We start from the raw sequence: 129,685 nt of genomic DNA, 5'->3' as shown, positions 1-129,685 counted from the left end.
GTAAAAAAATTTAAATTCTTCATCTGGTATATCCCATTTCCTTCAACATCTATATTTTCTGGAATATATTAATGGTGCTACCCTTGAACATCGAAATAATTCAATCTAGAGTAGCTAGAACGCCGCTGCTTTTACTTTTATTGTCCCTGAATCTCAACCTCTTAAGTTATCAGAATCAAAGATATCTGATAACTTAAGAGGTTGAGGTTCAGGGACAAATTTTAGCCTTTCGAGTAAAACTTCTTGTTTATATTTTCCATCTATGGCTAACTAAGGCTCATGTAGAAGCGTAGACATTATCATCCATTTTACTAGCGGGGTCCCTATTTAAAATTAGGAGTATTCATTAATGAGCGAGACATCCATTAAGAAGGAACGCTTAAGCGAAAACAAGATGTGGTGCCATCTTAAAAAAAATATTGAAAATTAAAGAAAGAAAAAAATTAAGAAAGATGTTTTGAAAATTTCTCAGATAATTTTAATAAAAACGATGAATGTGAAATCATTAAGCAATTTAAAAATTAATTTTACAACATATTCTCGATAAATTTTTTTTAAAGTTATTTATGGTTTTATCAAATTCTTGGTCTATAAAAAGAAAAATTTTTCTATGACTAAATTCGTGGCAAGGATAGCAGAAAAATTGGCTAAAGGAAAGGGTGTTTTATCCAATCCAAATATTATAAAGGCTGGAAGTAGAGATTAATTTATAGATATTAATGGGTAAATCTAAATAATTTCAATTAAAACAAGTCTCACAATGTTCGGGTATAACCCGTATTTTATCAAAGGTTAAAGGAGAGAAACAATTGAAAGAAAATACTTCATTTTATGCAATATTAAAGAAAAAATAATTGTAATGTTAAAGAAACCTCTCGTATTGTTATAAAAGTGAAGTTTAATAAATTTGCAAATTTAGGACCAAATTTTTTAAAAATTTATTTAAACTAATATGATTGGTTTATAGTGTATCCGCCGGTTAAAAAATAAATAATAGGGGGGGGGGGTTGAGTGCAAAATATTTTATAAGGGGAAATAGGCCATGCTTATTATAATTTTTATAATTCAGCGAATAGAATACTCATTGGGTCGGGTGGTGGTAACAACATTTTTACAGAGTGGTCATGGCATTTGTTAAAAAAGCATTAGAGTGGGGAAGGGAGGTTGACGCTATTATTTAAAACAATGCGGGTAGGCATGATTGGGGGGTTAAAACCCATATATATAACAGTCCTCTAGTATTATATAAAATTAGATTGATTTGTGTTTTTTACTAATTAAAAAAATAAAACTTTTTTTTATAAAAAAAAAGGAATAAATTATATCTGAAATATTAGCAATTTTTTTTAAAATATCTAAACATAGCAAATAAATATAACCCATATACGAACTTCTACACTACCATTCCCTAGGCCAATGATGATACTTCCCCCAAAAAAAATTCACAGTCCTCAGGAAGATTTAAACTTAAACAATCCTGCTGATTTATTCAGATGATGATAGTATCATCATAACTATCCTACCCCATTCTAATCTCAGTAACCTATCTTGTATCATCATAATTACTATATTGAATTATTTTAAATGTTCCCAGTGATGGGAAAGGAGTTTTCTCTAACATTCTCATGAGTTTGATCTCCATTAAATTAGATACGCTACTGAATAGAGCCGTTTTTATCGAAAATAACTAATAATAGTATAAATCGTCTCTGTTTGGTCTTCGGGCTCAAACTAAAATAAACAATTTCACTTTTTTTAAATAAAATTAGTGTATTCGCTGGTTAGAAATAAAATAATGGGTGGGTGGATAAGTTTAAAATGTTTTATGAAGCTTATTAAATTTAAAAAAAAACTAAATGAACTAATCAAATAATTTTTTTGGTGCTCTCCCAAAGTACTAGCTTAGGTCTCATCGTGGAGGGTGAGTGGCAACGTTTTTCGACGGCTAATGGAGGTCTAAAAGGTTCACTGTGGTTTGAGTCTAGAATAGAATTATCTTCTCCTCGATGCGGGGAGTAACTACCACCGAGACTGTTACAATTCCGTATTTTAATTGTAATATATTTGTCGAAGGGTTTGAGGGAGAGACTTGTAATAAAATCATAATGAAACCTGTAATAAATAATAAGAAAAAGATTCTTCTTCTTTATCATGCATATGGTCCTACATTAATATAATTAATTAATTTAATAATAATTCTTACGACTTTTTTCACTAGAACGATTTCCTACGTTGTTACTATTCCGTATTTTAACAAATAACACTGAAACTTTAATAAATCACAAAACAAAAAACTTCTTTTTTTTAAAAAATTTTATGTCTATTTATATAAATTATTTTAATATGCAAAAAAAAATTCAAAGTACATTAAAGTTCATCAAATAATAATATATTCCAAAAACTATCTCTATATAATAATTTACAATCGGTGATACTCAATTAACAATAATCATAAACCAACTAATTATATTATAATATAATTCAACGTATTTATAAAAAATGGATTACACATAAATATAACAGGTTGATGTTAGGAAGGGCATCCGATTGTAAAAACCTTGCTACACAATTTCCTAATGATTGCAACAAAGCATGGGCAGGGTACAGCCCAAAGTACCCCATGGACCTCCTTATCCGCCAACGACAAAAAGAAGGAGGATAAACCTGGTGGAGTCAACGATTCGTGAAAATGAAATATATGACGGCCATAAACGACCTGAAAGAGTGGAGAAACCAGTTCATGGGGAATAGAGTGAGAGTTGTGACATGGAATTTTGGGTGTATGACGAGTAGAGCGGGAGAAGTTTACAGATGTGAATGATGGGAGCATGAAGGAGCATGAAGGGAAGAGCTGGAGAAGCTTACAGATGTGTGTTTCATACAATAGACCAGATGGAAAGACAATGGCGCAAGAACGATTGACAGGACAAGTGTAAAGTATAAATTTTTTTGGCATAGATGTAATGATGGTAAGGCGTTGGGGTATTGGTTGATGAGAAATTTACAAAGTATTTGAGCTAGATAACCAATGATTATCAAGATGATTTTTGGTAGAAAGCTACACAATATTATTTTGGCATATACTTCTCAGAATGGAAGAAGTGATGAAGAGTAAGATATATTATGGGACAGTCTTTTGGGAGAGACATCGAGATCGAAAAATGAAGAGGGGATTATCCTTGGTGAACTTAAAGGGTGTGGGAGCGAGTAGTGACCAGTTACGAAGGAGTACATGGAGGATTTAGTTACGGCGTGAGAAATCTAGAAGGGGAGACGATTTTAGATTTTAGTGATGTTATGGATATGATTGTTTGTAATACAATGTTTAAGGAAGAGTGAGAGAGCTGGTAACTTACAGGTCGGGTAGTGCTAAAAGTGTAATGGATTATTTGTAGTAAGGTGATGTGATAGGAGAATAGTAAAAAATCTAAAAGTGATGCTGTGGGAGGAATATATTAGCACCAATTAGTTATAAGAGATCTCACTTAAAAGAAAGTTGGTGGCAAGGCTGAAGGTTTGGAAATTGGAGGAGGAGAGATTTAGGCGCCAATTTAATATGACATTGGCAACAAGAGAGGCAGAGATGACATAAGCATCTGGAGTAGATGACAACTGGGAAGCTATAAAGAAAGCCTTGGCGGGGATCTGACGATGCATGTGAATGGACAAAAAGGCCACCTAGACATAAAGAGACATGGTAAAGAAAGCCGGAGGTAGCGAAAGCTATAAACGAGAAACGGAGGTGCTTTGAAGAATGGTATAATAGTAAATAAAATAGTGATAACGATGTTTACAAGGTGGTGAAAAGAAATGCTAAGAAACTAATAGCTAAAGCGTTAGAAGAAAGCAGGGCTTGCTAAAGAAATGGAATGCTCGGAAGGAATGGGTAATGTGGTTCAAATGTCAAGGCAGATGACAAAAAAGAGGCAAGATATTTTAGGCGGGAAATGTTTGAAAAACATGGAAGGAAAAATAGCGATTGATAGTAGTGGTATTAACAACACCTGGATAATCTACATGTAAAGACATTTGAACGAAGAATAAATGAGATAATGATGTTAGTTGTGCAAAGGTAGCCAGAGTATAAATTTGGCAAGAATGATATTAAGAGAGCAGGGAAAAAGATAAAAAAAGGAAAGCAGCAGGTTTAACGAGGGTGATATCAAAGATGTTTAAAGGTTCTGATGACTTAAGGCGTGAATGGTTAATAAGTTTTAGACAATCATTGTCACAGAAGAAACTATCCCCGAGGATTGGCGAAGAAATATAATATTCCTGTATATAAGTGGAAAGGTGATCCTTTAGATTGCGATCTTACAGAGCTATTAAACTCTTGAAACATGAAGTATTTGAGAAGGTGCCAGAGAAGCGGGTAAGAGATCAAATTAAAATTGACAATATGCAGTTTGATACATCGGGGAAAGACACTACAGATGCAATTTTTGTGGTGAGACAAATAAAAGTATCTTGCAAAATAAAAGAAACTGTAATATTCGTTTATTGATTTGGAGAAAACCTTTGACAGGGTGTAGCGCGAGGTTACTAGATGGGCTTTGAGAAAAACAGATGGGGAAGAATGATTGATTATGGCTGTGATGCGCCACGGACCGATGATAAAGATAGTGAAAGCTTTGAAGTGAAGGTAGGATCAAAGATCCTTACTGAGTCCATTATTATTTATCTTAGTAATGCATGTGGTGGCTAGAGAAAAGTTGGGAGCTATTATATGAAGATGACCTTGTATTAATGGTAAACAGTGAGGAAGAATAGAGGAATAAAATTAGTAGACGGAAAATGGCTTTGCAAGCAAAGGGCTCGAAAATGAATGCAGCAAAGATATAGGTGATGATTGGTGGGGATAATCTGAAGATGGAAAAATCCGGCAACTGGCTTCGGCAACTGGCATTATGCATATGGGAAAGGAGTTGCTAGAATTTAATCCAATGCACTAGATGCCAGAAATGGGTGCTTAATAGATGTAGCGAGAAGAAAGGAAATCTGATGTTAGCATGAATGATCTTAGAACGTGCATAAAAGTACATAATACTGATAGCGTAGGAAATAATGGTTTGGATATTTCCAATGGGTTAACTCTGGAAAAAGTGGATAAGTTTTGTTATTTGGGTGATATATCCATGCAGATGTTGGTGTAGATTCTGCTGTTGTTCCAAGCAGACAAGCATGGAAGAAGTTCAGAGAGTATTCTAACAAATAAAAAAATCTCATCTCTTTGAAGTTAAAGGGAAAAAGCTGTGAGGAGTTGTTTAGTTTATGGCGGCGAAACATGGGCAGCCCACGAAGCCAAATTAAAAAGAACAGAGATGAGGATGATTAGATGCACGTGTGGGGTATCTCTGAGAGAGAGAAAAACTAGTAAAGATTTGCGAACAAGATTGGGTATAGAAATGATTGGACAATCCGAAGAGATAGACTAAGATGGCTTGGACATGTGGAATGTAAGACAAAAGATGACTAGGTAAAGAGATGCACCTTGATGGAAGTAAGATGATCAAGACTTAGAGGAATGCCCTTGATAACATGAATAAATGTGATAAAGACGGATATGAGAAAAATGAATTTTACAAATATTGATCAGAACCGTCAAAAATGGAAAAGAAAAATCAGAGGGAAAACAGGCTAAAATGGCTAAACCTAGAAATTCCCATTAAACGGAGAAGAAGAATGGGTTGGTGATAATATTAATGTTACATAGTGGGAATGCATTTTTTAAAGCATAACTATGGGGGGGGGGTACCATTTAATAACACAATGGGCGGGCAGACTTATGAATTAAAGCACATCCATTTTGATTTTATAAAAGATAGAATATATAAAAGGTAAACATTTAATAGGCATTGATCAAACCTAAGGTTAAGAGAAAGATGGAAATGAAAGTAAAAATTAATATCATACTGTAAATTCTACAGTTAGAGAATCAAAACCAACATGGATTGTGTGTTTTAAAAGTCAGTTGAATGACTTATGTGAGGTTTAGTAACATCTTTCTCTTTTTTATTCATTGCTGATAAAAATAAACAATGTAACAATTTATTCTTATTATATTCCTTATGTTAGTTCTTTTTCTTTTATTTTCTTCAATAAAATCATTAATATAATGAGTTTTATTATCCAGATATATTATTGATACAATAATCATAATTAACCATTAATAAGGTATTACATATCTACAGTTGGATGACGTATGTAAGTGTAACATCTTAAAAACAAAAAATAAGTATATAGCAAATAAATCAAAAAAAATGGCTTATATAGATTATCTGGCGAAATAACCAAAATAATTTATATGTTTGTTGGGCAAACTAACATCAATAACTCAAAGCTAACATATAAAATTGTGTCACGTTACTGCAACTTTATGATATGCGTGAGGGTGCGAAGGGATAGCCTTTGCCTTCAGGGTATGGTTAAACAACTTCAAATTCGTTTGTCCCAAAAAATTCTTTACCGAAGTCAAATATCAACCTAAAGCCGATTTTGAATCGAGTTAGTCGGGATAAATTGCTACCTGGGCCAACGGATAAATCCAAAAATCTAACATTAGGTTATATAATCTCCCTCAATTTTTTAACATTAAGATCATAAGAAAGTAGATAAAATTAAATAAGATAGGAAAAGGATCATTTAAAGATAGCGGAGAATATAAATTATATTATTACCATCAACTAGAAGAGAGTCCGTTAAGAATGACGGGAAATTACAATTTTATCACTATAATTGTATAATGGATGTTACCTTTTATTTGATACCCATATGCACTTATTACCCCCCCCCCCCCTACCCTTCCTCCAGACCTAAGTACAACCTATTAAGATCAAGAGTGAATAATATTATATGAGTCAAAATATTTTTTTAATTAGCTTTTATTTGATACCCATATTAATAATATGTGTTGCTTAAAATATTAATGTACCCACCCCCCTACACCTAATATCCATATTTATTTTTCATTTTTAACCCCCCCCCCCCCCCTTTACATACACATATAGACAAATTAAAACACATTAAGACTAAGTCAGTTCAAAAAAAAATTGATATATAGTGTTGACTAAAATATTACTGACTCCCTAGCCTGGATTTGCTCATTAAGGGCGAAAGGTTGACTCCTGTTGTATAGATTTTTTTAATTAGCTAACGATTGATACCCATGTACATCTACTTTCATAAGGCCAAAAAAATATAGCTTTATATAAATAACAATAAAATTTGAGAACCTGTCAAGGCATAACGCTAAGCTGCAAGCGGTGAGGGTTTAAACGATAAGCTGCTGCGTTAAATGTTCAGTTATCATATTTAGTCGTGAGTTTATTCCAAATCCGAGTATTCTTATATTTTATAACTGTTAAATATGGTATTTTATTTTAATCTAGTTTACTATCCTTTAGCCATAAATGCACTTCAATTTAAAATTAGTTTTCTTGTTTACCCTTCTTTTGTTTTGTCTTAAATAGATAAAAATTATAAAGTTTTTCTTTTGTTACATTAACATATGGTTTTCGTGTTTTCTTTTACTTAAGGGGTTTTTCTTACATTTTTGAGTCCTTAGTAAGGTGTTCAATAAGTTAGATATTTAGGTCCGGGAGATCGCATAATTAGAGTTCCGGAAAGTATGGGGGGGGGGGTAGGTTTTTTTCCTAATTATGTAAGATAAAGCTAATACAAACTTCTTTTTTGCAAAAACGTTCTTTTATTTTCACTTTGCACCAATTTTATTTTAATTTATAAATTCCGCGTTTTATTTTCCCTATTAAAAGGGACTAATTTTTATATTTACGATACTTTTTTTTAGTTTAATATAATTATTTTTAAGAATGTAATTTTAATATATTTTTTTTAGCTTATAAAATTTTTTATGTTTAATTAATTCTTTTTAATAAAATTTAAAATAAAGTTTAAGTGTAATTATTTATAATAATCTAATGACGCATACTAGATCCGGTGGAATCTTGCCACCTACCATTTTACCCTTAACAAAATATGACAAAAAAAACGGCAAAAAAATATGAAAAAATGTTACAAGCCTTTTATTATATAAGAGATAATACCCTTATCCCATTCATTGCAAAATCCACATTGAACTTCAGTCGGAAACAAAGTCGTTTCATTTGCGCTTCTCCATAACCAATGTGAGTGTCGACTGGCTTGTTATCTTTTTATAAATAGTCTAAACAGATTATAACTAAAAAGATAAAATTGTATGATTGAATATAGTATTTTTAAATACTAGAATTATTGGAAATATCATTCATTAACCTATTTTGCATATTATCTATTATGGCAGTAATGAATTGATTTTTGTTGATGCCAGAGTGGTTTCTGGTTACGCCCAATATTACTAATTCAAATTTATTTATTTCTCTAGTTTCTTGAGTTATTTTCAAAGAAATATTAAATAAACAATTATTTAATAAAAGCACCCATCAGATGTATTCTTAAAAGATTTTAGAAAAGCAAATCGTTCGCTTTTTTGATTCTTTAACTTTTTAGGTAAACCGATTTTTGAAGCCTTGAAAGTAGATTAGATAATTCAAATAGAACTCATACATCAAAGGATCTGATAAGAACTCCCCACTTTAATCGAACCCGTTAAATTTTGAGCGGTTGTTAGATTTTGATGAATATTCAAAAATTTCTATAGAGAGCCTAATTGTTATTCCAAACTCCATCATACATAAAGTACAGCGCAATTTCCGTTAAACTGGCACTAACTATACATTATGTCAATAAAGCCTAAAGTGGATTAACGCCTGTAACATTTTATATAGCATTAGGCATTAATTCTAAACAATGATTTAAACAATACCAGGGCATGAAAAGTAGATATCGTGCATAACGGGGAATTCTACACCAGATTTATTCTCAGTGATGACACTGGCGCCATAGCTAACAAAATAATTCCAATTTTCTGCATATTTTAATAAAACCCAACGATTTTAAGATGATCTAATATGGTAGGAACCATCTCATCTACATCCATATTTGCAATTAATCAGGTCTAATATGAAAATAGGCATATCAAAAAAGGAACCCAAATACCAATTTTGCATAAATAATCAAGGCTAGTTTTTGACAAGGACGCAGATTCATCTACCAGGATAGAGATTTCGGATTGTAAATATAATATTATTTAAAATTAATGCTTTCACCCACCTAATAACAAGCCAGAGTATCTAACTTACAAAATATGTCCCATATCTAAATCATTGTGCTCTGTAGATCTATTAACGATTCAAAAAAAAAATCTACAATTGAACGATATTTTACAAATAGTATTAATTATTACACATTATCTTGGATGGATTATCAATGTGATTAGGGCAATATAAGTTTCAGAGCCTCTTCCAAGCATCTATGTGTCCACCCAAATTGTCATGTTTCGAATTATTTTTTACTCAATATCGTAGTTTATTTGTTCTGACTTGTAAATGGCATTGTTGCACCATTTATTTGGTATAATCAGCCCTTATGGGGATGCAGGGTTACAGCTAGTAAATCTGCTATTCAAAACGAATACAATGCCATTCTCATATTTCTATTGGATTTTATATTTTTTAAATTGAAAATGTACAATTACCTTAATATTCTTTCATTTTATTATTTTCATACTGTGTGATTTTTTCAGTATTACAAATTTGCGTAATATATAGTAGCCCTACTAAATCTATATATACATTAATACAATTTATAGAAAAGCAAAACCAATTATTAAATAACCCTATGAATATCTTATCAGGATATTTTTATATTAATCTACATGATAAAAACCAATTGACTGAATATCTGTTTACTCGCTACTCCTTGAATCTAGTATCACCAGAACAGCCTACTGTCTATTTCACCACTAATGAGTTCACAAATATATACAATTTAGTTATCACCATGCTATACTATACATATTCTTAAAAAACCTATTCTATTTTACCCAATGTCTAACAATATAGAAAAAAAAGAATATATTATTATACCCATCTAATATATGTTATATAAAATAATTTTATTATCAAAATATTATTCATCTAATAAATACCTAATATAAAAAAAAAATTAATAGGTATATTATCTAATCGATAAATAATTCCTATTCCGATATTTAATAAATAACGCAATCCCAAATTATAGCCGTCTCAAAAAAAAACTAATATATTTTTAAAATATAATACCTTAAATAATTATACCAAAATAAATATGCAACAAATACTACCAACTTATAAAAATTGAAATAATACAAAGAAGAGCAGCCCTCATAAATAATTTAAAAACCTAGTGATACTTAATTTATACGCAAAATTAAAATATACAAATATATATTGCTTGCTATATTAATAAAATACAATTTTGATAAATTCACTACCCGACTATATATTTATTATTTATTTTATCAATTAGTACTCCAATAAACTAATTGCCATCTCGTATATTATACCCTATTATATATGCTATCTTGTTCTCTGCGCAAAAACAGAGTGAGAGCGCAAACGGGATGCGTTTATTATTATATATCAAATTATTATCATTGTAAATTCCTTCTCTTATATTATTTCAAAATATTTTACTTTTATTATAGTAATTTTATCATAAACGAGGCGAAATGTCGTTAAGGGTTTTTTCAAAAGCAAGCAATTAATAGGTAAAATATATAATGACTGTGCAATTTGAAATGAATTACATCTCTATCAGATTATAACTTTTTAGTGCTGTATAAAAAATCGAACGCGTGGGCGTTCAACGTTCAGTGACCCAAACCCAACGCGTTCACGTTCAAGTTCACCTTCAAAAAAGAAAAAGGCATTCTTTACGAATAATTTTTTTTTTTTAAAAAAATTAATTTTATATAAACAAACACCGTATATTTTTTTTAACACAATATATTTGTACTATTAATTTTAAATACATAAAAACTTTCATATATCATTATAAAATTTAATTATTTATAAAAGATATAAATTCATAATACTTTAAATAGTGTACAACTACTAAAATATGAAACCTAGTGGAGTGAACTGAAACGAACTGTTAAACCATTTTAAACCTTCATAAATATCTGAACCGTAACCGCACTGATATAATAATTTTTATAGGGAATAAAAAAAAGACTAAAAAAAGTTATATTGTTGTGAACGTTAAAACCGGGTTTAACCACAATACATTTGAATTCTTTTACTTGTGGATTACATATTTTGCCATATCTGCGTCGTTATTTATAATTATTTTTAAAAAATATAGGCGGCAAAGTCCGTTCTCCTATATAATATCCTCTCCCCAAGGTCGGAAACCGCCAAGTTGGATTAAGAAAAAAACATGATCCTTTGCTGGAATAATTCGAACCCAGAACCATCGGATTGGCAAGCAAACCCTCCTACCGACTAGTCCACAGACCCTTTTCAAAAATTATATATTCATAAATAAATGTGGCAATACGTATCCAAATGAAAAATAAACAAGATACCTACGGGGCAATTTTCAAAAATCTAGGCGTAAATCGGCGCAAATCGGCACAGTTATAAATTTTTATAACATAATATTTTTTAATTGCTTAATAATTTTTAAAAAAAAACATAAATAACACTACTCTACAGATATCTCGGCATAATTTTTGATATTTATTTAATAGAAAACTCATTATAAATCCAAAATCGATTTCGTAATTTTATTTATCTTGTATAAAAATTATTTTATTTAAATTTTCGGGACATAATGATGATCTCCTTGAATTTAACGTCAATCCAGCGGTAGAGAAAACTCTTTCACAAGGTGTGCTGGTCGCCGGAATGCAAAGAATTTTTTTGGCGAGCTTGGAAAGATTGGGAAGTTCACTCTTCTATTCTCTCCAAATTTTTAGAACGTCCACATTTTGTGTATATCGTTTTCCAAGAAAACTGTGGCATTCTTGTTCTAAGTCATCTAACCTATAATACCTTCAAAAAACCTTTCATTCCTATATTATCAATTTATTGAAAAGGTAATAAATCAGCACAACATAATAAAACATAATTTCTTGCTAGAAGCCAATTTTTAGAGGTTTTAGAATTTGTCTGGAATTTTGGTTTGGATATAAAATATTTTTTTGAAGTATTTGCTTTAATATTATGTTCAGAAGTCAAGTGTTTTAACAAATTTCCTGTGCTAATGTTTATTGAAAAGTTTTAAATTTTATAGCTAGATTATATTTTACAAAAAATATATTTTAATTTAGTAAAGATTTTGACTATATATGAGAAAATAATATTTAAAAAGATATATACTTTGAAAATGACTTATTTGAATCATTATCGTCTCCATTAGCCTTTGCTAAGCAATAATTGCAGTAAAATTTGTCAGAATTTATGGAAATTGTTTTATTGTCTCTTTTTAAGTGTAAGTATCCAAAAATTTTCCTGACTATGGATTTTTTATTTTCCAGAGTTAGGATATTAAAATTATTTATAGAATTATTAAATGTAGACGCATCCATTTTAAAAATATGCGAAATTATGGTAACTTTTATATTTTTAGATTTTTGATTGATTGAATCTATAATGACGTCAATATAATTGTGATTTTAAAATAGTAGAAAATAAAAATTCATCAAAATCCTGAATGACATTAAAAAAAAAATACAATAGTGATGTTGACCAATTATTAGAATAAAAAGGTATAAAATATGAAAGTAATTTTTGCGCCGGCCGTGCGCTGCCTATATGAAAATTGGCGGCGCGTTGGCGTGATTTTCTTAAACGGCGGCGTTTTTGGCGTAATCAAAAAATTCCGGCCTGCGCACAGGTCTAAATATACCTAATTATTAAACTGATAAAAAATTAAAAATAATAGCGAAATTTCAAATAATCACACTAAAAATAGCGAAATTTCAAAAAAATTCACATTAAAAGATATTAACTATATATATAATATTTAATAATTTTTTACCTTATTTTTCTATTATAATAATAATCATCATAACTTAATAAGCAATAAAATACACAATCTAAAATGAATTATTGAAATAAGATTAAACTAATTTGGTTTTAATAATATAAATTTAAATTTTATTCACTAACTTCTTTTTTCTATCACAATCTATTTATACAAAAAATATCAAAACAAAGTTAATTGAATATATTAAACAATCAATTTAAATAATATAAGATATTCAAATGATATAACTTTAATATATTTTAAAAATAAATAAATATTCAAATGACTAATCAACAATTATTAACAGGACTTTATAGTTATATTATATATTAAAGATTTTGAAACTGATACGATGCCTTTTTGGAAGCATTTTACGCTTGGGAAGGATAGAATTAGTTTATTGAGGATATGATGTTACTGTAAAGTATTTATTCTATTCAATCCATGGTAATGTTAAAATTCAGAATTAGATGATGATAATGAAATAACAACATCTATGTTTACCACTAATCTTCAAATAATATTCAAATTAATAAACACTATAGGACAAAAATATCTGGCTGGTTAAAAAATCAAATATGATAGAGGAAACAGCTGATTAAATTAAAAAATTTGGATTTATATTAAATTAAAATTTTTATTTAAATGAATAAAAATATGATTTTCTAAAATTGAACGAACGAAAACGAACGCGTTCGTTAAAAAAAAGAAACGCCTCCATGTTTAAAGTTCGTCAAAATTAAAAGGAGTTGATCCTTTTTTTTCAACATTATAAAATTTTACCTATCATTTTTTTTGCTTTTCAAAAATATCAAGCGATGCGTGTCGCGTCGTTTGAGCGATACGCGCTCACTATAAACGAGGTCTAGTACTAACTTATAGAGGTAATTTTAAAAAGATTTCATCGAAACTCAATACGGAATCATCAGAGTTTTTTTCTGTTCGTTAAATTGAGTTCTTTCAAATTCCAGTTTATAAACAAATTTATGATAGTTAGAAAATATTGAATTGCATTAAGTTGTATATCAATTCAGCAATTGCGACTCTCACACGATTCTGAAGGAACTTATATTTTTGATTAACTGACATTTTAATCCATAAAATCTTTCAAATCTTTTATTTATCGTCATAAAGAGTAAATGGTTGAAACTAATAGAAACCACGTTCTTTTTGTAATAAGTTCTTATTTCATTATTAATTCACTCACTCACTCAATCAGCATGCCACGATAGCTAAAATCAAATTAATGAATATTGACTACTCATATCGAAACTGAAACTGTTACATTTTTTACCGGAATAGTATTCCTTAAGAGATCAGCATGCCCCGCCCTGAACCAAAAAGGATTTTCCGTCCTACCCATAAATATTTTACCCAACCCGACTTGATTTTTTTTTAATAGGCCGAGCCATGCAAAATCTCTGATATCTATATACTATTATATACTATATAAACTTAAATCATTTTTGCCTTATACCCCGATTCCTTTTTTAAATATATAAAAAATCAATGCCGAAATTAATATTTATTTTTTATAGGGTAGGGTTATATATAATTTTTTATTTGTTATAAAAATTTGTGTTAAATAAATGAATTAAAAGGTTTGAAAAATTAACATATATTAACTTACCGTGGAAAAAAACGTTAAAAACGAATATTATTTATTACATCAAATAATAATAATATTTTGTACAAAAAAAAAATTTCATTCATTTAACTTAGAATTAATTTGATTTTTTTTTTAAAGAAAAAAAATGACTTTTAGTAGTCTCTCAAACGTAGATTATATAATTATAATATTCTTTCTAATCATAACGTGCACCATTGGAATATACTACGCCTGGAAAGATCGTCATTCCTCGAAGTCGGATAATGCTTTTGTTGGGAATAGGTTCGATACATTTTAATAAATATTTTTTAGTGTGTTTTTAAACGGCTCGTTTTGAGTCTATTTTTTGAAAATGGCTAACTCAATATTTCATCTAGAAAAATATTACTCAATCCTGAGAGATTTTGTTCTTAGAAGGACCAATGGTCTTGACATATTTTATCGAAATCTCGAGGCTTAGGTATTTTTTCTGGCTAAAATATTGAGTTAGCCGTTTTTAAAAATCGGCTCAAATCGAGCCGTTTAACACTGAATTTTGATATTTAACAACGCGAACTAATTAATAGACTGCTGTACCATTACTAAATTGTATTAAGCACACCTGTATCCAAAACCTTGCTTAAGGGGAAGGAAGGGAGGGATTGTGGGTGGACCTACCCTCCATTCCATCGTTATAAATTTTATATGACTGTCTGAAGGCATGCTTTTTGAAAAATCGTATCACTAAAAAGAGGCAAAGTTTGAATCAGCCAGAAACTCGAACTTCTCATAAAATTTACGGAAACCGGAAACTGGTTATTATAACAGAAGTTTAAACAAATCTATATTATTGTCCAAAATGTTGCACAATTCATTTTCGAGGGTTTATTTAAGTGTTTTATAATTATTATTTTTCCCCATAGCTTATTAATCGATTAGAAGTGGAACCCTCGGAACAGCGCTAATTTTTTTTAAAACCGGAAACCAAAGCATCCTTTGAATGTTTTTTTAGGAAATCTGAAACCGAACCAATCAGAATTTGTAGGAAATCTGAAACCAAACTAATCAGGGTTTGTAATCGACACCTGAATCTAAAACTCTCGGAACCGTTTCAATTTTTTTGAATCGGAAATCAAAACAACTTTTAAATATCAGGAACAGATATCCAAACTAGAAATGATCTGCAACCAGGCCTATATTTTAAAAAATATCGGATTTGAGGGTTGGGCTTATTATTTTTAAAAAAAAATTTCTGCCGGTTCGGGTCGGGCCTTAGAAATTTTTTTTAAATTTATGATTTTTATGTAAAACAAAGATATTTAATTTTATTTATAGAAACTTAAACGCCATATGACATAATAATTTTTAAAATATTTAAATTAAAATATTTTAGAAAAAATTAATTTCTATATTTAAATAAATTAGGATGGGTTGGCAAAACTTTTTTAAAAATATTAAAAGTATTTCGAGATCGGATCGGGCCGGTAAAACTTATTAAAAAAATTTCGGGCCGGGCCGGGATTGAAAAATTCAGCTCATTTTAGATCACTAATCCAAACTAATGAGAGTTTGGACCCGAAACTTGGAATCCTGGAAACCATATGATATATAAGAACCAGACCAAAATGTCTTTTAAATGTTTAGGAAAACTGAACCTGAAGACCTCCAAATATGGATCCTTAAAAAAATTGGGGATGACCTTTATAATATTGGAATCTGGTAGGTCCAATCATTAGTATTTCTTAAGAATATTGACAAAGCGATTGATATCGTTAAATTTCCGATTTTGCCTTTTTTAGTCACATAACATCATGCTTTATTTTTTTTCCAAATCATAGTGACTTTTCTCAAATAATATTGTTGTCTTTTATTCTAGATGTTTAGATTGTAAAAAATAGCACAATATTTTTTTTTAGACATCTCGTAACTATAAAGCTTATACTATCAAAATTGGAGGATTTAAAAAAAAAAATATTAATTAATTATTGATGAAATGTTTTCCTTAATTCTGTGAAAAAAATTTTTCTTTTTCAAAATAGGAATACTTTAGTAATAGAGGGGAGGGGGGGATAAATAAAAAATTAAAATTAATAATTAATTATTGATGAAATGTCCTATTTCCTACTACGAAAATTTTTAATTTTCCAATTAGGAATCTAGTCTGTTATCTATTATAGATAATCGGGGGGGGGGGGATAAATAAAAAATTAATTATTGATGAAATGTTCTGTTTCATTTTGCGTTAATTATTCTCTTTTTTTAAAAAATTAGGAATAATTTCATTAGTTACATTATATAAATAGATATAATATTTTTTTTAAAAATATTATTTTAAATGTAACCTACTACTAGTTGTCCTTAATTTTAGCGTTATTCGAGCCCCTTACCTGATTTAAACATAAATCATTCAACTTTGAGTCGCGCGACTTTTATTATTCGAGCCAAGCTTAACCACATTTTTTCTTCTTGGTTTTACCCTGATATTTAACAACATTAATCCTATAAACATTTTCCCATCCAAAATCAATGAAAAAAAAATGTGAGAGGCTAGATAGTAGGGGGATAAATGAGCCTATATCCCACTCGTCATCGACAAAATATTAACAAATAGGGCGCTTAAAAAAGAAAGTCGAATATCGGTAACATTTCTAAGAAAACTGGGGAGACGTAATATGTTATTTAAATGATAATTGTAAACTTCGATGACGTACAATCGAACCCATTAATATTATATATATTAATATTTTTTTAAATAAATTTTTTAATATATTCTAAACGATATTTTTGAATTTTTGAATTACCGTTTTTTTTTCTTCTAAAAATTATGAATGTATATTTCCTTTTTTTCGAAAATGATTATATATATATATATATAACCCTTTAGCCAGAATTATATATAATTTTTTTTGTGACATGAAAATATTATTATTCAAAAAAAAGAAGAAAAATTAAAGGAATTGTCTTAATACGTAAAAATCGTAAATCACAATGTATTTCGTAATAATTTTTGGTGCATGATTGATAGTGTAGTATTTTAGCTTTTTTTGGCTTTATCAAATAGCAAGTGTTTCAGGTCACAAATTTGCTTTTCCTCTCAAATATCATTTTTAGCTATTAAAAAAAAATTCCCCTCCTATGCACCTCCCACCCATCTCTCCATAAAATGTATTTACAATATATCACTTATAAGGAAGAATTTGAAAAAAATAAATTTAGTAAAAATCAATTACTTTTTAAAAATAAACGACTATTATTCATTTTCATTTTTAGAAAAATTAACACCTAATAATAACCCCCCCCCCCCACCCGCCACTGGCAAAATCTACACTGGCGTGTTTTTCTTCGAGTAATAAGTTATCCTTTTTCAAAAGCACAAAAATAAATTATCGTTAGGGAACAAAGGAAATTAGCGCATTTCGTCCTATCATTTTTATGCCTGCCGAGTTTGACCAGGTTCGTACTTTACGTTATTTATAAATTGGTAATGTGTATAAGTTGTAAACATTTTCTGAATAAGAATATAAATCGAAGTTTTAATAAATTGGAATTTTTCCATTGTATGAATTCAATTATCCATGTTCCCATTCTAATATACTTTATCTAATATTTATGACGTTCATGTATACACTTTCTTAAGTATAAATCTTAACCTACCCCATCCATCTATGGTTTGAGAATGATACAAATTTTTTATTATTATCTTAATTATGATATTTGTTACATTTAAAGTACCCTACCAACTACTATAAATCAATCAAGTTCAAAAATTATTTTGATTTTGAGACTATTTACCTCCAAATAACAAACATCCATTTATGTCTAATACAATTTTTCACCTCACACAGTGCAGGTATAAAAAAATTGTAAGCCATTGACATAAAGACCCAACTGTTTTTTAAAGAGTTTTAAAACAGAATTCCTTTAATTTTATAAAATAACTAGTTTTATACATGTCAGATGTCACATTTTAGCGTATCGCTATCGCCTAGTTCAACGACTAGATTAGACTTCGTCTCCTCCGACTATAAAAAACAATTTTCTACCTTCTAAGATCTCTGGTGATGGTTCATCAAAATTTTAATTATGATGGAATATCTCACTACAAGTTGTAATTTATTTATGTTAGCGGCAATGTGTTTTTATGAGCGCGTTTTTTTAAATTTTAAAAATCTTATTTCACTGGAATTGCATTCCATCACGTTTGGAATACCTACACTATGAATTTCAGATAATTTTGCCATAAACTTTGAAATATCATTTTATTAGTTATTTTTTCATAGATTTTTTACATAAATTATAAATGACTATAAAGGTTAAAGGGTAAAATTATCTAACAATTCATAAAATAGGTATTCCATATATGCTGGAATTACATTTCCGGTAAAATAAAATTTCTAAATTTAAAAAAAATGTAAACGCTCAAAAAAATGATTTAAAGTTGGAAAAATGACACGTTACCGGAAATAACACTTTTGCCGCTAACATTTATATAAAAGAAACTTAGTAAATGGATATCAAAAATTGAAGATTAAAATTAAAAATTACATACTAGAAATTTTTAAGCACAATTATAACTTGTTTTTTTAGGTACATATTCATTAGAGTTGTTAAAAGATACTTTTTAATTGGATCTAGATACAGATACATCGTCTAAAATAATATCTAGATACCGATATTTTCAAAAATCTATCTAGATACAGATATCACATTTATATATCTAGATACATGATCTAGATACTTGTATAGATCCTTTAACAACTCTGATATTCATTAATAAATTAAGCTCTTTTTAGAGCCTTTCGATACTTTTTAATATATATATATTTATTTTTATTTAGTAATTTTATATATTTTTGTTTTAATATTTTAGTGGTTTATTTATCATTTTGATATTAAATATTGCTTTATAAGTATATATTTTAAAAATTGTTTGTTGAAAAATTTTATTATTGATATACGTTTAAATTGTCCTATTATATCGTCTTTGTTGTGTCAGTAACCTTGACAATTTAAAAAAAAATATTTCATAGGTAAAATGACCGTATATTTAAAAAAAAGGACAATCTATCATTTTTTATTAATTATTTGTTACTCATTATAAATATTAATAACTAAAGTTTGCTTATGTATTAAACGCAAAATGCGGAAGAAATCTTATTTGCTTAACATTAATGTTTACATTTAATAAATGATGATGTATGCAAAATTATAACATATGTTCAATTCAACTTGAAATATTGATAATAAAATATATTTAAAATATTTGATTCATTAAAATCTTGTGACTTTCTGAGCCCCCCCCCCCCCCGATCTAACGAATGTGTTAAAAGATTAACTATCATCAGTCTAAATAAATTCCAAATTTTTTTTATCTAAATTCTTCTACGATTTCATGTTTTTCAGTCACTTTGTTTCACTTAATCGAAACCAGGGAGTTACCACAGTTAATCATATGAAAACTTCTGGTGATATAGCTTCGAGCGTAATATAAGACCCTATGGAATTTTTTGCGAGCCGTCTAAGTATTTAGGCATCATGTCTCCTAGCATCAAATCAATGCCATTATATTATCCTATTTACTATTATTTTATGTCATCATTACACTTGAGGATTTTATGAAGGCAAATCAATAGAAAGTCATTGTGGCTTATCGCTCTTTTAATGACTAACCTGCAAGAAAATGCGGCTACAAAATATTTTTCTGACCCTAACAAGTATAACCTTGCCAAGAACTTAACTTATTACCCATCTCACCAGTATAGTTACAAGATTTAGTGACTTTACCCGTCACAAATTGTATGACGGATTATATTTATACATCACAGTTGATTATAGTTTAGCTGCGATGTGAGAACGGTCAGTGTTGAAAAGAAATTGTGAATTCAATTTCTGCCAAATTTGAATAGGAACGGTCAGCTGCTGACCTTTCTATATTATTTGCCTATGTAATTATAACCTAAAGGGTAAAAAAAACGGTGTATATAAAATAAATCAAATAATCCTAATTAGAAATTGTCATCATAAACAAAATATTATCTAATAATTGTATTGATGAGAATTATAAGGTGGAGGGTAAATAAGTGAAGTCACATGAATAGTCAGGAGGAGATATGGTGATAAGGAAGGTTGAACATTACTCGAGCTTAATGCTCTAACACCTGATATAATGCCATAGTTAATTTAATTATGATTAAATAAGGTAGGCGAAAATGCTGTAAGACCATCCCACCGGAACGAATAATCAAAAAGGCAAGTTGGTAAAATACTTTACACTACTGATTGTTGGAGTCGTTAAACTAGGAAGAGGAGATAGGATGTTTCAACAGAAAATTGATTAATGAAGGGAAATAGTTAATCTAATATTATTTCATTATTATCAATTATGAAAATTTATATTCTATATAATTTATTTATTTAAAAAAAATCAATATAGTTTTGATTTTCAGTTTTGTTAGCATTCACTTTATACAATTCAATGGTCGTGGGGTTTAAATCCAAGTCTATACAATTTCATTTTTCAAATATATTCTTCAAAAATTGTGTGTACTATACATACAGTGGCGTAGTGATGCTAAACGGTTCGATTTAAGCCGATTTTTTAAAAACGGTGAACTCAATATTGTATCCAGAGAAATATTATACAAGTCTAAAGATTTTGTGCATAACTGGCATAATGGAGACATTTATTAACAAAATCTAGCTTAGGGTATTTTTTTTCTAGCCAAAATATTGAGTTTGCCATTTCTAAAAAAATCGACTCACAAGACTACATTGGAGTAGCCAGAATTTTTAAGTAGGAGGTTGAAATTAGCATGATGATTAGAATAAATAGCTCCGCAAGGGCAGGCTTAAACATTGTTTTTGTTTATATGATATTGGCACTCTTTTAATCGCGCATTGATTTTGCGATTTTCACCTGCGTATGTTTTATAACAAGAACACATATAACTTGGAGAGATAAGGTGGGTAGGATAGGATATCTTCGGATTTGACATTAAGCTTCTAAACAAGCGTACACGGCTAAAAATGTCGGAATTTACAATGCGAATCACTCTGCAAATGTTAGAATACATGTCACGCTGACTAAATCCGATTTATCCTTAAATAATTATTTAATGTTGGGAACATCCAAATCCCTATGAATTCCTGTATATATTAGTACCAATTATTACATATAAAATACGATTATTATAGATTATGTATGTTTTATGATTTCAGGAGCGAGAAATAAATTCCACCCTCCTCCCGTCATTTAACTTTTAAAATTTTTGCAGGAAATTCAAAATGCTTCCCATAGCATGTTCTTTGCTAGCCACCCAAATATCCGCTATCTTGATTCTGGGTATGCCAGCCGAATTTTATACCAGGGGCGCTCAATACTGGGTATACATAGTGGCTCAATGGGTCGGGGTCATTGTGGCTACATACACATTTATCCCGGTGTTTTGCAATGTCGGATCGGCTTCTTCCTTCAACGTATTATGACAAATAAATTTTCTATATTTTTTTAATAATTGTAATATATACATTATATAGTCCTTAAGCGAGCTGTGATAAATAATCTATTTTGGCATCGAGTAATGGAATCTATATGTCATGTATATACACTAGCCCGTATTAATTATTCAACCAGGTCTGAGATGCGTTAACTCCATTAGCCCATATATATGAGAGAGAAAGAAAGGAAGGAAGGAAGGAAGGAAAGGAAGGAAAGAAAGAAAGAGAAGAGAAGAAAGAAAGAAAGAAAGAAAGAAAGAAAGAAAGAAAGAAAGAGAAGAAGAAGAAGAAGGGGGGGGGGAAAGAAAGAAAGAAAGAAAGAAAGAAAGAGAGAGAGAAAGAGAAGAAAGAGAAAGAGAAAGAAAATGCTTGTCCATATATTTACCGCGAAATTTAAATTTTTCTTAATAAAACAATATAAATTTTTTAAAAAAAAATTAAGTATATTCAACAAAGATTCCATTCTACCGGTCTGAGAACCTATTGCGCTCTGACCTTCGTTTTAACTCAAGTGATTTTTTACTATCAATATTTTTGATAAAAAGTATGAATACCAAAAATTTTTATTTTTAGAAAATATACCATTTTCTAAAACCAGTCAAAAACCATCCCTAGAAACAGAGAGTTATAAAAATATCTCCAAAGATTTTTATTTTGAAGATTTTATTTGTCCAAAATTTTTTGGCAAAAGAAATCTTTTGAAGATTGAAGATATTTTTATAAAAGAAGATTTAAATTTTTTACGCATTCAGAAACCTTCCAAGGTACCATAATTTCAGGCCCGACCCAGATTTTTTTAAAAATATATTTTATTTATTTTTAATTTTTATAAGATAATAATGGCGATTTAAAATGTTCGGTTTTAAAATATTCGGCCCGACCCGGGTATATTTATAAAAATCCCGAGCCTGGCCTGCAGGTCCCCGAAAAAAATAACCAAATCCTTGTTGATAATACATTATAATAGTTATATATATATCTAAATAAAGAATTAATTTAACCGAATTTATTTATAAAAGATTTATTTGAGAAAAAAAGATTTGGAATTTTAGGTAAAATTTGATCAAACTAAAAAAAATCGTCAGAGATCAATGATCTTTGAATATTTTTTTTGTTAATATTGAAGAGCATTCCAAACTCTGCCTAAGAACCGAATCAAACCCCTGAGAAATTAAATCTAATTTTTTAAAAATAATTTTTCTAATAATTGGTGAACCCAGCAAAGCATTTATAAAAATATTTTAGAATAGAAATTTCTATTTAATCCAGATGTGCACACTGGTTATTTAAGAATCATAATATATATTTTTTTTCCCCAATTCATTTTATAATTTTTAAATAAAAAGCTTTTATACGCGTCCGTCGTCCTCTTCGCGCCGTGCCTTGCCATTTCTCTAAGTAAGTATGAATCTATTTTCGAACAGAAAGATATTATATACCATTTTAAAAAATATATTTATCCTATATACTATTTTTGATGGAACTGTCCATGTTTCATCAAAAGTAGATTAAAGCTAACTCAAAAGTAAGGGGTTTTTTAGGTAAATAAAAATTTTGATAGTAGCCATAACCCCCTCATTCGCATTAGCAAATTCGTCGCTAAGCATACTATTTTTGCTTCCTTTGCCGCGGCCCGTTAACTGTGAATGAGGGGGGTAAGACCGTATATTTTGAATAAAACCAAACTGGAAGATAAAAAAATTAATAAAATAAAGGCGTCATATAAAGATTAGAAAAGGAAGGAAAATAAATTAGAAACCCTTCAGTGGTTTATTTTTTAGGAGCCGATCCCATTAAAATAAAAAAATGATGTGAGAAAGCAAAAAATAATTTTGATCGAGTTTGCATTTTTGAATCCGGACCAGCCTTAGCTTTCGAAAAAAAATCACGCTATTAAGGCCCATTTAGGGCGCGTTAAGCAGAGCTAGACCGGCTGATCAATGGTAAAGAGTAGACCTAGGAATAATATTATTTTTCCTTATAACCTTCAATTTTCAATTTTAGTTTCAAAAATTTAAAGCTTAAAATAATATACAATTTTTTGTCCCCCAATCATCTATTATTATATACTATAAAATGATTTATGTTTATATATATATATATATATCATAATTTTTTTCATTCAATGCGACATAGTGGTTCCGATTTCAATCCATAAGCTGCTCTTGATAATAGGAGGAATTTGCACCTTTTACACGGCCATAGTACGTAAAAATAAATAAAACCTCTTCCTTTTTTTACCGCCACATAAGTGTTCCCCCTTTCTTAAGAAACAGAGGGATATATAGTTTTCATTTCCTTAAGTTTCCCACGGTTTTGTAAATATCATGCTTCTGAAAAAGATAGTATGTGACTATAAAGATATAATATATAACTGCTCGGTTTTAAATATATTGTATACATACACTGTACCGTAAAGTCTAACTTAGTCACCCTTGGGCCCAAGAATTTTGTCCAACTTAGACAGTTTGTAAGATTAATTAATAGTAATTTAAATTGGGAACTCAGAGTTATGATCAATTGAAGGAGTTTACCGAATTATAGAGAGCCCAAATTAAGACGTTACTGTATATACTTTTATTATACAAAATATATGTACAGCAAAACTCGCGTAGCTTTAGACTCTCTTTTAAAACCTATGAAGAAAATTTAGAACAAATTTATTTTTTAACGTCATATAAAATCCCTGTAAATTTAGTATTTTGATTCTTATGGAAGGTTTTCCTATATAATTGTCCCTCCGCTAATAATGTAAAATCAACCATAGGCCTCATCATTTCATCGTATGCTACAATTATGGGCGCTTGTTGAGCACTGAATAAACCCCCTACCCACCCCACCCCTCACCTTAGAACAAGTTTTACGCGTATCTCATTTATAAAATTATTTATTTTAACCGCGGATGTTGAATAAAATTTTATATCATTTATTAAAAGCACTCTTTTGTGGGTTAGGACTAACTTTTGAGATTATATATTTTGCTAACAAACCGTTTATTTCTTATTCGTATCCTATATTAGAATAATAATAATACCTTGAAATAATTTTCTGGTTATGTGGAGGCTCAATTAATTTGGCTAATATTAATAAATAATATCCTAAGAATACCTTCCTTTTTTGTGATTAACAAAATCGATTTACTAGAGGAGCCCGAGCCTCAATATATATTTTTTTAGGGGGTAGGAATAAATTTTGGAGAAGGGTTTAATTCCTAAAGAATTTTCTGTTATGAAGAACACTGAATTCCAGCATATTCGAAAAAATCTAGATATATATTAATATTTTTAATAAAAGGGAGGTTTTAAGACTGTGATAGTAACGGACCTATTCCAATTTTTCGTCATTTTTGGGACTATCATTGGACTCATGATCAAAGTAAAAGGAAAAATATTTTTTACTAAAATTTAATAATAATTTGAATATTTGTAATTAGTTATTTATTAATTATAAAAACAATACTATTTTTTGTTTTGTGGAAAGTTGTTACAAACAGGGAAAACCAAACCGCTATACAACAAACTCTTATAATATTCTGAACCGTAACCAAGCCTTTATACCAAATCGTTAAAAGAAGAGAATTATTTATATTTTCTTTGAACCGGTTTAAACCCGTTTTGTATATAAATTATAGCTAGACCATAATATTCGATAAATTACTAATTAACTAGCAAATAGTTGTGCATTTTCTCTTCTCTCTTCTCTTCTCTTCTCTTCTCTTCTCTTCTCTTCTCTTCTCTTCTCTTCTCTTCTTCTTCTCTTCTCTTCTTCTTCTCTTCTCTTCTCTTCTCTCTTCTTCTCTTCTCTTCTCTTCTCTTCTTCTTCTCTTCTTCTTCTCTTCTCTTCTCTTCTTCTTCTCTTCTTTCAATTATGTTTTCTGTGTCTTCCTCTATTTAAATTTTTTTCAATACAAATAAATATGAAAATACCACTATAATTTTTATTTTAAAAACCTTGATAGAACCGCAACCATTTATAATTTTATGAACAATAAAACTGTAACCGAACCTGAACCTTTATAATTTTTTTGCCACTGAACCGTAACCGAACCGGATCCGGAATATAATAAATATAATTATTTATTACCCTTTTAAAAGAGTAATATATACATTTTGGGAATGTCACGATTAAAGTAACTTCCACGAACCCTTAGTTTTGTGATACCTTCATCATCTATCTTCACATTTTATGGTTTAAAAGAAAATGCAATATCTTATATTATAGACTAAATGATTACCGATAAATTTTCACCAATGATAATCTAACACCGACATATTTTTTTGCAGATGAATCTTTATAATATTTGTTTTTTTAAAAAAATCACGTTATTATATTAATAAATGTTAAACATTTTCTATTTTCGATGTTTTATAGGGGATTTACGACATTGGAAGTTTCAAGAAGGTGTATGGCGTAGCTGGGGAACTCGGCCGATTGGGCTCTAGCTTTGAGTAAAACTATTTTTAATCCTAAGACTTAACGGAAATTGAAAACAGTCTCTCCAATTAGAATGAGGCGATAGTGACGCTGCGTTTAATCGCAAATAAATGATTTTTAAGAAATATCATTCACATTATCGCGACTTTAATCGTTGCGTCAAAATAATCTTATTGATCCCAAATAAGTTTTTGCGATTCTCAATTATACATTAAATTATCAAAATCACCTAGCAAAAATAAGGCTATGTAAGTTTGTTTTTTTTGCTTTCCTTTCAACGGCAATATAAATCGTAAATTTTCTATTTAGGAGAATATCATTATTATAATTTAAAAAAATTGAAAAGTTAATTGCTAAGTTGAGAATGGATTCCATGAAAAAAAAGAAAAATATTTATATTCAATTCCACTTCCGGAACACCAGATAAATTTTGTTCGGTTAGCCGACGGATTATATTATTCTATTTTTTTATCTATAGGAATTGATTTTACACTTAGTATTAACTATAATAATTTTTTACAAAATAGTTCTTAAAGGTAATTCTTTAGCAATCTACCATTTCTAGTTTTTCAGAAGCGAGTTCCACTGACGGATTGAATATAAAATATTTGTTTTATTTTTTCTAAGAATCGATTCTTATGTTATGATATTAACTGAGAAAAAATATTTTAAAAAGGAGTTTTTAGCGATCTACCTTTTCAGTTCTAGGTTCACTGAGTTGACTAAACGTCAAAGAAAACTATTTTAAAAAAAAATTTAATTAATGCTTTTACAGTGTATTGTAATCATAAAAAATATAAAATAAGTTACAAATTTTTATAATTATCAATTTTATCTAAAATGAATATTCTATCAATTTGAATCCTTCCCGCCACCTAGAGGATATAAATTTAAAAGCTAAAAATGAAATATATTATTATACCTTTATCTTGATTCATAACTACATTCTACTAAACCCCTTGATTAGATTTTAAAATACATTATAAACAGCCATAAATAAAATAGCTAATTTTTTAATCCGTATTGATACATATTCAATATTGCCCAAATTAATGAGATTATTAGTACAACTTCTTCAAAAACTGTTGATAAAATAAGCTGTCAAAATGGTATAAATATTGATTTTTATCAAATTGCCCATTTTAGATATTTTGCCTCTCAAAAATTTTATTTAATAAAACTATTATCATAATAAAAGCTTCGATCCTAATCCCACCAAGTACCAAACGGTTTGGACCGTTTTTTTCGGAATATTTTTCTTAACACTCCGTTCCTACGGCGTATACCAACCATCCGTCCAAAGATATGTTTCCATGCCGAACTATACACGGGCAAAGAAGTTTTTACATTTTTTATATAAATTTTTTTCTCCTTACCTAGTGTTCGATTTTAATCCAACTCTCGTAGCCACATCATTCCTTTCATGATGATTGGAAAAATGTTCACTCCTTTTTTCCCGCATAATATAACTATCAGTGATCTGTTTCGGGTCTAATTTTTCAAACCCGGACAAAACCCCAATTTTTTTTTAAGAAAATTTTGCGGTACCGGCCCGGCCCGAACTTATTTAAATATATTAGGCCAGACCCGTCTCGAACCCAATTTTTTGAAAAATAGTAGTCGGGCCGGGTACGGGCTGGGCCTTACTTTTGCAGATCTCTTATAACTATTATATAAGGAAAATTACCTTTTATTATTTATAATTTTTTTTGTGGTGGTGGTGGGGTAAATGTTTTAGGACTAGTTGGATAGTTTTACCCATGCAATTTGTACTCATCTTCATTCTGAGCACCCTTGGTTCGGTCATGCTGGCCGCTTACAAATATTGCGACCCTCTAACCCTCAAAATCATAACTAAAAAGGATATGGTATTTTTAAAAAAAATATATATTAACGCATGAATTGTATTACATATTTTTTTTTTTATACTTCATTACTAATTAATATGCTTTTGAATATAGCCACGATTAGTGTTGTTAAAGGGCTCGTTTTGAGCCGATTTTTAAAAACGGATAACTCAACATTATAGCCAGGAAAATATTGTCTATGCCTTAAGATTTTGATAATAAATGTCTAGAACTTTGTAATCTTCAGGTTTGTGTAATATTTTTCTGGATGAAGTTTGAGTTAGCCGTTTTTGAAAATCGGCTCAAAACGAGCCGTTTATAAAACAACACTAGCCACGGTAAGACTGGAATTAAGATATTATAAACTAACTAGTATGAGAATAGCAGCAGAGTGAGTCTATTTGATATCTTGGGGTCAGGGTAGGTAGGGAATTTTATTTTCTTAAAATTTGAACGTTTTTAAACCAGATTTTTTTTAAAATTATAATTAATTAGCTCCTACCCGTATTTGCTATGCAATCGTTTGAGAAGATTAAAGGGTTAAATGGTTTATTCTTGGCTTGCTTATTCAGTGGAGCTTTAAGGTTTATTTTATTTTAGAAAAATATGGTTTATATTGAAATCGATATCTTAATCTCGAGCTTACCATCTTAATGGAATCCCATCCTATTAATTAGGGCAAGATTTTTCCAATTGGATATGGGGGACGCTAGATTTTAATCGAAAAAATAGGGAGTGGAAGGGGTTAAAATGGTGGTAGATAGTAAGGTTTTCTGATTTATCTTTTTTTGCTTATTTTTTTAGATTAGGGAGTGAAAATATTGATGGAAGGGAGGAAGGAAGGAAGAAAGAAAGATGTTATTAATATGATACTAAAATTTCCTCTTTAATTTAAAATTAATATTGATGATTTAATAATTGTTCTTTATTACGTAAGAATGGATAAATTTTTATTTTTTTAAAAGAGAGTTTGATTTTTTAAGCCGAATTTATAATTTATAGTCATATATTATTATTTTTTAAAAACATAAAAATTAATAAACCTATGATAAAACCTAACAAGCACTCTATCCTCGAGTTTCAATTCTCTGGCTGCCGTCACGTGGGAAGATTTTATGATTCCCATCTTCCCTAAACTAGCTACCGATATAATGAAAAAGAAAGGGCTACCATCGTTAATTCCCGCGTTTTTTGGTAACAACACTAAATATTACTAACTGTCCAAAATCGTAATAAATTACGGTATCAATAAATTTAAACCAACCCTTCTAATAATTTTTGCTTGCAAAATATTTTTATTTTAATAAATAATAACCTTAAGAATTTTTCATGAAAGTTTATACCTTAACTAAAGTCAAGCAATCACTTCAGATTATAGTCTTAAGGTGTTATGAGTAGAGAGCTAAATTTTTTTAAATTTATTGTTTTCCTTTTCTTTGTATTTATAATTTTTCATGGCAGAGCAAAATACTATCATTTTACCGATCTCCTATATGGGTCTGGGTACAGGGCATTAATGAAATAAATTTTCTTTAAATCTTAAATGAATCTCAAAAGATTTCGATCTCTGAAGATTTTCTTTAAATAAACATTTTTTGGGAATGCAAAAACACGTTTTTTATAACATTATCTAAAATATTAAATCTTTTTTTTAAAAGTAAAATCATTTGTGATTTTTATGCTTAAATAATTATTTTCATGAATAAAATCATAAATTTTTAATATGCTTAAAAAATAATGAATTATGTGATCTTCCTTCAACAATATTTTGCTCAAAATTTTGCGGAAAATTTTTTTTTTTTATTTCAACCTCTGCCTTCAAATATTCTGGCCAAATAACCTAACATATTTTAGTCTAATTAATTAATTTTTTGAGGCAAAAAAAATAACTATTATAATTATTCCTTTCATAGCGATGACCTACGGATTGGTTGTTATCGGAATATCGTTTCTGGCGCAAAATGTCGAAGGAATCCTTAACGTATGTTTTATACTAAATAATTAGTTGGGCGAAGGAAGGTGCGGGTTTACAGGAAAATCAAAATAGATAATATTTAAATTATTTGGAATCATTATTACTTTTTCTGAAGAGTAGGGTGGATGGGGGGGGGGGGGGGCGAAAAGAATCTTAATCTTATGAAAAAATTATTAAATTTTTTATTTTTTAAAATTAAAATTAAAATAGGCTGCTCTTTTTGCTATGAGTGTGTTCGGGGGTCAAGCATTAGCTGTATTCTTCCTTGGGATGTTTGTTAGATCCGCCAATTACAAGGTATAAAATTTTTTAAAATATATATAGTAATTTATTCAAGGGGGTTATAACGGGTAAAATTATGGCCGATCTAATGTGCGTTCTCATAACTCTCGGTTTTTCGAAGCACGCTAAGCACATAGTTACTCCATATTTACCTATAAATACAACTACATTTCCACCATCGTTCAATGGTTTAAACTATAGTTTAAGCAATCTGAGTCTTATAAATGAATCAAATCATCTATTCAACCTATCCGACGCACCTTATTGCCGCGCATTTTTTGAAGATGGACCATTTCGAATGCGTTACAATCGTGTCAAAACGGGTTTCAATGGAACCGATAGTTTAGATGGCGCGATTTCTAACCAGTCAAGTTATTCAGCAGCTAACGCTATAAATTCGGGTTCACTTCATTATTACAATTGCTCTACATAAGTGGAGAGCAGTTTGCTAATTATCATTATCAGATATGTATTCTTACGAATAAGGATGAGAATAACGTCATTTATAAATTAAATATTAACATCTTATCGACCACAAATGCTATATTTTGCACAAATTGGAATTTTTCACCATGAATTTTTCATTGATAAGGATAATTATGAAGGGTATAAACATGAGGAGTAATGTATGTAAACTTCTATATATTTAGATACTAGCGAGAGGTACAAAACTCCCATAGGTGATGGCCTAGGAAAATATATATTATTGTAAGTTATTTATTACAATAATAAAAACTATTTATACATCACATGTAAACATATATTCTCTTATTTGTGGAGCATTTTTTTTATAGTAATAAATTAGATTAATATATTGATATATAATAATAGTATATCTCTTTAGGCTGTGTCCAAAATATCAAAAAATTAAATTCACAAACTTTGGAAACTTTAATAAAAATAAATAAATAAGCTATTTTAAACATGAAAATAAAAACATTCCAAAACATAATTCTAGAAAATTTTATAAATTTCAAAAATTAACATAATTATTTCATTAAAATTTGTGAAAGTTTTGAAATTTTTAGAATTTTTTTAAAAAAGATTTTTGACATAACCTCAAATAATGCGACCAGTTTGAAAAATTTTTTACAAAATAATTTTTGATCAAATTCTTAGATTTTTGATCAAATTTTTTCCTAAAAATGGCTAAATCTTTTTGTAATTTTTACGCAAAAAATCTTTCCAAGATGAATCAAAAATTTTTAAAGATTTATTTCAAAACTCTGAATGAGACCTTTATGATTTAATAAAAAATTCAAATTTACTTCCTCCTACTCAGTTAATTATCCCCAAGGATTACCAGACACATCTAGGATCAATGATAACTACTGTCAAGTCAACATAAATATATATATTTTTTTTATATATTAAGTGGTAGAATCAAGCGATCGTCTCCGATCTATATTGAACCCTTTCTCCTCCCATCCTTCCCCCTCTTTATTTTAATGATGTTAACTTTACACAACTCTACCTTCTCCCTTAAATTTCAGTTACTATCTTGCGTATTCTCCTCCACCCACCCCCATTTTCGAAGAAGTGTCTGTAAAGATGCACTTGAGATTTAAAATCTAGGTTTTATTCGGATAAGTAGGCTAAGACAGATAAAAATAGAGCAATTGCCCAACTTTACTAATAATAATTTTTATTTCAGTAAATTTAAATTCTTTCATTTCGAATAATTAAAAATTTTTTTTAAAATATAATTTCTTGTTCTTTTTAATAAAATTAGTAAGCGATTGGCGGAAACTCGTTTAAAAAAATAATAAATGACTTTCTGTCACTCTTCCCTTATCAATTTGTGTAATTACTTATAATTATTGTTAATTATTATTAAGTAATATCAAAAAATAATAATAATAAATAAAGTAAAATATATTCGATATCCTTCATGCTGTTGACACCTCTCGGCTTCTTGATATGCACTCTGATCGGAATACTTGTCAGTAAAATTACGGGTATAATTTTTATAATAAATATTTTTAGCTAAATTATTATTATGTAACCATCGAGATTTGGGAAATAGATGTCCAAGCATTTCTGCTCTGCCAGCAATGAGCAAAATCTTTAGACTTCTTTACATGACGTTATTTTGGTTATAATCTTAATCGGGGCTTTTTAAACAAACACTTAATTGTTGGGTTTATATTTTTTAATATAAATTATTTCGTGCGTATAATATAAACCTTATTTTCCGATTTTTTTGGCCTATAAATTTAGGAAATTCTCTTGACGCTTCGGGTAAATGCTCATAAAGCAAATGCCTTGAGCCCGATATTGTGTAAGCCTAAACGGTAAACTCAATATTTTATTTTTAAAAAAAATATTACCCAAGCCTGAAGATTTTGTCTGTAGAAGGAACAAAGTTTTGAACATCTATTAGCAAAATCTCGAGATTAACGTCAATATTTTTCTGGCTAAAATATTGAGTTAGCCGTTTTTAAAAATCGCCTCAAACCTAGCCGTTTAACAACACTAGTAAATCTGTTTACCCATATTTAGGTGGAGTAAAAAATGATCTAAAATACGACCATTACAAGTTGCTGCATCCGTGGTTACTCCCAAAGAATCGAATATTTGTGAATGGATAATCTATTTGAACATTTTATATTCATTTTTTTTTATAAAGATAAGAATATCTCCACACAAAATATATTTATATCATTTTGATTATCAAATTCATTGTTTTTCATGAAAAATTTCTCACTTGCCCAAACATAACTTTATTTTCGCACCATTGTAAATTGGAGTTTTTTTTTGTAAAAAAAATATAATATAAATAAAATATTTTTGGAAATTTATTAAGCAAAGTTTACTAACCTTTTTTAAGTTAAATATGTTATTCTTACTACAAATCAATATTTCAAACCTTAGTTAAAAGTATCTGTACTCAATCTATATAATTAATTTTTTATTTATATATCCATAGCTTTAATTTAGTATAAATGATTTTTACATATTACCAAACCAACCCAAGGCTTTTCTTACCAATATCCAATCTTGTATTTCGAAATTTTAATGATAAATTTCCCAAACTCATTAAGATGTCAAAACATTCAACTATCCAGTATCAATATCAGTTTTATTCTATTTTCCCCGTGAAAATCTTCACCTAGAAAACCTTAGGTTTTATTCAATTTGCAATCGCATATTTGAAATAATCCTTCCCCTTTAAAACATTATGCCCAACATAATAGATCTGTCAAACTCCCAGTTGGCTCGAAATGGCGGCGATGCAAAGATATGAAATAAATTTTATATTCATTTTTGTATACTTCGCCGGAAATTAGCTCTATGTGAATGCAGGGTAACCTTGGCCAATTAGTCTCGTCTCAAAGAGCTCATTTTTAAAACTATCTAGAAGTCATATATATTTGGGGTAAAAATGATTTATGTGCGTCAGTTATTAAATATTTTTTTTAGAATAAAATATGTTTCACGAGATGAAAATATATTTACAGCCAAGGTTGTAAAGGAGGACCGGGGCACGTTCGGACAATTATAAATTTATAATAAAGATATTCAAAAAAGGTCTAAAATCTTAAAAAATAAATCTTATATATATAATTATGATATATCTATAGTTAATTATTTCTATAGCAACCCAATATAATTTTAAGTAAAAAAATATGTTTTTATATAATATTAAAAATTAATATTTAATTTTGAGCTAGAATTTTATTATTAATCTTATTTACTATAAATAAAGCATGAAATGCAAGCCTGATCCTATTCTATCATATGTGTTAGTTTATTATTATACGAAAACTATTTAGTATTGTTAGTTTCATAATTTGTCAAAGTAGTGGGCCAAGGTAACATCGCGCAAAGGTACATTGGGTTATTTATATCAATTTTTAAGCAATTTCAAATGATGTATACTTACGCAAAGGAAAGGACCAAGTAAAGGTTATGAGCAAGAAATTAGCTCAATCTAGGAATTCATCAAAAATAATTAGAAGTATTTGTCAACTGCATAGACGCACGTATCCAAAATTTTGCTAGAGGGGAGGGACACAATTGGTTGAGCTTTCCGGGGGAATATCCCCTTCTTTGGTTACGTTCATGGTCAACTGAGACGAATTTTTAATAGGGAAAGAGGAGGAAGGCATGGATCTGGCAACTGGCCACCCCAAAAATAAGAATTCGATATGTTGATAAATATAATATTTATTTTTTAATCATTTCAACTATTATATAAAAAAAAATACAATTTGATCATTCATGTTCATGATCGAAAAACATATGTTTTTTTTAAAAAACAAAACGTCATATATGATTTTTAATAACACGTCAACTAAATTTATAAATCTGTTTTCAAATTCGTTCGTTTCTTGGTGTCATCAGAAGAATTCATTTCGTTTATCAATGACTTTATGATGGGATAAATTTCTTTAACGTCCGTGTTTTGGCCCCATTGAGAAACTATTTGGCCATTTTTATCCACTAGGTATTTCCAAAAATTCCAAGTAGGAGGAGAATTGGTGACTTCTTATAGTATTATTATTATGATAAATAAATCTACATATATTTATTATTTATTTATACAAGGCTTAAATTATAGTCCTGACAAACATTCTTATTAGGCCTTTTAAAAAAAGAATAAGAATTATCTGTATATTAGATCTTAAACAAATCATAAAAAATACGAATAATAGAATTTACCAATCTCGAATAGCAAGAGTCGAATAACGAATAATGCATTTTTCAATAGGCCTAATTCTCATGGACTGGATAAGACCTTATTCTTAAAATTTAAATTGGGGGAAGGGGGGGGGGTGAAATACTTCGACATTTGGGGGAATAGTTTCAAATTAGACGCTTTGCAAAAATTGATAAAAGTGGTAAACTATTGAATATCGAAATAACATTAGGGTTAATGTATAATAATACCTAGACTGACGATGCATTCATAATAATGTACTTGAAAGCGTCGTTGAATACAAATCAGCTGCACCCGCCATTTCGGTAACAGATATAGTAATTATATCATGTAAAAAACTACTATTAAATTGATAACTTGCTTCTTTATTATCTAGATGATCAGGCATTTCATTAATAAAGGTTGCGTTAGGCATAGGAATAAATTGGTCTCTGGCTTAATTTTTTTATAAGGATATGAGTAATCAAAATGGCGTCCCCAGCTGTTTTTATTGATGTGCACTTTTAATGAATGTATTCATCAGTCTAGGTATTATTATTATATGTCATTGATTAGGGCCCTAAATGAATCACTATTTGAGTGGTCTAGGTATTAACGTAATTAGATCTTTTTTTTAAAAAAATGGCGCTTGGAGATATCAGGGGAATAAAACCATGAACACTCTTTTTTTTAACGAGTGTCTTCATCATTTCAATTAATGATTGCTCGAAAATCACATAATTGTAAATTTTAAATCTAGTAAGTAAGATAACGTGTAATTAAATTTTTCTTGTAAGTAATATTCACGAACTATAAAAAATAAACATACTTCATTTCAAAACCGGAAAGATTTTTTGTTGGCCGGATATACTCGTGCATAAGACTTTACGCGATATGCCGGAAGTTCGCAAATTTAAAGCTTAGAATTAGGTCTAATTTATGGCTTTTCCATCGTAAAAAAAATAATTATATGCCGGTAACAGATAACTTGTTCAGATTTATTTTCCGGGCCGAACCATAAAAAAACCCTCTTGCTCCCGTTTCTTCTATAATTTTACAACTCTTTTCCGGATCATAGTTAATAGTGGGCTTTTTTGTGTGAGTTAAAAGATGGATTGGGACAATAATTTAAAGTAAAAAGAATATTCCGTTTAATAAATTATCCTATTTGGGAAGCTATATTTACGATATTAATTGTTCTCTACTTATAAAACACCTGGAGATTATTAAATACTATATTTTTATAAAAGCAAGCAAATTTTATACATCCGCCCACGCCTATTATGCAGGCTGCTAAAAGATCTTAAACTATGGGCGGGTGAAATTTGAAATATTTTTAAGGGCGAAATGAGCAGAACAGACTTTTCTATTTATTACAAATTATTATTTTTTTTATTCCATATAAACCTTTGCATATTTTATAAGTAAAATAAAATTAAATAAGGGGTCAAACTAACCAATCAAATAATTTTAAAAAATATGGCGGACGGGTTTAACAAATTTTTTAGATAAATGAAAAATAAATGGGCAGCAAGCCTATGGCAGAACTTCAATAGCTTATTGAAAATAAATTATAAAGGTTACATAATTCAGGTGAAAAATATTATAAAATTTATGATTTCCCTGTTTTCAAAATTATTAGTTAAATTATATATACTGGGTTTGTCATTTACAATTATGTTGTTTATCATTAAACAAATGAATACTAACACTCATTATAGATTATCATGCTTTTATGAGTCCTGATATATCTAAAAACTAGATGACTAAGGTTATATGAACTTTAGTTTATTTAATAAATATTGTCAAATTCTTAATGGGTTAGCTTAATTTGATATTAAATAAATGGTCCATGAGTAAATTTTTAACCAAGTATATATAATTTAACCTCCTATGTATAGCCAAAGTGGATCCACCTTTTCCCATCCTCTTGAAATGACATCAATTTTTGCAAACATCGGGAAATTAACTTTATATGTAGCTTTTACATATTTAAATATATTAGCATTGGTTTCTGGTTCCTTGCATAATAAAAAAAATACATTTAATTTTTAAACTAATACCTTACATAAATTTTTAAGTTATTTAAGATATATATACTACCAGCAACTCTTGTAGGTAGATAATACACTTGAATAAATAATCTTAGGCAACCTGTATACAACTTTTTTTTTTAAATAAAACCATATCCATCAACTTTATGTGCCTTTGCTGAAATCAAGGTTAAATAATCCTTTCTACAAATTTAACATTATACCTCTAGAGCATACCCTTAGATCAGGCCTTCCCCATATCTAATATATATTATATCCCTAAGCTGACTCTCATGAGCTATTTACCAAAACTGGTTGTAAGTATATATTAATCATGATAAAATTCATTTTTTAATATTAAATATGCAATAAAAGACTTATGATGTTAAAACACTTTTCTTAATTTAGTTTATTAGTAATATTCATTGTTAATTTAATATTACCTGTTCCCAAAATTGATTACAGGGAAAAGCCAAAACGTTAAAGAGATTATATATTTCAAATTCTTTTTGTAGCCATACCAATCCTTTATATTGTTTATCTGTGTACCCACATTTACTTGCAACATTAACAATCAGTGATACCTGATGATATCTATATCTCAATGAGTTAATTATTTAATACTTTTCCTTTATATTTTTCTAAAGGCACATTATTTCCTTCTATATCTGTCACGTTGAATGAGTATACATCTTTTCCAAATATCAGGTAACAATTTGTAAACAAGAAAATAACATAAATTGCTAACATATGTTTTAAAAGAATGAATGCCTAAAATGATTTAAATATTAAAATTTTAAGGTATGTCTTTGCAGTTGTAGGCAATTAAAAGTTCGCATATTCGTGCATTTAACTTTCGAAAATTTGAAAACAATATACACAGAAGTGTGAGTCTTATCTAATATTCGCGAATTCTTTTTTCGTCAAAATTCATTTATTGCATTTTTGCAAATTCGTAATTTCAAGCAGCAATTTTAGTTTGAAAAAATTATATGATATATATACAACACAATCTCTTGCTTATAAAGTAGTACTGAGTATAAAAAATTTAGAAGGCAAAAAGAGTTACAAGAATAGGTTATATTAACAATTAGATACTAATTTATTTAAATTATTAGTATTAGCAGGGGGGGGGGAAGAAAAAAAGAGCCTGAGTCTGGATTTAAAAGAAAGGAAAGTGGAAACATTTATGAAGCACTTTCTATCCTTAGTCTAATGATGGTTTCAGCATTATGTAAATCTAAAATGTTTAATTTGAAAAAGAGAGGGTCGAGGGTTTCCTTCAATACGCTGCTCACATGAAGGCAGCCTGCTCAAAAATTTAATCGATAATTTTTATTCTAATTTAATATTTCTTTACACAGCATGAGAAGCCATGGGAAATACATAACATAAGATAAGTAATGACGATGGCGAAATTGAATATGTAAACTAAACTTAAATAATTTTTAATAAATTATTTTTATTGATTTTAAATTATTAATATAGCACAGTAAAAACGATATAAAATAAAAACAAATTTATATATTTCCCTAAATATCATTTATATTATAATATATAGAAAGCAATGAATAATTTAATTCGATCGAAATATAAATACAATAATTTATGGAATTGCACGAATAAAATAAATAAATTAATTAAAAATATCCATAAATATAAGGAATGTCACAATTTATCTTAATTTTTTTAAATTAAATGCAAAAAAAGTTTGGTCAACCTAATAAATAAAATTAAAAAATTAAAGTTAATGCTTGGATAAATATATAAAAATTATATTTAAAATATATGTCATAAAAAAATAATTATGGAATGAAATTCGTATCGAAAGTTTGCCAGTTAACAAATACACATTGATTCAATAAAACAAATAACTTTGGCTTTTATCATTAAACCCCACATTTTACTTTACTCAACAATTGCAGGAAGAAGAGGATGATTGCTGCAATAGTTTGGGTTGATCTGTTAAACGTGTTCCGGCTATTCGAGATGACGCATTTATCACGGAGCTAGGATCTGATTCTAAACTTTCAGACATTTTATCGCAAATGATATCAACTAATCTCTCAAAAACCTAAATAATATATTTGTTTTTAAATTTTACGTAAAATTTTTTTTAATGGCAATACATAGCTTATTGTTAAAGAAGTGAAATTTGAAATATTATTTACTTTAAAATATGACAGTCCATAAATTGTATAATATTAACAGATTAAATTATATTCTACAAATTAGGAATAGTGCTAAGTACAAAGTTAAAATGGGTTTTGCTCCAAATAGATTCCCTATCTCGCTTGTTTGATTTCACCAAAAACATATAATATTATGCCACTGCAATATTTATTAATTATATTTACTTAACAATCTTAAAAATTATATATAATATCGAAAATTAAATTTTACTGGTTATAATTAAAATAATGAGGATATGTTTAAAAATCGGATTTTTTTGATTTAAATACAATTTAAAAAAAAATAAAGGTTGGATACAACCAAAGCTTTAAACCTAGGGATTTATTAATAGAATTTTTATGCTATCTAATTTTTGGGGGATATTTTTATTCATACTAAAGAGGGACATCTTCACATTTCTATATAAAAATGTTCAAAAAGTAATTTATAAACATTTTACAAAAAGCAAGAAAATTTACACGATATGAAAAAATAGGTTTCATTATAAAATATGAGAAATGCTTTTGATTGCAGTGGATTCCCTATTTCAAATACGGAATATTACAATTTATAGATGCTCCTTGTCATTTAAATAAATATAAAGCAGAGACCTGCAGAGGTACCATTTGCACGGTCCAGATATTTCCAAAAAATTTTTTGGGCCCGGTCCCGGGTTTCTTAAAAAATAATTTTCAGGCATATGGCCCGGCCCGGATATTTTTAAAAATAATTTTTAGGCCCGGCCTGGGTATATATAAAAAAATAAAAATTACAGGTCTGTTATAAATTTTAATTCTATATATCTATAATCGATCAAACATGTATTATATATTATATGTAGAAAAAATAGTACCAGATGTTCTAGCGCGTAAAATTAAAAGATAGGGAGCTAAAAATCGAAAGTTGCAAAATATCATTTCGAAAAATTTGGCCATTTTTAAATTTTGAATATTAAAAATTATTTTTTTATCGTCTGCTTATTGATTTGTATTAATTTTGAATAATTTACATATTTTTATGGCATCAGGTGCATAATATAATATATTTAAAACTACCCTGTATAATTTCAATCTATATATATTTATCATTTTAATTTTTTTTTAAAAAAATGTTCAAACACGATAACGATTTGGTATGGTCATATTTTAATGCTCTATTTTTAACCTTTACTTGTTAACACTAATCTATTTTTGAAGCAACCATCCAACAAATAACTTAAGAGTTGCTTTACTAAAGTAAATAAAAAGTATACCGCTTTCACGTTGATATTCTCTTTAGCGGAAGTTTCGAAGAATTCCATACCAAGATGATCGGCCAGCTGTTTACCGCGATCTGTCGAGACTATCCTTTCATCCTCCATGTCGCATTTATTGCCAACCAAGATAACCTGAGCATTGTCCCAGGAATATGTTTTAATTTGGGTTGACCTTCATTTAAATATTTGCATTTAAACTTTTAATACAAAGTTTAAAAAAAGAATTTTTGAAGATATTTCTTTGCCTTTGAGCATTAGAATTTTAGGTAAAATTTGATCAAAAATCCTGCTTGAACCAAATCAAAAATAAAAATATTTGAAATTTATTTTTGAAGTGTATTTCGAGCCCTGGGATTTAGTATAACTAATGTATTATGAAGATTATTCAAAATTGGAGTATTTTATAAATTCTTTTCTCGATGATTAGAACAACTAGAGGTCTGCAAAGTAATTTTTTCATGGAACCCGCCCCGAACCCAAATATTTAATTGTATGTTAGAAACGATGTATTTTTCCTGCAAAGACCTACCCGAGTCCGAGGGGAAATCATTTCAATGTCTGAATCCGACCCGAACCTGAACTATGGTAAAATGAATAACCAAAAAAAATTGGGTAACTCATAGAAAAGGATTTTAATGATCTTAATACTATGGCCGAGAAAGCAGAAACTTAACCATCAATTATTAACTCTTTAGTTTTCTGGTGGATAAAAAAAATGATGTAAATCATAAAAACCTTATCTATTAAAACTTGTCTAATTAGGGCTCATGATAATACGGGAAACTGCCAAATTTGATCAAAATTTTGAGTACTTATAAAAATTCCTATTAACTATCAATAGAAGCTTTTAAAAGTATCATGATAAATTTGGTAACTGTCTAAATTAATTAAACTTTGGATATGTCCTCTAAGATAAATGAACAAAGCTACCGAAGATGTTAGATCATAATAAATGATCGCTGTTAAGCACCAATTAATTTTAATACCCTTGGGTTCCTATTAAACACCACCTAGAGTACCAAGGGGTTAATTTATAAAATAAAACAAGATTACCAATCTTGAACGCTATTGAATGATTCTTCGTTTGTTATATCGTACATTAGTATGAAGCCCATGGCACCTCTGTAATAAGCCGTTGTTATTGTTCTGTATCTCTCTTGGCCAGCAGTATCCTATTATTTCAACAACAAAAAAGAATAATATAGCAATATATTGAAGCTGAAAGATTTTATAGGGCTAAATGTGATATTTAAATTTCAAGTAAAATAAAAAAGAAACAAATGAAAAGGCTCAAATTTATTTAAAAAGGAGTTTAGTGTTTATTATGAGAATCGATACTTACCTCAGATCTTGATATATATAAATATATAACTTTGTTAGGACCCTCAGGTGTATAGAAAATTCTTAACCCTCTTAGCCTCTCCCCCTTCTCTACTACTTAATTTTGACTCCTAACTTCTAAAAATGCAAAAGTTGTTAAGATACTTTTAATTTACAAATGTATCTGTATACAGATATAATTTTTGTTATACTTATGTAAGGTGTGCCTAATGCTTAATTTAGAATTTCATTGTTAAAATTCAAATTTCAAAGTGAGCCAAAAAATTAATTGATAAAATATAGAAATAGTTAAATTGATTTGAATTATAAAAATAAAATATATTTAAAATTTTTATTATATTTAAATAAAATGTATTGCAAAATAACGAAATATAATAATTGCATAATAAAAATAAGACAATATGATTTACATTAGATATCTGCAAAAGTAGACCCCCCCCCCGGGACCTATTTTTAAAAAAAAAATAGGGTTCGGGTTGGGTCGGACTTAATATTTTTTAAAAAACATCGGGCCAAGTCGGGCCTTGGAAAAATTTTAAAATATATCTAAATTTTATTTTGAATCGTATTATATAACAAAAAAGGCGCCAATATTTTTTATGTAAAATAAAAATATATTTTATTTGTAGCTATAAACTAGACGCCATATGACATTTATATTTTATTTTGGGTATGATAATTTAAAAAAAAAATTAATTTCTATATATAAATAAATTCCGGTCGGGCCGGCAAAAATATTTCGGTTTCGAGTCGGGCCGGTAAGACTTTTTAAAAATAATTTCGGGTTGGGGCTGGGCAGGCAAAACTCTTTTAAAAAAATTTCGTGCCGGAGCGGGCTTGAAAAATAAAGTCCTGCAAATCCCTAATTTGCGTATCAAATATTAATTATATTAATAAAATTATTTAAAGGTATTGCAAAAAAAAGAAATATTTATGCAAAAATAAGAAAATATAATGTAGCATAATAATTGAGATTTATACCAAATATATTAATTGAAATTTTTTTTTATCTCATATTTCATTACGCACAAATTAATAGTTAAATATCAAAATTGTAACCCTTAAAAACGAAAGGTTTTCAATATTCAAAATTTTACCCCCCCCCCTCCTCCAAAGAATTTTACTGACCACCCCACCCCGTGTCGGACTCACCTCGTGGGAAAAGATAAACAAATTAAAAGCATTTGTATTTATCTCGAAAACATAATAAATAGAAAATAAAATTTTACCTTTAATAGTTTTTCTTAGGTGTATAAAAATTATATTTATTTAAAAAAATGGAATTAAACACATTTTTTATATATGGCTGTATCAGTCTTGATATTTAATATATGTGGGTGTGGTAATATTTAGCTTTATCACTAAATATCACGGGCGTTAGTAACAGTTACGGCCATTTTTTTACTATTTAAAATAAACAAATACCAGAGTTTAAAAAAAAAAAATTATGATTACAATTATGAAGGTGTTACATGTTGTACCATGCAATGGCATAGCTACGGAGAAGGTTTTCGGGTTTGGACCCCTCCCAATATTTTTTTTAGATTATACGTTCAAAAGACACAAAAGTGACTTTATATCAAATAAATACCATGAATATTTATATTTTTCTGGTTTTGATGTTTGTGGAAGGATAATATATTACAAAGTCATTGAGAAATCTACTAAATTATAATAACATATTATTGATGCATTTAAAAAATATATTTATTATATATTATCGAAGATTGATCAATAATTCTAGGACTTTTACATTATAAGAAAAACAAATATCATTTTTAAGATCCGGCCAAACCCGGGGCAAAAGGGCCGAAGGCCCGTTAAAGATAGAAGGGGGGCGAAGTCCCCCTGGCTTTTATATGTATGGACCCCCTCCAAGGAAAATTCTTAGCTACGCCACTGGTACCATGTAATATATAATAATGTTTTATTTTAATTTAAAGTTGAATGTTTATAAAGGCATTAGCGCTAATATACATGTACATTTAGATATTTACTATTTAAAGCAATAATTAATTGTAGATCGTGATATGTAAAATGGACATTTAGTTATATTAAATTATGTTTAATTTTTTTACATATAAAGAAATGATATAACTTTTCTTTAAATAAATACTATTATCATCGTTTCTGTATTTCAAACCGTTATCAACTATAGTTTCCAAGATTTTTATCGACCAATTCTCAGTGCAAGACCACCCCACAAGAATTTTTTTTATATGCACAAAAATCACAAGATTTACTTATAAAAAAATTAAGATTTGAAAATTTATGTAAAATTTGATTAAAAGTTCTGTTTGAGAATTCTTAAAAAAATATATTCAGGAAAGATTTTGGATACTTTGAAGTGCATTCCAAACACCGAACAGATAGTAAATATATTTCTTTATAATAATTCTAATAATTACTAGATAAAAAAAAGTATTTGTATTTTAAATTCAAGTTATTCGCTTATCCGACTACAATATGTAAAATCTTTTGAGATACTTTAAGCAGAATTTCAGTTAAACAATTGTCAAAAATATAATGCATAATATTATTTAGTATTTGAATGCACTTATAAGATTTGCTTCGTTATCACTCACAACTATACATTTATTTAAGTAATTTTCTACTTCTGTATATTCTCCTAAAATTGAATTGACTACACTTTTAATTTTGACGTTTTTTTCATCCATTGCCCTTGTGGCCAAAACAAATGTTTTTAATTAAAATTCTTAATGATAATATGTCTTATATTGGTTAAAAAACTTAGATTTTTATAGTCATCCGTCCAAATATCAGTGTTTATCGACAAGTAATTATTATTGATCAGGCTTTTAATCTTAAATTTTATATAATGATATATTTTTGGACCTATAGTATTCATGAGAGTTTTCCGATTCACAACTTTTATATTTTGTTATCCATATGTAACCCAACATTTATCTCTTGGCCTGCTTGTAAAATCCTTCACTTTCTGTTACATTTAAAGATTGAAGATCTTTACAAATAAAATATAACTGACTTTTTAGTATAAAGTTAAAGCAAAATTTAGCAAAAAGTCTCGCGATAAAAACACTTAAACATAAAAAGAAAATAGAACTAACAAAATGATACCGGATGTTGTTTATAAAATGCGGAAGATTTTTAGTTTTCATAAATTATTCTTTTTTAAAAAAGAACTGAATTAAATAAAAAAATATATATATTATAATTATAAAATTGCAAATTTATATTTATAAAAAACAATTTTAAAAATTAAAATTTCCGTGATTCACGGGAAATTTATGTTCACGCCCGCACGCCCGGGAAAAATTTTGGGAAGGTCCGTCACGCCATGGAATTTAAAATTTATTCACACTCACGCTTTCACGGCCCGAGCCTACCTCTAATCTTGAAACTTCTAGAAAAAAATATATCCGTCAGTCAATGATGAGAATTCCAAAAAAAAATTCGGAGAAAATTTTATCAATTATTTTCTAAGACTTGAAAAGCGCATTTTTCGGCAATTAATATTAGGGAAGGGTAAAAGTATTTAACCCTTTATATTTTAATTTTTTATTATTTTATAAGTATGTAATAAAGGGATAAACACATTCGAGAGAATTTTTTAAATATTGAAAACAAATAAAATTCATTAAAAATATTTTACTTTGATAATTATAATATGTTGAGGTTTAAGTTGGGGTCTAAGAAAATTGCATTTTAAATTTCAATATAATTAAATCCGCATGATGGCCTATTATCATTGGCGTACGCAGCGGGGGGGGGCAGGTTTCAATCTCTTCCTTCCCCCCAAAGCCAAAATGCAGATGCCGGACATATTTTTCAAAAATATTATTTTTTATATTTTATTATATTTATTCATTTCTATTTCTTTTTAAATTTTTATATTATTACCTTTTTCATTTACTAATTTACTTTATCAATTAATTTCATTTTCAAGTTTTCCTTGTGGCGTAATATTTATCTATTATTTTAATTTCCCGGTATTATAATTTTCAAATTTCTAGTCATGGATATTTGACTTTTTTTAAAAACGCTGAAGGTGAAAATCATGCCAAAAAGCAAAAAAGTATAGTATAATAATATTTTAATTTAAAAATATTTTTAGCAATTAACCCCCCCCCCCCCACATAATAGCTAATAATGAAAGAATTGTTGAAAAAATAATAGATAGTCAGCATATAGAGCCATCTAAAGGTCAGTTATTCTAAAAATACATTTGGGCAGTTTTATAATAACTTAGCTGGTATTATTTAATAAATAATTTTACATTTTTATGTACTTTTGGAGGTTTTTTTAAACACCTACTTTGAAAATGAAATGTTAATTTAATTATGTAATAATAAAATAACTGAATTTTTTAAGATTCATCATAAGATTATTTTGAAGAAACTTGTAATAGTAAGGATGGGATAGTAAAATAAGAATTTTAGGTATTTAATTTAGTAAAAAAATCAGATAACAAAAATGTCCAACAATAATTTTTTTAAAAAAAATTTTAATTTAATAACTAGAGTACAATGATCATCCATATGATATAGCCAATTTTTTAGATAAAGATAATATTAGCCTAGAAGAAAGACATATACTTCTTAAAAAGATATATATTAAAGATACCTATGATAAATATTTTATTTAATAATAGATTTATATCCACCCCTTAATTTTCAATATCCCCAAACTTTATGTGCTAATCGAAAGTTAAAATTTCAAAATAGCTATAATTATGTGGATCGGCATAGCCCTAAGAATAATTATAATTACATTTCAAATTTTAATAATATTAAATCCGCTAGTTGGCGTCTTATTATTTTATGAAAAAAAATTTTAAAAATTATTTTTTGTCTTAAATATATTTTAAAAATTATATTATATTTATTATTTAATAAGTAAGCTAAATTCCATTTATCATCAATCAAAAATTGATTCGAACAAATTACGAAGTAAATTGCATGAACAAAATATGGGTTTTTATAAATTACGAGTGATCACATTTTAATGGTAAGGCTGCATTCAAACGGGAGACGGATCCGTTTTTACATCCGTTCCGTCAAAAGTCAATCTCATTAAAAATTATAAGTAACGTTATAACGCTCTATGAAATTTGCCGGATCCGTTTTTAAGATGGAAGGGTATCGGAATGGATGCACTTTGAACATATATATCATTTTTAATGAGATTGACTTTTGACGTGCGGGCTAAAGGTAAGATAAATAAATTTTTTTAAAAATAATTTTTGCCTTCAATGCTATTGACATTTTTTTGTAAATAACACTTTGTTTTTATTGCTATTACATTATATTTAGATTAATAACAATATCACCATAACAATAATATCATTCTAACAAATAAGTTATCGAAAATATAATGTTTGTAAAAAGATCATTTTACACCTAGCATAAAAATATATAAAGATTTTACATTTTTAGGTGAAAAATATAATGTTCACTTATTTATTTTATATAAAATGTCAATTGTTTTATTTAATTTTGACATATTGAATATTTAGTGGGATAAATTTAGGTTGTTTTGCAAATTTGATTGTTTAAAAGACCAGGTCGTAGCGAACTTTTGGTTGAGTGGTCCTAAAAAGGGCCTATGGAGAAATTAAATCTGAAATAAAGAAAGAAAGAAAGAAAGAAAGAAAGAAAGAAAGAAAGAAAGAAAGAAAGAAAGAAAGAAAGAAAGAAAGAAAGAAAGAAAGAAAGAAAGAAAGAAAGAAAGAAAGAAAGAAAGAAAGAAAGAAAGGTGCCTATTGGTTATTTTATTAAGGAATTATAATAACTGGGCTCTAGTTATATCTGATCTTGAGACATGGTTTTTTAGATCCTTTAGGTTGAATTTAATCCACCACCGGTCGAGGTAATTTTTTATGCTGTTCATCACTCATTTTATCCCAATCGTGAGGAATCTTCGTCACATATTTTTTTTATTAAATAATAATTACCCATACAAAGAAGGGCTCATTCAAAATCTTTTTCCTGAACTTAATTTAATTCATAAAATTTATTAACCATCATATGTACAGGTGTAGTAGAATTTCGGTTAAATTTTATTTTTAACACATTATTTAACGATTTAGTTATTGTTTGTATAAAGATAAGATATTACCTTTTAAAGGTAAATATACATATAAAAATAAATTATTCTTTAAACCGGTACCTATATGTTTCAATAATTTATTAAATTGTTTCTCTCTAAAATAATCGAGCAGATTTTCAATTTTTTCTAGAAATATTTTATTACTTAATGAAAAGACAAGTCGTCCTTCTTTGCCAAAAATTCTAGTTGCTATATTTTCCATTGTCTTTGAATCGATTCCCTCTTTATCCTGTAAAAATATGTTTATAATCTTTTTCATATGATAAGTACATAAGATATGTGTAGAATTATTAAATTTCTTTTTTTAAAGAGGTTATTAGGCCAAGCTCCTCATTGCTATTGAATATAAGATTTTCAGCATTTATTTTTTTTTAATATGCCTTTCAAATGCGAAAAGAAAATATTAAAAGTATCATAATCAGAGCTGTCATGCATATAGGACCAAAGAATATATGATGATCCTGTGAATATTTAAATATGATCACTTGATTCTAGAAAAAACTATTGTCGTCACAAACTAGGGACCTAAATTATAAGTTTTATCAACACCTATAATACTAGGAAAATCTTGAGATCTAACATTAAGTATGTATATAATATTAGTGTGAACATACTCTGTCTGGGCTTATGTCTTAATTTTTCAATATTGGATCATCTTATATTCTTTGGTCCTATATGCATGACAGCTCTGATTATGAAACTTTTAACATTATTTTTTCGCATTTGGAAGGCGTATTCAATGAAAAAATAAACGCTGGTAATCTTATATTCGGTAGCGATGAGGAGCTTGGCCTAATAACTTCGTTAATGAAGAACTTAAATAATTCTACACATATATTATGTACATATCATTTGAAAAAGAATATAAACCTATTTTTTACAAGATAAAGAGGGAATCGATTCAAATCATCGAACAACATTGGTGGATGTCCACATCTTCAAATCAACATATAAATACCTCCCTTGGCCTTTATAACATATCTTTTTGTATCTTTAAAAATATACATCACTAAATTTGTAGAAAAAGAAATACATGAAGGCTAAACCAATTCTCATTAGATATTAATCCAAGTTAAAAACTCAGGTTATTATATTTCAGCATAGCATATCAAAGCGTTTCTCCTTTCGAAATCAAATGATAATTAGAGCAAATACGCATACCCCTAACCCCTCTCCAATCTTTACTTTATTAAAATATTGATATTGAATTCACCGAATATCTTTTTTATACATTATTTTAAATCGTCGCAAACCCAACATATCATTTTACAAATAAAATATAACGCCATTTATAATATTTCCGCAATTCATTATCTAAAATAATATTCACAAAAAATATCAATATATTGGTCACAAGGGTTGTCTTATCCTTTTGTGCTAAATAACTTAAATTAATCCCACTAAATATATAATATGCCAAAATTAAATAAAACAACAAATTAAAGCACCACTCCGGAGTTGATTTCATACCTCCCCTTCCCAATATTTTTCCTACTAATTTCACCCCCGCCGAGGTGCGTGAATTTATTTAATCCTTCCATTACGACTCTTCTCCCGGTTATGATGGGCTTCGTCCCATCCTCTTCCAGGATCTTACACCCCCCCTCTGATAGTCAGCCAGGTCCCAATTTTACAAAATTTAATATTTTGTAATAAAATAACACATGGACTCGTTCCCGAGTCCATCAGACCACTCTTATTCGGTGCTATACTAATCGCACTCAAAAAACCCAATAAGGATCGCCCAATAGCAATCGGGACCGTATTCCGCCGTCTTGTCGCTAAACTAATATCTTCTAAAATTATGGACAACGAAGCCCTAATTTTAGCACCTCACCACCTAGGTGTCGGCATCCAAGGTGGCTGCGAAATACCCACACACGCTACTCGTATCCATCTCCAAAAACCCAAGTAACAAAATCCTCGTTAAAATTGATTTCTCTAATGCCTTCAACTCCATTCGCCGCTCTCACTTTCTCCCACAAATGTACCACTCATTCCCCACCTTTTCTCAAATCTTCCATTCTTGTTATTCCATGCCATCTCATCTCCAATTCAACAACTATTTACTTTCATCATCAGAAGGGATCCAACAAGGCGATCCTCTGGGTTCGATACTTTACTGAATTGGAATCAACGAAATGGTCAAAAACATTTTTTCCAACTGCAATCTTCCACTGCATACTTAGTACATTGACGATGGAATACGCTGCGGTCCCCCTAATGAGGTTGCTAAGGCACTCGCCATCATCAAAACACATTCCCATGCTATCGATCTCTCACTCAACGATCAAAAAAACCGAGATCTGCTCATTTCATTGCTCCATCCCATTTACCCACAACCGAACTCTCATCCCTCAGTCATCTCAGCTCTCCAGTCGGTGATCTGGAATTCATCAATCACTTCTTCACTAACGAATCATCCAGCTTACTTCATTTCAAAAACATCTCTTAGTTTCTTCTTCCTCATCAAGCTTTTTTTCTCCTAAAAATTTTTACTATATTCATAAAATTCTCTATGCTCTCGATTCACCTCAATTTTCAAATTCCCCAACATTAAAATCATTTCAAATCTCCGTCAAATCTCTTGCTGAAGAGATCCTTAATCTCCGCTTTAACCATAATTCATGATTACTAGCATCACTTCCATGCAAGCTCGGGGGTATCGGCTTACGCTCACCTCTAACTCTTTTCATCAGTGGTTTCATCGCCTCTCGTTTTTCATCTGCCTCAGACATTAGCCTGCTTTCTAACTTCCCTGACCCCTTATTAGCAGAAGCCCCATTTACAATTCTGTTGTCCCAAATACTCCACGACCCTCCTCATGTCATAGAGAGACTGGGATATTCCACTCAATGAAGGCTCCGTCGCTTACCATCTCACAGTTTTTCACCAATTAAATCAAGGATCCGGTTACGAGTTTCTGGATACCATACCCTCCAACAACCTCGATTTGTTACTCTCCGCTGACGAGCTAATATATTCTACTGGACTTTGTTCTTCCGTACCATTGCAAACATTACGAAACCAGTGTCGACAGCAAAGGTAGACACTGTCTCCATTGTCGCCTTTGTCGTGGCCGTTTTTCAGGGCACACCAAATGCAACATCATACTACGCGCCCTCAAATCAGGAGACATTCCATCGACTTGAACCAACACGAATTTTTAGAACCGATGGAAAACGTCCTAATGGAATGTCCTTGATACCTTGGTCAAGGGGTCAGTTCCTGCTTTGGGACTTCACCTACATCGACCCAAATGCACCATCTAACCATAACGTCGATGCCCTCGCCGAGTATCGGAAAATCATAAAGTACAGTTCCTTAGACCCTTCTTTCTTATTCATATCCATTGCCTGCTCCATTCTCACCACCTTCGGTAGCAAACCTCAACGTTTTTTCAAAGAATTAGGCAAAAGAATTCGCGAAAAAACCGATCAGCCTAAGGAATCCCTCTTCTTACGCCAAAGACTTGCTATCGCCATTATTAGCTCTAACTATCTAAGTTTCATCTTTTCCATTATTCCTAGTTTCCTTTTTTTTATCCTCTATCCTTTCCTGTAAATTTTCTACATTTTTCACCTTTATTTATTTTACCTTTTAAAAAAATAAATTATTTGCTACTATATTTTGGCAACATATCATATAAGTAAATTTTCAAATAAAGTAACCCAAGACCGGAAAAAAAAATTGACATTTTATATAAAATAAATCAGTGAACATTATATTTTTCCCCATAAAAATGGAAAATCTATATATATTTTTATGCCAGATGTAAAATAATCTTTTACAAACATTATATTTTTGATAAAATTTTTCTGTGATATCTCATTTATCAGAATGATATTATTGTTATGGTGATATTGTTATTAATCTAAAAATAATGTAATAGCAATAAAAACAAAGTTCTATTTAGAAAAAATAACAATAGCATGAAGTTAAATTATTTTAAAAAACTAATTTATCTTACTTTAACCATTAAAAATTAATCATTCGCAATTTATAAAAACCCATATTTGTTCTTGCAATTTACTCGTAATTTGTTCGAATCAATTTTTGATTGATAATAAATAGAATTTAGCTTACTAATATAATATGATTTTCAAAATATATTAAAACAAAAAAAAAAATTTAAAATTTTTTTCAAAAAAAATAAGACGCCAACTTGCGGATTTAATTTTATTAAATTTTAAGATGTAATTATTTTTTTTAGGGCTATGCCGATTCACATATTTTTCCCCGATCCGATCCGATATTGGTTCAAAACTGATCCCATACCTATCTAATATTAATTTTTCACCACCCCTCTTTGAACGAAATTTAATTAAGAAATCAATAATATTTAATACACAAATCGAATTATGCATTTAATTTAATTTTTTTATCATCAATAATCAAAAAATGTTTACGAATATTGGTCGTATTAAATGAATTAAGTGAATTTTTCACTATTCCTCTTCTTGAAATTAGAATTTTTGCTGTCTTTTGTAAAATATTACCATAATTTAGATACCATATTTAAAAAAAATTCTTTTATTTAAAGTATAAATAGTAAAATTGACGTAATTAAAAAGATTTAAAATAAATAAAACTGGGTGTTCCTTATTTTTACAAAAAAAACTTTTAAAATACTATATATATCTATTTAAAAAATTAAATAAAATTTAAGGTGTACATTTGCATGTTTTAAAAATTATTTAGAAAAAATTATTAATTTAAAATAAATATACTATAAAATAACAAAAAAAAGCAAAGTAAAAAAATCGGATAAATTTTTATGGGTATCGGTGGAAAGCGCTAAATATCGGTGCCGATCCGATCCGATCGGTTCAGCCCTAATTATTTAAAATATAATTATAATTATTTTAAAGGATTTAAAACTATTTATTATGATAAATGTTGTTAAACGGTTTGATTTAAGCCGATTTTAAAAAATGACTAACTCAATATTTTAGCCAGAAAATTATTGTCTAAGCCTCGGGATTTCGTTAATAGATGTTCAAGCCTTTGTCCCACCTATGAACAATATCTTAATGTTGCATAATATTTTTCCTAATAAAATATTGAGTTTAGCTGTTTTTAAAAATCGGCTCAAAATGAGCGGTTTAAACAGCACTAATTATGAGATAAAAGGAAATACACTTTATTGATGTATATTCCTTTATTATTGAATTTATCTAATAATTTAATTTATATCATAAGAAAATTAATCTCACTTATATTAATAGAAATTTATACCTAAGCATTTGCAGTTTACTTAAGCATTTACAGTTTAGTCATACCAGATATTGTGGGCATTCTTTCTTGAGAAAAAACTCAGTTAACCAAAGTGCAAAATGAATGAATAAAATAAGTAATGAAAAATACAAACCAGTTTGCGTTAAGTTTAAAAATATTTTTTGAACTATGCCATTCGAAATACATTATTTACGTTAGCAAACGCAACGTTTGAAGCGCTCAATTCGTGTGCATAATTATACAGTATTTTATATTATTCTAAAATCAATATCGAAAGATTTTTTGAAAAAAATAATAATATTCGCGGATCAAAGATATCAATAGCGCAATCATCCTACTACCTAGTATATTTAGGTGATTGATAAAATATTGAAACGCTAGTTTCAAGGTTGAAATAATATTTTTAACAAAAAAAATGGCCGGCATAGATACTGTGTTTAACAACCGTTGTTTAACAAGCATAAAATAGTGAGCCATATTTTAATTTTTTTAAAAAACTCCAAAGGCTGAGATGATAATTCTTGGCTAAAAGTAAAGCAATTTCTGTAAATATAAAATCTTGTATGGAAAGGGTTCAAAAATCTATAAATTTTGATCTTTACAGTTACAAAAAAAAACAATCTTTTTAAATATATATTATTTTATATTATGCGATTCGTAATTTACCTTAAAAAAAATTCCAGTTGTCTAAACAAATAAATCGGATTTTTTTAAAAAAAAATGTTAATAAAATTTTTAATTAGCGCTATGCAGAGTTAAAAAAAAATTATTGTCGAAATTTCGATATACTCAACTTTGATATTAGATGTACCCATCAAGATTGAAAAGTTATAATTGCCTACTCCCATAAATTTCTTTCTTTAGCCCGACTCATATTAACATAAATTTTCAATATTCAGTATATATTTTTTTTAAAAATATGCGAAATTCCTGGCTGAGCGCGAGCCGATTCTAAGTCGTAAAGATCATTGTTTCCCACAAAGTAAAGTCAGTGTTATTAAACGAAACGTTACTTTCAAAAAGTAGCGCGCTAATTGTTTTATCCGTTTTCATTTTTTTAAATGATAGTAAAAGGAAAAGAAACGCAATTACTTAACAATAATCAATTACAGGATCATCTTAGTGTAATATGGTTAATATAGGTGCCGGCTTTAAAGCACAAGAGGTGCCGGCAGATGTTTAAAATTGGATAACTGTCTGGGTTGGGACAAAAATCCAGGCGCCAACGATTACTAAATTAAGGCAGTACTCTACTGTATTTATATCCTTTAGTTAATTATATTATACTGCTATTAACTCCTTTTTTTTAAAACTATTTATAAAATAACCCATATATAAAAAACTATATAAAAATAACATTAAAAGCTTAAATTTAAAAAAAATATATATTTAATTAAATTTAATAAATATGTTACTTAAAATAAAATAAGAACAGTAACAAAGTAGACAGGACCTAAATTTAATAATGAAAAAAAATACCTTTAAAATATTAAAAGTATTATTAGTTATGCATCTCGACTCACCCTTATCCAATGATGTATATAACCTACTAGATTGGCGATTCATTAATTAATAGTGTTCATATATAGGATGCAGCTGTAGCGCCATTTTGTAGTATGCACTTCAACTAATTGTCTTTATTTATGATTATATGAACGCACGCTAATGTATTTTAAACGTCATACAAACCACGAAATGGAGCTACAGCTGGACATTTTTAAATGCATTTAATGAATGAATCGATAAACTAGTAGTATACATTGCCCTTATTATCCTTAAAAATTAAAACAAATAAATATTCAAAATAGTGAAAAATAATAATAAAGTGTATAAAATAAAATATATTTATTATAACGGCAATATGCACTTATAGAAAATTTATATTTATTATAAGCGTTTTGATAACATATTTAGTTATCATTATCAAGGAAATAAAAATTTAGACAAAAAAAATGATGTTATAAAAATACTAATGTTAAGGTATAGGATGATAAGTTTTTCCATTAGCCAAGTGGATTATAACCATCTTCCCTGATTAAATCGTTGTTCTTCCACTTTTTCTTTTGGCTATCTACACCCTTTCTCTAATTAATCTTTTAAGGAATTTTTTTTTCCTTGTCAAGTGACAAGATAATTATTGAAATTATTATGATGAATATTTATGCGCCCGCGCAAGGGCAGAGGTTTTCTGCGATATTCATGCTCTTTTCGACAGAGATCTTCGCATATTTTATTATAAGAACATGTAACTTGGTAAACATCTAAAGGGTGTATTAACCTTCAAATGTTTGGGAGGTGGTCAAGGCCGTTAGGATAATTCATTTTTTTTGAGTAATTTTCGGTTTTATTACTCTGATTTTGTGATACGCTATAGGAACTATTTATAATATTTCAGATTTTTTTAATTCTAAAGGTAGAGAAACTTTATCACTGCAGATCACTAATTTACATCCTAATTAGTAACAAGTGCCGAGCCTATTTTTTCTTGTCTTAAGTTAATCAAAACTTGTCTTCGTTCAAAAATGCTCAAGATGTATTAACCCTAGAATGATTAAGTAGGGAGTTACGTCGTTATAATAACGAGTAAAAAATTTAAATTGTTGAAACTTAAAAAAATAAACAAAAAAAATTTCCATCCTATATCAAATTTATAAAGAGTGAAAAATAATTTTATCGATATTGGCAAAAAATTAACAAGGTGTTGAACACAGATTGCCTGAAAAAAAAGTGAGAAGAGAAAGTAAAAAACAAATCTTGAGAATTGCCAAATCTGCTAAAACCGCATTGACGGAATTATTAGGATTTTTAATAGGTTTTGTTTGCCGATTAAAATAAGTTACATTGTTTGGACGGGTGGTTAAAGGGGGGGGGGGTGTTGACTGCCGAGCTTATCTAGGGCCTTTGGAGGGGGTGGTCTCAACGTCCTTGGATTAGAGGAATAGTGAGAAGAGGTTTAAATTGACATTAATAAAAGGTTTTTTAAAGATACAATGTTTATATATTTTAAAGTAATTATATTTAAAAGATATAAGTAAGAAATTGCCCCTTTCAACCCTATTAATTTGAAATATCTTAATTTAAGGATTATAACGTTTTACATATAATAAATTCATTTTCGCAGAATAAATACATTTAGATGTTTTAAATTAATCATTGGTTCCAGAAAAATTTTCTGCATAATTTTCGATGATTAGATTATGTTTTTTTATTTTTGATAATTTAAAATCTGAATGATAATAATGGCACGATTTAATATTCAAAATAAATAATAGATATTTTGGAGCTATTAACCCTTGAGAGATTTTGTGATATATCTGCACCCCAGAGATTTTAACAATTTTATTACAAATTAAATTAATGCGCAGATATTTTTGGCTTTATTATTTTTTTCATTGGTCACCTAAGTTTGTTGGTAATAGTGTATCACCACCCGCTTGGAACCCACCAATTTATTTTTTGCCATATTGGGTTTTGATCGTAAAACTGTTCAGTTAAAGGTGAATTCGGCAATAAGTTCGGTTCATATTTCAAAACCGTCAATCATTCCGCACCGATAGTTTTTTTTATAATTAAACCTATCCGCCCGCATAATGTTTATTAAACTTCTATGCCCCCTGATAACGTAAGTAATTTCAAAAGATAAAGTTCTTAGTTATATGCTTTTACTTCCATGTATTTTTTTTAAAGATTTTTAAGTGATGTTTCTGCGAGCGCAATAGTAGTCGGAAAATCGTAGTTAAGCCATAGACCCAATTATGAATTCGAGCTTATTATCCGAGAACATAAAAACTTTACTTAATGTTAGAGAGGTTAGAAAATAAATTGTTAATAAAAAAATAATAATACGAATTATTACAAATATGTTCTTCCGGACTTCATTTTCAAACTAAAAAGAAAGTAATTTGATAAAAACAATCAAATAATGTTATATTATATATATATATATATAAACAACAATATATATATAACCTATATATATAAACAACTAAGTGGCTATAAAAAAAGAGAGAAGACAAAGTTTATCGATTTTAGTCAATTATTCGATTTTTAAAATCATAAACTTACAATTCTTTTTATCTCTATATTTTATTTAATAAATTTCATGAAATTGTAAATATTCGGCCTCGTTTAGCGCGAAATGCCGCGATGTTACCCATACGATGACTAATTCATCGCTATAGTGCGCATAATTTTAGTATCTCAAACGCTGTGTTGCATGCGCAAATAAAACATTTCAAATGGCCTCGTGCAAAATTGGTAAATTACCGTTTGGCGTTATCATCCATTTAGAAAAACGCAAACAGGTTTCTTTTTTTAATACTTTTTTTATTCTTCGTTTTGTTTTGTAATATTATATAAAATTTAATATAAATAACTTACTTATATCCTAAAAAAGAAAATTCAGAAATTAAAGAAATAAGAACGCAGACGATAATATAAATTTCAAAGACAACTCCTTTTTGTCTAGAACTTATATTGAATCGACGGATATTAATAAAAGTCAACCTAAATTTAAACAAGGGACGCGTTACGTTTTTTTTATTTAAAAATTATGGCAAAACGTAAACGCTCAATTTGTGCGTACTAGCATATTCATCGCTAAACAATAGCATAGCTGTATAATTTAACATTATGTATTTTGTAAAATTAATCGAGACATCGCGGTATTTTGGAGTTTATTATAAACCTAACCTTACCTCTGAGTGATTTAACATAATAATCACCTCGAGATTCCAGCTTTAGAATCACTAATTCCGAAGTTCCTCTCATTACTATTATTTAAAAAATAGATCAGCCACTCACCCCCCCCCCCCTCATAATAATTTCCTAATTTTAAAAATCCAGAAGAAAGAAAGAAAAAAAACTAACCCATATCTGAAGCTTGATCCGTTTATCGTGTCGGAATATAGTCTTGACTTTGAAATCGATCCCAACAGTTGATACAAAAGCGGAAGTGAAGGAATCGTCGGCATAACGAAATAAGAACGAAGTTTTACCTACGCTACTATTACCTATAATAAGAATCTTGAACATGTAATCGAAATTCTGATCTGCCGCATCCTTCTGCCATCTGTTTTCCGAGCCTTGCGCCATTTTTAATAATTGTTATAACAATATTTCGGATGTATATTTTATTATTATTTTTCGTGTTAGATGGATGATAAATAATTATTTTTCTACGTGTATATTTTGTTTTCTGGAAGAATCTCGTCTGCTTTTGTTAATTTGTTTGAGAAGACCGAACTATTAACTCTTTATCGTTATGAAATACAAACATAAATTTCTTACAAATAAATTAAAATATGAAAATAGATAACGAGAATAAATACGTAGGTGTAAATTAAATCTTGATAAGTGTTTACGCTAAGAAGATGACGCAACGTTTAAAATTTATGCACAACTAAAAAGATAATAATTTATATAATTAAATATTTTTTCAGTATTTGTCAAATCGAAGCGTATAACGTAAATATACTACAAAATGACGTCAAATCAAAAATCAATTGTTTAGTAATACTATTAAGTTTGAGATAAGCAATTAAAATCCAATCTTAATTATTATTAAATGAGGTCATCTTAACTTACTTCTTTAACGCTGCGTTTTAGCTCGAAAAATCGGGTGGGTTAAAAGATAGGCAATAAATTGACGCGGCTTTATAAACGCTATGTTAAAATAAAAGAATTTCACTAAGCCTTACGCTGCATTTATAGTAAACGCGTTATCTTTAAGCGTTGCGTTATTTAATGCTATCGAAATAATAACAGCTGATTCTTCACAGCGATAATTAAATAGATAATGATAAAAATAGAGATTATTATTTTATGTAATATTTAAGTTGAACGTGCATTTTAAAAAAAATTTGAAAAGTTTCAAAACTTCTAAAATTTTAAAGAAATCGTAGTTAAATTTTTATGAATTAAATGAACTATGTTTTTAGCAGGGATGTGAACCCTTAGACAAAAAAAGGGTCTAGGTCAGGGTTCGGGTACATGAATAAATTTGAAAAGAACCCGGGTCTAGGGTCCGGGTACAGCCAAAATACGAGGGTTTGGGTCCGGGTTAGTCATGTTTTTTTTATCTTTATATTTAAAATAGCTAATTTATCTATTTTCATTAAAGTTTCGAAAGTTTATGAATTCAATTTTTTGATGTTTTGGACATAGCTCTGTAAAAGGTTTTTTCTATTAAAGAATATTTCTTAGGCCAAAAATTTTTTTTGTCAATTGTTGAAGTATCTCAAAATCCAAACTAACATAATAAGCTTTCATTTAATACATTCAAAAATAATCCTTTTAAATATGACGAGGGCAAAAAAATAGTTTTGCAATTAAAACGCGAAGTAAAAGAAGTGATCCAATAAGACCTATTTAGACATTTTATTGTAAGAGTAAAATATCATTTAATATCACTAATATAAGTTTCAATTTACGCTTGATTAATAATTCAGATTATCGTTCATTTTATTATTTTTAATTTTATGTACTACTTTAAATGTTTATACTAAAGGATAACAAATCACATGTCATAATGACGCGAACAAAAAAGTAGCGTTTTAGAGTTTAAAGGCAGCATCAAAAAATAGAGCGGACGGCCTTTAAGAAATTAATTTTTTATTTATAAATGGAAATAGAATATAATCTCAAGCTCAAAATATTTATTTTATTCCTTATTATGGCTTTGAACCCTAATTAGGGTTGGTTCAGGAATTTTAAACTTTATTTAGCCTGAAATTTTGATAACAGACCTAATCGGAACCGGCTGAACCCGCTTTGGGTCAATATTACCCCGGGTTCGATGGGAGATCTATAAATCGGTCTCTATTTAGTCTGTGGTCCCAAAATGTCCAACCAAACCATTTTAAATTTCGGAACCCTAATAACTTTGATGACTCAATGATGTCAATTCTATTTTTATTCTATTTACTACGAAATAAATAAGAAATATTTCCCATCTGATTATTGTTAAAAATGTGTTGATATCAGCACTCTTACCTTTACCTCGTATACATTAATGAGAGGTCAATTTCTTAATTGAAGATGTTAAGGACTAGTCTTAGATTTAATATATACAGAGAGAATCTCCCTACCAAATCACTACTATTAAAATGTATTAATAGAAATGGAAAAGGCGATATAAACTTAAAATCAATTTATAGAAATTTTAAGCATATTATAACTAATCATTTTACATTTCCTATGATTTTAATAAGCAATATATATATATTTTTTTGAATCTGCATTTATAGATATAAGTCATACATACCATTTTTTTAACCTCGTGCAATTTATATTTTTCTTGATATCTAATAAACATTTTATTTTATTAATAGAAATTTTAATCCTTAGCAATAGTCACAATCATTATATAGTGTATGTCGTATAATATAATATTTATATTTTTTTAAATCCCCCTCAATTTTGTTAAGTATTATTATTATTATAAATAAATAAATGAATATTTGATATAATGATTAATGAAATTAATTTACGAAATACAAAGAAGTTTATTTATTAGAAGAATTATACTGATTATGAAAAATGGAGTGATACTACGTCAAAAAATTCTCATAAAATTGAAATCATCATGAAAATTAACTTATTAATTTTAATAATTCAAGCAAAATTAGGTATATATGCACATAATATAATTTATCTAAAGGCAGTAGGGTCAGGGGCGCGTACGGGCTCGAGCCCCACCCCCGAAATTTGAATTTTTTTAGAGCTCACTGAGATTGTAAAGGTTAGTGACGCCCCTGTCTAAAGATTCCGTATATCAAGCGATGGAACAGTCTTCGTGAAGCTATGGCCAATGATACTAAAAGAAAACAAAAAAATTTACCATGGTTTTTTTTAAAGTTCAACCTTGCATGTTTAAAAAAAAAGAATTGAATTTGATTTGATTTTATAGAAATGTGTTAAAATGTTTCCTCTAAAAATCGCTCTAAAACAGATTACAAGGCGAGTTCCAATAATATTTATAGCTCGACAATGTATTTTACTTAAAAGTGACTCACTGCAGTATCGTTTACCTTTTACTTAATGCTACCTTAATTGGTTTTGGATAAAATGTTAGATTTTAAACTTGGAATGTAATGCGGCATTTTTAGTTTTCCCACCTATATTACAAAGTAGTATTGGGAATTCATTCAGACAAAATTAGAAGTGTGGAAGAATTATCAATTAATGGGAAGATCTCATTAGAATGCAAAAAGGTCTCATTTTTCAGTTCTAGTTAGTGATGCGGAAGTAAATAATGATGGGTTATCTATTTTTGTTGATCCTCAAAATTCAACATCCGATTTTTAAGAATATTGAGTTTCAAACCTCAATATCTTCGAGATTCGTCATTCGAAGCATACTTGATAAATATCCAATAATAAAGAAAATATTTCTGAAAATGTAATAAAAATATACCTAAGGTGTTTGGTTGGATAGATTCAAAACTTTTTTAAAAAAATTGAGCTATCATTTTTAAAATGGACAAATTATTTTTTAATTTTCTTTTTTTTACGACTTTGTCAAATATCTATTTACAAGTAACACCCATTTTAATCATATCAGAATATCTTTTTTTATGCTAAATGTATTTTAAGGAAATAATATCTTGCGACGGTCTGACTTGATATCCCTTAAAATAAACGCATCTCAACGGTTAGGACGCTAAGATATGAACTTATCCTGAACCTTAAATCACACATTATTTCTATCCTTCTTAATTTGATCACTTACATTAATACAGGCCTCATTATTTCGCGATAATTAATCACTTCCTGAAATTGTGTAATCTAAATTATATTATTAATCCTTTTAATTTCGATCCAACAGTCACTGAAAAAAAATCTAAAAAACTATTTGTAAAAATACAAAATATTTTGTTAATTTATTAGACAAACAAAAAGATGTAAGAAGAAAAAAAATTTAATTATATAAAAAATTATATATAAATAAATCATGTTAAAAATTAACAAGTTAATAAATTAATTTCTCTTTTTCCTAGTGCGAGAAAAAAAAGATGAAGAAGAAGCAGAAGAAAAAGTAATTTAAAATATATAAAAATAAAATCCAATTAAAAATGATAAATTTTCTCAATATAATTTATAGCGAAATGTACTTTATAAAAAATAAAACATAAATATTCATAATATCAACCGGCCAAAACAGAGTACGGTTTTAAAAACTCGGGCCGGGTTTAAAAAAGGTTCAATCCGGGCCTAACAGCTGAAAATGTAAAATAGATCGTTTTCGATTTCTCTTTGAAACTATTTGTAAAAATAGGGTCAAAATTATTCAAAATTACGAAAAAAATTTTTTTAACAAATTCTATGCCATTTGCGTTTGCAAAGCGCCGTTTTAAAACGCTACGCACTATAGTTATTTCTTATGTAATATGCGACTCCATTTTATGGATAAATATAGTGTGTCGCCGATCAAAATTATGGAAAAATCGATAAAAATGATTTTTTTTTGTATAAATCAATAACCGATTAGTCAAAATAAAAAAAGAATTGATTTGTTATCTATTTATCAAAATTTTTAATAGTTGCTTTAAAAAAAACCAAATATTCTAATATGTAGTTAGACAGACAGGCCCTCAAGTCCGCTCCCGATGCGCTTGTGGTAACGAACCTTAAAAAATCAGGGCCGTGCAAATTTTTTTTATGGGAAATAAACTCAAAATATTTATTTTATCATCTATTTTTTTTTTAAATCTTATGCATTTAAATTTAAATATTTACCAATCATTTTGATTATTTTAAATGAGGTTTATCTAATTTTTATTTTCGTCAACAAAGCATTTTAAAAATTGTTCACTTCCTTTGCTGCTACACGTGACTTATCGAGACGAGTTTGTAGGCCAACGTGCTAAGAATGAATATAAAATATTTCCCACCTAATTTATTTTTTACTTTAAACCATTGGATGGGGGACGATCGTTAAAGTTGATTTATAGCAACATCATACAAGAGATAGGTTCTAAATCGCTAAAACAAAAATCGCTAAAAATTGGGAACCTGGCTTATATCTCCTAGAAAATTTTTAAAGTAAATTTGAAATTAATATTAATAGATACTAGGAATTTTCAATTTAAATACAAGTGTTTAGTCCCCTGGTATCTATTAATATTAATAAATTTACTTTAAAAATTTTCTAGGAGATATAAGCCAGGTTCCCAATTTTTAGCGATTTAGAACGGGAACCTCATACAATGGTTAGACATACCAATAAATGATGAACACACAGCGCACGTTGTTTAGCAGTAATTTAGCATACTATCAGTCAGCGTTTAATTGTAGAGGTAGAGGTAACTAAATTACTCCCGATACCTTAGCCAAAAAATATTAAGCAAGCCTAGAGATATTGCTCATAAAGTGTAGAAGGTTTGAGGATCTATAAACGAAATCTCGAGGCTCGAGTCATTTTTTTGGTCAAAATATTGAGTTAGCCATTTTTATAAATCGGGAAAGTCTTACATCAATGAAAGCAGCTGGGGACGCCATTTTGATTACCCATATCATTATTAAATATTTTAAACGAGAGGCCAATTTATTCCTATGTCTGACGCAAACTTTATTAAAGAATTGGCCCCATCGTAATAAGAAAGCAAGTTATCAATTTATAATAGTAGTTTTTAACATGATAATAATTACTATATGGGTTACCAAAATGGCGGGTCCAGCTGATTTGAATTCAACGACGCTTTTAAATGCATTATTATGAATACATCGTCAGTCTATGTATTATTATATGTTATTGAATATTCCAATAATTTTGGTGCATTTTTTTTTAAAAACTATAATTTATATTTTACAAATTAAAAAAATGTTTTTTTCCTTAATAAGTTGTACGAGAATAAAAGGAGGAATTATCAATTTGTTTTTAAAATATCTTATTTTCTTATCAAAAAAAAATATTTTTTGGATTTTGCTATCAATTAATTATCAAATCATTTCCTTTTACTTTAAAAAAATATCGATTTAATTATAAGTATATTTCATTATTTTTAAAAGTTTGTCATTTTCTTTCTTGTTAATAACTTACAAATTGTGGTAATAATTTTCTAAATATAAACTATAAATCAAATTTAATACAAACAAAAATAGCATCTATGGGTTAAAAGAAAAAAAAATTACTAATTATAATAATGGGTTGTTTAATATTTTATTATTTATTTTTTTCATGTAGAGAAATTATGACATCTATTTTATATAAGAAAAAATGATAATATCAAACCTAAATATTTTTTTTGGGTATGCGGCTAATGAAAACATTATTGGTTTTTTTTATTTTAAATTTAAAAGTGTTTTTATATGAAAAATATTAGATAACATCAAATTATCTTTATATACAAAAATGTTTTGGAGTGGTGTATGTCAGAGGCAAGAAATCCTGATTGAGGAAGGTAGTACGGCGCATGCTTCGACCTGGATTCAATTTTACACATTTATTCTGACGAATATCGATAAATCAGCTGATAATGAGATCAGGAGTATAACCAAAAGGGGGGATACCTCCCCACCCCAAATTTGCCTGATTTTGAATAAAAAAATTCCCCCCTATACCCCCCCTCTCCCTCAATAATATATACAATATCTTACTAATAAGAAGAAATTGAAAGAAAAATTATAAAAGTTAATCACTCTTTATAATAACGGCTACATAAAAAATCTAAAACCCAAAATTATTTTTTTATAAAATTCTAATAAAGCCAAAAGGTCTTCAATAAGTGAACCTAAAGACCTCTAATAAACTTAATGGGAGGGGGGGGGCACCTAATAATGCACTCCCTTAGCAAAATCATGGATGCGCCTATATACGAGTCGCAAATCTAATATATATGATCTTTAAAAAAAACATAAATAATCATTTTAATACAGATTCATCAATTCTTCCTCCAATTAAATGAATTCTTTTTTAATAACTCTCTCTAGCACTCTAATTTTGAGTTAATTATATAATTGTGTATATAAATGTAATGTTATTCAAGATAATTTACTATATATATAAAAAAAACGTTTTTTAAAATCAATAAATTTTGGTAATACATATAAAAAATTTTAACCTATTGTATATGATGAGAGAATAAAAAATAATGAAAAATTATACAACTAATTATCACAGGCTATATATTTATCAGAGACCTGCAGAGAACTGCACGGGCTGTCCGTAGCCCGACCCGACCCGAGCCTCGGGTTCGGACATCTAAAAAAAAATTTCTCGGGTTCGGGCTTGGGTCGGGTTGTAAAAGCTGTCCGACCCGAAAACCCGACCCGACCCGAAAATAAATAATAATATTAATATCTTAAATAGTCAGTATAATTTATAATATTAATTATAAAATCTTATTTAATATTTATCACATTTTAGGATTAAAATGTCAATCATATTAACATGTCATGTCATTATTAATTATTATTTTATAAACCTAACAACCGGATACCAAACTATTTTATCACTAAATTGTGTGTTTCCCGTGAATTACAAGATAAGACATATTTTATGTACTAAAGATAAGTTTTATTCATTATTTATTATTTATCTGGCCTATACATTGTCTTTTTTAACATTTGTTTTATAAAATTTCCATATAAAATTTAAGATTGGGATTTGATTCAGGGGAACTTATTTCTATAATTTAAATTTCACTACCATAAATGTTAATCATCTCATCCTAAAAATTAAAAAATATTATATAAAATTGGTAATGATATTCTAAGTTACATTTATATATAAAATATAATCTTTACTTATTTCGTTTGGTATTATTATTTTTTTATCTATCTACCTTAATATGAGTTGTAAATTTTCCAGCTAATTTTGGTTGTCAATATTTTAAAATATGGCAGAAAAAAATTAGGAAATTAATACAAGATTCTCAAAGAAAATAAGATGTATACTGTGATATGTAAAATTTAAAACATGAATATTAAAAAGAATCTGTATCTGTATCTTTTGTCAAGAAAATGGAAAAGATACAAGAGTCTTTTTAGAATTAAGGAGCTTAGATACAGATATTAGTATCTTATTAAAAATGTAAAAATATACTGAGTACAAGATATAAAGGGATCTTGTATCATGTATCTTAGATACAAGTATTCGCAGTACTGCCCCACTCTGTTTATTTCAATCTAATTGATTAAAGTCATTTTAAATATTTTTTTTAGATTTTAGACACAGCCATATTAAAAAAATTATCTCAATGGATGCAAAATTAAAAAGAATTGGTGAAAAGATTAAGACAAAAGAGTATGAAGTAAGAAAGAATCTTAATGGAAAATCCGATGTATGGAAGAAATTTTCATTTATATATGATGAAAATAAAGAAAAGCTTAATTATGTCATTTGTATTATATGCAAATTTATTTATGTATATAATTCAATAACAACAGGTTAGATATTTATACATAAAATATGATCTTATTAAATTATTTTAGGCACAAATCAACTTAAAAGACATAAATGTGTATATACAAATACAAGTACAACAGCAGAGAGTAAAAAGACACAATTAACAATTGATAGTCTTTTTGGTACTGATCCAAAAAAACTCAAAAGTTGTACAAAATTGAAAAAAGAGTGCACAAAGGTGCTTACTATGTTTTGTGGACGTGATTTGAGATCATTTGATACAATTCATGGGGAAGGCTTTGTTGATTGTTGCCAATATTTTGCCAAAATTGGTTCAATATATGGAAATATTGATGTTAAAAGCATCATTCCAAATCCTACGAGAATTTCTAGAAATTTAGTAGATACTGCTGATGGTATCTGCAATAAATTATTCCCTATATTAAACTCATATATGAAAAAGGGTCGATGTGCTGGTAACAAATTTATGAAAATGTGGTTAAATTATTAATAAAATTATTTATTAAAAAATAATAAAGTAAATATATATCTTAATATTATTAATGAAAATTTTTTTCTTAAGAAACTACAGAGGTGGTAGATACGTTTTTGGACTTCTCTCTATGGGAGGCTGACAATGCGTATTCTGATGCTAGCGCCAAAGTTGACGAGCTAAAAAAATACCTAGATCCGAAATTATGTATTGATGACGATAATATTTTAAAATGGTGGAAAACAAACCATTATGAGTTTCCAAATTTAAGTGTTTTAGCTCTTAAATTCCTGGCTATCCCTGCTTCGTCGGCTAGCAGTGAAAGGGCGTTTTCAGCTGCTGGTAGGGCCTTTGAGGAGAGAAGGACTCGTTTAAAGCCAGATAAACTGGACGCCTCTTTATTTATATATCATAATTATTCACTTTGTGATAATTTTGATAATGATATTGATGAGGTCAATATAATATAATATGTTCATTATATTTTTTATATATTTATTAACTTTTATATCATATCTATATTCGCATAAATGATGCTTATTGTATTATATAATCGTTATAATTTTTAAATTCGCTTGTATATTAATCGTTTTATAATATTTTTTACAAATTTAATAAAATGCAACTTAATATATATCTTGAATAGATTATGGCCGTCAAATAAACTTTTATTTAAGGTGACTGAACTGAATAAATACATATAAATTTTTTTTTGGTTATTATAATATTAAAACTTAAATTGCAAAATTTTATTCGGGTCGGGCTCGGGTCGGGTCGGACTAAAAAATGTGTGCTCGGGCTCGGGTCGGGCTCGGACAAAAAAATTTTTAAATTCGGGATCGGGTTGCGAAAAAATTACTTTGCAGTTCTCTAGGTACCATTAGCACGGTGCGATCCGCGTATTTTTTTAAAAAGATTTCGACCCGACCCGGCCCGGCATTTATATTTACAGGCCCGGCCCGGATTTTTAAAAAAATATATTATATTTATTTTTATATTTTTATAACTAGTAATAGCGATTTAAACTAATTGGTTTTAAAATATACGGCCCGGCTCGGGTATTTTAAAAAAAAATTTCCATCATAAAATATTTTACACTTCATCCAACCCATATATTGTTTAATCGAATACCACTATAATTTTATTGAAAAAATAAAAATGGTTATGGGTATTTTGAAAATCGTTTGGTTTGGGCATTTTGAAAATCGTTTGGTTTGGGCATTTTGAGACAAATGATTAAATAGAAAACAGAATAAATAACTGCTCCCCAAGCCTGATTATAATTCAACTCAAAGACATAGCTGTAACATAAATTTATTTGATTTTTATTCTATATATATAAATTTATTGTTTCTCATTTCTAAATATAAATTTAGGGCAGGGCCGGGCCGGGCCTGCATATCTCTGATTTTTATTATAATAGAAGATCAAACCCTTTAAATAAGCGGAACCGTAAAAAGCGGTAAGAACCATTAACGAAAACCGGAGAGAGAGAACATAAATATATAATGGTTCTTGAGGTTTTAATTAGTACGACCTGAATTCATTCAAAATAATTTATTCATATCTAAAATTGAAGAACTGATATTTTTTAAAAATTCATGATATTAATTATTTTTATTTAAGGTTGAGCCCTAAATATCAAAAATATATTTAGTAAACTTTCGAAACTTTAACGAAATAAGCTATTTTTAATATAAAAATAAAAACGTTGAAAATTTCGAAATTTTAACATAAGAATTATCAAAGTTTTTTTTTTATTTTTGCGAATTTTTAAACCAGGTTTAGGACACAGCCTAATGCCTCTCTCACATTCATTTTTATTAAAAAATAGGCACAAATTCAGAACTTTCTTAAGGCTCTGATTCTAAATCACAAACTAACTGATCTCGGATTATAAATTATTGTAATAATATGAAGAATAATTTTTAATTAAAATAAAATAAATATATTTTTTATATTTATAGACAATAATGTATCTTTGGCCTAAATCTAATAAATGAAAAAATCAAATTTGTAAAAATTCGATCTAAATATATAACAAGACACGCAATCCTTAAGTTAATTCATTTATTCATAGAAATAATAATTTAACTCAATTAAACAATTATTTCAATATTTAATTGATAATTTTTGCTAACATTTTTTATTAAATTTAAAAAAAATATCAGGTAATTATAAAAGACGATGAATTATTGGGGTTTAGATGAGAAATGGGAAGTAAAATTAATCAAAATAGTCGGTAGAAAAAATATTTGGTATGTATTTTAAAATTTTTGGGCAGTGAATAATTAATTTTCATTTCTATTTTAGAAAGTTTTTAAAATAGACAGTTTTAAAATTTAAGTATTTAATTTAGGTAAGTTAATAAATAATTTTCCACTTTATATATATATATATACATGAGAAGTTTTAATTTTTGAATATTAACTTTGAAAATGGATATAAGTAACCTCAACTGTAATGAAATCAATTGATGAATATTGTTCAGATTCATTTGATTAATGCGAAGAACACAATCCAGTAATAGTATGGATGGATGAGTAATTAAAAAATCAAGCATATATGGGTTAAGGAAAAAATCTTTAAAATATCGAAAGTCCAACAATTAAATAGTAATTCCTGGGGGGGGGGGCAATCATAAACAAATGATACAGATGAGGGTAAGATTATTTTAGAAGTAATTTAGTTAGAAAAGAGGAAAACAATGTGCTGCAGGAATTTTTTTTATATAATTCTAATGATGATATTGTAACATTATAAATATCTCACTATCATGCTCATGAACTTATTGAAACTAAAATTCTCAAAATGACTAGTGATGTAAGATTAGGGCTAGAAACATTATTTAAATTGGGCCTCAAACCTAAAATGATTATGGAAAATTTACAATTTTTAAGTTTAGGCAAATTGAAAGAATGGCTTACTCAAAACTCAAAAATCATTAATACCAATTTCTGAAGATGCTCCCTTTAGTCTCTTGTTGTACAGTAATATATAAGTTTTATTAATATCTAAATATTATATAAATTTTTTTTTGAGTTGCTCAATGACATAATGTGCAATACAAACTGCAATTCCATAATGGATCTCATTTTTATTATTTTATTTTCTTCACTAATTTTTTTGATATTTCATATAATATACCTTAATAGAAGATAGATATTTGTACAAATATTTAAAAAGGCTAATGTTGTACCGTAATATGTATTTTAATATACTTAGATATTAACATTTTAAAATTATTTTCAATTTTATAGATTTGCTTAATGAAACAAAATATAATAAAAATTGAAATTCTATAATGCATCTCACACTTTTATTTACTAACTTTTTAAATTTGCAATTTCATATAATATATTTGATACTGATCTATAATTAAAAGATATTTGCATAAATATTAAACAATCTTCAAATAAATACTGACTAATTTTAATTACAATTCAACTTATTAATTTTTATAAATATTGCTCAAATTATTTATTTATTGATAATAAAAATACTGCCAATTTTGATTTATTTACTACCCAAAGTATTAATTCTTTTGTAATAAAAATAATGCCCAAAATAATCACAGCCATTATAAAATAATAAAAAACATAATCCATAGGCAGCAAAAATTATGATAATAGAATAAAATTGATATTTCATATTTTTAATTTTAGTTTAAATTTATATATTTTTGTTAATTAATCATTATAAATTAAAATTCACTCCAATAATGTCAAGTGGAACACTACAGTTTTGGACTGATAAATTATTGATAATGGTAAGTAAGGTATATATAAATTTAAGGGCTTCATATTTTAATATTTTTATTAATCAAAGTGAAGTGAAAATTTCCATTGTATTTGTTAGCTTGCCTTTTCTCTTCTATCTCTCCAGATGTGGGAGTATCAATTACTGCTACCATATTATCTCTTAAAATTTGTTTTACATGGAATTTTATAACAAATTTATATCATAATTAATTTTTATTACATCTTATATTTTCTTTTTTGAGTAAGTATCAACTTTTTTATTATATCTTTGAAATTTGTAAGGAGAATTTTCCTATACCTATTTATTTTATACATTATAAATTAAAATTTCATTTAAAATATAGCTAAGTTTGGGTTGTCTCATGTCCAACAAATTGGGTACAATTATTGGGGATAAAAAAATATGAATCCACATTTATTTAGTAGGATGAAGTTATTTGTTCATAAAAGAAACAAGCTTTTACTTAAATGCTCCCAGGAAGTAAAATTTTTTAAAAAAGTCTTGGCCCAATTTAAAAAATAGAGCGATTTTACTTTTATTAATAATGCACATAGCCAGCCCCCATTACAAATTTGCATGTTCTCATAAATATCATTTTAATCTAATAAAATTTCTTCCCTACAACCAACCCCCCACTCCTACCAAAAAATGTATATAATATATCATTATAAAGAAGAATTTAAAAGAAAAATTATTAAAAGTTAATAACTTTTTAAAATAACTATAAATAAAAAATTTTTTTTAAAAGGGTTTTATTAAAATAAGTGAAAACCTAAAAATATTTTTTAAAAATCTATATAGCCAAAAGGCCCACATTAAGTGGATCTCCAAATTTATTAGGAAATCATTTATCTAATAGTGCCAACCTTATTTAGCAAAATCTTGGATATGCCTATACTAATCATTACAATATTTAGAAAAAGAGTTCCTATAATATAATATTAAAATACAAAATTTTTTAAAATTAATTTAAGCTTAAATGAATTTGAAAAAAATATACTATACTGCTATAAATATATCTTTACTAAAATTATCATTTATTAACAAACAATTTCTAACCTTATATTCTCGAATTTAATATTTTATTAGAAACTAAAGTTTTAAAGTATATCATTTTAATAATCATAATAACTCGTCAAAAATCGATATTTTAAAAATTTAAAATTATGAAAGAATGATATTTTTAACAACCATCTGGATTAAATTTACTTAATGCTAACCTATAACTGTTATTTGTAAACTTTTTGAAAGACGAGCAGTCAGGCAAATTTAACTTTGTAAAATAAATTTTATGTTTGATGATCTGTAATTTAAATAAATTTATCATATATTCTAAAATTTTCAAAGTTTTTAAAGTATCGCTATACTCTATCCGAACCATTTTATATATCAGAATTAAAATCTAAGTTTAAAAATTTTTTAAATTCTCTATTTCTCTAAAAGAAATAAAAAATTTTTTAAGCATTTACTCTTCTCTAGAGTTATATATACCCTAATAATATTTCATTTTAATTTAATTAGTTTTTTTAGATATTTTAATAAATACTTTATTTTAAAATAGAATAAATGAACTATTGAATTAAAAATATAATTTAAAAAAACAATTATTACAATTATAGTTTATGTCTTATATCTTTTAATATTTGAGGTGCGTTTAAAATCAAATATTTTTTAAAAATAAAATGTTTTCCTCAAAAGAAAACTCGATTTCGTAAATAATATAATAATTCATTTTAAACTAAAATTTTAACTTTGGGCACACTCTTAGATCGTTGTTTTCGTAAAAATTTATTCCATAATCATCTAATACAATTACATTTATTTTTTATGAAAATATAAGTGATTATCAAAGAAATTATGAAAAGATTGCATTATACCATATAAGTTAATTTATTTACGCTTGCGCCTTATTATTTAGTAAACAACAAGTTGAAAATCACCAGTGCTGCTAAAAGCTACTTTTAAAAGTAGCGCACTATTGCTATCGTTATTTATTTCAAAAAGTTTTAAAAGTAGCGCACTGCTATCGCTATTTATTTCAAAAAAAGTAGCACGCTAAGCTATTTTTAACGTTACTTTTTAATTTTCTTATAATTCTTTTTAGTTAACTCTATTTCTACAAATAAAAATTTAAATTTCAAATATATATATATATATATATATCATTTTTTATTTTTATTGCCTCTCAATAATAATAACACCATACTGCCATCGCATCTGTAACGTCAATCAGAAAGTATAATCTATAACTTAATAATCGTTCAACATTATCACTTGAGGGCTATGCAGTATTATATTTTATTGTAACATATTTTTTTTATATAAAATAAATCATCAAAAATACTTATTTTATCATTTTTAGATTTAAAAAAATTAAGTATTTTCAATATTATTATTATTTATTTCAATAAAATCACTCATGGTAGGTGTCTTAGATTCAGTCTAAAATTATAATAGTAATAGGAGATAAGTGCTGACTTACCAGGCCACCATTTTTTTTATCTATTGAATTAATTTCTCTCAAAATTGGTTAAAATGTTGAAGGATTGTAATAAATATTATTTAGCTTATTTTAATATAATTTATAAATAGATGAGTGTTTAATTTTAAGGCATGTTTAACATCCACCAGATAATAAGTTATATAATATTATCATTGAATAGATGAGCCTGATGATGAAATTTTAATTTAATATAAATTTTTTATTAAAATATAATTCTTGAATAATATGTTATGGTCAGTTAAAACGTACCATCCAGAAAATCCACTTATACATAAAACTTATCTACCACAAAAACTATTATACAGCATTGATTATAATTTTATTTTAAAGATTAAGGTTGGGCTACACATATTGATAAAATTTCTTTGATAATATTACTTTTAAATGTTTCCTCGTTGAAACTACTAGTATTGTTTGACGATAAAACCTTCCGGAAAATAATGAAATTTATACCCTATTGTTAATTTTTTTTTATCTATTAAAATATTTTACGAATTCAGGAAAAGGAAATTCCATAATATCATTATTTTTCCAGTACCAAAATTATTTTCAATCGTCGACATTTTTAATTTAAAAAATATTTTGAAAACTAGATTTATAAACACAGATAAAATAAAATAAAATGATTATGATTTTTGGAATTAAATTTAAATATAATTTAATAATTTTTATGTGTATTTCATTATATAAAATTATTAGTAACGAACTACCTCTTTTGCTATTTATTTTAAAATAGTAGGGCGCTAAAGTTACCGCTCTATTGAAAAAAACGTGATATGCTACTTTAACAAGATTAATTATCACCAACAAATAAAATTAATTGCCTTATGATAATGCTATAAAAAAAATACCGATAAACATGATAAGGTTATCTCCCCAAAATATATCTAAATTATTTTTTAAACATAATTACATAATAATAAGCATTCATATACTCTTTAACTATGGTAAGATTATTAAAAAAATATTTTTATTGCTTCTCATATAAATTCATCATGATATCCAAATTTTTTAAGCCTATAGCGAAACAATTTCAACGCAAAATCATAAAGTTCTATATCCAACTGATTATTCTACACCGTTTTCACTAGCGTATCTTCGCTCAAACCGTTGAACCATTTCATAGATTCTCCCATCTTGTTTTTCAAACCCTCTTTATCCTTAAAATGTATTCCCAACATTTTCTCGAATAAATAGATGGTTTGTGGAATATATTCCGTGATGCCAAACGTTCGGGAGTTTCAAATTTATTTTAGCGCTCTCCAGCATCAGATGATTCTTTTGTCCGATTGATAAACTGAGGATAATGTATTTTTTTTTTTAAATTTAAGAAATATATATTATCTTATTGTTAATAATTATTATGAGATAATGTATAGCATAATCTCGTATCTTATGGTCATGGCGGCCCGCAGTTATTAGGTTAATGATGCTTACTACCTATCAAATTTGAATTTTGTTTATTTTTCATTTGGATAGGCACTACCAAATATATTTATAATATATATTTGAAAAATCGTGATTTTTATAAAGACTCTATTGCCTAGTAGGCAAGGCAAGAGCTTCACTTACTGATCCCATGGTCGCTGGTTCGAATCCCGGGAATGGTCATGTTTTTATTCTTAATCTAACTTGGTGATTCCATCCTTGGGGGGATGATATATAGAAGGCTGGACTCGACCATGTGATTCCGTTAAATAAGGGTCTTATTTCATTTTAATAAATTTTGGTTGGTATTTAGCAAATTAGGTTGGTATTTAGAATATTTCCATTCATTCACTTGGTAGTAAGCATCATTAACCAGTTATTACAAAGCGGTACGTTGGACCACCCTGGAAAAAATGGCAAATGGTAGGATTTTTCATATCAAAAATTATAAGTTTGGTTAGGTTAATAATTAAAATGATTTCATTTATTTAACGAAATTTAAATATTTTTTTAGTCTATAAGTTTTAGGCTAATTCGTTGACCGCAAAATATTTTTCTCGTGGAAATTTTCATAATTTAGATTGTTTATGGGGGGGAAAATCACCTAAAAATTTTAACTCCTAAACTCAAAAATTGTTCATATTTATAATAAATTTATATATTAAGAATATTACCTTTTATAATTTTAAGATCCAACTAACAGAAAATAAAAATAATTATCTTAAAACATAAAATTAGAGCTAAGAATGACCTAAATTATTTTAAAAAACCTCAAAATTTATAAATTTTTGTGAATATATATAATTATGAAACATGTCCAAAATCTTCCATTAATTTTTTTTGAAAGTATTGTAAATTTTGAAATATATACCAAATGATTTTTATATTGATGAAGCTACTGAAAATTCGAGATCATAATAATAAACCGTTTTTATGTAATATCAATTCTAGCAAGCCTGGGGTCTCATATACCACATCGGTGTATTGAAGGGTTAAATACTTTCCCATTAAGTTTAATAAAACTGCCTATTTCCTTAAAAAATTCTAAATTAATCTTACTTACTTTTTGTTTCGTCAAAATTTTCTTTACTTTATAAACTTTACTAATATTTATCAAATTTTCTTAATTTCTAAAATTTTAATAAATTAATAATTTTTGATAAAATTTGATTTATTTATTAAAACTATTATATATAATATCTACTATAAAAATGGAAAAAAAAGAAATTCATTCTAAGAAAAACTTATTAATGGAACGATTTTCATCAGTAATTCTAGTTTTAAAACTATGGTGTCCATAATATATAATGTTGTGATTGTAGGTTATAGCATAACAGTTTAAAAAAAATAAAATATTAGTCAACTCCTCACCTTTTGTCACATTCTATAATTGACATATCGGCTAAATGTCTTGTCATGCGGTTGTTCTCCCATTGATTTTGGCAAAATACGAATTCTTCCAATGTCAACATCGACAAATTTTAAAGGTGATCAAAGCAGGTAGGTCGAAAAATCAACGTTTCCTCCTGGCACATTATAAATTGTTTTGGCCAATCTGATTTTGTGGAAATGTGGTCGTATTCACTTACGTATCTTTTCAAAGGTTCCCTCAGCATAGTCACAAAATGTCTGCTCTTGTTTTATTAATATACATATATATATATATTTCTATAAATAGCTTGGTTGTTTTTTTACAATTTATCTGGAATGCAAAGATTATTAGCGACTTCCGGGAAGAGAAAAAAATTTCAACAGTTTAATCAATAAACCCAGCGTCTACTTGAAGTGGTAGGGGGGGGGGGGTAGGATCAGCTTTTATCCAATTTTTCTTGAGAGGGGGGAGGGGTAAGGGGTAGACTTCTTTAATGGAGGTAGGATAAAATTATTAGGGGGGGGGGGGTTATCTATTAAATTTTTAGATGAAAATAGGGCAAAACATATTGCTGTATAAAAAAATTAATACTTTCATTATAGATCTATTATAATACAACGATATTGCTGATCATCTATCAAATCTATATATTGCAAACAATCATAGACATTATTTTTCCAAAATAAAACTTTCTGCCATCCTTTTTTATAATTTAAAAAGGGTTAGACAATCTCAGTAAACTCATAATACTATAATAATTTATTTATTGTAAATGAGGGATTTTTTTAAAAAAAATTGAATTCATTATCTAAAAAATAACTCCTTTATATTCACAAAATTTTGATAGTTGGTTATAGAGAGATAAAATAATTTAAGTAAATAAAAAAAATACATCAATGCGGTGGAATTTTTTAGGAGGGGGGGGGGTAGAGTTACATCCAATAAAAATCCTGACATGTAGACGCTGCAAGAACCAATCCAATCGAAATTAACAAAAAAAAGATGAAATAAAAATTTAACGCGCAAGAAACCAAAATTTAATGTCCCGCTCGCTTCCCCGTTTGCGTGGACCCTCTACGCTACTTAACAAAGGCAATTACAATTGTTGGTAATTAACAGGTTCATCCCCGAATCTTATAAATTAAAGAAAACAGTTTTATCCCTCAATCTATTTGATCTTTGGGGTACCTTATTTTGGTTTTAAGTATTTGGTCGCATTGCTATTTTTTGTATTTTATTCTCGTTTTGTTTTTGTTTTTTTTTAAAAAACTTTTAATTGCTTTTTTGGCTATAAATAGCAGGCGGACACTGCCTATGACCTTTTTAAATTATGAATTGTTATTTTAGCGTTTTTTAAAAAAAAATTGTTTATTCACCAACCATTTCAAAAATGACCAAATATAGTATAACTTTGAGCGCCTGCCAAAAAAATAATCAAAAAAAATTGTGGCCCTAACCCTTGCATTTCAATTATTTATTTAATTTTTAGCTAAACGACCCTGATACAATCATAAAAATCTAAAATGCGAGTCCATTTGAAAAACCGCTAATAAATTTAATAATATTCAATTAAATAAATGGAATTAGTTTAGAAATAAAAGAAGAATCTAACTTACATTGGATCATGGGATAATTTTCTTTCGTATCCCTTTTTTGGATAGAATATTTTAGAATCTATTTTAATATCGTCTTCGGCGATAAATTATTGGTAAGAATTTTGGCCGGTTGTTGACAAACTATGAAGTTTCATTGCCATGGGAAGACAGTCCCTCAAGCGAACATATATGGGGTGTATTCCGCAATATATCCAACCATATGTGAGTCCACTATACAGCCAACCTTCGGTAATGTATGTGCTTTCATTATTTATCGCATTCTTCGAAGATTTCTTATTTGGGCGTTCGCAGAGGCATTTTTTTACGTGAGCATTTTGAATCATTTTTAATTGGCATGAACACTCAGGATCCACTTGAACATTATGCGCTAATATGGAGGTAAATTCTGTTCCACCGGTCTTTTGTATGTGCACGAAGGCAAGGATATCTCTGTGAAAGTTAAAAGTGATTGGCATGATGGGGTCTAATAAACAATCGCTAGCGAAATCATAGCACTTACTAACAGCGCATTTACAACTCGTCTCAATATTTTGGTGATAGTCGGGGTAAGCCCGCGAAAGTTTTAAGTATATGAATTAATAACCGACCCGATCAAAGTGTTACTGTACTGGTCATAATTTTTGTTGACGATTAAATTCACTTTACCATTTTGGTGGCGAAAAATGTCATTGATTTCTAGTTGAAAATGATACCTGGAGAAAATTCTGGTAACATTGATAAACTTATGTGGATAGATTGCTATTTGGATAGAATAATTCAAAATAAATACATAAAGAAATATTATTAGACACGAGAGAGGTATACAGATATTTTTGACACGTTTTATTAAATTCATATTTATATTAGTAATTTTTATTTTACAATTAATATTTATGATATAAAAAAATATTTGTTTTTAGCATTTTGTGCTGAATCAGCTATAAATATTGATAAATAGTAAAATACAAAATTTTATTAAACTTGTATACAATCTTCGATTGTTAATTTTCAAAAAAATGGATATGACTTTTATTATTGGCGGATCTAATCATCTTTCCTCCTTTTGAACAGAAGACCCTAAATTATATGATATAATATATCTATTTAAACCTGTAAATTTTTGCAAGCATGATTATTGTCAACGGTGGAAAGGAATATTCCAATGAAAATCTTTGAAAAAGAAAAAAAACTGAATAAATTTGTCTTACATACATACGTTTGCCATGAAATGAATTGGATAAGAATGGAAAAAACCCATCCTAACAGTGCTTCCCCTACATAGAAAAATAATTTCAAGTGCCTAAGTAGATATCAATATCTTATTGCCTACTATAAAAAAAATACCGTCATCGAAACCAAAACAATGAGTCTTTTTAGTAGCAACTTTAGGTACCTATTGCTATTATTCCTTAGTAAAACTATTTATAATCGTAAGACTTTACAGCATTGATATTGTGTAATTGACTATAAATCCCATCGTTATCAAAAATTCTCAAATTTCCATTTGACAAAAAAAACACTGGTCGGGCGCGTCTACTAGGCCCTAATAATTAAATTTTTTACTTGCCAATTAAATTGTTTCGAAAACAATTTATTTATCCTCTTTAAAATTATTAATTGAATCATTTCCACAAAAATTTTAAAAAAAGGAAGGCATACTGCATCAAATTTAAGAAATGTTATATGGGAATTACAAAGAAGTGAATTTTGTCAAGCATTCAAATCTGATTTCCAGTACCCAAAATCTTAGTTAATTTTTAGCTCGATTTTAGCCGATTTTTTAAAAACGGATAACTCAATATTTTAGCCAGAAAAATATCGCATGTTTAATGTATTTGATTTAGTGATCTGCATCGGGCCTAATTTTTCAAGCCTTGCCCGGCCCGAAATTTATTTTAAAAAAATTTACCGACCCGGCCAGGCCCGAATTTATTTAAATATAGAAATTAATTTTTATAAATACTTAAAATAAAAGACATATGTTATATAGCGTTTAGTTTCAATAAATTAAATCAAAAAATTTTATTTACATAAAAAATTCAATATAAAATTGATAAATTTAGATATATTTAATAAAATTTCCAAGGTCCGACCCGACCCAGCCCGAAATTTTTTTAAAAATATTAGGCCCGGCCCGGCCTGATTATTTTAAATAAAATTAGGCCCGAGCTTGAAGCCCGTTCGGGCCTAACTTTGCAGATCTCTAATTTGATTACTTACTATGCCAAAATTATCTTATCCCCCAATATAGAATAATAACATTGTTGTAAAATTTACTGTCGTGTCATGGTATTAGTTTATATATTTTTAATTTTGGTTGGCAGCTCTCTTAGACACAGTCGATCCCCGGCAGTTACAACACTAGAAACAGAACTTTGTCGTAGTGAAAATTGGAAATCTATAAGGCAATGCATTGACAATTCCAAAGTTACACTTAATTATCAAAATTGTCGGAATTAGTAGCTCAAAAAATATCAAAACCCAAATGTTGAACCGATCCAGTACCCAAAATCTTAGTTAATTTTTAGCTCGATTTGAGCCGATTTTTTAAAAACGGATAACTCAATATTTTCGCCAGAAAAATATCGCATGTGCCTCGAGATTTGGTTTAATAGATGTCCAAACCATTGTGTTATTTATGACAAAAATCTTCAGGTTTGCGTAATATTTTTTCTGGATAAATAATTGAGTTAACTGTTTTAAAAAATCGGCTCAAATCGAGCCGTTTAACAACACTATTATTGACTCACAGCATCTTTTCCATTTAAAAATTAAAAAAAAATATTTTAATTTTTAAATGATATTTAATGAAAAGTTCTATCTGCTGAATCTTATCAAGATTTACAATCTAATTTTTAAATAGTTTTAAATTTTTCAAAAGGTGGTATATCAATAAACTATTATTCTGGCATCCTTCCTCTATACCCTATCATCTTTTCAATTTTAAATGATATTTTTGAAAAGTTTCTATCTGCTGAATCTTATTAGCAATAGCTTGCTAGTAAAGCAGAAAAAAATTTTTTTAATAATATTTTATTCCTATAAAAATTACAAAACACACAATTCATTATATAAATCAGTTTCGAAAAATAATTATATATTATATTATTATTACTATTTAAAAAAATTGGTCTTTTCTTTATATAAATCAACTAAAAAATAAATAAATAGATTTTTTTGTTTAAACTATTTTAAAAAAAGCGAAAATACAAATCAAATAAATTAGTGTTGTTAAACGGCTCGAATTTTAAAACGGCTAATCCAATATTTTAGCCAAAAAATTTACGCAAATTTCTAGATTTCGTTAATAGATGTCCTAACTTTTCTGCCATCTATACACTAAATCTCCAGGCTTGCGTAATATTTTTGGTCAAAATATCGGGTAGCCATTTTTTAAAAATGGAGCCGTTTTACAAACACTACAATTAATAATATTTAATGAATCCTATATATTTTTTTTAAAAAAAAGAATATTAATAATTTACTGGTTAGGCAGGAATAATTTAATGCACTAAAATTTTTTTGGAATGAAGTAGATAATAAGAGGGAGTGGGAGGGGGGATAAATAAAAATATTAAATATTTGGAAAAGAAAAGAAGCCATGATTTTAAAAAAATGGTGGTTGGGTGAATGACGGGTAGGAACCACCTCGAAAATAAACAATATAAAGTTGTTTTTTTTATAAAATATCTTTAAAAAAATAAATAAGAATCGACAAAATAAAATGCGCGAAAAAAAAATATATATTCGCAATAAATTCGAATAATTTGTACACGATTAAAAAAACTTTTTTATCTTATTTATAACCGAAAAAGAAAAATTCTTCTTCCGTAACAATAAAAAAATGAATGATAAGAATAATTCGATTTGTATGATTCGCGATTATTACGCCAATCTATAATTGATGAGATATTTACAAGCGTGGGTTAGTAGTTGCTTTTCTTTAGGACCCGTGGGTGAAGATAGATGCCTGTGCAAATTCTTGTGACCTTGGGTGATATAATAACATGATAAGGGTCAAGGATAATTTATTATCAAGTATATACATACTATATATATATATTATTTTTTATAATAAATAAAATTTTGATTAAAGTTAATAGCTTCGCTTTGTTAGTACTTTTCGAACATTAAAACTTATTGGTAATAATGATCAAAGGCAGTGGCGTTACTAAGGAGAGGCTACTGGGGGACTCGTGATTTGTCAAAATTTTGTGAGAACTACTTCAAAAAATTGGCTTATCACGTGAACATAAATCTTATAAAAATTCTTAGACCTAATATTCGAATATTTTATTTTAAATAAATAAATAAAACTCTTATTCGAGTAATAAAATAAATAGCGTAAACCGTGACTGCCGGAAGCGTTGTCCTCCTCTCGGGCATAAATATCGAGCCCGTACTGGCCTTCCTCGGGGAGAGAAACTTCGAAAGATATGCCTTCAACTTCCGCCTTTTCTTCCCTGCTGCCCTTTCCGTTACCTTCCAACGTTTTATAATAATGTTAAATTTAAAAAACAATCAAAATTCTTTCTGTGCTTTAAATGGTAATTTAAAAAAATAAATAAACACTAATCGCATACATGATATTTAAAGAGCACTTGGTGTTTTAGGATATATATATATAACCTTGCTACCCAAACTCAAGGTTATTTGAACCAGAGACCTGCATATTTTAAAACCAAATATTTAATATGGCCATTATTAACTATAAAAATCAAAAATAAATATAACAAATTTTAATAAAATCAGGGTCGGGCCTTAAATTATAAAACCCGGTCCAGGCCGAAAAATTTTTTTGAAAAATACTCTGGGCCGGGCCGAAATTTTTTTAAAAAAAAAATCCGAGTCAGCCGGGCCATACAAATGGTACCTCTGCAGGTCTCTGATTTGAACCAATTTCTCAGTCGCCGCGTAACTACGGGTAAGCGGTGGGGGACAAGAGTGGGAATCTACATAACCGTTTGATATTTCTACCCCTCACCCATATGAGACAATGCAAAAATAAATTTAGTCTTAAAATATTTATCGGTGCATATTTTTTTTTATTTTCCGACCATTTTTAAGGTTGCCTCCACTCTGGCTCCTCACACTCACTCTTCAGGATTTTCGGATATTTTATAAATATATTATCAATTTTTTTTGAGGAATAAAAGAATATATAGTTTTTATTAATACAAAAAGTTTTAGGCACCTTCTAGATAATTATCTAATCTTCCCCTGGGGTAAGCCATTTTATAAGCATCCTGATGGTCTTCCCCCGAGGTCAGGTTATCTCGCGTATAAATCCACCGCGGACGCACGCATTTGGACAGGATAGTTTGTTCGCCATCGTTTTTGTGCAAAGCCGCCGCAAAATCTACCAATTTTCGTCTGCTATTAAAATAATACACCAGAAATTATTAATAAAATTTAAGGGGGCAAAGTGAGCTAATTTTAAGCCCCAACAATTACAGGTAAATTAATATAATAAAAGCAAAAAATTAAAAAGATTTAACCATGTTTTTTTATTTTTATATAATACTCAAAAAATAAATGACGATCAAATATATAATATATGACAAAACAGATTTAAAAAATGCATTAAAATATAAAAAAATGGATATTTTAATTTTCGTTTTTTCTTTATGTATTCCGATTTTCTATATATATTATAATATAAATTTTATTTTTATAAATTTACCTTAATTCAATGGTTGTCCTCGATAACCAATCTCCTAATATCGATGCATCTTATTATAATAACTTGAAAAGTCATAAGGTAAATACATTAAGAATTGATGTTACATTATGAACGATTTCGTTTCTTGTATTTTGTCGGGGATTGATTGATCTGTATTTGTTTTATAATACACCAAAGAAATTCTCTATTGGATTAAGTTGAGGCGAATAGGGTGGCAAATATTCTACTCGCACTTTAAAACTATCAATGAGGTGACTTTTATAGATCGATGCATTATCCATAACAATTGAATCACTTGGTATGATATTAATTAGTTCTATCATATATTCCCGAAATAGTAGACTATTATAAGCTCCCTCGATGATGCGATAAAGTATCACACCTTCGATTCCCATAGTACATAATATACTTAAATTTTTACCATTAGATGGTGGGACTTTAACAGTTGGCGTAACATTGTATGATGCCCAGGCGTAAACAGGTACAACATGTTAATTTATGCCTGTCTCGTCTAAGAAAAATATTTTTTCTCTGGCTATATTCAATATTTCTATACAATAAGGGAGATAATGGAAATTATTTGTAGCAGATATATTATGTATTGAATTAGAATAAATAGGATCAGGATTTGATGTAAATGAATTTGTATTATTTGTGTTAGTTAGTATATAAAATTTGTCGTGTATTAAACATTTGTGAATTAGAATAAACAGGATCAGGATTTGATGTAAATGTGTATTATTTGTATTATACTATATAAAATTTGTCGTATATTAAACATTTGAAAAAAATATTAAACTGTATTTTTAAAAAAAATTTAAGTAATATAAAAATTGTAAATGCAAAATAATTACATTAAAATTTTACCATATGTATTTTGTAGTGTTTGTTTTGTTATATATTAATGAATCGTCATTTATTTTTTAAGTATTATGTAAAAATAAAGACACATATTGTTTCATTCTTTTAACTTTTTGTTTTTATTATAATATCTTACAAAAAAATAAAATGATTTGAATATAATTATGGAACGCATGCGCTTTCATCAAAATTATATTAAAAAAAACTAAAACTAAATCATTGAAAATTATAATTGACAAAAAACCTCGAATTTGCAGTGTCAGATTGTCTGCTATCCGAATTATTCGTACCGGAAGCAAAAGATCGCTTGGTTCGAGGAGAGAAGTACGTTAAAGGAGCGAAGCAGAAACGGATGACAAGGAAAGATGTGTGCGTATTCACGACGGCATCCTCGTGGGATGCGGGGATCATAGTGAACAATTTGTAAGCCTTTTATATGAAAATATAAAATATCAGGTTAAAAAAACCTATTTTTTGTTTCCCCCCTTTCCTTTTATATGAAATCTATTAATTTCCCCGTTTTACCTTAACAGGTCCCCACTCGCCGCTGGCACAATCCGGGAGTGGTATCATGATTTTGTCCAGGGTCGAACAGACTATTTTCGCCTTGCATACACTTTTGAATCGCATCGCCTTTCCGGAGGCGTAGTCAGAAGAGTTGACTTGGTTGGCGAAAATGTCGAGCAAAAATTCCCCCTTGCTGGGACAATGTACCTATGAGCATTTATAAATGCGCAAATAAATGAATTTTTTTTAAAAAAAATGTAGAGGATCAACTTGTGTAATCAGCATCATTAGTAGAAAATAGAAACAGGAAGTTATAATAATATTAAGGAATCCTTAATAGTGCGAACAAATTGAGCGTTTCTAACGCTGCGTTGCAAGCGCCAATAATGACTTTCAAATGGCCTACTGCAAATTGGTAAAATTACGGTTTGGCGTTAGCAATCATTTAAAAAAACGCAAATAGGTTTGCTTTTCCAATACTTTTTTTATTCTTCGTTTTGTAATATTATATAAAATGTAATATAAAACAACTTACTTATAATCCTAAAAAAAGGAATATTTAAAAATTAAAGAAATAAGAAGGCAGACGATAATATAATATTCAAGACAAATCCTTTTTTTTTTAGAAATTATTTAAAATTTAGAATCAAGGGATATTAATAAAAAGACGACCTCAATTTAAACAAGGGCCGTGTTACGTTTTTTTTATTTAAAATTTACGGCAAAACGTAAACTCTCAATGTGCGCACTAAATTGTAATGATTAAATATTGTATAATGGTATTGAGATGTTTTTACGAATGTCTAACAATAAATGTTTCATTATTTGTATGAAAATAAGGTTTTCAATTGAAAAATAGAAGGGTCTAGCATAAATATAATAAATTAGTTGAGATATATTTCGTTCTTTCAGCTTTTCCAAAAAAAAATAAATGAGCTTTTTGTTTGAATAATCAATTTCATAAAAAAAATACTTTTCTTTATATAACATTTATTAATTTACCATTAGCCTTTCCCATATAAAAATTTCTAACCTCTAGAGAGGAAGGTGGGGGGGGGGGGGTTAATTCATTTTTACATTTCTCTTTATTCATTTCCGATAGAAAAAAAAATCTACCTTAAAAATGACACATTTCCCAACCAGGGTCTGCATAACGTACCGTCTCATATTGATACCATCTAGGCTGTCTCCGTTGCCGGTTACAAGGGTGTTGGGCGTAGCGTAACCGTTAGTTGTTTCAACGCTCTTATCTTAACAGATTTGATAGCGCAAAAAATATAACTTTGAAAGTAATAATCAAACTAATATAAGACAATATTATATTATTTTAAAAATCGTTAAGAAAAATTTATAAGTGATGTTCTCGACGATTTGGAAAATTTGGTGAAAGTGTCCTAATTCAAAATGCCTCAAAAACAAAATGTATTTCAATTGGTCAACAATAAAAACAAAAGTCCTCAGCAGTAATAAAAATTTGAAGATGTTGACAAGCGACATTACAAGTAATAATATATTCGTTTTACTGGAAGACAGCGAAGTATTGAGATTGGGGTTATTTGTTGTTGAGGGGGAAGGATGGTGGTAAAAGCGGAGATTGTAATGGAAAACGAGACTCGCCACAAGATCATCGGGCATTTCTAGTGTCAGGTTGGCGGCCCCGGTCTTGTCCGCTAAAAGAATGGCGCCTTTGACGTTAAAAAACGCGGTCTTTTTAAAGGTCGAATGGTTATAGCTAGGCGTTTAAACAGTTTTTTTTTAAAAAAAATTGATTAATAAAAAATATGTTATAATAAGCTTATTTAAGAATTATTCTCATTGGGCGAATTTTTCAAATTATGTTTCTCTCTCGCCCAATAGGAATGTAATTTCTCTCCCATCCTAAGCAAAAACACATCAAAATCTTGAGATGAGAGTTAAATTCAAAATTTAAAAAAATAAATCAATAAATAGGATATTAGGCTCGATCTGGTAAAGAGGACTTAATATCATATAATTAGATTAGAATCAATGACATTAATACTAACAAACAAGACTGTCGATTGATACATTAAAATGCACTAAAAGTGCATATATGAAGTCCGCCAAAGGATTTTAGGAAAATTCTTCTCAACGACGTCTTACCGCCAATAACATTGCTTGCAGATGATTCCAGTGTATGTACACTTTAAATAAATCGAACCCATTAGCCCTTAATAGTATTAATATGATAAATCGGCTATAGCAGTGTTGCTTAGCGCCCTAATTATTTGGCGTAACGATAGCGTATTCTCTTTTTTTTGCAAAAATTACGTTTACGTTTACTTTTATACTTTTAAAATAAATTACATTATTAAATTTTGTAATTAATTCTGCAAATTATAAATATTTAAATGTATGTTTTGAATAATTATGTTCCCATTTTGAGCATATCAACAGCAAAATTAAAAAGGGTAGGATAAGCTATAAATTATGAATAATTTAAAAACCCATAAAAAAATAGACAATATTTCAAAATAGGATGGTAAATCCAAATTTCTTGTGTGTACCCTCAAACGTATCTAATTTCGTTTTTAACTAAAGTAGAAAGTAGTCGCTTTCTTATGGTTAATCATAATTATCTTTAATTTTCTGATAGAAAACAAAAAAAAAACTTGCAATCGTTGGTCGAAAGTGAGGAATGATTGGGGGAAGAATAATGTATGGAATTCGTCGAATTATTGCCTTGATTGGGGTCTGGAGAAAAGGACAAGCCGTACTTGAAGAACAGGCTACGCACAAAGGGCAGATTTTCGAATTGCTTTTGTTTTAAAGGCAATTTTTATGATACATATATTTTCATTTCTTTATTTCAATTCTTTCGAGAGATATAAAATTTAAAAAAATATGTTAGAGTCGGGTAAATCAGCCCAAGTCCCTACAGAATTTTTGTAATGATTTTTTAAAATATTTACGTCGAACAATCATTCTTCATTTATGCTTTCCTTTATCAGCATAGTGCTTTTTGAATATTGGAGGAGGGGTAGGATTTAAATGTATTCATTTTACTAATTTCACTAAATATCACAAATAAATAATGATAATTTTAATCTATTTAGTTGTATCGCGTGAATTCAAGGTTATAATATTAATAATAAGGTGAGGTGATCCCTAATAACCTTCCCCAAATATTTATTTCTTACCTTTGCCATACATCTTATCAAACATTATATTCCAAGTTGCGTGTCTTTTCTACAAACTTTATTTAAGACACATTTGACGTAAATATTAAACAAAAATTGCAGAACCGGAAAAACCCTTAAGAATTTTTCGAAACCTAACCGAACCAGAACCTTTTTAATTTTTAAGCAGCTAAACTATAAGGGATTATAGATAAAGGTTCAGGTCTCTGTCTGCAGAAGATTTTACCTGCAAGGATAAGCAGGTGTCCAGCAGTTGCCATTCTGATTGTTTGGGGAAAAATTCGTAAATAAACTCTTCCGGGTCGGTGAGAAAATAATGATCGTCGTATTCGTAGCGCAAGTTTTCGGCTCCTTTGAGATTTTTATCCGCGCCGTGTTGATCCTTAACGAATAGATCAAGTGTTTTACAAAGTAAAAAGCGAATCATTTAATCATTCTTTCTTTTTTTTAAAGATAAAATAAATACGAGCAATATACTTTTCTTAAACTAATTCTTTCATTCTTTCTTATTTTCCATTTATTTGTGCATATCGTGTATGGCGATTTTTCAATAACCCGGTATTTCTTTCTTTCATTTTTTTTAAAATGTATATAACTTAGTGTTGTTAAACGGCTCATTATGAGCCGATTTATAAAAACTAGGAAAAATATTGTGCAAGCCTTAAGATTTTGCTCATAGGTGGCACAAAGGTTTGAACATCTATTAACGAAATTTCGAGAGTTGGACAATGTTTTTCTGGCAAAAATTTTGAGTTAGCCCTTTTTAAAAATCGGCTCAGGGGGGGGGGGGGGTGGGGGGTGGAAGGGAGGATTGCCTAGTAACAAGGGCATTAAGTGGTTATGAATAAAAAATACAGTTCTCAATAACCCGCTTTTATCTTTATTGAAGGATTCGTATAAATATGTGGCGTATAAAAAAACAACCTCCAAATCGTTATCGTCAGCTATCATTTCGGGGCTACTGCCCATTTTTCCATTGGCGGTAGCGTTTTCCTTGCCCTTATCATCGCCTCTTAGATTGGAATTATTGGAATTGTTAACCAAATGACGGGCACCCCAATTGCATTGCACGAATCTCCAGGAACCGTCTAGGTAAGCCGCGTTCCAGGTATTCCGGAAGCGTTTTGAATTGATAAGATTGTCGCTGGAGGCTGGGAGGAAACAAAAATAAAATAAATACTATTTATTTTAAAAAAAAAACATCATATATATGTGGTGTATCAAGATTTTCTCTAATTATATTGATGTAGTTAATAAGTGTCAATTATTCTTTTTAGCTGCTTTTGAGGAATATATATAATTATTATTTAATTTTTTTATTTTGTTGAAGGATTTATTACACTAAGAAGGGTCAAGATAATTATATCTTATTCCCTTTCACAATTATTTTATATAATTAAATTTTATGTCTAAGTTTGTTATTTTTTCTTCTCCGGGTACATGATAATGGGTAATGATGCATAGCGTTGGACATTGGTTTTTCATATAAATCGGAGAGTCATAAATTATCCTAATAAAAAATATAAAATAATTGATTTAGAGTGGCAGGTGCGGCACGAAGCTATTTTTTCTATACCATTCTGAAACTGGGTGGAAGGTAGTAGGGTAGGCTTGAAGTTAGAATGATATGAGCTAACGTTCATTATATAAATATTAGCAAAACTTTGGAGGTTGCTTTTTTAGTAAAATAGTTCTTATCATAACCGTAGCTGTATTTCATTTACCATGTTAATTATAGGTTATATTAGCACACATTGGTGGGTCTCTTGCCTTCATCATTTAAAAGTTAATATTCCCCCCATAATAATATTTATTTAAAAAGAAAATAAAACTGTGCTATCATGTTATTTTTTTTTGAATCGAAAAAAAAAAGAAGAAGAAGAGATATGTTCATACGGGTCTGGTTTAGTAGCGAGGAAGGGGCCGACATTTCGAATTTCATTCCGGGCAAATAGCCCGCGCTTTTGGAATACCCTCTGATGACAACGCAATGAAGGCCGGCGTAACTATTTAATAAAATAAAAATATTTTCAAGAATCTCTCTTTTAAGAGCGTGCGGCATATATATATTTTTTTTAAAAAAAATGATATTAAATATATTCTAATAATTCAAAGTTTTTTTTTTATTTAGCGGGAAAAAAATAAAATATTGTTTAATCGTTTCGTAAAATATTTTTAAATTTTATATAAATCTAATATTTAATAATTTTAATTAGACGAAGATAGATTAATTGCTAAGCGTTCGAAAAAGAACAATCAGGTAACTAAAAATTGCTCTATATCGTAGCCAAATAGATATAACTAATATACTGTACGAACTAAGGTGTTAAGTAACTCTTAAGATTTATTGGAATCCCAAAGTTCCAATGAAAGAGAGGAGAGCAGACATGTAAGGGATTACACAATGCATATAAGAAATTTTTTTTTAAAAATAAACAAACATATCCGCATATTGTTTTTTATACAAAAATAAGTTTTGTGTTTTAATAAAATTAAGTCCTTAAAAAAAAAATTATATTATTAATATAAGAAAGAATAAAACCTGCAAAGTCTCTTGAAAAGCATGTGATAACTCTCAGTTCCCAGTTTGATTCCCCTTAACAACCCTGTTTGATATTGATAAAAATTTCGAATATTTTTATTAGATATAGATGATTGTTTAGTAGATTTTTTTAATATCAAAACTCCAAAAAATAAACGAAAGGCAAACATATTAATTATCGCAAAAATAAATAATGTCTTTTTCCCTTTTAAATTTCTTATAGGCATCATATTTATTATAATTAAATTTATTATATGTCATTGTCCGTTACCGAACTATTGATTCGAAAGTGTAAAATTTATTTTTAATAATCATTTGATATTAAGATTTTTTAACAATAATGAGGAAATTTCATAATATTAAATTTTATCCATATGGTTCTCGTCTGAGCTAGGAAGAGACAAAAACCATGCACTCAAATGATTGGGCACAAAAAAATCATATTACAAAATATTCTCAATCCATTTTTCTAGATAATCATAGATATATAACATTTTTGCAAAATCTATATTATTTTTAAAGGAGATAATACATATTTTAAAAAATAAATTTTTGATTAAAAATGGGCTAATGAATATTAATTTAACGATATCATAAATAGGGGTTACGATGCACTACTTAACCGATGTAATAAATTATAATAGAATATATGGTCGGAAGCGCTTAAATGTAAAGGGTTAAGGATAAGGAAATGTTCCATTTTCTTCCACCATTTAACCGATTCGATGTATTAGAAAAATTATCTTCTTCATTAAAAAAAATAAACCCATTGGGGTATCCGAACCAACATCAGAGTCGAAAGTCATGCGATTCAGGTTTATTATAGTTATCCAACGAAAAAGGGCCCTTCAAAAAATAATTAAAAAAAATAAAATAGTCATTATACCGTATATTTAGCGTTGTTAAACTACCTAACTTTAGTCAACTATAAAACAGCGTAGCCATATTTTTTATTAAGAAGTATTCGAATCAATCTTCAAGTTGAGGCTTAACTTAGAAGCTTAATTCAACTTTTTAGACTAAAAGCTTCACTAGGCCATAGTAGAGATCATAGGCGTAGCCAGGATTTTCCTAAGAGGGGGAGGGGAGAATTAAAAAAATTTCTGGGGCTTCGTCCCCAGACCCAATTTTGGGCAGTGCTCGACCTTCGACCGGGTTACCTTAGTCTATACATAGTAATAAAATATTTTTACAAGGGAGGAGGAAAAATAAGCCTGGAACAAATATGAAATATATTTTTTATTAGTTTATATAAAATATAATAAATTACTTGTATATACATATACATAAAAGCTTGCTAATAATTTATTCCAAACAAATATAAGATATTTATTTATAAAAAGCAAGTAGGCATATAGTTGATATTCCTCTATTTTATAGAATTCGTTACAAAATACTAGTAAAATTCCACTTTTACAGACATATTTGACAGTTAGAGAATGTATTACATTTAATATTTTAACAAATTTTACTAATCAATGCTCTTGATAATAAATAAACCAACAATATGCATTCAATTATTTAACGCCATCTATTTATTTTAAATAAAAAATGATATTAAAAATTAATCTTCATATTATTTATCCCACAATGTCTTTAAAAGATATTTTCTGATGTCCTTATTAATATTTTATAGTTTTCTGTAAAGTATATAATTCGCTATATTGGTAAAAATTACTAGATTGTCATATGATAATTTATAAAATTAGATACTACCTCTCTCCCAAAATCCTACCTTCAGCCTCATCGTGGCGGGGGAGTGGCAACGTCTTTTGGCGGCAAATGGAGGTCTAAAAGGTTCCCTGTGATCTGGGTCTAGAATAGGATCACCACCGTCTCCTCGACGGGGTGTAAAAACCACTTAAAGAGGTTGATGTCAGGAAGGGCATCCGATTGTAAAAACCATGCTACAAAAATTTCCCTATGGTTACAACAAAGCATGGGCGGGGTACAGCCCAAAGTACCCCGTGGGCCTCCTCATCCGCCTACGACAAAAAGAAGGATGGGAAACCTGGTGGAACCACTATTCATGAAAATGAAACCTATGACGGCCATAAACGACCTAATAAAAAGTGGAGAAACCAGTTTACGGGTGATCGAGTTAGGGTCGCGACATGGAATGTTGGGAGTATGACGGGAAGAGCGGGAGAAGTCGTCGATGTATTGCACAGAAGACATATAGATGTGTGCTGCATACAGGAGACTAGATGGAAAGGAAATGGGACCAGAATGATTGGCAAGACTAGCGAAAAGTATAAATTCTTTTGGCAAGGAGGTAATGATGGTAAGGCTGGAGTTGGGGTATTGGTTGCGGAGAAATTGGTAGACAAAGTAGTCGAAGTGAGAAGGCTAGACAACCAGATAATGGTTATCAAGATGATTATTGGTAGAAAGCTATTATATAATATGATCTCGGCATATGTTCCTCAGGTTGGAAGAAGGGAAGAAGAGAAAGATGTATTTTGGGACAGTCTATTGGGGGTGACATCGAGACTGGCAAATGAAGAGGGGATTATCCTGGCTGGCGATCTGAATGGACATGTGGGAGCCAGTAGTGAGGGTTATGAAGGAGTACATGGAGGGTTCAGTTATGGCATGAGAAATTTGGAAGGAGAGAGGATTTTAGAATTTAGTGATGCTATGGATATGATTGTTTGTAATACAATGTTTAAGAAAGAATCAGAGAAGCTGGTGACTTATAAGTCGGGTAGTACCAAAAGTGTTGTGGATTACTTGTTATTAAGGAGATGTGATCGATGTATAATAAAAAATGTGAAAGTGATACCGGGAGAGGAATGTATAAATCAGCATCGACTAGTTGTAGGAGATCTCACTCTTAAAGGTGCCAGGGTCACTAAAAGAAAGTTTGTCCCAAGGCTGAAGGTTTGGAAATTGAAGGAGGAGAATGCTAGACGTCAATTCAATATGGCATTGGCGATTAGGGAGGCGGAGGTGGCACAAGCATCTGCATCTGGGGTGAATGACAAGTGGGAAGCCATGAAGAAAGCTTGGGTAATGACAACTGAGGAGGTATGTGGATGGACAAAAGGGCCGCCTAGACATAAGGAGACTTGGTGGTGGAGCCCAGAGGTAGCGAAAGCCTTGGATGAGAAACGGAGGTGTTTCAAAGTATGGTATAATAGCAAAGAAAATAGTGATAATGTTATTTACAAGATGGCTAAAAGAAATGCTAAGAAATTAATAGCGAAGGCTCAAGAAGAAAAAAGACACGAGTTTGCTAAAGAAATGAAATGCGCTGATGGAATTGGAAATATGGTTAGAATGGCAAAACAGATGTCAAAAAAGAGGCAGGATGTGATAGGTGTAAAGTGTTTGAAAAATATGGAAGGAAAAATGACGATTGATAGTAGTGGTATTAAGAACACCTGGAAGATTTACATGAAAGGACTTTTGAATGAAGAAAATGAATGGAATAATAATATTAGTTGTGCAAAGGTAGAAGGTCCAGGGTGTAAATTTGGCAAGGACGAGATAAGGAGAGCAGTGAAAAAGATGAAGAAAGGGAAGGCATCGGGTTTAATTTAACGATGGTGGTATCAGAGATGTTTAAAGGTTCTGATGATTTAGGGATTGAATGGTTAATGAATTTAGCAAATCAGATTGTCACAGAAGGTACTATTCCCGAGGACTGGCGAAGAAGTATAATTATCCCAGTATACAAGGGGAAAGGTGATCCTTTAGATTGTGGGTCTTACAGAGCTATTAAACTCTTGGAACATGCAATGAAAGTTTTTGAGAGAGTGTTAGAAAAGCGGATAAGGGAACAAATCAAAATTGATGAAATGCAGTTTGGTTTTACATCGGGAAAAGGCACGACAGATGCAATTTTTGTGGTGAGACAAATTCAGGAGAAGTATCTTGCGAAGGAAAAGAAACTCTATTATGCGTTTGTTGATTTGGAGAAAGCATTTGATAGGGTGCCGCGTGAGATTACAAAATGGGCCTTGAGAAAATCCGGTGTGGAGGAATGGTTAGTTACCGCAGTGATGGCAATGTATGTTGGAGCACAAACAGCAGTACGGACGGATCATGGTGATAGTGACAGCTTTGAGGTGAAGGTAGGACTTCATCAAGGATCCGTGCTGAGGAGTCCATTATTATTTATCTTAGTAATGGATGTGGTGGCTAGAGAAATGCGTGAAGGACTTCCCTGGGAGATATTATATGCAGATGACCTTGTATTAATGGCAAACAGTGAGGGAGAATTGAGGGATAAAGTTAGTAAATGGAAGATGACTATGGAAGCAAAGGGCCTGAAAATGAATGCATCAAAAACAAAGGTGATGATTGGTGGGGAAAATCTAAAGATAGAAGAATCAGGTAAGTGGCCTTGTGGTGTATGTGGGAAAGGAGTTGCTAGAAATTCTATCCAATGCACCAGATGCCAGAAATGGGTACATAAAAGATGTAGTGGGAAAAAAGGCAGTTTGATGTTAGAAAGAATGACCTTTATTTGTAAAACATGCATGAAAGGGATACATAATAATGATAACCTAAAAAATGGTGGTCTGGATATTGGCAATGGGTTAACCCTAGAAAAAGTGGATAAGTTTTGTTATTTAGGTGATATGCTAAACGCAGATGGTGGTGTAGATTCTGCTGTTGTTGCAAGGATCAGACAAGCTTGGAAGAAGTTCAGAGAGATGTCATCTATTCTATTCTTACAAATAAAAAAGTTTCTCTGAAGTTAAAGGGGAAAGTTTACGTAAGCTGCGTGAGGAGTTGTTTAGTTTATGGCGGTGAAACATGGGCAATGAAAGCAATTCACGAAGCCAAATTAGAAAGAACAGAGATGAGGATGGTTAGATGGATGTGTGGGGTATCTCTGAGAGAGAGAAAAACTAGCAAGGAATTGCGAGCAAGATTAGGTATAGAAATGATTGGTATGGTAATGCGACGAAATAGACTAAGATGGTTTGGGCATGTGGAACGTATGACAAGAGATGACTGGGTAAAGAGATGCACAATGATGGAAGTAGGAGGATCAAGACCTAGAGGAAGACCCAAGATGACGTGGACAAATGTGATAGCGGCGGATATGAGAAGCTTGAATCTTACAAGTATTGATGCTCAGGACCGTCAAAAATGGAAAAGAAAAATCAGAGGGAAAACTGGCCTACCCGGGTAAACCTGGAAATCGCCATAAAACGGAGAAGAAGAAGAAGAAGATATACTGTAAATCTACATCATATAATATTCCACTGTTTGTATTGTGCTTTAATATTTTTATTTAATTTATGATTTATTTTATTAAGATAAATATATTAAAATTACTCACTTTATAATTTTATTATTTAGTAATTTTATGGATCCATTATTAATAATTATAATACATTTCATTTTTGTCTTAAGACTTAACTTTGGCTTATATTCCATTTCTTAAAAAACATTTTTGGTTCACTTTTTTTATATACAAATGCTTTTTTACAAAAATGTATAAATTATGATGAATAGTTTTATAAAAAAATATCAACTTTTACATTCTTTCTTTCAAATTATTGTTTAAGATATATGCATACATTTTTGGGAGTCAGGGAGTGGGGGGAGGACTAAGGTGTATATTTTTTTTAGCTTAAAATGATATTCACAAAAAGTGATAAATTTCTGAAGGAGGGGGGGAATTTCCCCTTATCTCCCTTGGCTACGCCTATGGTAGAGATGGTCAAAATTAGATAATTTAACAACACATAATATAAATATAGGAAATGTAAAGATGAAAGTTAAGAATATTCTAATCCAACAAATACTAACAAACAAACAAAAAACCTAGCTTTTTGCACGTCAGTGTTACAATGGCGAGTCAATTGCCTAACCAGGTCGGTAAACGAATTTTGATTTTTGGACGCGATCTGAATAAACATAGAAATATATGAGATATTTTCCCTTATATGGCGTTGGTTAAATTGCTCGAATTTGTATTCTTAGAAAAAAATGGGTAAACCCGTTAATTCGGCCAAAAAATTATCGCGTAAAACCTGGAGATTTTGCTCATTAGAAAATGGTGGAAAAAATTTAAATTCTCGTGATTTGCGGGTAATATTATTTGGACTAAAATCTTAATTTTAGAAAATCGGCGAAATCGAGCTTTTTAACCAACGTTAACTTTCCCTTTAATGGATACTAATCAGCAGGAAGATCCACACGCTACATACTTTCGCTCCTACATATAGGATTTTTTTGAAAGTCGAGATTTAACTCGGCCAGGTAAAATGATCCCGCCAAAATTTTCTACCAAATTTTATATTATATTATGAAAGAAAACCTATTATTAATAAAGGCTTTTTTTTGCCATTATAGTTGTTATTAAATGTCCTTTTTTAAAAAGATAAATTTATTGATATTGGATTATCTTACCCCCGAGGTCGAGACGAAATATTAATTGAGGTATTTATATTCAATCGATATTTAAATATGGATAAATATTTCGTCTCATAGGGGTATGATGAATAAACCAATAATATTAATAAATTTTGTCTGATGAAAAAAAGGAAAGTTTCCATTTAATCCCACGATAATCTTAACATTTTAATATTTATTTAAAAAAAATGCCATATTTTATTAGTTATAATAATAAACTTATGTCTTCTGGTATTTAAATACTTTTGGTGGACATTTTTTTGTATTTTGTATTTGATTTATTTTTTAAATTTTCTGGTTATCCCATAATGTAGGGGCCTGCAGATCTCTTATGATAGTCTCGTATAACAAAATTGTATATTCGAAGAGTAAAATGATAGGCTTTATGAAATATATATTTAAAATTTTATACGAAATGAAAGGTTCTTAAAAAAATATATAGTAATTCGTAATAGACCAAAAAAATTCGTAATATTGGAAAATTTATATAGATATATATATAAACATTGATGGCTCTTTGGTCTATTTCTTCGAAAATTGAGGGATCGCTGTAGAGCTGAGCTTTGAGGCATTTAGGTGGTTTGGGTGCGGGAGCTTCGGTATTGATGTTGAACAACGAACTCTAAAAGGAGATATAAATGAAAAAAGGAGAGAAATTATTGTAATATGGAAACGTGTGAATTAATAATATAGATATCCTCAAATCGTTAATGATTGAAAAGATATCTTTAAGGATAGGGTTGCTATGATTTAATCAAAATAATTCAAATGGCCTATACCTGACTTTTTTTGCATTATTGTTAGTTATTTATAAATACTCAAGAAAATAATTTTTATTATTTTTCTAGAGGATTATATTTTTTTAAGTAACACATAAAATATTTAATAATACGTGATTGTAAGCGCACCGCTCCTTTTCGCTAAATGAGATAGCGGAACTATGCTTGGATTCTCTCAGGTCCCATCTAATTGCATAAATAAATTGGGAGCAACCTAAGAGAGAAGCCCATCCACAAATTTTTTGGCAGGCTAGTTAACTATGCACGCAAACGGCAAAGCCCCTTACTTAAACGCCCTGATTTAATAAAGTCGTGATTCATGGAGGGGGTAGTGTTAGTGGCCATACTTGGTTATATGATAAATTTGAAGTGTGAAATTAATAACGTGTTTATATCATGTGTGCGAGGAATAAAAGTGGCGCCATAAGGATGATTGTAGGGGTTTTGTTTTATCAGTTTTCGAACGTCAAACTGAGGAGGATTTCTAAACACACTCCATTCCAATCAACCCTCAAAAGAAGTAGGATACAATTCTACGGACACGTGATACGAAATTGAAAACAAAATATAGTGCACGAAGCCCTGACATGGCTGCAGTCCTGCATAAAGAAAAACATAGGGCAAATACAAATCATATTGGCTGAACAAGTCAAGACGTATCGAGTTTAAGCCTAAACATAAAACAGTTAGTAGCTGAGCAATAACAAAAATTCCAGTAAAAAAAAAACTACTAAAACTACAACACGGGTGCATAAATCAGCTAAATCTTTCCGATCATCCCTAAGGCGCCACTTTTATTTCTCACACACGTGATAAACGCCTCATTTACTTCACACACATGATAAACACCTTATCTATTTAACACTTCTATATATTAAATTATCAAGTTAATATAAAATTAAGATAGCCATTTCACCCCTCCAAAAATCAAAACTTTATTTAATCGGGTGGTCGGGCTTGTTTCTACCATTTTATTAAAGGACTTTACCGCTTGCAAGCAAATGTAACTGCACCCTGCCCAAATATTTGTGGACAGGCTCCGCTCTTAGGTTACCCCCAGTTTCTTAATCCAATCAGATAGGATTTGATAGTCTAAGCGTAGTTCCGCTATTTCATTTCAGCGAAAAGGGTAATGTGCTTACAATCACGTACCATATTATAACTTGATTTGAATCTTTTTAAAAAAATTGTTATTTTTGCCAAGCCCTATATTTTTCAATCAGAGTGTGGAAATTAAAGTGAATTAGATATTAAATATCAAGCTATTTATATTTTTTTTCAAAAAAGGCATTGATTTTTTCAAAATCAATTAACATTTTTACTACATGACACCTTTTTGAATATTATTTAAATTTATTTTATAAGAATATGTGAAAATTGTTTAATGGCCCTAGTCCTGAGCTTAAAAATTATTGATAATATTTAAAAACCATCAATTTATTTGATCTTATATTTATGAACACTAACAACAAGATTCAAATTAATTAGTATTTATTTTAAATATAAAATTTCAACGATAATAAAATAAATTTAAAGATTTTATACATCAAAATATTTAAATTGAAAGACTAATTTTTTTTAAAAATCTTTTTCCAGCCCGAAGTTTATTTCCGGCCAAAAGGGGAAAACATTCTTTTTCTTCAGAAGCCCCTTCTTTCTTGCTTGCTTTCTTTCCTTCCAGAGTTGATCGAAGATTAACGATTATATTTTATTAATAACAAGTTCGCTACTCATTGCTCGACATTTGTAAGATATGTTCGATTATTATTTTTTGCGATATATCTAAAGATTTTGTGAATTGAAATCAGTATCTTTCTTTATAAAATATCATTTGAGGCTGATATTTTATAACTTTTTTTTGGTAAATTATTTTGTCAATTTCGATGTTTATTTCACAAATTTCTAAAATATGCTTGGATACTATTTATTGGTCTGCTTGCTGTGTTTTGTATAATCCTACCCAGAATCATTTAGAGCGCAAAATGATTTTTTTTAAAATTTGAATCTCTAAATCTTTAAGAGTAGGTATTAAATAAAATATATAAGTAAAACATTCCCAAAATTAAAAATTTTATTCCGCATCTTCAACAAATATAATACATTAACCAGCAAACTAATGTTTATAACCCCTGCTATCAAATAAATTTTTTAATAATAAGACCATGTAGTCGTGTCAAAGCTTGGATTATTTCTAAGCATCCATCTGTTTAGCCGCTTGCATAGCCTTCTCTAAACAACCTTTTTTTAAAAGAAGGAGACTATTATGATTCACCCCCAAGTCAAAAAATATAAATACAACGAGTAATATTTATTTAATCAAGCCTAAAACAACCCAGAATAGGGGTGTCATAATTCAAAGGCTGAATAGCGTAGGCTAAAGAGAAATAAGTTTCGAAAATGATCTGACAGTTGACAAGGCCTATCTTTTTAAAATTGTAAAACTTAGTGTTGTTAAACGACTGTCAATCTCAATATTTTAGGTAGAAAAATATTGTCTAAGCCTCGAGATTTCGATAACATATGGCTAGAGACTTTTGTTCCTTCTATAAGCAAAATCTTCAGGCTTGCGTAATATTTTTCTGGATGAAATAATGAGATAGCCGTTTTAGAAAATCGGCTCAAAACGAGCCGTTTAACAACACTAGTAAAACTAATTTTTCTTAAATTTTTTTTAAAATTTACACATTTTCAATGCGTTTAAATTAAAAGAAACGTGAGGGTATTCTCCTTTTTATGAATAAATTAAAGATATCGAATAAATAAGATAGCTTTGATCATATTCCAACCTTCCTTTTAAAAATAAATCTGATTTAAATAAAAAAAAAAATTTTTTAAAGGTTTTTTTAAACAATGATTTAAATATACCCAGCTTCTAATTAAATCAATTAAAATTCATAAAGGGAGATATAAACCCCCTTATTATCCTGTTCACTGCCCTTGGTGCAAGAGTTGATACTGGAATCGACTGGGGCGTTTTTAGCCAAAGGCAGATTCTCGAAAACGTCCAAGCCTTTTCTCCTTCCACCTCCTCCAGTTCCAATCTTCCCGTTCGGGGTATGCGAATATTCCCCAGTGTGACCGGCGTCATTGTCGCCTTTCAGTAATTTCTTCCGACTTCGGAGAGTTGTAAACCTGATTTTTTTTCCACAAAAATTGATATTGAAGCTAAAATAATGTTTTTATTATCCCTAACCCCTATATTCCTTCTTCTTTTTTTTGGTGAAATTAATATCGTCTGAAATTAACTTATTATATCAATAATCATCTAAGATCAAACCGGAAGTTAAAAGGTTTAATCAGATTTCCTCAATATTAAAAAAAAATTTAAAACCTTATAAATGTTAGATATCTTGTCATATGTTTTAAGCGAGAGAACTAGGTATAATTATGTTATAAAAAAACGAGAAGGAACAACTTCCGGTCATTGATCTCCGAAATATTTAAGTCTCAATTCACCCCGCCCCGCTTCCATTTCCGCCAGTTCACTATTTTATCTCCTTTGGGGTATTCTATTTCATCTATTTATTTATCCTTGTAAGACTTGCCCATTTAGAAATTCGTTATAAATATAAGCGGACAACGAATGGGTAATTAAATCACAGGATATTGAGCACAAATAGATGTCGGCATAAACCGGCTCTAAAAACTGGCAATTTTCGGTTCGAGCCCGGCAATTTGTGGCGAAATATTTTTACGGACATTGCCCAAAATTTTTTTAAAAAAGTTTAAATTGGGCTAATATCTTTTTTCCTTCGTATATAAAAAAAATATCAAGGGTTGGGTGCACGAGTACAAAATTATTTAAAGGGACGGACAGAATTAAAAATACCCTTCCACCATCATCCCCTTCCCCATAATTAGATAATCTAAAAAGAGTAAGATAATCGATAATGTACCTGAGCATTTGGGAGGCGTGGTTTTCCATGAGTCGGGCGGCTTCGGTTCTCTCGTAATCGACGAGTACCCGCGAAAGGGCGTCTTTTTCCCGATCCCTTTTAATCGTCATACGTTTTTCGAGCATGTCGATGGCGTCCGCGGATACGGACGGGTGGGTAGTGGAGGCGAGCGGCTTTTTGACGAATGAATGGCAAGGGGATGCCCGGGCAATATTCGAGATGGGCGAATTGGATGGGGAGGGCTCTGGTGATGGGGAAAAAAGAAATAAATGCAAATAAGGAATAAAATTTACAAATTTCTGCTTTCCTCAGGGCTCGTACAAAAAAAATGATTGATTAATACTACAATATGCAGTAGTCGATAACCAAAAAAAAACTATTTTTAACATGATTTATAACAAAAGGAATATGCATATGGGCAAAGGGCTAATTTTGGTTAAAATTTTGCTCTAAAGGTATAGGGTATAATAGTTAGCACAAATTGAGCGTTTACGTTTCGTTATAATTTTTGAATAAAAAAAACGTAACGCGTCTCTTGTTAAATTGAGGATTCTTTTCATTAATATCCGTCGATTCAAAATTTTAAATAAGTTCTTTAAAAAAAGAAGAATTTGTCTTTGAAAATTATATTATCGTCTGCGTTCTTATTTCTTTAATTTCTAAATATTAAAGTAAAGGTGAGTTTTTCACAAAAAGTGGTGGGTTTAGGCCTAAACGTGAAATGAAAGGGTTAAATTAAAAATATTTTTGTATAATTAATTATATTATTCGTATTTGATTTGAATATTGGTTAACATAAAATATTTTTTATACTAAAATAACATAAAATAATTTAAAACAAGAATTAATTTTAGGGAAAAATGGGATATTTTTATTAAAAAATAGAGGTTACAATGATCTAGACCGCCATTTTGTCTGAGGACCGTAGTCAGGTCTGTGATTATCGGTCAGGTCGGAACCAAAGACTGGACAATGACATTCGCTACACCGAAATAAAAAAATTTTTCTATTCTCTATATTTTTATATTTTCTTAAACGTTTAAGCTTTGAGTCTGGCCCGGGGTTAGATTTATCCTTAAATTTAGACCAGCGCAGTTTCTGGTCGACTTGCTGGGCTCTAGCGTTAGGTGAAGAAAGTTTTCAATATATAATTATGTAGTCACGAGTTTTATCAATTTTAAAATATTTTACCGGATGACATTTTGGAGTGGGGCGATGACGATTGCTCGAATTTTTCTCTCAGCTCGGCTAACGCCTTGTGAAACTCTTCCTTGAATTTCGCGTCGAGATTTTTCTCTTCTTGAAGTCTTTTGCGCGCGAAAGTGGCGTACATCTCGTCTTCTTCGGCCCTGAGCCGCTTCTCGAGGTCTATTTGACTTTCATAATCCTATTTGGGAAAATAAAAAATTGAATAGGTTATATGTAAAAATAAGTCAAAACCTAGAATTCTTATAATGCCTAATTTTTAGATAATTTTTACATTATTTTTAGCCATTTTAGGAGAATAAGGATAAAAGACTTAATTAAGCTTTTAGCAACCTTTTTTTTGTTATAAAGTCAATTATAATAATTTATGAATTTACGCAAGGCATCTAAACCAGCCCTATCAAAATAGAAAGGAAAATTCCATAACTTTTTGAAACAATAATAAAGAGCAAATTATATTCAAAATAACAAAATGGCCGGCCAGTAAAATAATTTTCAAAAAAAAAATTATGGCTTAGCGGAATCAAATCCGCTAGTCCTAAAAAATGACTCCGAAGGCTTGTGGTCAATATTTTTAAAAATAAAAAGTTATCCTTATTTCAATTGGTCGATTTTCCCTATTCCCTATTTGTATTGGTCAATCTAAGGGCCTGCCGTGTGATTAGGGTTAGTTTATAAAGCGATTGTTTGGATTCCTAAAACAAATTTGCCTCCGCAGGCTTGTGATCAATCTTAAAAAAGTTATCCTTATTTCCATTGGTCGATTTTTCCCATTCCCTATTTGTATTGGTCAATCTAAGGGCCCGCCGTGTGATAGGGTTAGTTTCTAAAGCATATTGTTTAGATAAGTAGACGATAAATCATTTTTTTGAAGTCATAATAATATATATATTATTTATAAAGTAATAAAAAAAAATAGAGAGAAAAGAAAATAGAGGAGAAAGAATACAAAATTCAATTATATATTTATACTTATTTTACATACTTATAAAAATATTAAATAAATAGAAAGGCCATCAAATTATTAAAATTATGCAAATTACGGGTCAAATGTCAAAACGCGCAAACAAAATCGTTAAAAGAAAATATATTATATTATATAATAATAGTAATAAAAATTATTTTATTTTGACTTATAAAAATAGAAGGATACTATAAAATTATAAATAATCAGGGACTTAAGGAAGGACATTTGAGAGGAAATAAAAAACATAATATTAGGAATTTTTTTAAAAAAAACCGTTTTTTTTATGTTTTTTATTTTTTTTTATTACTTAGAATTTACTACAATTTTTATGAAAAATATAATATGCCAACCATTATAATTATCATACCAATATTTTGTGTATACTTAGCAAATTTTTCTTTATCACAATCATTTTAAAATTTGCTCGTTTAAATTGTCTTGTTTAGGCCTCATTTATAGTAAACGCGTTATGTACAAGCGTTGCGTTTTTGCTTCTAATCGAAATCACAGCTGATTCTTTATAGCGTTAGTATAATTTTTGAAATACTTCGACGCAACATGTTTTTCTAGCGTTTTCATCATTTTGTTCTATATTTATAAATTATACATATTCATTGGCTTGATTTGGTAAATAACGCATCGTCAAATAACGCGCCGCTTGAAAAACGCGTTTACTATAAATGAGGCCCTAGTGTTTGTTATTTATAAAAACTAACATCTAATTTTATATATTTTCATTTTTAACAATTTCGTTAAAATATAAGCTTGTTTTTCTTTGTTTTGTTTAGTTTTTATCGCTATTTTTTTCCAGTTTTTTTAAATCTTAAAAAACAGTTTTTTGTATCTCTTTTTTACATCCCCACATAATATACCATTATTAATCGTTTTTATAAAACCTTATTAAATATACAGTAAAGATGGAAAATTGTGAAATTATAGCAAATGTATAATTCTAGATCTAGAATTGTTAAAAATAATCACGTTGATTTCTTTTGAAAGGTGAAAATAAAACAGTAATGTGTTTGTTTAATAATAATAAACATCCACCAGGAATATAAATAATTTAAAATTGAAGAAACAGAATCCCTCTTTCAAAATTTATAGGAAACCGGTTTAATAAAATATACAATTTTTTTCAAAAAAAAATTATTTCCGCACCGGAATTAGAGCTGTTATATAATCCAGTTCAAATTCCAAACTGGGGGTAGCGAAATACGGAGCCACGAAAACCACCCTCCTCCCCCCATCATTTGAAATCATTGATGTTAGGGTCCCTCTAAAGACCAAAATATTTATTTATAAGGTCTGATACTGGTTCACTTTTCTAACGCCGCGTTTAACCCTACATTCATAGCACGAATGCATATTATATATATTTCGCTGCAAATTTGTACTAATTATGAATGCGGAATAAAGCCAATGACATATAATAATATCTAGACCGACGATGCATTCATAATAATGCATTTGAAAGCGTAGTTGAATACAAATCAGCTGGACCCGCCATTTTGGTAACTCATATATAGTAATTATTCTCATGTTAAAAACTACTAATAAATTGATAACTTGCTTCCTTATTATCTCTATGATCAGGCAATTCTTTAATAAAATTTTGTGTCAGATATAGGAATAAAATGCCCTATCGTTTAAATTTTTTTAATAATGATATGGGTAAAAATGGCGTCCCCAGCTGTTTTCATTGGTGTACACTTTTAATTAATGCATTGTCAGTCTAGGCATTATTATACGTCTTTGGGTAAAGCGCTTTCAATTCAATATGAAGAAATCAATCAATATAATTTCGTATGAATTATTTTATAAAATTTAAAACACCCGATATAATAAATTATATTTAATCGTTTCGATGCGAATCATACGATTCGTGAGATTGAAAATTGAATTTCGAACTTCTAACTTTTTAACACTGAAAAGCGTTTTTAAACGCAGCGTTAAAGAAAGTGATTCAAGACGGCCTTTAAAAAAAAGAATACTGACTATAATGTCGGCTTAAGAGGACACCCCCCTCCCCCGGATTTCGATAAGGCCAATTTATTTGTACTCCCACCCCCGTGGAAGAGGCCCCAGGGGCAACTTTTTATTTTTTGAAAAGAAGCGGTAGCTTTTTAACAAAAGGCTCCGATCCTATAAACTGGTAGAGGTATTTATAATAGTTTAATTTTTTTTTTCCTTCTTATATTCGAAATTAGTCAGGACAGGATAGCCAAACACGGTTTATAGCCGTATTTATTCTAACCGAGGAATTGGGCATGTGCACGCGTTTCTCCGATCCTTCATAGATAACCCTACCCAATAACGCCACCAAACTCTGCATCCATTGCCCACAAACGTTTCTTCTCCAAATCCGTTATCGTACCACCACCACCCCTGTCTCGTAATTCTGCTGTCGCATTCACATTTATCTCTTCGATTTCTTTTCCTGTTACGCGATCCCAGATGTTTGACTTAAATCACGTAAATATGCCATGGCTGCCAATAAAAAAATAGCTTATATATCACGTGATCCCGCTATTTTCTACGGAAGCGCTTTCTGTACATCGCAATTTCTATTGTTGTTCGTCACACGCGTATACGAACAAATAAAAATGTAGAAGGGGAAAAAACATTTCTTTCCCCTAATTTCTTTTTCCTATAATTTTCCAGTTCGAAAAAAGCGAATACAGTCAAGGTGGAGGAGGGGGGGGGGGGTTATGATCACTATCCTTTCTTCTCTTTTTTAATACGAAAAGTTTCTTTACAAAGAATGTCACACCAACCATTTTTTTAATAAAAAGATTTTTGTTTAAAAATTGTTTAAAAAAAAGGTTATAAAAATATCTCTTTCATTATATTCATCATGATGGTTGTAAATAAATAAATAAGTAATCAACATTTCCTGAAATAAGTTTATTATTTTTTTTCGCGTCTCTTTATTCAAAAAATATGCGCTTATTTTTTTTTCGCGAACCTATGACAAAACGCGCTACAAGTCACATATATATTTTTTATTTTTTTCTTCCATTGTTCTTCTGAAATAAAAATTTATTTTAAGGAATTTAAAATAATCTTCATAATTTTTTATTAGCATAAAATCGTTATAAATACCAAGTACGTATTGAGCGAGTGGATCCGTTTCCTTTTTCTTAATTCGGTTTCCTTACATATAAATACGCTTTAAAGATACTTTCAAACATAAAAAGTTGGGCGGATCTATGGATGAAACTCTTCAGCCCCAGAGAGGAGATTAAAATCCAATGTGTATATATACTACAGATTTAGCGATTCATTAATTAAAAGTGGCCATACATAGGAATCAGCTGTAGCGTGTTATGTCGCTTGCGTTTCGACTAATTGTCTTTATTTATCATTATATGAAAGCATATTAAATGTCATTTTGACCATACGTTGCAAACCACAGCTGACTCGTATGTACGGACACTTTTAAATGTATTTAATTAATGAATCACCAATCTTAGTAGTATATATACATCATTGAATCGGGGATGGGAAAATCCGGTCTCATCTTTGGATTATCGTTACCAGATTTCCATAAAAAATCACTAAAAAAATTATTAATTTTTAAGGCTGTGTCCTAAATATCAAAAATATAGTTAGCCGAAACTTTAACGAAAAAAAAGTAAATAAGCTGTTTTTAATATAAAAATAAAAACATGTCCTAAGCATAATTCTAGAAAATATTAAAATTTTAACAAACGACTTGGTTAAAATTTAAAAATTTCTGAAGGTGTTTTTTATTTTTGCGAATTTTTAAACCAGATAGGACATAGTCTAAATTGGAGAATTAATATTAAAAAAAAAGAAGAGAGATAGGGATATATAATTTATATCCTCATCTTTTAGATTTAGGACAATGTCCAAAACTATTTTTAAAAAATTCGTAAACATTCGCAAGTTATAAAAAGTTTGTGAATTTTAATTTTTTTGATGTTTTGGGCACAGCGCTTATTAGAGAAAAAAAGAGAACAAAATGAGCTAGTTACAAAATGTAGTGTTGCTAAATGTCTTCTCGATATTTTAGCCAGACAAATATTGCCTAAATTTCGAGATTTCACTAAGGTGCGCAAACCTTTGTACTATATATGAGCCAAATTTTTAGGATGCGCAATAATTTATTGGATATAATTTATTTCTAAGGTAAAAGAAGTGTAATATTTATACATTCTTCGGTGCAAATAGATAATTTTTTTACAGTGCAATTACTTCTTTTATTTACAATGTATCCTTATTTAAATTCCTTTTAATTAAAAAATTTGTAAATCTATAAATTACTTTGTATAATGATACAAAGAAAATTGTATTAAAATGATGAGTAGATTGTATAAATTATTTGAATAAAGAAACTAACAATGTAACTAGATACTTTTTAAATATAACTGTAATTAGTTTTTTTAAAAATAAAAATGTAACTTACTACTTTTTTTAAATGTAACTTGTAACTAATTACTTTTCAAAAGGGTCTTTGACAACACTGATATTTCCAAAATAGACTTCATTTTTTCAAAAAAAATGTTTTGTCATCCCTATCCCATCCTATCCTATCTAATAAATAATCGCACGCAGACAAAAAAATATTCTTAAATTTGATTACATAACCTTACCCCCCTCCCCCCACTTTTTATTATTATTACAAGATAAGATCACACACCACAAGGTATGAAGGAAAAAAAAGACCTTCGTATCTCATTCCGCCTCCCCCGCGTTACCAAACCTTTAATTCATGGTATTATGTGATTGTAAATTTTCTTTCATAATGGATGATATTGATATATTGACGATGTAAAATACATTTTTTTTCTCACTTGACATAAATACATGCCATTTTCAAGAAACTTGCCATATATATATTTTTTAAAAAAATTTCATATGTATACAATATTTTAAAAAGTAGCTTCACCCCCCCCCCGCCATATTTTTTTTGTAAAAAAATATTTTTGTTATGTCACATTGATTAAGGTATCACACAGATAGTGCTGCCAAAATGGATCGATTTGAACCGATTTTTTAAAAATGGCTAACTCACTACTTTCGCCAGAAAAAAATATTGCCTAATAGTGCAAACAAATTGAGCGCTTCAAACGCTGCGTTGCAAGCGCCAATAATGCTTTTCAAATGGCCTCGTGCAAATTGGTAAAATTACCGTTTGGCGTTAGCAACCATTTTTAAAAAAAACGCAAACAGGTTTGTCTTTTCAATACTTTTTTTCAGAGTTGTTAAAGGATACTTTTTAAATGGATCTAGATACAGATACATCGTTTAAAATAATATCTAGATACAGATATTTTAATCAAAAATCTATCTAGATACAGATATCACATTTTTATATCTAGATACCTGTATCTAGATCCTTTAACAACTCTGCTTTATTTTATTCTTCGCTTTGTAATATATAAAAATGTAATATAAATAAATAATCCTAAAAAAAGGAATATTTAGAAATTAAAGAAATAAGAACGCAGACGATAATATATTCAAAGACAAATCTTATTTTTTTAGAACACTTAAATTTTGAATAGAAGGATATTAATAAAAAGATAACCACGATTTAAACAAGGCATTACGTTTTTTTTATTTAAAAATTCAGGCAAAACGTAAACGCTCAATTTGTGCGCACTATAAGCCTCGAGATTCCGCTAAGATGTCCAAAACCTTTTTCCTATGAGCAAAAATCTTCAGATTTTAATATTATCGGCTCAAGTTGAGCCGTTTAAAAAAACACTCATTTAAAATATATGTAAAATAAAAAAAAATAAGACTCATTAATCGGGTAGGAATGAGTTCCAAATGAATTTAAACCGAATCATGAAACCGGCATTAACCGTTAACCGAAAGCAAACCCGAGATTAATATTTTGGATACTGAACCAAAGTTGTTAACTGGGTTGAATCTTTTGACATTACCAACTGTTATAAAGATATTTATATTTTGATTGACAAGTAACGATCGCAATTTTTTTTAAAAGAAAAGATATCATGTGATGCTTGTTTGACGGTGCGATGCGCGTTCAAGGGTTTTAAATTGTAAAATTTATTCTTTCTTTTCACGGGTAAAATTGACGCACAAACCTCGTAAGAAAGAAAAAATATATATTATTTATAAAATACAGTTATCATTTGTTAGTTGCAAAAATGTGCTTCCCACCACTCCCCTCCATCACCACACCTGATTATAATAGGTTTAATAAAACGAAACGCTACACACACATTTTTAAAAGTTCGAACCCGGTTTTAAAGTTAAAACCGACCCGATATTATAAAATCTTATTTTAAAAAAACAGAAACCGAACGTTATTTTTATCTGAAGAATATTTGTCATAATTCGTATTCCCCCCGCTCTTTTGAAAAAAAAAATTATTATCATTGTAAATCTCATCGAATCAAGGGAAGAACGGGGGATGATGAGAAATTTTTCTTCCTTCCTTTCTCAAAAACATTTCCTCATCCATATTTCATTTTCGCTCCAAATACTAACCACAAATTATTTATTTTGTTCAGAATTCTATTTCTTCAAGGTTTTTTATCATGTTCTTTTTTAAAAAAACACTGTTTCTTTCATGTTTTGTTTTTTTTTTTCAAAAAAAACACAAAATTATCTATTTTTAATTCTAAAGCTAATCACGTATTTAAAAAAAATATATATTATTATTACGCCAAAATAGAAACATTTCTTACGAAAAAAAAGAAGAAAAGATGCAATTTTATATTATAAAATATTAATAAATATAATATTTGTATTATATAAAAGGTAAAGAAAATAAACTAATCCCCCGCTACAAACAAGACAAAACATTGTTTCATTAAGTACTTTGTCATTCATTTATAAGCCTATTCCAAGGGAAGCATCATCGAATTATTACAATGAATAACAACAATAGAGTTTAAGCCTCAAAATTAGAAGAATTTATTTTATTTAAGACAGACACTGGGCCTAGGTTTAGCTTGAATGAAATAATAGGTATATAGTTTTTTTTAAAAACAATATTGGTTTATGCGCCCAAAATACTACTAATTTGTTTAATAATAAAAATCCTGATTTAGACGGGTGACTCGATATTTTGCAACAAAATGAGGGAAGAGAGGTTTTAGCTTAGCTTTAACCCTAATTTGGCAAAATCTGGAGATTTTAGGATGAGAAAATAAATATCTTGTAGAGGTTGTTAACATAGTAGTAGTGTTGTTAAACAGCTTGATTTGAGCCGATTTTTAAAAACGGCTAACTCAATATTTTAGCCAGAAAAATATTACGCAAGACTGAAGATTTTGGTCATAGATAGCACAAATATTTATATATCTATTAGAAAAGCCTCGAGATTTAGGCAATATTTTTCTGGATAAAATATTGAGTTAGCCGTTTTTAAAAATCGGCTCAAATAGAAGCGTTTAACAACACTATAACATAGTACCAAAAACCCAAGAAATTATATATTTCTAATCCCTCTATTTCTATTGGAGGTTAGTTTTAGTTTTAAAAAAAATACTATTTTACGAAAGTTTTTAACCAATAAAAAACGAGGGGATTATTTTCCTTGATTCTGGGAGTGGACTAAATAATTTTTATACATTATATCAAAATGCCTATTCCACGCGTGGAAAAAAAACAAAGAAGAATAAAGAAATTTAGGTCAAATTAAATCCGATAATAAATAATGATATTAAATTAATAATTTAGTTTTTACAAATAATTTTCGAAAAAGCAATGGTCGCCTAATAATTGAAGTTCTCTAATATTCAGTTAGCGTTAAAGATGGGAATTGATTGTCTAGGCTACTGTTGTTAAACAGCTCATTTTGAGCCGATTCTTTAAAACGGTTAACTCAATATTTTAGCCAGAATAAAATCTTGCCTAAGCCTCGAGATCTCGACAATATATGCCTAGACCTTTGTTCCTTCTATGGGCAAAATCTTCAAGCTTGCGTAATATTTTTCTGAAAGAAATATTGAGTTAGCCGTTTTTAAAAATCGGCTCTAAACGAGCCATTTAACAACATCAGTCTAGGCGCAAGCCAAATTGTAACGTAATTTATTTAGTTTTTGATGATCTTTTTATAAACGTTTCTAATTCATAATTTCTCCCTTTTATCTAAGTCTCAAATGATTCATTTTTTTTTAAAAAATAATTCTTTAAAATCTACGAACTCGATTTTCCTCGTATTTAATTATTATTTTTTTTAAAAAAAAGGTAAGGTTTCGCAATATATGATTTTTTAATTTTCATCGTAGCGACATGGCATCCATCGGTCATTATAGATATTCTTTCATTTTTATTTTCTTTTCTTACTTCCATTCTTTTTTTTTTAATCTATTTGCTTTTGTAAATTTCGCAGCGACGAATTAAGCGTATCACGGTTTCTATAAAAGAGGTCCAAGTATAGGACCTACAATTGAAAGCGACGATTATTTGCGTTACTTAAAAAAAGGGTAAATTATATATCCAATAATAACCAAAAATAATAGAGAAAACGGATCTTTAGGGTTAGGTGGATCTCTGACAAAGACAATGCTATATATTATAGGATGGATATCATAACAGTAAAATAAATATGGCATCGTCCAATAAATAAAGAAAATGCCTTATTTATAATTATTACCGATCCCAGATTAGTCTAAATCATTCCATAGTCCATATTTTTTATATATTTAACCCTGTAACACAGAAATATAACTAGCTAGAATCGGTGTTAAGACTTTGAAATATTTTGGAAAGACTGTTTTGGAAAAGGTTGATAACCATTTAATTTACATATAATGGGTCACTCTCATAACGTGTCGCTCCCATATCAAATATTACGTGGAATGACTATTTATTTATTAAATGTAATACATGCATAATGGATCAGCTGTAGACGCCATTTTATAATTTTTCATAATTATTATATCGGTAAAAAAAAATTTATTTTTAAATTAGCATAGACAAATGTCTACAGAACACTAAAATGGCGTCGACAGCTGATTCTTATGTATGTACTTTTTAAAAACATTTTAAATAATAAATAGTAATTAGTATAGTACAACATACAATATTATTTAACTATAACTCTAAACTGCTCGTTAGAACCTTTCATAGGACATGCTAAGAATCCCAGCACAATCCAGTGGCAAAGTCTATAAGTATCAAAGAAAAATAAAGGTCAATTTCTTGAAAGGAATATTTAGAAAGCGAATAAAATATTATATTTTTATATATATTTATAATATTATTCCCGCAATATGGGGTATATTTACGAATTATAATTTTTTTTGGTTTTAATATTTAAAATAAATTTTATCAAAAAAATATGATACACCTTAAAAAAATGAGAAAATCAAAGTTTGAAGAAGATCCAAAAATATATGAATTTATGGGGGTAAAAAAAAATCCGCCAATCTAATATAGAAGCCACTTCTTAAAAAATTTTAAAAACAATTTTATCGTTATAAATGTAGAGATCATTGGTCCAGTTATAACTGCACTGTAGACCAGACAAATTTCCAGGTGAAGACCAATATAAAAATGCCAACACGATTGTCTCATTTTTTACGGACTTAATTGTAGAACTCGAAAATAAAAAACAATTTTATTTTTTTTTGAATATTTAAAAAAAAAACAAGGCTGTCATCTTTTTTTAAAAATTTTTTGTTTTATTTCTGAATTTTTAGTTTTGACCCTTGTGGGTGATAGTGTTGTTAAACGGCTAACTCAATATTTTAGCCAGAAAAATATTATCTAAGCCTAAAAATTTCGATATTACCTTGGTTCCTTCTATGAGCCCTATCTTCAGGCTTGCGTAATATTTTTCTGAATGAAATATTGAGTTAGCCGTTTTTAAAAATCGGCTCGAAACGAGACGTTTTAACAACACTAATGGATGATTATACAATATAATTATTATTAAAGTATAAGAAAATAAGTCAACCAACTGACAAATCATCGTAGTAAAAAAATAAAAATATAACATAAATTCTAATGTGACACTGTATGTGTATTGTATATTTTAAAAAAAGTTTTAAAAAAATTTCAATTTCTTTAAAAAAAAATAAAATTAAAATTATATAAAATAATATAATATCAATTATCAATGCACATATACTATACAATACAATATAATTATTGCTATATTATTGTCAAAAACTTACTTCAATATTTTATTTTTTTTCGAATGGTGGCAAGCAAGCTAAACTTAATTTTATATTGTTATTTTTTTTTCTCCTTCTATTCTATAATAGATCCCTAATTTTATATTATCGCAAAAATAAATGATGGTTGGTGAAGGTAGGTAAACTTTGATTATATTATATATGTATTTTCTTAAAAAAATTATAATTGTAAATAAATGACTAACGAAGGTATGTTAAATAATTATTCGCTAAAATAAAATAAGTCAATTCTAATACAATAGGATTTGTTGGGTAACCCAAACATTCCTTGAGAATAAGAGAATCAAGGCAGTAGCTATGGGTGAGAGGGAAACATTTGGGAGTCCGTAGCCACCCGATTGCGTTCCTACCACAACTCAGCCCCCCCCCCAACCGATGCATAAACAAATTTTTTTAAATTTAGAATTAGAATTGCTCGAGTAAAAATTTTCAAATTTGTAAAATTTTTTGCGACAGAGGTCACGTTGAGGGTAGATGAAAAAATTGAAGAATGCGCCCGCTGGATGGGGGATACCTGGTAACCCTGGTTATTAAGTTAATCAATATTATAAAAATGAGAGGATATTTAACTAGTGCTATTAGTCGTCGCGAGTGTAGTTAGGTAAATCGCCATTTATAGTTTGAGCCGGTTAAATCGAGTATTTAGCCGAAGAGAAACTATTCAGCTCTTCAGGTTTAATTTTTTTAGAAAAAAAAGATGGCTCTGGAGAAAACGTTTCTAACTCGCGCCTCAATGCTAAGAGGAGATAGTTTTTGGTACGCGTTTATATAATGAGCCGATTTTAGCCCATTACCTAACTTCTACCTTTTCTACGATGTATTTCACTTTAGCGGTGTTTTGCTTAACAACCCTAAAGGTCCGCAAAGGCAAAATTTTTAGGACATGCCCGGTTCTAATTTTTTTACTAAGGTTACCTGGGTTCGATTTATTTTAAACCCAGAAATATTATCATATGGAAAAAAATAATCGAGGGTTTCCGGTTTCACGATTTTCTTATTATATAGGCGATAAACACAAAATGTAGGAAAAGGAAAAAAAAGAAATCGTATTTAATGAATGAATGAATGATCATAATAGCCGGCTTGTTTAATCATCAGAATATTCAAAAAATATCTATCCTCTATTAAGCGCCCCGAGTATTTCTACTTTTTGCCCGACCTGCCGTGGCCCGTTTTTTTTAAACGTTGCATGGTTTAGCCCAGCCCATGGGTTGGGTATCGGTCATTGCCTTCTACAACCAATCCCCTTAAGGGATATTCGTAATCATGTAAATTACGCGTTTCGATTGGTCCAGCTTATGGTTGGTAAAAGTCCGATTCTGGTTTTCAAAAACGGCTTGATTAAGATTACAACCAAAATACTATTACGTAATCCGAGGAATTTTGCTCATAGATGGTAGAAAGGTTTGGTTGGCCAAATCTCAAGGATTGCACAATATTTATATTGGCTAAAATCTTTAATATGGCCCTTTTTAAAAAATCGATCAAAATCGGGGCGCATTTTAAACAATACTAGTCCAGCTTATTGGTAGTTAGATCTATTTATTTTTTAAATATTAATCAATTAGAGGTCGGCTATACCCGTCCGGGGTAGTGTAGACCGGGCCGGGCTAAAAAATTTACTGGGCTGGATTATTGATGAATTAAGATATTCGATAAAGGTGATAATCTATAGTTGTGTAGTGTTTTCGATTTGATCACTCCGCAATATTATAAATTATTTGTGTATTTTGGTTGTTCAAAAATTTTAAAAACGGACCGGGCAGGGCAAAAGCCAAATTCCCCGACCAAGCCCTAAAGATTTTGCCATTTGGGGACCTCCACAATCGATTAGGAGAATAAACGAAAACGAGTTAATTTGAATATTAAATTTCAATAATTAGGCGAAATAAAAATGTATTCGAAAAGTATCGGCCGCCTTGTTACGCCGGAGACTTGGGCTCAAATTTGGTGGGGGGAGGTCTTATTCGAAGATTATATTCTTTATATTCAAATCTTTTCTACTTCATTTTATCAATTATTTATTTTATTTAATTAATTCATATTTTTAATACGATACATCACATCACATAATATCTAAGGATGAGCCATGTATCGTATATGTGAGAGAGATGTAACAAATAAAAGTAAATTGTCGAAATCATTATGGAAGAATGATAAAATTCTTTTTTAAAGAAAAATCTTTAAAAAAAATAAAAATAATAAGAAGGCAGGTGGTAATAAAAAAATAAAAAACCATAAAATGTTTTAATAAAAAAAATTAATTGCTCCTTACATTATCGTCTAGCAAATATTCGCGGCATTTTTGATAGGAATTTCGTAAATTTCGAAAAAAAAAATATTGGGAAATAGAGGGTTAATTCTTTTTTTTTCCAACTTTTACTACTTTAGTAGAGAGGAAGTATAAGAGGGGGACTAAAGGGTCCAGGGACAAAAAAAAACCCGTATATATATGTAATAATAAAAAAAATATATTCTTATAGGAATGCCACTTTTTATCCTACTTGTAATAGACAGCCATGGGCAATCCCAAATAGCAGCTCTCTGGCTTGTTAAAGGTGAAACCTATTTTTGTGTAAAAAAGGTTGCTGTGATATCCTATAATGATATAAGCAAAATTAAGGTTATTATAGGTGATAAGGACCTAGCTTATAGACAGGCCTTATTTGAAAGCTTTCCTAATGCCAATATACAGATATGTATATTTCATGTTATGCGCAGCTTTAGGAGAAAAATAACAACCATCAAAAGGAATATAACAGGAGAGGATGTTGTTATAGTTTTAACTGTTTTGCAAAAAATGGTATATGCGAGATCAGAGTCAGAATATAATAGGTTATATATAGTGCTTGCAAATATGAACTTGCCACAAGTGCAAAAATATTATGATACAAATTGGCATAATATAAGATCAGAATGGGTTTTGGGATTCCGTACATCAATACCACATTTTTATAATGCTACAAATAATAGGTGTGAATCTATGAACCAAAAATAAAAAGGTTATCACAAAATTTTCAACATTAAACAGTTTTTTCAAAGATATATCAACCATTGTAAATTTGTCCTTTGAAAAAAATTATAAAACAATAGTGAATAATAGTAAACAGTCTTTATTTCCATATAATGCATTATCTCCTGAGAGCAAATACAGAGATTTATTAACAACCTATGCTTTCACGAGAATTGTTGAGGAAATTCTTGAAATAATATCAATTAAAATTCCTTATCATGATAATAACATATTCTCACCTGTGGAGATTAATGATACTGGGGTGATTATACATATATCCTTAGATAAATGTTCGTGTGGGTTCCTTTCAACAATTCTCTTACCTTGTAGGCATATAGTGGCTTTATGTGCTTCTTATAATTTAGATAAATACTGTCCTGAGTTATGTAGCAGAAGATGGACAAGAACCTACTCTATATTTTGTGGTCAAGAAAATATATCAATGAGCCTATCTGATATTTCAATCAACAGTCATACTACAAAATATAATCCCAAAAATAAATTATCACCACGTGACAAATATAATAAAATTTATCAAAAGCTAGTATCACAAGAAAGATGCATCAATAAATTTTGTTATTGTATTGTGAAACCATGACACAGTGTTTTCATTAGCTGATATAATATGTTATCAAAAGGTAATAGCATAGGATTAATTTTTCTAAGATAAAATTAAATTTTTTTTGAAATGTGAAAACTTCCGGTGGAAAATTTGAAGTGATAAAACGGTAAATATTATTTTATTTTAATCATATTTATTTACAGATTCTATGAACATTATATCTCAATATTGATAGTAATTATAACTTACACTAAAGAAATTAAGCTTAAAATCAGCCATCACCCACCTTTAAAGTAATTAAATTATACTGTAGTTCTCGGGTATAGGCTTTTTCTTTGTCCCACTCCTTTTAAATTATAGCCTATAGAGGTTTAAGCAACATTTTCGAAATGTTGTGCCTACAAGTACGTGCGGCTTGCCCACAAACGGGTGGAGGGCTCCTCATATTTTTACTTTTATACACAAATTAAATTGTTCCAATTAGATGGAAATGAGGAAAACCTAGCGTAGCTCTGTTGTGTATTCAACGTTAGAGGGCGATGCGCTATATATCACGTATCACGTAAATTCTTTAAAAGGAGGGAACTTTCGGGTAATTAATATTTTGAACTAGGACACACCCTATTCTATTTTAAGCGCGCATCTAAATCATTTCTTTTTATACTGTTTAGTAGTGTTGTTAAACGGCTCGTTTTGAGCCGAATTTTAAAAACGGCTAACTCAATATTTCATCTAGAATAATATTACGCAAGCCTGGAGATTTTGTTTGTAGAAGTAACAATGGTTTGGACATCTATTAGCGAAATCTCTAGGCTTAGGCAATATTTTTTTGCCTAAAATATTGAGTTAGCCGTTTTTAAAAATCGGCTCAAAACGAGCCGTTTAACAACACTAATATTTAGTGGAAGCTATAACGATGGTTACAACAGATATCTGTTTAGAATCAAGACGAGGCTCAGAACCCAGCTCACGACCTACTAGTTATACTAGAGGGTCAATACTTTCAACCAAATATAATATTATATTTAGCTTCTCGTTAAGGTATAAAGAATTGAGAGTGCATTGGCTTTTTTCATAATAAAAATTATTAATATCGATTTTTAACACGGCGGCGTCACTACACGTGTAAGAGGTAAATAAACAAAACGAGTTTCAAATTCGATAAAAATATACCAAGTGGCTCCTCCATACAAATATAAAAAATCGATTTTGCGAAAAGGGACATATCTGAGTACAGAACATGTATAAAAAAAAATAGAAATTCTTGTGAGGAATTTCAAGCATAACGGATCGTTAAAATTTTGTAACTATCCGGCAAACACGACCCGGCACGGCATTGGCCTCTACATTCGTAATATATATATATAATGACAAGGTAGAGATGCCCGCCATTTTTTGCGCCAATACCACCGATGCTTATTATATTAGTTTCTCCATATTATAAAGGATGGAGCTTTCTTCTTTTTTTTATATATATTTTTAAATTACAAAGTTTGGAACCGGAAATCGGAAAATTTATAGTAACTGGGACCGGGATAATTTTAGAAACCGAACAATTTTTAGGAACCGAAACCCGAAGAAGTTTAGAAAACCGGAACTCAAAGCCCATTTTTAAATATTCAAGGAAACGAGGGAATTTCCGATTAGCTATGCTTATGGTTAAAAAGGTAGGCCAAATTTGGGGTAGAAAGAAATAGAGTTAATATAAAATAAATTTAAATATAAATTGCATCTTTTTCACATTTTCCAGGAGGAAATTTAATTTATTTTTTTTGCCTTCATTCAAAAAAATTATTAAAGTGAATAAAATTAAAAACGTTAAACTCTTTATAATAAATAAAATATATAATTATTTTATTAAAATTTAAATGAATATTTAATTTTAATTTAAAAAAAAAAAACTTAAAGTTTATAATTTTATATTTTTTAAACAAAAATAGAAATAAATATATATTATAATTAAGTATTAATTTTTATTAACAAGATTCATAAATGATAATTACTATTACAATTTATACTTTATTTTATAATTTTAAAATCGATTTCGAAAAAAAAAAGAAAGAAAATGTAGATTCGAAGGATATCTTATAAATATAAATATAATAATCAGGTTAAATGGATTCCATTATCCATCGCGACTTATTTACGTTTCATTAAGCAAGTAAATATATCCAGCTATCAGAATAACAGATAAAAAATATCATTATAAAATAATTTATAGATCAATATATTCTACATATATGTATATAAAAATAATGACGGTAATGTCAAATATGATAGAAATAAAAATATATAATATAATAACGGGTTTTGTCACATCATCGACATAATCATAATAATTCGGTCTATATTCGAAAAATAATTTCGGATCGAATTATTTGAATATTCCGATTATTAGGAATAATTCATGAATATATATTTTTTTTTAATACTAAAATTTAGATCATTTGTCATCTTTTATCGGTAAACCTATTTGAAGTGACGCGATTAACGTGGTATATACATATAGATTTAACATCAACTCCTCGTGAAAAGGCGCGTTTAGTTTGGAACTAATTATCTGTCAAATAACTCAATATTTTAGCCAGAAAAATATTGCCTAAGCCTCGAAATTCCGCTGATTGATGTCTAGACATTTGGGCCATCTATGAGGCAAATGTTTTGGGCTTGCGTAATATTATTCTGGATAAAATATTGAGTTAACAAATGCCGTTTAACCACACTAGGAAAAACCCCTGGCAATTATAAAATTAAAACTCATTTTATATTACGCTAATAATTTAATCCCACATAATTATTTCTTCGTTCATATTATTTATAAATAAATTAGATATTTTAAATTTAAATATAAAAATATTATTTTCGTATGAATTATTTAAATAATAATAATTTTTTTTCTAGCAAAACGTTATTAATCGAATCGAATACAATCAATAATAAATATTTAATAAATGCACCTTATATAGGATTAATATTCGTTTTTGAATATGCCTAAATTATAACATAACAATAATAATAATCATAAAAACCGTTTTTATTTTTAAAAAAAAGTTCTAAGGAAAATAAGTTTTCGATAATGCCAAGCAAGCGATTTCACGGCCAGGTCATAAATTAAATATATTTTTTAATGATTAATTTATATTTAGAGAACCGTGCAAAGTTAGTTCCGATCTTTAATCAGATGACTGTTTAAAAAAAATCGAGGTATTGTTAGCGGACCTGTAAATATTTTTTTGGTTTGGTTATGCTTCGTTTTGGGGGGCTTTATAATTTTATTTTATAATCAAAAAATATCTTATTTATTCCATATTTGGTGTCGTTAAATCACATAATCCTTAGCTAACTCCAAAACGTTTTTAGCCAAGTTTTTATAAAAAAAAATATGTCTCAATGTTTAAGTTAAGATTCAATCAATTTAGAGATTTTTTAGAGATTAAGTCATTTTTTTTTAAGGTAAAAGCTTATTTAACAACATTAGCATCTGTGTAAGGAGTTAAATTAAATAAAAATTCAATTTGGTAGCCATTTTGGTGTAATAAAATGTTTGCGTGTATAAATGCGCGTCCAAACGGAGTCCGTGCTCATATGATCGAAATAAAATCGTTTTTTTTTGTATTAGGTTATGAATTCCTTATATTAAAATCGGTGGTGTGAAAGCTAGAAACCCGAAATGAAAAAAAAAAATCTAACTTAGAGCTCCTCTTTTTAAAATTTCCAAGAATCGGTAAAAGGTGCAAAATAATTTACATTACGTATTCGCAGAGTATAGGTCTGCAATGGGCGGATTTTTAGCCAAAAAGCCCGGCCACTAATTGATTTGAATTTCATTTAACCAACCTACCCTCTCACTTATAATTTTTTTTAAAAAAATTCCCGCCCTCCCGATATATATTTAAATGTATTTCTAATTAAACGTATATAATATGTAATATTATAATATAAAACCATTATTTTTAATAAATTTGAAGTCTGTTCTGCTCATTCCGCCTTAAAAATATCAAAAATTTTAACCGCCCACGCCAGCCCATTATCTTAAAAAAAATATTTTCAACAGGCCCGCCATCCGCTCAATGTTGGAAATATTTTAAAAAAATCCGACTATGCCCATTCAAAGTATTGCCGGGCGGGCGAAAACCCCGCTCAATGTAGATCTCTATTGCAGATAACAAAAAAAATTTCCCCAAAAATTTTGAGCATAAAATCTTTTTGAAGATCATGAAAATTGATTATTATTTTTTTTTCTTTCAAAAAATTGTGATTACGATTTTTTTTATGCATAAAAAACAAAAAAGATTCACTAACAAAAGATTTAGTTTTACTGTAAACGTTAACACAAAAAAGAAACGCGCGTTACTATTCAAAAAAGTAACGGGTTACTTTTTTTGTTTTAAATAAAATTGAATTTTAGATTAAATTTGGATCAAAAATTCTGCATAAGAAGAACATTTCAAACTCTAAGTATATTAATCCCTTTTCCGCCGTGAAAAGAATCTGCTCATAATTTTCTTTATATTGTTTGTCATAGCGAAAAAAGTTGATTTTATTTATATTAAAAAAAAATTTTCAAAAAATATGTTAAAATGGAAAGAAAGAAAGAAAGAAAGAAACTAGTGTTGTTAAACGACTCGTTTTGAGCCGATTTTTAAAAACGGCTAACCCAATATTTTAGCCAGAAAAATATTGCCTAAGCCTCGAAATTTCGCTAATAGATGTCCAAACCTTTGTTCCTTCTGCAAACAAAATATTCAGGTTTGCGTAATATTATTCTAGATGAAATATTGAGTTAGCCTTTTTTAAAAATCGGCTCAAAACGAGCCGTTTAACAACACTTATTACAATGAATACCACATCCTCCCATATCGGGAGGCATTGAGATATATTATTTTTCTTTAAAAAAAGGAAAATTAAATGGATACATGGATTGACTGAATCATCAACTCATATATTTAGTTTTTCTTTTATTTAAACACTCAAAATATTCATAATTTTATAACTTTTTAAAAAAAAAGGAAAAATTTATTTTTTAACATTGGTAAAATTTTCAAAATAATAATAAATGCCCATATAGGGTTTAATTCCTGTTTTCAAATATAAAAAAATTTGATTAAAATTTTGAAAATATTTTTAATATCCTATTTAGACGTTTAAATACTTTCGATTTAAACATTTCTTAAATTATATTATTTTATTTATTTTATTATACAATAAAAATACTTAAACTTATATACATAATTTATTATAAAATAATATATTATACCTTCTCTATTTTTTTTTGTGTTCACCCCTATTCACATCACACTACTTACTAGCTATTGAACAAGTCGTATAATAAAATATTACAAATCCCTTTCTATCTATATCTATTATCCTACTTATTATTGTCATCATCATCGTCATTTTTAACGACAACATGCTGTAATCACAATGAAATATTTTTTTTAAATAAATTTTAACCTGAATTCATATTATTATTATTATAATATAACATTTTTTATTATTATTATTTTAAGTATTATATATTATACAAAATAAAATTTAAACTTTATAAGCATTTCGTTTTACTTTTTATTTGAATGAAAAAAAAATATAATAGAAAAGTACAAAAATATTATGTAAAATCTAAATAAAAAATGATATATCATCGTGATAAAATAGTTCCATCTGCCAAAACTAGTGTTATTAAATGACCACTGATTTGGGGTCGATTTTAGCTAAAATAATATTATGAAAGTCCTGAATATTTTCCTCATATATGGCAGAAAGGATTAGATCCTCTATTTGCCAAAATCTCGAGGATTACATACATAATATTATTTTGATTAAAATCTTAGGGCCGGTAAACATAAATAGCCAAAACTATAAAAAAGCTTGCTTTTTTACACGCTAACCCACGATTGTCATAGTGCGCACAATATAAGCATTTCAAAAGCTGCATTGCAAGCGCCAATGATGCATTTCTAATGGCCTCGTGCAAATTAGTAAATTACCGTTTGATGTTAGCGACCATTTAGAAAAACGCAAATAAGTTTGCTTTTTCATTACTTTTTTTTTATTGTTCGCTTTGTAATATTATATAAAAATGTAATATAAACTTACTTATTAATCCTAAAATAAGGAATATTTACTAGTAATTAAAGAAATAAAAAAGCAGACGATAATATAATTTTCAAAGAAAAATCCTATTTTTTAGAACTTATTTAAAATTTTGAATCGACGGATATTAATAAAAAAAAAGGCAACCTCTAATTTAAACAAGGGATGCCGGTACGTTTTTTTTTATTTAAAAATTAGGGCAAAAGGTAAGCGCTCAATTTGTGCACAATATTATACGTTTAAAAACAGGGTACGGAAATAAAATATTTTAAAATGACGAACTAATTATTGAGGTATTTTTCAATGCTTCTAAATTAATATTAACCTAGGCCAAAAAAAAAGGAGGAAAGCATATATTTACAGAAGCCGTTACACCAGAGGAACTTTGTCGGGTTAGGTCGTCGCAGACATCTAATAATCAGTAACTCCATGTTAATAATACCTAGGCTGACGATGCATTCGTTAAAAGTGCACAATGAGAACAGCTGGGAATGCCATTTTGATTATCCATATCATTATTAACGAGAGGCCAATTTATTCTTATGTCCGGCGCTTATTAAAGAATTGTCTGATCATCGAGATAATAAGGAAGCAAGTTATTAATTTAATAGTAGTTTTTAACAATGAGAATAATTACTATATGGGTTACCAAAATGGCGGGTCCATCTGATTTGCATTCAACAACGCTTTCAAATGCATTTATTATGAATGCATAGTCAGTCTAGGTATTATTATTATGTCATTGGATAAAACAGATTTTAACAAATGTTTTTTTTAAAGTTTAAAATGATATTGAGTCCAAGTTTTATAATTTTGATAACATATTTAATCTCATTTATTAGCTTCATATTTCGGGGGGATGGGAAGGAAGGAGGGGAGTACGCCGATGAACAATATACTTCAAATATATAACAGGCATAATTTATTTTTAATGTACATTTTAAACAATAATAAATAAAATATGTAAGATTTTTATAATTTTTAAGTCTCTTTCTGGTCGGCCGTGCTATTATTTGGATTCGGAATTAGACCAAAAAGGAATACGTTCTTTATAAAGGAGCCACGGCTTGATTTTTTTTTAGCTGGCTCTTCCGTATTCAACAAAATTCGCATTCGGAAATATCATGCCATAACTACTCGGCCTTGTTAAGTATCGGACCGTTCTTCTCGGGGGATACTTCGGCTATCCTAATTGTTTTATTCCCCCGTCCCAGATACAAAAAGAAAATGAAATAAGGGCCGCATTTAAACGCGATAATCGCTAGTCTATAGAGGCGGGCGATATACCTTCTTCGTTATAGGGAGCCGTGCTATAATAACCGACGCGTCCCGAGGAAAGAAGAATAGAACATATTTCCAGTAATTACAATGGATAATAGTATGTAATTTTTAAATGTGAACAAATCTAAAATAATCGATAAAAAAAATGTTTCTTAAAAGGAAAAAGAAGGGGGGGGGGGAGGTAAAAGATATATAATATAATAGTGTTAAAAAAAAATTATAAAAATAATGGTTAAATATATATAGGTGTGTTTTGTAAAAAAAAAAGATCGTTCGTAAGATAGGTGGCACATTTTAATCCCATTGCGTTCCTTTCCTTAATCCCTTATTTTTATTTCCATTTCTAATTAATTGTATTCATTACTTTATTTTATATTTTTATTCTTTTAATTTTTTTTTTCGCTTTCCTAATTTTTATTATTTCTCTTTTCTTTTTTTAGAAAATTCTTCCTTTCGTTTTTTTTAAAAAAATTTTATTTATTAAAACTGTCACATTTATTAGAAAAAAAAATATTTAAAATTATAATTAACATACTATTTCTATATTCTATATAAAAATATATATAATTAAAAGAATAAAAATTTTAAAAAAAAATAAATAATAATTTAAAATAATATATTTAGGTATGGTCTCGGCGGGGTTTAATGACCCATGTATAGATAGATATACAGTTGGATCGACAAATTTCGATTGATATTCTTTGTCGTAGGGTAGAAGCCTTCTTTTGGATCACCTGTGATTAAACGTAACCCTTGCCCCATATTTTGAATAATTTTAGGGCATGATCGACAGGTGTCAGAGACTACGGGAACAAACAAAAACATTATTAATTAATTAATCCCTTTTCTTGAAATATTTTTTTATATAAAAATGATAAACTTTTAGTATTCGACTAAACTTACAAAATATTTTCAAAAAAAAATAATTTGTATATTAAATTTATAAAATGTTTATATAAAAAAAGGCGACAATTAAAAATAAGGAAGGTATATTTTTTATTATTTTTTAATACCACGAGAAAAATAAAAAATTTCGTAAATCGAATTATGTATTGTATATTTGTTTTATTGTTTAGCTTTAGAAATAATAGTAATATAATAAAAACAAAACAATGAAACTTATTATAAAATAACTATAAAAAAATTTACTATAGTATAAGGTATGATAATTATAGTTATACACACTTACTAAGACTGAAAATTCATTCATTTTTTAAAATGCATATTAATATTTATTAGAAATGAGTTGGTGGCACGCCATTTTGGTTTCTTATATTAAAATTTTCTTTTAAAATCTCATATTGGAACTCAAAATGACATGTCACCCAGCTGATTTAAATTCAACGATACTTCAAAGCGCATTTTTAATGGACGAATCGTTGATCCTCTAGGTAAAACATTACAACGCCTCTGGGTATAAGTAATGTCTATAAATAGTCAAATTGAACTAAATCTACATGCGGGTGTAAAAGATTGGCTAATTTTTTTTCAAATCGGAGGCTGAAGTTTAAAAAAAATTCAGCTAAAAACTAAGTTTTAGCCGCGTTTTTTAACCGGCCTAAAACTAGGTTATAACTGGAAAAAATAGAGCCACCACTTAGCTACAATACATTCTGTTATATTTGATTAATTAAATAATAAATATATAAAAATTTATGTATCGATCATTGAACCTATCGTTGACCATGTATTTTATTTATTGTAACAGAAATAAATACTAAGGAAACGTTTGCAACATTTTTACATATTCACGATAATTATAGAATTTGTAATCCTAATTAATGAAAAAGTTATTAAATATTAATAAATGGTCATTAATTTGTGAAAACATCGTCTTTCAATTCTTTATCTTTTTTTGATTTATCAACTTTATAAATTTGTTATTGTATTATGGAGAAATATGCTAAGATATAAACTACAAATTAATTTAATCAAGGTAAGATATATGTAATGAAAATTATATATATAATATATATGTATAATATTAAGGCGAATATTTAATTAATATTCTATATTTGATTAACATCCTTTTTATAAATCATTTCCAGCAACCTTAACAAAATTTACTATATTCTGATGTAACATCTGTTCAAAAATTTTGCGCGATTTATTTTATAGGAAAACGTTATTTCCCATTTGTCGGAACCATTTCAGAAAAATGGAACTGTTTATTTAGACCGGGGCCCAAACTTTGCTAGCGATATTATAAAATAATGTTTTTTTAAAAAAAACTAAAGGGGAGTGACAACTAACTCACCTAAATTGGGGGTCGCGCGCCATTTTGTTCTATTTAGACGTGGGCAGAGTAGGATAGGAAAAGATGAAAAAAAATGATTGATTATCAAAATTTACAAAAAAGATAAGATGATAAAAAAAAAGAAGAACGTTAGGCGTGTGTCCCTGGTTCGACTCATTACCAAAAAGTCAGCTGTTTAGTCGGCTATATAGTCAAACGGCCTAAAAAGTAAGGGGAGAAAAAAAATACGCAAAAATAAATAACAATGACACCCACCAAACACTCATTAAAACAAACCAAATATAAGGTGTCCTAGTTCGAAAGCTGTTTAGACCAGTCTAATCCAGATTCCAATCGAACTAGCACATTATTTTGTTATAAGTGCTTACTAAAATCTGATGAGCCCCTTTCATTTTTATCCGTTTAGAGGGAGTTATATAAGATGGCTAAGCAGATTAATCTGCTTTAAAATAAAACGAGTCAGAACATGACTTAATTTCCCCCCTCCCTCATAAAATTTTTTTAAAACTTACAGGTTCAATATCAAAAAGCATTGTTATGTCAAAAAAATTTTTTAGAGGAAATCAAAAGTAAATCCCAGGCAATGTGCCACAAATTTTTCAGCTGATCTTGAATTGGACTCCCCTGTCCAATCAGCAGAACCCTTCTCCTAGTAAGAAGTGAAGTATAAAATTGCAAAAACTAAAAAGAATAAATATAAATAAAACATTTGAATAAAGAGTTAACACCAGGAATCTGATACTGAATAATGTATCTGATTCTGATTCCAACAATTTTTTGGTATTATTTGTTATAATGCTTAAAAAATTTAAATATAATTATTCATACCCTAATCTATATAAAAAAAATAAACTATATTTTAACAAAAGACAAGTTTAAACTAGCATAAAATTAAACTTTAGATATAAATCTGTGGAATATCAATTTTTCTCCAAAGGTATGAATTTGAAATATCTCAATCTATTAATTAGGCCGATAATTTAAAACATTAACCTTCCTTTAATTAAATTCAAGCATTATGGACATTGTATATATATAAATAAATATGTTATCACTTTTCCCTCTCTCTTTGTATATATATATATATATATATATATATTAATAAAAGTAAATTTCTATGAGTTTGCCTTAAAGTCAAATAAATATTTATATATCACATTATAATTTTTTTTTACTTTGTGACTACCAGAATATATTAATTTTTAAGTTTATCATAAAAAATATAGATATGTAAATTAAATATCATAATTTTGTGACTATTAAAAAAAGAGTAAATGATTTGTTTACCACAGTGTCATCAGAAGGGCTAGGGCTGTTAGTATGATTTAAACCATTATGGGTGCTATTATTTTGTTGTAAAAAATTATTAATTGGTGAATGTGTTTTGCCATTTTGGTAATTATCTTTGATACGATTATCATGTGATACTATTTTGGAAGAAGGATAAATATCTGGTGAATAAGAATTATAATCCCTTGATTGATTAAATTTATAAATGTCAGAATTTAAATAGTTTATATCATGGAAATTGTTATAATCTTTGATATTGTTATGTGTTGGAGAAGATAATTTATCATGATTATTGTTAATATTGTGATTACCATTGAGATACTTAATATTTTGATCCTCCTTACACCATTTATTGCTTTTATTTAGTTTTTCTTTTTTAATTTTATCATCTTGATCTTTACAAACTTTCATATTCATCAAGGCATTTTGTATCTCTACTGCTTGTGTGTCAGGATTATATTTGTCACTTCCTCTTATCTGTTCATTGTAAGAGGCTCCTTTTCTTGGTGCTGAAAGTGCACTTCTAATTCCAATAGCATCTCCTCCAACATGCCCTGCTAATGATTTAGGTACATGATTATTGCAATAAACCTAAATTTATTACAACATATAAGTTGATTAAATATATACATTTAAAAATTGTTTAATAACTTCTTTGTCATCTGGATCGAGTTGATTTTGAATAAAATTTTTCATGTTGAGAGATAATCCACAATTACGGCATTTAAAACATTGATGATGAAAGAATGCCCCTTTTAAAGGGCCAATTTTATCAACTGGATAAACCTTCACATTACACCTCTGGCAATGTGTTTCAGGTCCTTTATGCATCACCATAATCTCAAAATTTTATCATTTTGAATTCCGATTAAAAAAAATAAGTTCGTCGACACTTATCAGTCATTGCATCGAAACACCTGAAAAATAAAAATATCGCTTTAAATTATATTTTATATAAAAATTTATAACTTTTCCTATGAAAGCTATTTACAATCATTAGTTTTTTCATAAAAAATATAATTAATCACATATTATTATCAAATATAAGAATGAGGAGGTATATTGTTGATATGAGGAGCACGTAAGATGATATATGGAAATATTAATGGGGTAGAAATAAAAATGAAATATGAAGAGTATTGCGTTATATTTATGAAAATATTTAATTTACAAGGTCGTCTCCAATAAAAAATAAATCCGTAAATATCTAATATTGGTGGTGAGAAGGATGAAATCTTAAGAGTAATATAGGAAAAGTGAC

General features: G+C 28.7%; 4 protein-coding genes across 6 annotated transcripts; 1 reads left to right on the top strand and 3 right to left on the bottom strand.

Annotated features, from left to right (window-relative positions):
- Positions 1–14,627: 14,627 nt before the first annotated feature.
- Positions 14,628–33,276, top strand: LOC135928096 (sodium-dependent multivitamin transporter-like). Its single transcript, XM_065464440.1, has 17 exons — positions 14,628–14,800; positions 21,772–21,973; positions 22,437–22,505; positions 23,341–23,392; positions 24,131–24,198; positions 25,289–25,369; positions 26,366–26,442; positions 27,627–27,767; positions 28,167–28,296; positions 28,771–28,859; positions 29,339–29,469; positions 30,189–30,256; positions 30,461–30,547; positions 30,588–30,933; positions 31,183–31,240; positions 32,402–32,490; positions 33,035–33,276. Exons 1-17 carry the CDS (start codon positions 14,664–14,666, stop codon positions 33,121–33,123), a joined length of 1,914 nt encoding a protein of 637 aa, XP_065320512.1. The 5' UTR covers positions 14,628–14,663; the 3' UTR covers positions 33,124–33,276.
- Positions 33,277–34,759: 1,483 nt separating this feature from the next.
- LOC135928302 (glutathione peroxidase 7-like) lies at positions 34,760–37,957 on the bottom strand. The gene is made up of 4 exons (XM_065464741.1): positions 37,832–37,957; positions 37,651–37,791; positions 37,063–37,195; positions 34,760–35,023 (listed from the first exon to the last, which is right to left on the bottom strand). Exons 1-4 carry the CDS (start codon positions 37,955–37,957, stop codon positions 34,836–34,838), a joined length of 588 nt encoding a protein of 195 aa, XP_065320813.1. The 3' UTR covers positions 34,760–34,835.
- Positions 37,958–38,905: 948 nt separating this feature from the next.
- On the bottom strand, positions 38,906–72,050 carry LOC135928963 (ras-related protein Rab-3-like). Of its 2 annotated transcripts, XM_065465423.1 has the most exons (5): positions 71,965–72,050; positions 58,173–58,556; positions 41,688–41,806; positions 40,632–40,806; positions 38,906–39,281 (listed from the first exon to the last, which is right to left on the bottom strand). In XM_065465423.1, exons 2-5 carry the CDS (start codon positions 58,395–58,397, stop codon positions 39,120–39,122), a joined length of 681 nt encoding a protein of 226 aa, XP_065321495.1. In that variant the 5' UTR covers positions 58,398–58,556; positions 71,965–72,050; the 3' UTR covers positions 38,906–39,119. The 2 variants fall into 2 exon arrangements, with proteins under 2 accessions (XP_065321495.1, XP_065321496.1); XM_065465424.1 differs by lacking the exon at positions 71,965–72,050 and having other exon boundaries at positions 58,173–58,565.
- Positions 72,051–80,938: 8,888 nt separating this feature from the next.
- Positions 80,939–129,307, bottom strand: LOC135929001 (hillarin-like). Of its 2 annotated transcripts, none has more exons than XM_065465486.1 (20): positions 129,076–129,307; positions 128,422–129,015; positions 102,799–102,994; positions 101,608–101,851; positions 100,624–100,843; positions 97,438–97,554; positions 96,342–96,424; positions 91,321–91,400; positions 90,555–90,618; positions 89,909–90,018; positions 88,937–89,163; positions 88,239–88,394; positions 87,485–87,630; positions 86,378–86,586; positions 85,971–86,104; positions 84,873–85,061; positions 84,592–84,776; positions 82,998–83,179; positions 82,154–82,285; positions 80,939–81,792 (listed from the first exon to the last, which is right to left on the bottom strand). In XM_065465486.1, exons 1-20 carry the CDS (start codon positions 129,259–129,261, stop codon positions 81,689–81,691), a joined length of 3,558 nt encoding a protein of 1,185 aa, XP_065321558.1. In that variant the 5' UTR covers positions 129,262–129,307; the 3' UTR covers positions 80,939–81,688. The 2 variants fall into 2 exon arrangements, with proteins under 2 accessions (XP_065321558.1, XP_065321559.1); XM_065465487.1 differs by having other exon boundaries at positions 82,998–83,176.
- Positions 129,308–129,685: the final 378 nt, after the last annotated feature.

Source organism: Gordionus sp. m RMFG-2023, chromosome 4 (genome assembly GCF_954871325.1).
Source record: "Gordionus sp. m RMFG-2023 chromosome 4, tfGorSpeb1-WG-v2, whole genome shotgun sequence".
In the NCBI taxonomy this organism is placed as follows: Eukaryota; Metazoa; Nematomorpha; class Gordioida; order Chordodea; family Parachordodidae; genus Gordionus; species Gordionus sp. m RMFG-2023.
The sequence above is the reverse complement of the archived record's forward strand: the minus strand, read 5'-3'. Positions and strand labels throughout refer to the sequence as shown.

Coding starts and splice junctions, on each gene's coding strand:
- LOC135928096 (XM_065464440.1), top strand. CDS start 14,664: ATGACTTTTAGTAGTCTCTCAAACGTAGATTATATAATTATAATATTC. Junction 30,548..30,587: donor TTAGATCCGCCAATTACAAG/GTATAAAATTTT, acceptor AATTTATTCAAG/GGGGTTATAACGGGTAAAAT. Junction 31,241..32,401: donor CTAGGAAAATATATATTATT/GTAAGTTATTTA, acceptor TAATAAATAAAG/TAAAATATATTCGATATCCT.
- LOC135929001 (XM_065465486.1), bottom strand. CDS start 129,261: ATGGTGATGCATAAAGGACCTGAAACACATTGCCAGAGGTGTAATGTG. Junction 96,425..97,437: donor TAGACCAAAGAGCCATCAAT/GTTTATATATAT, acceptor ATGTTTATTCAG/ATCGCGTCCAAAAATCAAAA. Junction 81,793..82,153: donor CAACGCTTCCGGCAGTCACG/GTTTACGCTATT, acceptor ATATCACCCAAG/GTCACAAGAATTTGCACAGG.
- LOC135928302 (XM_065464741.1), bottom strand. CDS start 37,957: ATGTTAGCAATTTATGTTATTTTCTTGTTTACAAATTGTTACCTGATA. Junction 37,196..37,650: donor GTAATCAATTTTGGGAACAG/GTAATATTAAAT, acceptor TTATTATGCAAG/GAACCAGAAACCAATGCTAA. Junction 35,024..37,062: donor ACTTTGGCTATACATAGGAG/GTTAAATTATAT, acceptor TAATACTATAAG/AAGTCACCAATTCTCCTCCT.
- LOC135928963 (XM_065465423.1), bottom strand. CDS start 58,397: ATGGCGCAAGGCTCGGAAAACAGATGGCAGAAGGATGCGGCAGATCAG. Junction 41,807..58,172: donor GGATCAAGCTTCAGATATGG/GTTAGTTTTTTT, acceptor TTGAAATAATAG/GATACTGCTGGCCAAGAGAG. Junction 39,282..40,631: donor AGAATATCAACGTGAAAGCG/GTATACTTTTTA, acceptor TATATTATTTAG/GTTTTTGAGAGATTAGTTGA.